This window comes from Gigantopelta aegis, chromosome 6 (genome assembly GCF_016097555.1).
Source record: "Gigantopelta aegis isolate Gae_Host chromosome 6, Gae_host_genome, whole genome shotgun sequence".
In the NCBI taxonomy this organism is placed as follows: Eukaryota; Metazoa; Mollusca; class Gastropoda; order Neomphalida; family Peltospiridae; genus Gigantopelta; species Gigantopelta aegis.
The window spans coordinates 33,646,652-33,773,261 of NC_054704.1; the positions used below are offsets into that span (position 1 = coordinate 33,646,652).

Consider the following 126,610-nt stretch of genomic DNA (forward strand, 5'->3'; position numbering starts at 1 on the left):
GGTTCGATCCACGTCGGTGGGCCCATTGGGCTATTTCTTGCTCCAGCCAGTTCACCACGACTGGTATATCAAAGGCCATGGTATGTGTTATCCTGTCTGTGGAATAGTGCATATAAAAGATCCTTTGGTGCTAATCAAAAAGAGTAGCCCATGAAGTGTTGACAGTGGGTTTCCTCTCTATATCTGTGTCATCCTTAACCATATGTCTGATGCCATATAACTGTAAATAAAATGTGTTGAGTGCATTGTTAAATAAAACATTTCCTTCCTTCCCATAAGTCTAACAGATAGAACTTTCTGACTTGACTGCATCCCTCGCATAAGCTGAGATGGTATTGTTGATTGTATGTCAAAGGCAACACACATCCCTCGACATAGCTACCTTCAGTGCAGGTTTTTTCTACTGTACGATGGTTACAAGGACAAAGGCAACACACATCCCTCGACATGGCTACCTTCAGTGCAGGTTTTTTCTACTGTACGATGGTTACAAGGACAAAGGCAACACACATCCCTCGACATGGCTACCTTCAGTGCAGGTTTTTCCCACTGTACGATGGTTACAAGGACAAAGGCAACACACATCCCTCGACATGGCTACCTTCAGTGCAGGTTTTTCCTACTGTACGATGGTTACAAGGACAAAGGCAACACACATCCCTCGACATGGCTACCTTCAGTGCAGGTTTTTCCCACTGTACGATGGTTACAAGGACAAAGGCAACACACATCCCTCGACATGGCTACCTTCAGTGCAGGTTTTTCCCACTGTACGATGGTTACAAGGACAAAGAATCTGAAGTATCCTAGAAAAACGAAATGCAACAAAAAAGTCCAAAACTGATGTATGTCGACCTGATCATAGATACTAAACATTCATTCTTATCTTTATCAGGAATACATAATGTAATAGACATTGTTATGATTTGCCTTGGGATATGTAACAAGTTCAATATGAATGTATGTCCACATTGAAATGCAACAGAAGAGTCCAAACCTGATGTATGTGGACCTGATCAAAGATACTAAACATTCATTCTAATCTTTATCAGGGATAATAGACATTGCTATGATTTGCCTTGGGATATGTTACAAGTTCAGTTGGAATATATGTCCACATCAAGGATTTGAAGCCATCAATTCATCCCATCAAACATGAGGTTCAGGAGTATGTCAATGGGTCTTTTCCATGTCCACACAAATGTATTCTGTTGATAGACACAAATACAGAAAATAGATGATTATGAAAGGTTTGGTTAATGAAAAACCATTGAATTTAATTATTTTGTTAGATCAAAGAATGGATGAATGAATGAATGAATGAAGGAAATGGTTTATTTAATGACACACTCAACACATTTTATTTACGGTTATATGGCATCGGACATATGGTTAAGGACCAACCAAATATTGAGAGAGGAAACCTGCTTACACCACTTCATGGGCTACTCTTTTTGATTAGCAGCAAGGGATCTTTTATATGCATTATCCCATAGACAGGACAGCACATACCACAGCCTTTGATGTACCAGTCATGATGCATTGGCTGGAGTGAGAAATAACCCAATGGGCCCACCGACGGGGATCGATCCCAGACTGACCGCGCATCAAGTGAGTGATTTACCACAGGATCAATGAATGAATACATCAGCTATTGGTGTCAAACAAAGGTAAATACATATATGACCAAAGCAGTCCCCTGAGTTCCAGTTGTCAGTGAATGTGGAAAACCAGACAATGATAAACGTCCACCAACAGAGAACGGCCTGCTTCAATATCCTTCACATGCAGTGTATAGAGCTGGGATTTTGATAATCAACATTCAAACACAGTACCACAGACATTTGCATAGTCCCAATTAAGGAAGAAGAAGAAGTTTGTTTTGTTTATCGACACCACTAGAGCACATTGATTTATATATCATCGGCTATTGGATGTCAAACATTTGGTCATTTTGACATATATATATAGTCTTAGAGAGGAAACCCGCTACATTTTTACATTAGCAGCAAGGGATTTTTTTTATATGCAATATCCCACAGACAGGATAGCACATACCACGGCCTTTGATGTACCAGTTGTGGTGCACTGAATGGAACGAGAAATAGCCCAATGGGCCAACTGACGGGATCGATCCCAAACCAACTGCGCATCAAGCAAGTGCTTTATGACTGGGCTACGTCCCCCCCCCCCCCAATTAAGGTCTCAGAATCTTTGTCTTTAATTCCTGAGAAATCCCAAGCTCACAGATAGTTTATTACATGTTACTGTCTGTTATAAATGATCACACAGCTAAGCAAATCTCAACAGTTCACCACTTAGCATCAGCAAATACAAATTACAATGCCAATATTTGTTGCATGTTCTTTTCAAACACCATACCACATTTATTCTGATAAATGTCCTGGTGATTAATTAGAATATCTTCTTCACTGGCAAACGATGGATGGATATTGGAACAGGGTGACTCATTGGATGATAATGATCTTATTCATGTATAAATGGTTGTGTGTGTAATGGAAAGTGGAATTTATTGGAATAAAAACGGTATTGATAATAATTAAGTATTCTAGTATTATATGTCCAATAACACCCACAGTGACCCCAAATAATACATTCTGCAACAAAACTAACCTTCTTTCAACTCTTAGAACTCAAGAATGTAATCATTAGTCACCAGTGTCGGCCATATTGGATTTTAGTGTTTTATGTGAATATCAAACAAATTTCGAGAGGGCTCCTAGGTTAAAATTAATTGGTTGACCTAAAGGGTACGTGATGCAAAATTTGGTGATTTGATCTGCCAGGTATAGATAATTTCATTAAGCCACTTGACTATGAAAAGCAACAAGAGATATTTTAAATGAACCTTCCCATAGACAGGACAGTACATATCATGGCCTTTGATGTACCAGTCATGGGGCACTGGTTGGGATAGGGGGTGGGTGGGTGGGTGGGGGACTGATCCTGCAACAACACACATCCCAGTGAAAACCAGCTGCTACCACACAGACTACTCCTACCATAAAAAGAAGCAAAGGATCCTTTATATACAATTTCCAAGACAGAACAGTACATACCACAACCTTTGGTGTTATGGTGATGGGTGAAAGGACAATTAATACACCTTAGATAAGCACTGTTCCACTGAGCTATATTCCACCTTGATGTATTTTGACAGAGATGCTTATCAGAGGTAGAGTGCATGCCAAAAGTGTTATTATTGGACAGACAACACTTGATGGATTCAAAGGCCTTCCCATCTGAAGGAAGGAAATGTTTAATTTAACAACACACTTAACACATTTTATTTATGGTTATTACGATTATATGGCATGAGATATATGGTTAAGAACCACACAGATATTGCCACTTCATGAACTACTCTTTTTCGATTAGCAGCAAAGACTTGCACAACCCATAATCATCAATTACTAAATATTTCACAATATCTATGCAGCTGAATCTTTAATGTCCACTTAAAATTTAAAATAACAATACAAAGAAAGCACAATATATAAAATATCACTTTCACCCATTACCAAACCTCACCATGCAGGCTTTAAAACAAATTACACAATGTGGTAACAAATAAACAACAATATAAGTTAAAAAAAAAAAAAAAAAAAAAAAAAAAAAGAAAGAAAAAAGATATCAAACAAAATAGAAACATTTCATCACTACCTCATCTCCATTAAACCAATACTGCAGACTACGAGCTCAATTAAAACAAAAAAAACAAAAACAAAAACCAGAAAAAAACCTTGGCTTTATATTCACTTACCCCAGACATTGCATACATCTGTCGATGCCGACCAGGACCACTGTGTATAACACAGACCTTGCTGAACCCTGGACACTTCTGCAAATATACATTTAATTACACATGAACGATCTGAATGCCCTGGGCGGGAATGCATCATCCATCAAAACAAAGTGTATTTAAGCAGATGACGTCCCACTACATCAATGCTTGATTATAGGGTTGGAATAGAAAAGCGGAGCAGTTTAACACCAGAACATCCGATCTTTGTCAGTTCCATGTCACTCCGTCGCACAGTTACTATCATTTTACACAGCCTGGTCATCTATATAAACAAGTTGTTTTCCCTGCAAGCTTTTTTCTAGTAATTGCTGTGCATTAATCAAAGGTAATATGCTTAACAATCAATATCATCAGTAACACATACAGTGGTTAGTGATGGTCAGATAATGTTCATGGTACGTGATATCACAATCAAAATATCTGTGATTTCAGATACTGAATAATCAACTGACATGTTAAAAAACCCCAACCCAACACCCTACACATTACATACACATATATTAATTTTTATACATATGGTTTCCATGGTGATAAGAATGACAAATGAAAAGTGTACGTCTAATAAATTAATGCAACACAACCTAGTTGTTTTGTAACAGGAAAGCCATATATATATATATATTAAAGGTATATGTTTGTCTTTATGGTCATTGTAACATGTTTATGATTAATAATTATTTTTAATGATTAAAATTACATATTAATTACATTTCCTTAGAATGTCAGTTTCTATATTCATGGTATATTAGTTGTTATGTCTATATAATAACTGGATTTTACAGCCATCTTTTTGTGTATAACCAAAAATACCCCACAATCTCCTCCCCTCAAATATTTTAAAAGGTAAGTAAGTAAGTAAGTATGTAAGTAAGCAAGTAAATAAGTAAGTACACATGTAAGTAAGTAAGTAAGTACACATGTAAGTAAGTAAGTAAGTATACATGTAAGTAAGTAAGTATACATGTAAGTAATTAAGTACACATGTAAGTAAGTAAGTACACATGTAAGTAAGTAAGTACACATGCAAGTAAGTAAGTACACATGTAAGTAAGTAAGTATACATGTAAGTAAGTAAGTACACATGTAAGTAAGTAAGTAAGTACACATGCAAGTAAGTAAGTACACATGTAAGTAAGTCAGTAAGTATACATGTAAGTAAGTAAGTACACATGTAAGTAAGTAAGTACACATGTAAGTAAGTCAGTAAGTATACATGTAAGTAAGTAAGTATACATGTAAGAAAGTAAGTACACATGTAAGTAAGTACACATGTAAGTAAGTAAGTACACATGTAAGTAAATAAGTAAGTACACATGTAAGTAAGTAAGTAAGTAAGTACACATGTAAGTAAGTAAGTAAGTACACATGTAAGTAAGTAAGTACACATGTAAGTAAGTAAGTAAGTACACATGTATGTAAGTAAGTAAGTACACATGTAAGTAAGTAAGTACACATGCAAGTAAGTAAGTATACATGTAAGTAAGTAAGTACACATGTAAGTAAGTACACATGTAAGTAAGTAAGTAAGTAAGTACACATGTAAGTAAGTAAGTATACATGTAAGTAAGTAAGTACACATGCAAGTAAGTAAGTACACATGTAAGTAAGTCAGTAAGTATACATGTAAGTAAGTAAGTCAGTAAGTATACATGTAAGTAAGTAAGTACACATGTAAGTAAGTAAGTACACATGTAAGTAAGTCAGTAAGTATACATGTAAGTAAGTACACATGTAAGTAAGTAAGTAAGTACACATGTAAGTAAGTAAGTAAGTACACATGTAAGTAAGTACACATGCAAGTAAGTACACATGTAAGTAAGTCAGTAAGTATACATGTAAGTAAGTAAGTAAGTACACATGTAAGTAAGTAAGTAAGTAAGTAAGTACACATGCAAGTAAGTAAGTACACATGTAAGTAAGTCAGTAAGTATACATGTAAGTAAGTAAGTACACATGTAAGTAAGTAAGTACACATGTAAGTAAGTTTCAGTAAGTACACATGTAAGTAAGTAAGTAAGTAAGTACACATGCAAGTAAGTAAGTACACATGTAAGTAAGTCAGTAAGTATACATGTAAGTAAGTAAGTACACATGTAAGTAAGTAAGTACACATGTAAGTAAGTCAGTAAGTATACATGTAAGAAAGTAAGTACACATGTAAGTAAGTACACATGTAAGTAAGTAAGTACACATGCAAGTAAGTAAGTACACATGAAAGTAAGTAAATACACATGTAAGTAAGTGAGTGAGTGAGTGAGTGAGTGAGTGGGTGAGTGAATGAATGAATATGACTGACTGACTGACTGAATGAATGAATAAATAAATGAATGAATGAATGAATGAATGAATGAATCACTGACTGACTGACTGACTGAATGAATGAAAGAAAGAATGAATGAACGAAAGAACGAACGAACGAACGAATGAATGAAATGAAGACCATTTACCGACACTCCAGCACAAAAATTCACACCACCTATTGAGTGTTATGGTAATGCATGAATAAATGAATGAATAAATGAATAAAATAAAATAAAATTAGGAGCCAAAAGTCAGTTTGAGTTGTTACAAACATTAAGATGTCCAGAAACACAAATTGGAGGTCCAGACATTCTATGCAAGAAAATGTAATTACTGTCATTTTGATAGATTGTTAAAAAAAAACCCTGTTAGCTGGAAATATATTACAATAGCTGCAAAGTCACGAATGACTTTTGAAAAAAACACACCCCAACATCTCCTCAGAAATTTCAGTTCATGAATAATTAATTTACATTTTGTTATATTTTGAAACCATTTACCTTTTTGTTATATCATATTCAGAATGTTTGTACCATTGTAGGACAATGCAGCATAAGCAGGGAAGTTTTTATTTAATGATGCACTCAACACATTTTATTTATGGTTCTATGGCATCAGACACATGGTTAAGGACCACACAGATACTGAGAGAGGACTACTCTTTTCGATTAGCAGCAAGGGATCTTTTATATGCACCATTCCACAGACAGGATAGTACACAGCCTTTGTTACACCAGTTGTGGAGCACTGGCTGAAACGAGAAATAGCCCAATGGGTCCACCAACGGGGATTGATCCTAGACCGACTGTGCATCAAGCGAATGCTTTACCACTAGGCTATGTCCCACCCATGCGGCATAAATGCTTTATAGTGATGTCACTAGAACTTTCTAGTCCACATTGTAATGGTTTTAAAGTCTGTTTTGTTTAACACCACCACTAGAGTAACATTGATTTATTAATTACTGGTTGATGGACGTCAAACATGTGGTAATTCTGACACAGTCATAGAGAGAATCTTCACTTGACAGACCCATTGGGTTATTTTCAATTCCAACCTGTATGCTCCACAACCGGTGTAATCAAATGCTGTGGTATGTGTGGTCTTGCATAATATACGCCTTGCTGCCAATATGAAAGACTAGCCTATATTATTTACAATATAGGATTTCTGCTCAGAGTCTGTATCATACATGTATGATGTTAAATACATTCTTTTTCTCTACAAATAAGCTCAGCATGGCACAAAATAAACCACAATAAGTTGACGGAAGGAAGGAAATATTTTATTTAATGATATACTCAACGCATCAGACATATGGTTAAGGACCACACAGATATTAAGAGAGGAAATCCACTGTCACCTCTTCATGGGCTACTCTTTTCGATTAGCAGCAAGGGATCTTTTATATGCACCATCGAATAGACAGGATAGCACATACATGTACCACGACCTTTGATGTACCAGTCGTGGTGCACTGGCTGCAGTGAGAAATAGCCTAACTTTATATTTATTGCCAAGTTGTTACATTTTTATATTATTGTTATGTGGACTATATTTTTCTGCGTATGATTAAATGAGTTTGTAGGTGAAATGTTTATGAATCATTCTACAGTAAACAAACCGTAGCTTACAAAATTAATGTTTTGTTACTATTAATGTTTTGTTACTGTAATTAAATGGGCAAGAAAAAGAATCAATCACTGTTGTGAGGTGAAGATAAGGAAATTCCAACCCTTCAGACACATTTTTTTTTTGTAAGGGTCTCTGTAAACCTCGGTCCTCACATAAAACCATTTTGTTCCTTGGGTTGGAATTGCCTTATCTACACCTCACAATGGTGTTAGATTCTATTAGTATATACCGATGGCCTGACCAATGCACTACCAAGGCCTGTAAACTGTAAAAAGCTATATTGGGTATATTTATTGGTGAAAATATATATCTTGTGATGTAAGTTTTGATAACAAATATCCAATAAATATTGTATTACATAAGAAGTGTTTCACTGATCCTATTCACACAGATTTCATGCATGTCATACTAATATGAGGTAAGGTGTATAGTGCACATCCAAGGGATAAATGTAACTTCAATGTATTTTTTTTTTAATTAAGTAGTGGTGGTGGTAGTGATGGTGGTGATGGTGTATAATACATGTATTGTGGTTGGCTTGGTGTATTTTGGGATGATTGTTTGTGTGTTATACCGACCTCAATGGTGTTGTGGTTAAGCTATTGGACAGAAGGCTGGTAGCTAGTAGATTCGCAGCCCGGTACCAGCTCCCACCCAGAACGAGTTTTAACAACTCAGTGGGTAGGTTTAAGACTACACTGACTTCTCTCTCACTAACTACTAACAACTAACAACTAACTCACTGTCATGGACAGACAGACCAGATACCTGAGGTGTGTGCCCAGGACAGTGTGCTTGCACCTTAACTGGATATAAGCACGAAAAAAAAGTTGAAATAAAAAAATGTGTGTTATGCATGTTAGTGGATACTGGAATATACTATAGGTGCCTTTCAAAAATTGTTAGTGGATACTGGAATACTATAGGTGCCTTTTTAAAAATTGCACTCCATTTTTAGAAAAGCTGACCATCCATTGATTCCTGGTTGTTTTGCAATCAACTTATTGTGGGGAGGGACATAGCCCAGTGGTAAAGTGTTTGCTTGATGTGCAGTCGGTTTAGGATCGATCCCCATTGGTGGACCCATTGGACTATTTCTCAGTCCAGCCAGTGCTCCACAATTGTGTGATCCTTAACCATATGCCCGACGCCATATAACTGTAAATAAAATGTGTTGAGTGCATCGTTAAATAACCATTTCCTTCCATAACAATATGTCATTTGCCATATACTAGTAACTGTAAATAAAATGTTGAGTGCATTGTTAAATAAACCATTTCCTTCTTTAACAATATATCAGATGCCATATACTAGTAACTGTAAATAAAATGTTGAGTGTGTTGTTAAATAAACCATTTCTTTCTTTAACAATATGTCAGAGTGTTGAAGGAGTCATTAAGGCATTTCTTCCTTCCATCATCTGTGCCTAACAGTAGCTGTAGCTAAGTGTTGGAGGTGTAATTGGTAATAATATGATTGGTATATCAAAGCTGGCAAAGACCATACATTATGTAATGTTCTATTTCTGGAACTGTGCTTTCAGTCAAAGTGGTATTCAAATTAAAATGATAAGTTCAGCCTTTCCTTTCTGTTTATCTCCCCCATTATGAAAAATAATTAAGAAAGAAAGAAAGAAATGTTTTATTTAATGACACACTCAACACATTTTATTTACGGTTATATGGCGTCTGACATATGGTTAAGGACCACACAGATATTGAGAGGAAATCTGCTGTTGCCACTTCATGGGCTACTCTTTTCGAGTAGCAGCAAGGGATCTTATATATGCACCATCCAATAGACATGACAGCACATACCACGGCCTTTGATATGCCAGTCATGGTGCACTGGCTGGAGAAAAATAATTATGAGTTTTTAGTCCAAAAATCATTTTAATTGTAGACCTTGATGTGAACCTTTTTTTTTAGGTGAGTAATTAATTGCTCCCCTAACTTAGATTATGGGGAGCCATTTATGATATCACCATATTGATATCATATAAATTACAATGCTAGGGAGATAAAAATTACTCTCCTTGACCTACTCTTGGGCCCCCAGAAGGTGTAATGGGAAGCGAGAGTGATAGCTCCCCTTTAAAGGTGATGTCTGTAATTGGCAAGCTAGCTGTGTGGAGTAATGGAGTAAACAGAATTCAACTTAAGAGGTGAAAAATACTACTGTCCCAGTTTTAACAAACTATTCTTAGTCAAGGGACTCCGAGCTATGCCTTCGATGAGGAAAGACATGTCGCTCTGCTCTCTGAGTTGCTCCCCCCCCCCACACCTGGGGGGACTTATTGCAAGCTACGGCTCTTTGTTGGAGTACCACGTCGCTTACATTGGCTTACTGGCAACCGTGACTTTGGTATATGGTGATGCGGTAATGAACATGATGAAGAGGAAGGAGGAAGAGGAAACCTGCACCAGGACGGCTCAGGGGGGACCTAAACTGATGGCTGAACCGCCAGCGGCGGTCCTGTCTGCGTTGCCGCCCCCACCCCCGGGACCCGAGGAACCATTGCCAGCCGACGCAGACACATCTGAACAGACTGAGCCAGTGGACCAGTCGACGCCGCAGTTGGACACAGCGATCTGCGAGACTCCAAAGCGTGCGTCTCCCGTTCCAACCCCTTCGAGGCAGTCGGCGTTGAGTCCCCCACCCCTGGGGGGCTCTGCCAAGACCCCTATGGATGGCGCTGTTGCGAAGTGGAAGGCTGTCACCCCACCGAGTAGTGACCAGCCAGCCAGCCAAGGCCCGGCCTTCCGCGACTGCCCAGGGCAGGGATGCCGCCTGGAGCCTAGCCATCTCCAAGATCAAGGGCCAGTATGCTCGATACTTGGTCAGGGACACCTCAGACACCAGCTCACTGCTGGGAGGCATTCTTGAGGGCAACTTTAAGAAGTTTCCTGACGGAGTTGAGTGTGCCATCCACGCCATGGAACTACGAGACGGGAAGTTTGGACTTGTGGTGACGTCGCACCGAGATGATCCTACAGACAGGGAATACTCTTTGAAGACATGGACAACTACACCATCCACAGAGTACTGAAGATCATCGCCAGCGCCCATTATGTCGAGCTAGCCAAGACCTTGCTAGCCCACTGGTGGAGGAAACTGGTGCCACAGTTCAACGCCAAGCACTTCATCTCATCCCCAACCGTTCCAAGGGCTTAGTTGAACTTAAAATATTTTGGCCGGCATTCAATTTTTTATTTTTTATTTTTTTATTTTTTTATAAACAGTCCAACGCACTTTATTTTGGCAGCCCATCTAAATTGCTCAAATCACCTTAAAACCCTTTCGGTCAAGCACTCTAATTTTGTTCTTTGGACTTACATTTTTGTCCAGACATGAATTGTATGAATGAGCTAATTTTGGCTTTAGGTCTTTGACCTAACTACTAAATTCATATTCTAAATTCCGCCCACCTTAATTTTTAATTCTCAAGAGGCTTAGAAATATATACAGTGAAACCCCTCTAAACCGGACACCCTTGGGTCCAATAAAAATGTCCTGTATTTAGAGGGATCCAGTTTAGAGAGGTACAGTTCTGTACTGGTTTTTATAAAGGAACTCTGTAAAACATCCGGTTTTGAGGAAATTCCGGTTTATAGAGGGTATGGTCTTGAGAGGTTTCACTATAAAATAGATAACAAATCTAATTAATATGTATTTTTCTTCATTAAAATGGCTCTATTAATTTTAAACATGTTATAACATGTTACAATAGAAACACATTCAGGACAGCCAGTCTCTTCAAGTGCAATTCTCTCTTCTGAGTTTTTGAACAAGCATTCTGAAAGTACTGCTAAAACAATACATGTGTAATACTGGGCACAACACATTTTCGCATTGCCTCGATTCAAGGACCATAAATCTACCAAAAATGGGCACATCACTATGAAATTCAAACTTGATCTGTAACAATACATGATAAAGCTATACACAAATTTTCAGCTAAATATATTGAGACATTATGAAAAAAGTCTGGAAAACAATTTTTTGTATCTCCTAACTTCAAAGGTCATAACTCAGTCAAAAATGGGTAAATTGCCATGAAATTCAAACTTGATCTGTAACAGTACTTGATAAAACTATACTTTACCAAATTTCAGATTAATATCTTGAGTCATTGTGGAAAACACGCCCTGAAAATTATATATGTGACAGAATGATGGAGAGACAGACAGACAGACAGACAGACAGACAGACAGGATGGAGAAGAAACCTACAGTCACCTTTGCTGGACTGGTAGGGGACTAGTAATAAGAGTGTGGATGTTTGATTTTAGTGTCAACATGAGTAACCAGTTTTCTGTACGCGAAGTGTCATCTACTAAATACTTAAATATGCAGACAGTAATATAAATATTTGACACAAATCATCTGTATGAAATTACAGTTTAATGTTCGTATATCTGTTAAGAGAATAGACATTGGTAAAAAAAAAAAAAAAAGAGGAAAAAAACAAGTTTAAATTTAGAAGCTGAAGTGCTATGATACACTGCAGAGTGTCAATTTTAACTGCCCATCCAAATTACAATTTTAACTCTGCATTCTAATTACATAAAACTGGGAAAAGTTGACAGAATACCATTAAAGAGCTCTTAAAATTTCCATTGAATTTGGTGTAAAATTCCCCATTGTGTGCTACTTATTTCATTATCCTTGATGCATCCCTTGTGCATATTTCTGAATCACATTTATAGGTTTTTCTACATCCAGAGGGGAACCTTGACATGCTATTAAGACAAAATTTATGGCTATTAATGAACTATCCAACCAAGATAAAGGAAATCTATAGCAAGAGTTCAACTGATGGAGACACAGAAATTCAAGACCATGAAATAATTATTGTAGTACACGACACCGGAATCAGTATTCAGGCTTGCCAAAATACGAGATGGCAAGTTACAAATTTCTTTAGCTATTGTAACTTCCATACTGGATGTATATTTTACAGATTACTTTACAGACTAATTATGATGTACAGGTTTAGTCATCTATTTGGAAATATAATGAACAGATTGAGTGGTACGGTATTAAAAAAAACCTATGGTTTAGAACTAATAAAATTAGGAAAAAACTAAACATTAGGATCGATCCCTGTCAGTGGACCCATTAGGCTATTTCTCATTCCAGCCAGTGCTCCACAACTGGTGTAACAAAGACTGTGGTATATACTATCCTGTGGAATGGTGCATATAAAAGATCCCTTGCTGCTAATCGAAAAGAGTAGCTCATGAAGTGGCGACAGCGGGTTTCCTCTCTCAATATCTGTGTGGTCCTTAACCATATGTCCGACGCCATATAACTGTAAATAAAATGTGTTGAGTGCGTCGTTAAATAAAACATTTCCTTCCTCCTTTAAACATTATGACGTATACATTACTGATACATATATATAAAATGTTTTTAAAATTATATTTTGTGTCATATATATATATTTGTGTAAATGCAGGATATTTACAACAAAAATAGGCAAAGAAAGGAATGACGAGGTTATTTCAACACTAAATTAGTCTACCGGTAAATAATTACTACTTAGGAGTAAACCCAGATTGACTACTGCGATCAAAAAGCAGCAAAAGATCTTTTATATTCACCTTCAGTTATGTAATGCTATGTTTGTCAAAATTAGACACCTTCCCTCCCGTAATGCTCTATAATGGTAGACCATGCACACACCCCCCCCCCCCCAATATTACGTAATGTTGTGAGACACCCCTCCATTCACAAATAAGTTATGCGATTGGTGTAATACGTTAATGTACCATTCTGCAATTTGGGAAAGCTCAGATATGCATTTCAACTTGATTTATAATCTTTATTGTATGTAGCTATAACGACATATGTTAAACATTGTTGCCATGACATTTATGAAAAAAGAAAAAAGAAGAAGAAAGAATAGAATTTAGCAATAAAAGTTTTTAAAAATGTGTGTTAGGTAATGCTGTTAAATACGCCAACCCACCCCCTGTAACAGTACATAACGTTTGGACATACACCCACCCACCCCCTTGAACATTACATAATATTTGAATGGTCCCTTAGACAGATCTTTGATAAGGGTAAGGTTGTGACTGAAGTAAACATGACAAGTCCACCTTTGTTAGATAGATAGATAACTAGTTTAAGTGTTCGTATACCACCAGGGCCCCAAACACGCCCATCCCGAGTCCAACCTCCGATAAGATCGGTGGCCTGACTTTGGATGTGTGTGTGTGTGTGTGTGTGTGTGTGTGTGTCACCTTTGATGATTTATTTTGTGACCCATTTCACCTGAAGCAGTTACTGAACCTAACAATAATCAGCTAACAATGCGATGTGTCAAAAATGCAGGATCTAGCTCAGTTGTGGGGAGCTTACATGAGGTGTGATTTGTTGCAGGATCAATACCCCATCCCAACCAGTGGTTGAGACATCAAAGGCCATGACATGTATTGTCCTGTCTATTGGAAGGTAAATCTAAGTCTACAGGGCTTCTAGATTATGGTAGCCCCACTCCCATGGCTAGTGATATTGAGTGCTCGGCTAGTAAATAACTACTATTACCATACCCAATGGCTAGTGAAAAAAAAGGTCGAATGTTGCAGTTATGTCTATTTTGTAAATATGAATATCCTGACCCAACCACAACCACAACCCCCAATGTTTTTAAGCTCCATCTCCCTCTCTAGGTAACATATCTTATTTAGTAAAACTGTATTAACTTAAAGTAAAGTAGGGCTAGTGAATTTTTAATCATGGCTAGTAAATGTTTTAACTGACTAATCCCATGGCTAGTGGATTTTTTTTCTTTTCTAGAAACCCTAAGATAAAACTTGCTGCTTTTCAGGAATGACAACAAAAAGGCACTACTGCATGAGTCTACAGTAAGCCATGCAAAAATACTATACTGAGTGAGTGATAAGAAAGACTGCATATCTAAACAAAGTAGAATTCAAGGGATGTTTTCAACTAAATCATATACTCTGTCAAAAAAGAAACGCATAGGTGATAGGGAAAGAAGAAAAGTGTTTGAGTTTACAAAATATAGTTTTTTTGTACACGGTTTGTAAATTACCATGTTTGTTAATGTTCCTGGAATGGAACAGCATGCCCAAATGCACCCTAAAACAAATTTAACGCACGTTGTGCGACAATTGTAGGAAATCTGCGTGAAATGGTCAGATTTTGGCGAATGCACGTGAAACTCGGGGAAAAGATCGGGGTAGTGATGGGTATTTAAAGCTGCAATGCTCGCCATGATGCCTCATTTCCATTTCGACGTAGACGCGTTACAAGATGCCAAGACTAAGCCTGCCGAATCGAAACATTGCAATAGGCCTCCTCCAGTTACGTGAATCGCAGTCAGCAGTCACATGCCACATGAACGTCCATCAGAGCACCATTCCACGTCTCTGGGACAGATACCAGCAGTTTCAATCAGCTGAAGACCGGCCCAGAAGTGGAAGACCTTGCATAACAACTGCAGCACAAAATCGCTACATCCGGGTTCTGCACTTGCGTCACCGAACTGCCACAGCAACGAACACTGCTGGACGCATACCTGGTTTGAGAAGGGTGTCTGCACAAACCATTCAGAACCGACTTCGAGAAGCTGGTTTACGGGCTAGGAGACCATATGTTGGCCCCATCCTGCGACGTCAACATTAACATTTACGTGTTCGCTGGTGCACGAATGTACAGGGGTGGAACTTGAGAAACTGGCGACGAGTACGGTTCAGCGACCAGTCACGTTTCCTTCTACAGCGACGTAATGGACGACAACGTGTTTACAGATGCCGTAATGAACGTTTTGTCAACAAATGCATTGCCCAAGTTGACAGATTCGATGGAGGGAGTGTCATGATGTGGGAAGACATCTCATGCATTGACAGAAGTGAATTTGTCTTCGTACAAGGCAACCTGACAGCTGTATGCTACCGGGATGAAATTCTTCGCCGTCACATGCTTCCCATTTTGGATCGACAGCGAGAACTCTTTCAGCAGGACAATGCCAGGCCGCATACGGCACGTGTAACAATGGATTTCCTACAGAATGAGAACATTAATGTGCTGCCATGGCCATCAAGATCGCCAGATCTCAACCCCACTGAACATCTATGGGACGAACTGGACAGACGTGTACGCCAGCGTGACCCGGAGCCTCAGACGCTTCCGCAACTATCACATGCACTGCAGGAAGAATGGGCTAGGATTCCACGTGCCCGGATTCAGAAACTTATTCAGTCTATGCCAATGAGATGTCGCGCAGTGATTGCTGCTGCTGGTGGCCACACAAGGTACTGACTTAAGCGCCCTCGTGCGACGCTGTTTGGTGATGAAAACGCCCCCACTGCCGTCAGTCCATAGCAAGAGCATTGTCAAATTTGACTGTGATACGATCATAAATAACGAAATTATGCCACTTTGTATTAAAGAGATAATTCCATGAATATTTCGCCTATGCGGTGTTTTTTGCATGGGCTTGTGAATGACTGAAAATAATAAACATCTGAAGAATGCAGCTACCAGAGATATCATGTATGTTCACTGTTTATGCGGTCTAGCAGTCAGTCCCTCCCTAGATTTGCACTGTCACAAATGTACCAAACCCCTTGACCCAACCAAGTCTGCATGGCTCAAGAATTTCCAGATGTAGCAGGGGACAATATTTCAAAATCTGAGGTAACCGGAAGTCGGTTCACGTGGTTTTTACCTAGGTAACCAATTGTTCGGTTACGTGAATTATATTTGCTTAACCCGTGGGTTACCTGATTGGTTACTCCAAATTTACGTTGAAATTATATTTTAAATACATTGTTTTTAGCTCAAACATAAAATAAAAACAAATACAAAATAAAACATTTTACCAAAAACAAATTCTTTAATGCTTGCTAAAGTTAACAATATTATAAAAGAACTGAATATCAGCCCCAGTATTGAAACAAAATACAGGGGCGTAACCAGACATTTTTGTTTAGCATTACGCACACCAAAGGCGTGCTCGAGTCGGGGGATTCAGGAGGCCTCCCCCTGTGAACATTTTGAAACTCGCTGTAGATGCATTCTGAGCTTTTTCGAGTCAATTTTAAGAGGATATTTTATAGAACAATTACAGACAGCCTCGACCTATTCCCGGATTATGTTTTTGCATTACGCACATGCGTACTCTGTGTAATGGGCGCTACGCATTTGAAATAGATACATAATCATTTGGAGGGATTTTTTTTTTTTTTTCATTTTGCAGTGGCTATGCTACTTTCACTTTATCGATGGTACTTCTATACTACAGTGACGTTCTAAATGTTTGTTTTTTAAAGCTCATTATGCGATGTGACACTTTTGGATTCCTGTTTAAGTTAAAACTGTTTTTAACATATGCAAAATTATAGCCAATCCAATATTATATCTACATATATTCCTTTAGCGATAAAATAGCAGCAGATAATTTAGCCGTCCCAAGCAGTCCGAGCACATTTCTTTAGAACTTTTTTAAAAGTTTAGACTGGTCGCAAGTTACAACTGTTGCAATATAACGTTGTTACTGGTTTGCTGCGCATCAAGTATTTAAAAATCAGTCTAAAACATTTGTCGGAATACTAGGAGTATGTCTGCGTGAATAAACGTCCTGTAATCGTGAAGTTTGCAAGTTTTAATTTCTGAACGTTTACAGGTCATGACGTAACCAATTTGCGGTTCGCATAAATTTAATTTTGCGTAACCGACACGCGAACAGAACGGCGGTTCGCGTGAAATATTGTGCCCTGTGTAGCATGGAATCTTGATACTCCAGAGGTAGTTGGCGACGTTTCCACACTTTGGTTTGATGATGTTTTTTTTTAACTTCTTCCATCTCAGTAGCTGTATCAGTTGTAGAAATGATCCTTGTGCATGGTTCCATGCAGTAAATTTCTTCACATTTTTACCGACCTCTTTGTATGATTCATCACCGATTCCAAACTGGCTTCAGTGTTACTTATCTCTGGAGCTTTCGTAAATACATTGAATTATCTTTATTAATGTCCATCATCCAGTTACAGCATGAAAGTCTGGTAATCCGAGTCTATATCTGGACATAGTTTGTTATATGATGGTTTCAGGTTAATCTGATTGTGATTTACATATAATTATTCGTGTAACCTGATGATGAAAAGCCAACAGTCAGTGTCTTTGATGTAGAAATCCACCTCATTGCCTGGCCCGATTACTTCACGAGTATGAGGAATCATGAGCATGTCTGCTTCTTCTTGTGTACCGACACCTGTAGTTAGATGGTATTTTGGTACATTTCACAGAACATATTTTATTGTGTTTGTGACTGTAACTAGCATTTTACATCAGTCAGTAACTTTATCTGCCAGATGTATTATCTGATGATCATTTGTATATCTAATTGATGTCATTGATAGGATGATCATCCTCAACATACAAGTTATCCCCATGACCTGGGCCCATATTTTCTAAACGCTACGATATTGTAAAACCGACGTAGGCTTTGGCAGGTGCCATGACCTACAATTGTTTTATGATATCTAAGATAGCTTCGAAAATCTGTTGCCTAGTTAGTGGAAATATCTAATGTCATCTTTCATAAATTAATATCGCTCTATGTTAAAGATAAATCTTACACCCATGTAACCATCTGATAGTGAATCAGTGCATGCAGCAAATGACTGACAAGAAGTGAATTTCTGTTGGGTTCTCATCCTGAGAAGGTTACACACACACAGGTCCCAATACATGACTTGTTATAGGTACAGAGGTAAATCGCAACCAGATCAACATGCAACTACTTGATAATGAACTGGGTTCAGAAAGAACCTCAACAGAATGTCATGCAGTAACTGGAAGTGACACAACAGGACAAATGGTGGTATTGGTAAAAATGTAATCGAATGTATTCAGGAAAGCTCCACCGGCTACACTTGAAGCTCTTAGCCAGCTTGGAATTAGTGATGAACCTTGCAAAGAGGACAGCACCACATGGTATTAAGCTCAATAGTTATTTATAAACTGATGCAGCTATTCTGAGATGAAAGAAGTTCAAGAAGCCATCACCAAACCAAAATGTGGAAACACTGCCAAATATCTCTGAGACCTTGAAACAGCATATCGAAAGAGCATATCTCCAAGCAAATATCTGAGCTCAAGATTCCATGTAACATCCAGAGATTTAGACCCATGTTTGGGTCAAGGAGGAGAATATATATACCAGTGCTGTTGAAAGTGTAAGCTGCACCAGAGGCTGTAATAGAACTGATCAGATACACCTGTGGTGTCAGTAAGTGTTCAGGTAGGTGAACCTGTAAGGAATACAACCTGCAATGTACAGAACTCTAAACGCATGAAGCTGGTGATGATTGCTGCGATACGCATCCAATTACAGATGAAGTAGATGCCTAATCAGGGGTCACACTGGAAAGAAGTTAGATTTAGCCAATTTTCAGACATGTAGTATTTGTTTGGAAATTATTAAAAAGTGACCATTTTAAACAACATTTTATTTGCCAGATACTAAATGTTGTAGCCACTTTGTAGAAATATTAGCAATTGGCTAGTGTGGCATGAGCAGGATAAACCCTGCTAATGTGCCATTGTGGATTATAGTTTACAATTGGTATATTCCTCAGTTTTATTACATATAGTTTAAAATCTAAATTATTTGCAGAATGATTAAATTGGTGGCCATTTTGAATTTCAACATAGTTGCCATGACTGGAGGATGGTTATAACAATGCCACCATTGAATTCATTGATCCTAGAAATGTACATAGACAAAAATAATTGTGCTTCTACCTTAACCAGGAGTTAAGATATACTGAAACAGCATTGGAAACGCATGTTTGGATTTTGAAAAGAATACCTGAGCAATAAATATTTTTGTTGTGAACAGCAATAGATGGATGATTGATAATGACAACGAACAAATAAAGGATGCACAATCGTTGATTAGTTTTAATTCATCTATGTATGAAAGACACGTGGTGTCACAATGGAAAGTCAATAGCGCGTATGACCACCATCTGCAGCAACACAAGCCATGCAACGTCTTTTCATCGACCCGATAAGTCTGCGAATAGAGTTCTGGGGGATAGCATTCCACTCTTACCGTAGTGCATTTTTCAGTTCTCTAAGATTATTCATTTGTGGACTACGTGAGATGCGTTGACTAAGGTAATCCCAAAGATGCTCTATTGGTAATAAATCAGGGGACAGTGCTGACCATTCAAGCAAAGGGACATTATTGTTCGCTAGATACAGTGTTGTAACACATGCTGTGTGCGCTCGGACGTTGTCTTGCCGAAATGTGTGCATATCCCGATGCTGATGAAAGAAGGGAATGACGTGATTTTGCAAGACGTTATCCCGGTAGTAAATGGCATTAATTCTGCCACGGCAAACATGGAGTGCTGTTCGGTGATGATAACTGATCCCGCCCCACACCATGACACTCCCTTCACCCCATCGATCCGTTTGGACAAGGCAGTCATTGTGGTAACGTTCTCCACGCCTACGCCACACCCGCAACCGACCATCATCATTCCTTAAATGGAAACGGGATTCGTCACACCATGCCAACGTTGTAATCTCCAATGACGATACCTTCCTGCCAAACGTCGGCACTCATTTGGATGGCGATCAGTCAGGATAGGTCCAACATATGGTTGTTGAGCACGCAGCCCAGCAGAGCGAAGACGGCGACGCACAGTGTCTGCTTTGATAACCCCTCGTCGACCTTGAACAGTTGGTGCAGTCCTGGCAGCTGACAATCTTCGATCACGAATATGAAGGCAAACAATATGGCGATCTTGTCGTGGTAACACGTCGTTGGTCTGGACGTGGACGGTCCCTGGTGGTTCCTGTCTGCTGGTATCTCCTGTGGAGTCAAATGATTGTTGAATGGTGAAATCCAATGGTGAAATACAAACCGCTGTGCGATGACTCCACTCGAAATACCGACTTGAAGCATGCCTAAGGCACGTTCACGTTCCTCAGCTGTCAACCTTGCCATCACCTGTTTAACGTTTTCTCAAAGACTACTTCATAAATGAAAGTGGCTTTTCAGAGACCATCTTTTACAGCCCCAATTAGCACGATTTGCACATTCAATTTACGTTTTTCATTCTGTGCATGCAATATGTTGTGTTTTGGTGTTTCATGGAGTGTTCAGGTAATCGTTTTTGGAAGTTATTCGTCGTCATGCATGGTTTATAAGGTAGTACGGCACTTATTCATTGATATTTTTAATGCTGATATACGCCCCATTCCCATTGTTATCATCAACCGGTGGTGCCTTTTCAATGCTGTTCATTTTATATGAAAAACTACATTAAAATGGTGGCCATTTTGAATTTCAAGATAGTTGTCATGATTGGATGACTACAAAAATGTCATCAATAAATTCATGACGACATAAATGCACATAGACAAAAATATTGTGTTTCTATGTTAACCGGGAGTTGAGATATATTGAAATATATAAAAATGGTGGCCATTTTGAATTTCAATATGGCTGCCTAGGCCAAACAACAATTTTCTTCTTTAGAAATTCATTCACTAAGCTTATAAATGTAAAGAGATACATAAATCGTTGTGGGTCAACTGAGAGTAAAGATATATATATATATATATGTATGTATATGTATGTATATATGTATATATGTGTATGTGTATGTGTATGTATATGTGTATGTATATGTGTATGTGTATGTGTATGTGTATGTGTATGTGTATGTATATGTATACGTATATATATACGTATATATATATATATATATATATATATATATATATATATATATATATATATATATGTATATATATGTATATGTATATATATATATATATATATATATATATATATATATATATATATATATATGTGTATATATATATATATATATATATATATATATATATATATATATATATATATATATATATATATATATATATACACATATGTATATATATATATATATGTATATATGTATATATATATATATATATATATATATATATATATATATATATATATATATATATATATATATACACTCTTAAAAAAAGTAACGAAACTCTAATAAGAATTTACAATGGCCAAAATTGTAAGGTATATTAGCTGTGTGGAATGCTTATATGATAATAGTGAATTAATTGGACAAACATTACAACCGGTAGTTCAGTATTACAGTAGGTTTTATGACCACCAAAGGTATTGAAGGACGACTGGGGTCGGAAGTGAAATTTGAAAGTTGACGTTTTCTTATCAGTAAATCGCAAATTCAAACAATAAAAATGCCTAAAAGCAAAACAATAACAACTGTATGATCAACAGAATGAAAAAGATTGACAGAAATAATGTTCCTCAGTGAGTAATCAACCTTCCTGGAAATTGTCAAAATCGAGAATGACACCCCACGCACGTGTAGAGGGCAACTGCGTGATGCACGTGCACACTATGGAATGTGTTTCGGTTTGTTGATAAACAGACCTGAACGTTCTTTACTAGGATGTCTGTGGTTAAAACGTATGTTCGGTCTAATAGTTGATATTAACATTAATATTTCAGGTTACCCTACTTTTTTGAAGAGTATTATATATATATTAATGGCGGCCAGTTTGAATTTCAAGATGGCTGTCATGCCTAAATGACTAATCAAAATGTTATCAGCGAGTTCATTGACCTCAAAAATGTAAATAGCCACACAAATTGTGTTTCTGTGTTAATTGAGAGTGAAGATATATGTAAACGATCCGAAAATGATGGCCATTTTGAATTTCAAGATAACTGCCATGATCAAATGACTGAAAAATGCTAACAGTGGATTTCTAATTCTGGATAGTCTTAAGAATAACAAGAAATACATTTTACTGACTTAAGCACACATACACACAAAAAAAGAGAGCAAATTTACATAACTGCCTGGACTAACTGGTTGTGATGAAAAAAGATTGGAATCTATAGTACTTTCCACAGGGAACACTTTTCTCATACTATAGAATTTACTACAAGTTATTTATTTTTGAACCAATTGTCTTCTAAATTGCACACAAGTATAGTATTTTTTCTTTTTGTTATTTACAAAACACTTTTACCTTTCTTCTTACGTCAAACCAAACTCGATTTTGATGTTTTTGTATCTAGTTCCGATAGAGTCTTTATTCTGTTTAGTTGTTTGACATTTTAAGCCTTTACTAAGGTTGGAAATGTTGTAATACAGTTTAAAAACAACATTTGTTAATTAACAGTAGAGAGCGCTCCCAGTATGAATGTCTCCAAGTCAATAATGCTGTTTCTTAGCGAGGACGAAATACGATTTACTACACTTAAGCCGTAGCAGCTTGTCTGATTGTAGATACTACAATGCCTTGGTTACTAATACAAATTAATTTAAAAAACATTGCTTTTATATGTTGAATCCTGATATTTAGTGTCTGATTGTATCCTCGCAAGAAATGCTAGTGTTACTTTCGTCAAAAGTGTATTTTTGGAGATATCTAACTATGTATGTAAATAACTTTCTTTCAAACACTCCCATACATGCAAGCCTATAATATTACGACACACACACATACGAACGCACGCACACAACACACACGATATACCCCTGTCATCGTTTCTAGTATGCTAGTTTCATCGTGACACAAGACTCAGAGGTATATAAAGCCCTCATACAAATCTTTAACATAAACATTTTGAAGTGGTTGGAATATCACCATCATCACCAGGATGAGCTGACAACTATTATAAATCAGGTGTGTAATGTGCAGTGGATATTCACCAAGTAATACAAATAATACTGGTAATCCAAAGAATCCTGGCAAAACAAAGAGTACTGGTATCTGTAAAGCTGCAACGTTTTTTGTATGAGTCTTGCCAGTTTTTTTGTATTTGATATCATGCTGTTCTTTAAGTACAGAGTGCAAGGCAATCAATTTATGCATGATAAATAAAATGTAGTCATGACATATATCAACTCTATTAAGAATTGCAATATATAAGTGCTTATATCATACAAAATGCTTTATTGATTCCATATACTAGTGAAGATGCACGAAGTTTTTAATGAACGTTTTACTTCTCACAATAACAAATACATAGTTTAATACACTCCCGTCGGTACTGCATATATGAACTGAGGACTGACTTTATCGAAAGACCATCCATGGCACTCTGGAGTAGATGCATTCTATTCATTCTTTCCACCGGTGAACCATATTCCAGCTTGATAGGTGCTGGGTGCTCCTGTAGGGCATCCTAGTTGGATAGAAGTGTTGTCCTATGCTGACAGTACAATATATTCCTTGCTACGTCAACATATTCCAAGTGACTGGTATTAGCATACAAACGTACTGTGGATTACACTATTTGAATCCACTACTGTTTTAAACTGATTCAGGATGCCCAAGAAGACCTTGACATCAACGTGGATATACCTACTAAAGAGGAAATCATCGCCTCCGCCAAGTCCTTGAATAACGGTAAAGCCCCTGCCCAAGACAACCTGAATACCGAACTGTTTAAAGCAGACACAGAACCAGCAGCCTCCATCTTGACACGTCTTCACAACAGTATGGGAAGGAGGTAGAATACTAGAGGAGTGGAACAAAGATGTGATAGTCAGGATCCCCTAGAAAGGAGCATTAAGCGATAACTGGCGTGGAATTACCCTTCTATCTGTACCAAGTAAGATCCTATGCAAAATAATTGTCCGACGAATCACATATGCTATTGATGATGCTCTCAGGAAAGAACAAACAGGATTCCGTAGAGGATGCGGATGCACAGACCAAATGTTTACGCTTCGCAAAATCATCGAACAGTGTTCAGAATGGCAAAGACAGCTATATATCAACTTTATTGACTTTGAAAAGGCATTTGATAGCATACACAGGGAAATTCTATGGCGAATATTGAGAGCATACGGGATTCCGATCGAGATTGTTAATATCATTCGAAACTTCTAATTTCACATGTAGCATTGACCAAAGTGTGTAATGTCGGCCATCCTCTTCAACATTATCATTAACTGGGTGCTACGACGTACAACATAAGACAACCAAGAGGTATCAGATGGACGCTCTTCTCCACTCTAGAGGACCTTGATTTTGCAGATGACATTGCTCTCTTGTCGCACTCTCATTGCCATATACAAGAAAAGACGACAAGGCTCAACACTTTCAGCCAAAAGGTTGGACTACAAATTAGCCAAAAGAAAACAAAAGTGATGACTGTGAGCATCCCACGTCCATCAGCAATGAAAGTCGGGCAGTCTGAACAAACAAGTACTACTACCTTCACATACTTTGGTAGCGTCATTAGCCAGGATGGAGGTGCAAGCATGGACATTCACAGCAGATTAAATAAGGCCAGAGGTGTTTTCATAAGCATGAAGGCAGTATGGAAATCGGCACAATATAGCACACTTACGAAGCTAAGAATCTACCAGAGCTGCATACTTACCACCATTCTCTATGGATCAGAGTATTGGCGTATGACAGAGAAAGACATGTCTAGGTTATCTTCCTTCCACACAACCAGTCTCCGGAGAATCCTAACGATATTCTGGCCCAGAAAAAGCTCCAATGAGCAAGTACTGGAAGAGACCAATCAGGAAAGCATGAGAACCATCATCACCAGAAGACGCTGGAAGTGGATTGGCCACGTGCTCCGAAAAGAAGACACACCTATAACCAAAACTGTAGTGCGCTGAACCCCTGAAAGGAAAGGAAAGAGAGGACGTCCGAAAACAACATGGCGCCGAACAGTGGAAATAGAGATGAAGGAGACGGGACACAGTTGGGGTACCATCGAGAGATTGGCAAGGGATAGACCGGCGTGGAGGAACTTCGTCTCTGCCCTAAATGCCACTAAGCATGACAGAAAATGATGATGACTGGTTTAAACACTAAATATCTCACTATATATGGAGATTATTTTATTGCAATGAAAAAAGAATATATCACAAATGTGTTTTGGAGAGATGCCTTATACAGCTGGGTACTAGTTCGACAAAACCAAACGTTACAAAACACAGAAAATATCCTGGGACTTAATATTTGGTATTATACGAAGATATTAAAAAATAATAAACCATTTTTATATAGGAGTTTTATTAACAAAGGAATTATTTTCGTTAACGACTTACTTGATGAGCAAGGAAACCTTTTTGAATTTGAAACTTTCACCCAAAAATATAACATAAAAACTAATGTTTTATATTATGCATCGCCAATGAATGCTGTTAAAAGACCATTTCTGCCGTTTAAATTAAAACTCTTGGTAAATACAAACATGGTAAGTAAGGTTATATACAGGTTATATACAACATTTTGAACAATACAATTGCACTTCCAAAGGCACAAACAAATATGCAAATAAGGGTCTAACATTTCATCGCTTTATATGAGAAAAATATTATGTTTTACCTTTTAAATGTTTGAAAGACACCACTTTGATATGGTTATGTATGTCATGTTACTGACACTAGGTTTTTTTATGATAGTGTGTTTGCAGTGAAGAATGGCCAGAAGAAAAAATATGACTTGTTTGATAAACCATAAATATATATAATTTTCTAACAATCCATAGTATTTTGCTTTCATAATTTTGTCTTTATATGTCCAGTGCATTGCAGCACAAACAGGTCTATGTACAGTAAATTAGTACAGGTGTATATATGTGAATATGTATTTATGTATGTATATATTTATGTATGCATGTATGTACACACGTATATGTGCGTGTGGGTATGTACGTACGTATGTATACTTAACTCCAAAAGAAACGCGAAAATTTTAAAATATTAAAAAACCCACATTTGAATAAACTATGTACAAATCGATTAAGTTGACCAATAGCCATCTTGTCAGCGTATCCAATTCCACATAACGCATGAAAAAAACGAGTACAGTGTGACGTCACGCACGTGCTGAAATTGACGACCAAAATCGATCTGGAATGCAAAACGGGTGGATCATGAAAGATGCGAATTGCACGTGAAACACTACCAGGCCTGGGTATAAAAGAAACGCCAGACAGCAATGTTCAACTCATTTTACGAGTAGCGATACAACGATGCCACGACTTAACGCTGATTCCAGACATAGAGCTTTGGGGAATTTGGAGGCCGGAATGGATGCCAGGCAGGTTGCACGTGCTTTCGGTGTCCATGTCTCGACAATCTACCGTCTCATAGACCGATTTCTACAGAACAACAACGTCGTCGACCGTCCACGTAGCGGCCGTCCCAGAGTGACGTCACAGCGCCAGGACCGTTACATCGTCCGAACTCACATGCGTGATCGGTTCGTACCAGCCACCACAACAGCCCGGCAGACAGTGGGAACCCACAACCGCCCCGTTTCGTACACCACGGTACGACGTCGTCTGATCGCCATCCATCTGAACTGTCGTCGACCGTACATTGGACAACGTCTCACACAGCGACACCGCCTTGCACGACACAACTGGGCTGTTCTGCATCGACAGTGGCGGAACCGACAGTGGCAGAACATCGTCTTGTCCGACGAAAGCCGCTACTGCTTAGATAGGGCCGACGGTCGTATGAGGGTGTGGAGGCGTCGAGGTGAGCGCTTCACAGATGCGTGTGTTATGGAGAGGGACCGTTGGGGAGGGCCTTCCGTCATGCTGTGGGGTGCCATATCCTGGGGACGTCGTGTACAACCTGTCATCTTCGACAACAACGGCCGAGGACGCGGCAGGGGCGTCACAGCACAGCGCTACATCGACGAAGTGCTCACGCCTGTGGTGGTGCCTTTTTTCGCGGGTCACCGTCAGATGGTTTACCAGCACGACAACGCCAGGCCACACACGGCACGGGCCACCCAGGCATTCCTGGCACAGCACAACACCATCACAATGGACTGGCCAGCTTTAAGCCCGGATCTGAACCCCATCGAGCACTTGTGGGACGAGGTTCAGCGCATGATGAACCAACGCCCTGCTCCCGTGGTGACACAGCAGCAGCTCCGCCAGGCCGTCGTGGACACCTACAACAACGTGCCCAGGGCCTTCATCAGGAACCTCTTCCTCTCCATGGGTAGGAGGTGTGCGGCGGTCATGGCCAGCAATGGCGGACACACCCGCTATTAGTGGACATGTTTGAGTGGCATGTGACGCCATTGAAGAAGCGCCATGGCCTTGACATTTCAAATGACAATGCGACCTCGATTTTTAACATGTCAATAACATGAAATCTCATCTTTACGAATTGTTTAAGTTTTTCATAGAAACGATTATTTTAAGAACTTTGGGACGTATTTCAATGAGTGCACTCAAAACCTCCAATCTACGTATTCGCGTTTCTTTTGGAGTTAAGTATATGTATGTGTGTACATGCATATATGTATGTGGTATAACAGTTCAAACGGTGATTATATACTATACATTGTATTTACTATATAGCTATATCTACGGTGAAAATACTGGGTGTTGTTTTTTAATTATTATTACTATTTTATCTAAAATTGTGGTTTGTTTTCTTTTTCTTTTCATTTCCTTTTCATTTCTTAATTATTATGGATTTTTAAAATTGTTATTTCTGTTTAATCTATTTACTTATTCATCTCTATACATTTTTCGAATGTTGCGCCTTATAATATTTTTTTCCTTCACTCCTCGTCTTCTTTTCTACATTTTATTTATTTCATTTATTTATTTATTTATTTTATTTTATTTATTTATTTATTAATTTATTTTGTATTATTATTTATTTTTTTATTAATTTTTTTTAATTAAATATTATAATTGCTATATTATTATTACTATAACTATTATTATAAAAAAAAAAAAAGTGATACGTGAGTAATCAATTAATTGATTGAGTGATTAATTGATTGAAAGAATGAATGAATGAATGAATTGATTGATTGATTGATTGATTGATTGATTGGTTGATTGATTGATTGATTGATTGATATCTTTATTTTTGTGTTTATACTTTTTCTTAATTACCTACTCATTTATTATTTATTTATTTATTTATTTTACCGATTTAAATAGTAAAATTATTTATATGAATGACTTTTTAATACAATTTGTTCTCCAAAAGGGGCGGGATTTAGCAGTCGGTTGAGTGCGTGCTTCAGGTGCTAACGTCGCAGGATCGAACCACCTCGGTGGATCCATTATACTGACTGGTTTTTTCTCGTTCCAACCAGTGTACTACAACTGGTCAAATGCCGTGGTATGGGTTTTCCTGTCTGTGAGAAAGTGCATATAAAAGAACTTCTTGGTGCATTAGAACAAATGTAGCTGGTTTACTCTGATGACTACATGTCAGAATTACGAAATGTTTGACATCCATAACTAATTAATCAATGTGTTCTATATTGCTGTCGTTAAACACAATCTAATTAAAATTAGCTCCACTATTACATGTGGATCTAACACCAGCCAGTTGGAGCTCATGTCCACCAATCAAAACCTTACTTGCAGAATCCTGCCAGTGATTTAAAAATAATTTGAAAACATTCCGAATTGACATGTTTCGTGTGAATTACGAATGCCGTAAAACATGTTTTATTTTATAAAATAAATAATTTGTAATGTTAAACTGAAGACTGATTTAGGGGAGTTTTATTTATAAATAAATAAATAATTTTTGTATGTAAAATTGAAGCCTGATAACCCACCCCGTACGTATTGGTATGGTTCGCTGTACTGCGGCCACTAAAATAGACTCGCTCGATATTTTTAGAATTTGTATGCTCCCAAATAACGTTATAAAAGGCGAAGTGTGATTGGTCAATATTTAAATTATTATTTACAGACGAAATGTTACCTGGACATTGGGGACTACGCAGTGTTGTTAGCAATCCGATTAAAATTAGTTCTACTGGTCTAAATAAGGCATTCATAATTCACATGAAACATATCGTATACCCTCAGGATAATTCGGAATGTTTTCAAATTATTTTTAAATCACTTTTCGATTTAAACAACTGGCTGGTGTTAGATCCACATGTAATAGTGGAGCTAATTTTAATTAGATTGTCGTTAAACAAAACAAACTTTAACTTTGTTCTCCAATTTGAATGGATTTCATTGAAATATAATTTCCTAGTTAATTCGGCAATTGCAATTGATATAGTATCTGATAATAGCGTCGCCGCCATCTAGACACAAACAGTATACGTATCTTGAAACATGAAACTTTGAAACTTGAAAGAGCTGACGTAGCCCCGCAACGGACATTATCAATAGACAGGGTTTATTACTGTAAACAATTCTGTAATACTATTTGATTAAGTAGACTATCCCATCTAAAACCACAGAACTGACCAATTACGTAGTATGCTTGCGTCACAGGATCGAATCACCTCGGTAGCTCCATGCAACTGTTTGGGATTTTTTTTCTAGTTCAAACAACTGGTGAAAGACCGTGGTATGTGCTTTCCTGTCTGGGAAAGTGCATATAAAAATCTCTTGCTGCCTTAGCAAATATGTAGTGGGTTTTCTCCGATGACTATATATTAGAATTAACAAATGTTTGACATCCAATAGCCGATGATTAATTAATCAATGTGCTCCAGTGGTGTCGTTAAACAAAAACTTTAACCCTTACGAAACAGCTCTTCTACATGGTTAACTGGTCTACCAGATTTCAATCAGATTCACAATGATCATGTCCGTAGTTATTTATTTTATAAGTTGTGGTATGTTAAAAACATACAAAAAATGCAGTGGAGTGAATATTGCTCATATAAAGGTACAATTAATTAATTATTAATTATAGGCGTATATGACAGGCTGGTTTTTGCCCGAATTAAACAAACATGGCTGAATCTGCGATACATTATTTATTGATATTAGTATTACTGCCAAACAGCTATATAAGGTTGCAAATGAATGACTACCCGTTTTTACTCGGATTACAACTCACTTTGCGGAAAAATGTCTCAGGTTGGCACATTTTGCCCGAATTTGAGGATTTATTCCACCACTAGAGGGTAGGTTGCTGACTCTGCCCACCTGTGTCGTACACTTATGTTATTGATTGGAAAGCCAAAATCATTCCTTTTGTCAAACAGCTTAGTTTGGATAACTTCGTTATATTGATGATCGTATCAGTTTCAGACAGCTTTGAGTCTCTGTGATCGAGGTCTGAAACTTAATAAGATCATCAATATAACGAAGTTATGAAAATTATTGCTCAAATTCCTTTGTTCTGCTTTAAAAATAGCAAAGAAACAGATCGTAGTTGGTGCCCATATAGATTCCTATTAAATGGAAATTAAATGGGTTTGGAGGTACGAGGTGATTATGCTCATTGATAGTGTCATTGCCACTAATTTAAGAAGATGGGTGACATTCCCCATGTTCCCGTCCCCGAGATGTACGCCAATAGTCTGCTGTCAAGCGGTGTTTGTAATAAAGAAGAATTGTATATAGTGTATGAATATATGTATACCTGATACGGTAAGTTTAACCCACCCGTGGCCGCTTGAACTCAAATAAAACAAAAACATAAAATAATATACGAGTATTTATTGTGACGCCTGGACGATCTGGGTTACATATTTGCCAGAGACATACATTTGAAATGGATTTCAAAACATACATATTGTGTTAATGATATAAACGTGTAGAGCAGAAAACGGATAACCTAAGAAAATACAAAAATATATTGAATTTGTTTTTCATAAGCCACTAACGGGGAAAAATATGAATAAAATCTATATTAAAAAGTTTTTTAATAACTTCAATGTAAGAAGTATGTGCACGTCCCGCATGCTTCCTCATGAATATTGAATGACTTGCCTCGTTCGGTCATAAATATTCAATGACTTGTCTTGCTCACTTAAAATTAAAATTAGAAGCTGTATTAAAATATGTATACGTGAACATTTTGTAATTCAATAAAATATGTAAAACAATTTACATGTTTGTGATAATATAATAAATATTAAACGTTTGTATGAGATTCAGTTTAGACACAGAAGTACACAATATTTCGAAAATACATATACATGTATACATATACGTATATTTGTTCAGGTACATTTATGACAAAAAAACACACAAATAAAAATTACCACAAGGGAGAAAGCATTAAGTGAGAAACCCCCAACCCCCCCAAAATACATCAAAAACCCCCCCCCCCCCCCCCGCAAAAAACAAAACAACCCACACAAAACAAAACAACCCCCTTCCCCCAACAACAGGGCTAATGTACCATATGTGTTACGCGGGGGCCCATTCACTAAACATCGTAAGTTTACGTCTGCTACTAGCAGTTATACCGGTCGTGCGTTTACACCTGTTTGGCATACATTTTACGCAGAAAATTACATCATTACGGAAGCTGGAATATTTTAAAGACAAAAGAAAATGAAATATGTGTACTTCCAACTATATTTGTTGAACTATAATAGTAATAAGAATTGTGGTTTAGTCGTAGATTTACGATTACGTGCAAAACTAGACTTACGACGTTTTGTAAAACTAGGCCCAGGTCTGCATTATAATAAATATAATTAAAAAAAAATGAGTTTGCAATTACTACAAACATTATTTTACGACACATTATATATACAGGAGAAATATGAATGTCGACACGGTTTTACATTTAAGTATTCACCATTATAAAGCAATCTGCATGTGCATGCATATATATTAAAAGCCCTCCACATCAATGTTAAAATTGTAAATAGTTGATATGCTAACATTTGGCATGCATATAACCAACATAAGAACGTCTGTGTACCGGTACTATAAACATGGTTGCAAACACATTCATTTACAAACTGTCTGCTTGTAAATCACACGTCATGTTAACTTTCAGCACCTTTAAAAAAAACCCATTAAGTAATATGTCATTTGTATTGAAAAAATACAACAGTGATTAAGAAAAACAAGACCATTCCCTCGTGCAGTTCCTAATATGCAAAACTCTACATTACATGTTACAGTGGTTAACAACGAATTCGAAAGCATTGCCTTTAAGCATTTTAAGTAATCTAAGAGTATATATACAACGTGCATTTCACAATATTAGAAAATACTCCGTTGATCACACATTATAACTGCGACCAACACCTTTAAGAATTTCAAATGTGACCAGCACTTTAAAATTATTTAAATAGGCCAAATGTACAATGTACTATTTTGTAGTATATATGTACGGTAATTTCAAATGTCCAGTTTACCATGTTAACTGAAAATATAACACTGGTAAAACTTTGTTTTAAAGTAATGTGTACTTTCAACATTACAAAATACTGTTAGTTGAAAATACGTTACAGTGGTTCACAACTACGGCCAGCGCTTCCAAGAAATTTCAACTAATATAAAATGTGTAACTTTCAACTGTCCAAAAATACGTTATAGGCAATTTGAACTGTCAAAAAAGACAAAGAGTTAATTCCAACTTTCAAACTATATGCTTTAATTATTCGGCAACACTTTATAGTGGTTAAAAAAACCTCTTTCCTCTTAACATCTCTGCTATGGTTTGGAGATTCAAGGCACATACACGTTGTACTGCGCATGCGTGTTCTCTGCATATTTCTCTACATTTGATTTGAGAGGTTTCTCAGTAGCTACATTAGTGAGAAACTCGTTGTAGGTCATGGTCTTAGAGCTGCTGATGCTGTTGTAGGGGCTGCCCTTCCTGGGTGGGGTATTTGAGTTGCTGCTGCTGCTGTTCTCAAACTTTCTGTGTCTCTGTAATGACATCATAAAGAAATATGTAAAGCTACAATATCGTTAGTTTCGTAACAACAACAAATCCAAATCGTAAAATTAACGGCAAAATATAATATAATATACTATATCTACATTATTATGTATATATTAGTGTCCAATATGCTTTGAAGTAAAAAGGTGTTTTAAGCTCTTTGTGTAAACCAAATTATATCTCTGTATAAAACAGTCAAAAAGATGTTTTGATGAGGTCGTCACTGCTCTCACGAATAATTGTCATTTGCTATATTTATAGCAGAACTCCCTCTATCAGGAAAGTAAACTAGGAGTATTGGTTCAGGACATGAAACATAGGATCCTGGCTGAAGTTTTTTTTAATGTTTAATTACTTTATTAAAAGTATTGGACGAAGCAAGTCGTTTACAGAACCAGATAATGAAGTGTTGATAGTGTAATTAAACTAATACAACTTCAAATACGTGCCATTATTATAGTATGTAGAAACACCAGTGAATGAACTTTTGGAGCTCACGTAACACGTTTTGTTAATTCATTCATGACACAGTAAGATGTATCCAGTGTAGCTTTGATTGAAGCCGTACTTGTGTGCTTTCGTGTGATTATTGATTTAGGACATGGACATTTGGATCCTGGCTGAAGTGTTTGAATGTTTAATTACTTTATTAGTAGTATTGGACGGAGCAAGTCGACTGATCTGAGCTACATTGAGTGTTAGTTAATCATCAAGGAACTGTAACCAGAACCCGAATACTTATAGAAAAGCGTAACGAATGAAGATATCAGTTACTCTTATGATCATGTTACAATACTGACATAAACATCTAGACAAGATCTAGTGATGATATAACTCCCACTCCACAAAACAAACAGCAAAAAAAACAAAACAAAAAAACAATTATATATAAAAAAAAAAAAAAAAATATATATATGTATGTATGTATGTATGTATGTATGTATTGATGTATGAATATGTGTATATTGTATATATATCGTGGTTGACTGTTACATACATAGATATTAACGCACTAGCACAGGGGATAATTAAATCCTTTCTGGCCTATGTATGTATGTATGTATGTATGTATGTGTATATATATATATATATATATATATATATATATATATATATATATATATATATATATATATATATATATATATATATAAATATATAAATATATATTACAGACTAGATAATGAAGTGTTGATAGTGCAATTAAACTAATACAGGTTCAAATACGTGCCATTATTATAGTATGTAGAAACACCAGTAAATGCACTTTTGGGGCTCACGTAACATTTTTGTTTGATTAATTCATGAGATAGTAACATGTATCTAGTGTAGCTTTGATTGAAGCCGTTATTGTCTGCTTTTGTATCTGTGAACTCTGATATAGATCACTGTATGTTCGTAACAGTCACTGACTAATTGGTTGTATACAAGAATGAATGAATTAACGAATGAAGATTCGAAATTTGTCGACACTCCATCCTGAAAACATTGGCTAATATGTATATGATATGACACCATGAATCAAATATATCAACAGTTAACTAAAGTAAGTATTTAGTGAAGTAAGTGAACAAAATAAATAAAACAAAGCAATTATTTGGTTAGCGAAGATCAAAAAATACAGTTAGAAAATTAATAGGCCGAATTTTCAAAGCCTGATTATGTCTCAAGTAAGGAGGCGACGTAAGTTGACCCTCGTAGGTTTAATAGTGATATATGTTCAAACATAAATGCGTCTTGAAATAGTTTTATGCCTATTGACCAATTCAGTATCATTATTATTTTTTTATTATGATAACGAATATGGTTTAAACCAAATCTGTCTTGCAGCCAACCCCAATCCCCCCAAAAACTCTCCCCCCAAAAAAAAACAACAAAAAAAAACAACAACAACCCAACCCCACAACAAAAATCCATCATTCACATGGTCGAGTTAAAACAGCAATTATTAAGAAGGTATGTGCCAGATATTAATTAAGTCATGCGATATATTAAAATATGTGCCAGTTATTAAAACGTTTTGGATGTTAAGGTATGTGCTAGTTGTTAAGAAGGCACATGCCAGTTGCGAAAACACGTGATAGTTTTAAAGGATATGTCATATGTTAAGGTACGTGTAACTTGTTATGGCACGTGTCAGTTAACGTACGTGACATGTTACGGTACGTGGCATGTTAAGGCACGTGATTGCAACTTACGTTAATAAGACAAATACTGATGCAGATATAAACATACATTCTATAAACATACATGCTAGCATTTGTCAATATTACCTATACCATATTCCGTATTAATGCATGCATACATGCTAACAATTTGGAAAATACTATTTTTGCAAATGTTTTTTTCTGAATAGAGTCCAAGAGATATTTAGAGAGAAAAGAATTCGCAACAGCATGCATGGCAACATGGCCAACCAAATTCTGCCTCACAAGAAGTAAAGACTTTAATTGTCAGATTTATTGTTCTCCACATTAAGATGGGAATACTATGTATATGATCAAAATAAGGTATACTATCAAACCAGTGATGAAGTTATTAATGTTAAAATCCTGACGAAAATTTGCATAGGATGAGCATACTTAAAGCACAATTTATATGTAGAGCATACATAAAAACACACAATGATGGTGCAATATTGTTCGATTTAGAAAGAAAATTAAAATATGTTTTAGTTGATGTACGGTTCTTCAATGTTTTCTCAAAAGTATGTATATATATATATATATAAACAAAACAAACGACAACTGTGAAAGAAACAGTAAAAAGGAATGAGACAAAACGAAAGAGAAATAATTAAAAGTAGATGTATATTTTTTTTTATCTCATATTGTAAACTGTGAGGTGAGAAAAAATATATTAGTAACAATCCGAATTGACTGTAAATGTTAAATATGTACTCACTCGTAATCTACGTTTTAAAAATATTAATAATATAACGTAATCAGTAATTTTAGCAGAAAAATAAAGCGTACAAATATAACTTTACTTTACCTAAGAGCAAGTAGGTATTGTTTGAATTTTATTATATAATAGTGAACTACGCTAACAATACCAAGCAAGCACAAAGACTTGAATCAACAGATGTCAAGTTTGGTATAAAATACATCAATCTGAATTAACGGATGAACGTATTTCAAATCAAGCAGGCACACTAACTGCACTGAACGTATTATATATGGGCAATATGTGGAATGGAACAAACAGGCAGACTTATACAGAAGCATTTCCACATTTTTTTTCAGTGTGAAGACAGATATTATTTTCCACAACACAAAAAGCGTGCTCCATTAATTTTATTTCTTCATGCATTGCATTAAAGAACTGAGCAGAAGTCCGACAATCATGATACCTGTTCACATCCGAACGACGATATATTTTTTTTCATTTTGTACCTCTCCATTTTGCGGCTGCAATCAATACACACCATTTAATAAAATGATTATAACAATGCTTTTGTAAAGAAGGAGGGACAAATAGAAAAAAAGGAGAAATAAAATAATATTTTGGACTTAAAGTCTTTAGCCCAAATTGGGCTTTCGTTTATTTTTATTTTGTGTACCGAGGTCATTTTCTCATTTCGTTTATTTTGAGTACTGAGGCTTTTAAAAATAATTTTTATGTAAATTTAAAGCTAACAGTAAATGTGATTACAGATATGTGGAACGTACATGGGAAATGGTTTTTCAACATGTACAGACACTGCAAGTTGAGGGTGGCCCAACATTGAGTAATACTGAGATCAAGTCGCGTCATTTATTCAGTAAAGCCAGCAAAGCTATATGCATAATATATACACAATATAGTAATGCAGTTGTGTAGTAAACAATATATATAATTTACAAAATATTATGTGTTCACCTAAATGCCTAACAAAATACCTTTATATCAGGCATTTTATGAGTATAGCGTTTATAATTTAAAGGGACTATTCCGACTTTGCTGCCATTTTAAGATGTTTTTGACTAATAAACTTCTGTAAAAACTAAAAGTACACATTAAATACAGACCTTTGTTTAGAATATCAGTGTCTGTACATTCAATGTGTTTCTGTTCGTCCTACTATGTTTGTAAGTAGAACAAACTGGATTTGATCTCCCAATAATTTCGTACGTCCGAAAACACTATACAGGACGATCAGAAACACGTTTAATATAGACTACAGCTACTGGTATGTTATACAGAACAAATATATTTAATATGTAACTGCACACATTAAAAGGTATCTGGTAGTCGGCAACATTTTAACTATGGCAGCAAACACAGGACAGTCATTTTAATAAAAAAAACATTGGATTACATTGTATTTTAGTGAGAGTGCAGTAACTTGACTAGGGTAAGACCATTCACTGACAAGTTCGATGTACACATTAAGCACAACACGAATAGATGAATATTTTGGTTTGTAACAAGAGTACTGCCATTAATGTCATACAATAGGAGCAATATTGATATTATATTCATAGATATATGATATGGACCATGCATGTTAAGGAAATCATGACAGTTATTTCCCCCCAGGGATTTGTTAATATTAGAATGATGATATTAATCATTATATAAATTAATCATTATATAAGATATTAATCATTTAAAATTAAATATTTGTATCAGCTCACAAAACATAAACCAAATGTGCGATTGAAATATAATTGTTGACGAAAGCAATATGTAATTTATCAATTATAATATTTTGTTGCATACTTTCTGGATTTGTGTAGAAACAAAAGTTTGTAAATGTGAAGTAAAAATGGACGACTCGTTGATATACGTGTGGAATGAAATGCATTTTGACAAACCTCTAAATCAAGAAACACAAACCCTGAACAAATCCTTGAGAAAATGAACAATGCTAAAAACAATAGCTGTGTACAAAACAGTCAAATACAAACATGAGTGAATTAGCACGTGTTTGTTTGAGAACCACAACATCCCTTAGTTATAACAAAAACTGTCATCTAAAATATTGCCATGTCGTATTTTAAAAATACCATGAAATCTCGTTTCAGGCCATCCTAAGATAAGAAAAAACCCCAACCTACAAATAACTGAAGTCCAACATTGCCTACGAGTCCTAAATAGTCTGGATCCCCACTCCAAATATTCTTCCCAGGTCGTGCAATGGATTTGTACAAACAAAAATAAAACCCACCAAAACGCGAGTGTAGGGCCCTGCCATTATCATTGCTTTCAGTCTTGTGACTAAACCGTTAAAATTATGCAAATTTTGAACAGTCCCCACTCACCATTTTCTTTCCAGCTTTTTCCTGCCTCATTTGATAGACTTTACAGACGAGAACAATGATTCCGACCACACACATGGCGACACTGATTCCAATGATGATTTCCTCCACCAGCGTCAGTCCTGTCCCGTGGGGGGTTGGTTTCTCGTGTACGTCAGCTAAAAACCCCAAACAGAATCGAGCGTTAACAAACCCATGTTTCCTCCACCGTCGATTTATACTACATTGTACGTCTGGCCCAAAAACGAAAGGGCCCTAGAATATGCAAGTCAAAAACGTCCAAAGTAAATAGTCCAAATGGTCAATTAAAAAATAGTCAAAACGGCCAATTGAAAATAATTGTTTTCATGGCATTTATATTATATGCAGATGACGTGTTGACCATAGTTTTTTATTTATGTTTTTATACCTGATGATTAATGGCCCCAACTTCAGTTTTTAATTGACAAAGAATTCCACATTATACCTGTCTGAATTTGTATTAAATGTTTAGATTGAAACAGATTTCCACTTACTGAGTGTCTAGAAAAACCAATATTATAATATTTCACTACAACAGTAATTGTCCTCACATATATATATTTACTTTTCTAAAACCTTATTGTCATAAACTTGAAGGAATAGTACAGAAATGTCTCTAAATAGTACAGAAATGAATCTATAAATAGAAAAATAATTACGTTTACATGACGTAAACATTAGTTATTCATGGTATAGGAGTACGGGTCAGAAAATGTGCATGGCCCGTAAGAAGGAACTATTTTTACCATTTTCATAATGATTATGGAGCAAAAGCGAACAGGGAAGATTCATGTACATCAAACAGGTTCAGTAAACTAATTTACTAGTAATGTTGATGTCTTCCTCCTATGACATAACCCCGTATGTCCATGTAGAAAACGGACTACTACAGAACAGCTTACAACATACTAAACTTTTAAAAAACCCGATATACCAATACTGACCTTTGAGGGGTTCAGATACCGAGACCTCGCTATCTACAGAATGTCCGAACATAGTTCCTGAAGCCACGGCTCCAGATAGAGCTACTTTGACCTGGTCTTTCAATTCTGCCTTGCTGGCATCATCAACCCTCTCAACGTCTGCGTAGATGTTCATATCAACCAAAATGCTGCCTTGTCTAAACACAACACAAATAAAATACGTCATTTTGACTTTAAATTAATTCACTAATTCATTTTCAATTATGTTTGTGCTTGTATACCTAATCAACGTCGCCTTATTTCGTATGTAATAAACATTAGTACATACTAAAGAAAAAAATTGTAATTGAGCTACACGATTGTGTATCCAGTTGGAATCTTAAGTCACAGTGTCTTCAACTGTCTTGAATATAAATTATTTCTTACCTAAATCCAGTGACCTCAACACGTAAAAAGTGTTTAAGATGTGTAGACAAAGATGGTGCCACCTGAAAATAAGAAATGTAAATGAATTCAAAATAAACACTAATCCCTCTTCATTTGAACTGTGATAATGAAATGGACCTTTTCTAGATCTATTTCACTCATGATTAGATAAGCGTACGAGACAGGGGAAGAGGGTGGCGAAGGAGGATTGGGCAACTGTTTGAGCAAATCGTCAAATTCGGGCAAAAGCGATAGAGATAACCTGTGGCCTTTTTACCAGGTATTTCCATCATTCTACCCGCAAAATTAGTTGTAATCCATGAAAAAATTAGTAGTGATCCGTTTGCATCGCAATATAAATATCAGAGTTCGACAAATCCGCTAGCCCGACGCCCGGGGCTAGTGCTTTTTAACACAAGGCTAGTGACAAATGCAAAACCAGTAGCCCGATGGGCTAGTAGCTTTAAAACAACAAACAAACAAACAAAAAAACACCGCTAGCTCACGATGTTTTTTTTCCGCCACTGACATACGTTTGGTAAATGTTATTCTGACATTGGTCATCGCATAATGTTAACAAATCAGTACGTATATATTAATATCCAACTTGAACTATATTTTTATAAAATTCAGTAACAAGAAGTTTCTACATCGTCAATTACAACAATACACACGATAAAGACTTTGTTTTGTTTTGTTTATCTAAGATATTATGGCACTAAAGCTAATGTGAAGAAAAACAGGTTACCCAGATTCGGTCATTTGCGTTTAATTCGGGTAAAAACCAGTCTGCCCCCCCCCCCCCCCCCCCCCCCCCCCGTTATAAAAATGAAAGCACGTACACTAATGGCTCTTCGTAGAAAGATGTAGACAAAGTCATACATATCAATAAGGGACGTATCATATTTATAGGTTATTAAACGAGCTTCCATTTCGTATCATGTTTATGTCCTGATTGAAATAATGTTCAATTGTTACGAGCTTTAGCGAGTGACAATGGAAATTGTTTTATCAAAGTAATAGGTCCCACTAGAACGCCAGGTCCGGCGTAACACTTCGACGTCATACCATGACGTCATTGATTGGCGCAATACAACCTTACAATAACGTCAACGAAATGAGTTGAGTGATATAAATTAAGATCGATTATGGGTAATAAATAGGATATTAAGCTCGCTACCATTTCGTATCATGTTTATGTCCCTCGTAAAATAAATTTTATTGTCACTCGCTAAAGCTAGTGACAATTGAAAATTATTTCACTCGGGAGATAAATATGATATGAAATGGAAGCTAATTAAATATCCTATAAATCTGCATCACGGCAGTTACCACATTCCCTTCGATAACAACCCTCCCCACACATTTATTAAAACTGTAGTTGTGTTTGTATTTTGCATTAAAAATACTGGTTATATGATTGTGGAGAGGGGGAGTGGGCGAGGTTATTTGATCGTGGAGAGGGGGAGTGGGCGAGGTTATATGATCGGGGTCGAGACTGCAGCTGGAAAGGCGGATCCTGGAAATATTTGAGGGAGGAAACCAAGTGCAAAATGGCATATAGACCAATTCACCGAAAAGGGCATTTAAAGGAAAATTGTAAACAAATTGTAAACAAGAGAGAAATTAAAAAAAGATTTAAAGGAAAAAGGTCCTCCTAATCCCCTCCCTTTGATCCACCCCTGGGCTGTAATTATCAACACAAAATGAAGGATAGATTTCTTACGCCGCTTTCCACTGCAAATTGCAAATTCCTGAACGCGTCAGATGTCTTGTCTTTAAGATCTGAATCAAACGTCTCCTTAATCTTGATAGTCGCCGGTACCTTTAACTGGACGCGTCGAGCGGGTGCTACAGGAAAACAGAGAGACATGTTATGCGCAGAGTTATCATATAGAAAATATGGTACAGTAAAACATCACTGTACAGAATTCTTCCTAGATGGAGAGGAACAAAGTTCAAAGGAAAACATCACAGAATTTTGGATTATGAGGAACAAAGGATAAAGGAAAACATCACAGAATTGTTTTTGGATTATGAGGAACAAAGGATAAAGGAAAACATCACTATACAGAATTTTTCTTAGATGGAGAGGAACAAAGTTCAAAGGAAATTGATGAAAAAAGTGTTCAAGAGAGTGTTTTCGAATAACAGAACATTCTTATTAAACATATATTTTGTGTTGTTTAGCACACCAGTGTCTGTTCAGGCATGATGATTCTTGCCCTGATATGTATAGTAACCCAAACTGGATTTTATTTCTCAGTAATTTCGTAGAAGTTTGCGCTGCTAAAAGCATTATACAGAGAACGATATTCTAAAGAAAAATATTTCAAAATATAATTGTAGTCATTAAGAAGACTTCTTTCAGTAGCAACAAACTCAAGACAATATGTTTTTTTTTTAATTAATTATTATCATAGCTCTAATATATGTTTCATCATGGAATTAGTCAACTTTTCGTCAAGATTTGATATTTACCATCATGGCTGCAATACATTTATTATTTTCTCTTGAAGATATTCATCATTATTGTCTTAATATTTTGTCATTTACTAATATTGACCAGACCCGTAGGAACGATATCTGGAATGGAAGGGGAGGCACACTCTAGTTGGGGAGGGGGGGGGGGGCACACACTAGTTAGAGGGCCATAATCTCTAATATGGGGGAAAGTAAAAGCCACATCTTTCTTTTTATTTGTATAGAGTAGAACAAAAAACATGTAAATTTTCGTGTTCAAGTGAAAGAGGAGTAGGGGAGCACAGGACTCCGCCCTCCGGTCCTAACATATTTAGTAGATATACATTCCAAAATTTGATGGTACGTGCATACAGTACTAGTGCGATGGTCTTTTACTGACTTCGTATGAAAATATAACACCATAAAGCCCTTACGTTTTACAGTTGTTGTCACTTGTATATTGTCAGTAGCGCAAGTGGAACGAAAACATATTGGTGTCCGGGACACAGCCGGCGTTTCTTGGTCATGGTAAGAAACCTGCTTGGTGGAATCATCAAAGCCTCCACCCAGACCGAAAAGCAGGTAGGCACACTTGGTGTCTGTGAAGAGGAAATCTTTGTCGTCATTCGTGTTTCGGAGGCGCGAGAACTTTATTTCCGTGACACCATTTTCAAGTTTTGCAGACGATGATATGAGGTTCTGGTTATAATCTGCTGATGGTCTTGATCGTCCAGATACCCACCTGAATAAATATGTATGTAATAATAAGCATGGATATAGTAGGAGCTGGGTTTAAATATATATGTATGTATTTATGTATGTATGTATATCTATATTAACAAAACATTGAATACGCTGCAAATCATCTCGCGATTGCATCATCTTATTCCTGTATATCAAGTTTCATGAATTTCGAATGAGAAATAAAGTCGGTAGAGTAGTGATGTTGTGATCTATATTATTGGTAGCAGTGACCTTGACATTTGACGTAAAAAGGCGAAACGCGAACTCCTTCAAGATGTCATGATCCTATTCCTATATATCAAGTTTCATCAAAATGATAAATGAAGTCGCTGGAGCGATGACGTCGTATTTCTATGTTTAATAACAGCGACCTTGACCTTCATCGCAGAGGTCCTATTCCTTTATATAAAGGTTAATGGAATTTGGATAAGTTGCTAGAGCTGCGACATCATATTTCTACTTTTAATAATAGTGGCCTTGACCTTTGATGCATACAGGCGAAACGCGAACTTATTCCAGATACCATGATCCTATTCATATATTTGAAGTTTTATAAAAAATCGGATGAGAAATGTAGTCTCTAGAACTGCGACATCGTATTTCTGTTCTGGGTAATATTAAATAGTGACCTTGACCTTCGACGCCGAGAGGCGAAACGCGAACTTCTTCAAGATCCATTGATCCTATTACTATATATCAAATTTGATGAAAATTGGATGAGAAATGAAGTCGCTAGAGTGGTGACGTCGTATTTCCGTTTGTTTGTATGTGAATTAAATAATATTTAATGGGTACGGACATAATTTATGCAGCAGAAAAGAGAATTACAACAGATCCGCTATGGTCTGTCGTAGTTTATTACTATGTAATGGGTTTATTGTCACCTACATGTACATAGATATTATAGTTTAAGGCACCGTGATTACCAGAACTAATATTTTACACAGGTGTATATAAAATTACTTACATGTCCGATACGTAGGTGGAGCCATCAGCCGTAGCCCATCCCAGCAAAATGTCAGACTTAGGCTGAAATCACAGAGCAGATAGCTGTTTGTGACAATGGAATCGAAATATTGAAATACTCAAAGTTTATAATTTTTAAACCAATAAACGTCAAAATACCCAATAATATTAATTATTTAAAAAAAAAAAAAAAATTACACTGAAAAGTGCCAAAATAACAATAATATAAATTAAAAAAAAAAAAATGTTTTTGTCCAAAAATGGAAATAAAATAAGCGTTATTATTGCATATGGAATTTCAATTTCCTTTTGTTTTTGTTCGGAAATGTCACAAGACAAGAAACCAAGATTCGTTTATAGTTGCGCGTCTTCAATTTCCTTTTGTGTTTTGTGCGGAAATGTCACAAGACAAGAAACCAAGACTCGTTTATAGTTGCGCGTCTTCAATTTCCTTTTGTGTTTTGTGCTGAAATGTCACAAGACAAGAAACCAAGACTCGTTTACAGTTGTGCGTCTTCGGCGGGAAAGCCACCGAGTAGATAAGAACAGGATCGCTTAAAGGTACAGTCTCAAAGTCGCATATTGGCATCTTCCAACAAAAGTATTAATTATCTTTTGCTTTGAATTATTAACATTAGTCCTTCAACACGCGCCTCATATGAACCCCACCCACCCCAAATTACAGCCAAATAAATTAATCTACTAGTAGAATTTGATTTATTTTATTTTTTAGTTGAGGAGAAATTCAGTAACGTTATACCAGCCGAATGTTTCCGGAATTCTAAGTAAAGTCGCATGCTATTCTTCTATAACCTTTATGGACATATTTGACTATAAAGATACCATCTTATCATTGTTTGAAAACATACCATCTTATATATCACTGTTTGAAAAAATACCATCTTATCATTGTTTGAAAACATACCATCTGACCATTGTCTGAAAAACCGAGAGCAACCCATCTCTTTTCTCCATTGAGCCTAGCTTTTATGGTGAACGAAATGACGTCAGTTTGTGGATTAAACTCCCACGCGGCCTCGTACTGGCAGCCTGACTGTGGACACGTGGCAGACGTCTTCCAGGAACCAGAACACGCAGACCCAGTGTCAGGGCGAGTTTGTTCTGAAATAGTAAACAATTCAATAAATATAATACGTCTACAGATACGAAACGTATGCATTGTAATTAGCATTTATAGAGTTTAACGATTATTGTATGATTACAACCACCAAAGGTCAGACAATTCCATGCGAGTTCGGAACACCGAGCGCTAGTGGATGCAATCGGTTGATTCAGTATGATGCATCTTTCGCGAGTATTCTCAAATATTCGCCCTACTGAGAACGTTATTGCTAAAATTCGTATCCAAACACGAACATGCATGTTACATGATATTCCAGTGTTGACACACAATTATCTGTTAAGGCTGATCAATAGAGGGGTGATATAGTATCACTGCGGTAGACACAGCAATTGTTATATGTTCTTCAATGAAAATAAATTAATATTTAGTGATTGGTGGCTATGTAAAATTGAATAAAACTGCCAACCGTGTGTGATCAAAATTCTAAATGCAAATTTTACCGTATATTGGTTAACACGGGAACGTGCACCTTTTAAACACCTATAAAGAGAACCGCATTCAGGCGCGTGTGCACACAATTATGCACGTGAGATTTAGACTGTATCGAGAGACATTTTTAGAAGAGTCCGGTCATGCTTCCACGAAAAATGTATTTAAAAGAAGAAAAATTCGCTTTGAGCGGCGGGAGGGGGGGGGGGGGGGGGGGGGGGTGCGTTTCGACCCCCGAATGCCCCTCTTGATACGCGCCTGTTTACGTACCCAGGAAGTTGATGGATGTGGAGCCTCGCTGTAAGTTGCCATGGTACTTCAGCTCGTCCTCTTTGTAATAGTCTTTAATGGACGGCGTGCCCGCGTCTAGTCCAGAATTCACATTGTGGCTGTATTTTCCAGACACCTGACCATGGGCCCATGCCACATGCATTATCTCATTTTTAAAAGAATAGTCAGTGCGTTCAGTTGCTGAAAATATAATATAATGTATGGAATTAAGTTTTAATATATACTAGTATAAATACAGTATCATGCACACACATATACGAAGGAAATGTTTTATTTAACGACGCACTCAACAAATTTTATTTACAGTTATATGGCGTCGGACATATGGTTAAGGACCACACAGATACTGAGAGAGGAAACTCGCTGTCGCCATTTCATAGGCTGCTCTTTTCGATTAATAGCAAGGGATCTTATATATGCACCATTCTACAGACAGGATAGTACATACCACGGCCTTTGTTACATCAATTGTGGAGCACTGGCTGGAACGAGGAATAGCCCAACGGGGATCGATCCTAGACCGACCGCGCATCAGGCGATCGTTGTATCACTGAACTACGACACATACACGCGCACACACACACACACACACAGAGAGAGAAAGAGAGAGAGAGAGAGAGAGAGAGAGAGAGAGAGAGAGAGAGAGAGAGAGAGAGAGACAGACAGACAGACAGACAGTCACACATACACACATTTAATGCCAAATTTATTTCATCAAATCACATTTTAGGCTGAAATGCCGTCAAATATTCATTCATTCATTCTTTCATTCATTTATTAATTCATTCATTCATTTATCAATTCATCCAACCATTTAATAATAAATGTTCAATCGATCTGTCACTCTTTTGTTTGAGACGAATTTACATATTGGAAATTAAAAAGAATGTCATTAACAAATCAAAATAACTAAACTATCATTTGTTTCAAAGTCATACTTGTAACCTCTGTACAAACTGGAGGCTAAAAGATACTTCAGCTCTAAAACTATCCTAGACTTTCACCTTGAAGCTTCTTCCTGAAGAGGATTGTTGTGACGCCATTTTCTTCAAAACCAAGAGCTGCCGTAAGACTTTCTGTGCCCCCGTAGTAGTGGTCGACCAGCGGTGTGGCGAAATCCCGAGTGTAGTGGTCGGCAACTCGACTTTTGGTCCCTTTCGCCATCCCCACCACAATATCCAGGCAGTCCATGGCACGCAGTGAACCTTACGTGAAACAAATATCATGAGTAAGACGTAAACATTTGAAGTGACAAACCAGAGGCCTATTTCACAAAACATCGTAAGTTTACGTCTGCGACTAGCAGTTATACCAGGCATATATTTACATGTGTTTGACATCTATTTCACACAGAAATTTACATCATTACAGAAGATGGAGCATTGTAAGGACAAAAGGAAATGACATACGTGTACTTTTAACTATATTTGTTGTACTATAATAGTAATAAAAATTGTTGTTTAGTCGTAGAATTACGTTTACGCATAAAACTAGGCTTACGATGTTTTGTGAAATTGGGCCCTGATATGATCAGTAGGTGATCCACAACTGACCATAATACCATTTACATGTTTATAATGGTTCAAACACGCTGTCGTTGGAACCCAACTCACTTATTTGGGGTGGTTGTCAAAGACAAAGCTTAAAGAGAACATGCTGAGTTTGTTGCCATATGTTTTTTATTTACTAAAATAAATTGTTAAATAAATCTGTTTAGAATATCAGTGTCTATACTTTCAGTCTATTTTTTGTTATTCAGATGTTTTCAGCAGCGTAAAGTGAATTTTATTTCTAAATAATATCGTCAGAACGAAAACATATATATTAGTAAAAAACGGAAATTTAGTTACAACAAACATTTTGACAATGAAAACACATTATAGGTAGTACTAAACCAAATAACTTCCAGCTGGGTCAAAGTTCGAGGTGCACCCAACTTTTAATAGAGAAGTGAACACCACAAGTCCTGTGATTGGTTATAAATGTGAGTGTGTTGGTTGTAAAAAAAATTAGTTTCATCTGGGCTAAATATGTATGCAATTTTATTTCATCTAGTACCACTGTGTCAAGTAGCCTTGTGCTTGGAACATGTATGGGGTACCTGTAAAAAAAATGTACTCAAATTTTGTGCGGAACTAGGGTAGTCATAGACGCTACCCGTTATCTCAGAAATGAGCAGCTTGACACCCACTTTTTTGTGATTCACTTTAAGGGTGAGGGGTGGTAGTATTTATATCCGTGGCGTCTATGTCGATTGATACGTTGCAGGTAGGAGTTTTAGCCACATATGTTACTATTGTCGTCTATGGGATTTGATTTGGTAGTATACACCCTATAGCACATATTCAGTGCATAATAAAAAATATTATGATTTTGTGATTTTATTTAATTAAACTATACTGGTTGATTAATTAGCCGTCACTGGACCACACAAGTTCACAATGACCTTGACACTAATCACTGTACATGGCTCTGAATGGAGTTTGAATCAAAGTTAGCACTGAGGAAAAGTTGGTTTTGGCCTATAATTCATACTGTAAATATTTCAATAATTTCTTTTTACATGGTATTTGACTTGCCATATACAACTGCTCTTAAATATGGTGTTATATATAGGCAACCTGAATTAAGAATTTAATACCAATTTATTTTTATATTAAAAATAGCATGTGTCAATAGTGGGTTAATGTCTTTAGTTTCCATTAATATAGTTAATTTTTCATGTATGAAAGTCTGAAAACTCAAATTTGTAAAGAACTTGATTTTTATTGTCATTTTGACATATTTATAGGGTCCTAAGTTATGTTTTAGACAAATTTGTAGTTTTATGCAAAATTTAAAATAAATTTAAAGAAAAACTTCACCAAAGACATAATTAAATTTGTTGTCACTATTATGCCTTCTGTTCTTAGTTATACATAACAATAAGCTTGTTAAACATACCTTTAGATCTCCAGATCAAATATTTTTTTTAAATAATCACTTAGTTTGCTCTCATGAAGACCATTTTAGGTTTATACTGGATTCAGAACCAATTTTTTTTAGATTTGATTATTTGCCTTGGAGTAAGTTGATAATTTATTTTATTGTTAAAGCTGTATTACCCAATGTTTACTAGCTAAATAAAATGCTGGATTACTGATTGTAGGAATACATCCAATATACATATTGTATTGATCTGGATTAGAAAATAATGCAATAAAATAGATGTTCGGGTAATTATGTCATTTAAAAATAGTTTTTTTCAGTAATTAATCAAAAATAAATGTGTGAAAGCTGGATGATAATTCCAGATATCACAAATATTAAAAGCTCCAACTACAGTAGGCTACAAATAAAATATAGTCAGGAATATGGGTGGCTCCCAATGGTTTTGATGGTTCATTATGAAAATCAGCATGGCCGATGGATTTGAAATTCCCACACCTGGTAACTTGAAGACGGCCACACCCTGCATACAGGATTTCCTCCCAACACTAATGTCCAGGACATTAAGTTATTACTTCATACAGGTACAGTCATGTTTGTGTTTCTTTCCTCAGACAGTGTATTTTTTTAATACTGATATTTCTTTGATGTACCTGTTCAGGTCTCCTAATCTAGGGGTCAGTCAAGTGCATGTGTTTTAATGGAATACTTTAAAGGAGTAGAGGTACTCTGACTATCTTTGTTGTCTCTACATATATACCTGATTACACACACCCAACTGACAGTAAATATCTTCAGGAGTTTTATTTTAAAACATTTTGTTGTTTAATATGACATATTGCATTTGTACAAAACTGTATACAATATATATGCCTTATGAGGTGTACATTATATTAGGTTGCACTGTAGAAACAACAGTTTCAATGAGGCTGTCACTTTATGTCAGAATACACCAGATCCTGGTTGTCATAAAAACACATAGCTGGACACTTTTTGAAAAATGTATGTTATCAGTATAGGTAGTACTAAATCAAATAACTTCCAGCTGGGTCAAAGTTCGAGGTGCACCCAACTTTTAATAGAGAAGTGAACACCACAAGTCCTGTGATTGGTTATAAATGTGAGTGTGTTGGTTGTAAAAAAACTAGTTTCATCTGGGCTAAATATGTATGCAATTTTATTTCATCTAGTACCACTATGTCAAGTAGCCTTGTGCTTGAAACATGTATGGGGTACCTGTAAAAAAAAGTACTCAAATTTTGTGCGGAACTAGGGTAGTCATAGACGCTACCCGTTATCTCAGAAATGAGCAGCTTGACACCCACTTTTTTGTGATTCACTTTAAGAGTGAGGGGTGGTAGTATTTATATCCGTGGCATCTATGTCGATTGATACGTTGCAGGTAGGAGTTTTAGCCACATATGTTACTATTGTCGTCTATGGGATTTGATTTGGTAGTATACACCCTGGATATACAGACAGTGATATTCGAAACACAAACATGTATTTAATAGGGGATTTCAGCCGATCTAAACAATGGTAGACAACTCAGAACAGTATTTGATACGTTAACAGCTACAAGATCTTGAGAGTATAAATGTTTGCTCTTTCGAATAGACAATCAAATATCTCGACCGATACCCCGAAAGGGGAGCAATGCCTACCACCTACCACCAAGCTACGTGTCGCTGTAATGTTACAAGTCGACAGCTGGTTGCGTTCAAAAGGCATGACAATACAGATCACTTCCATAGAATTCACAAAGTTAGGCATTTTAAACTAAAAAACTACAAATCTATAATTGCATGAAGTAAAGTGATTTTTTTAAATTATCAATTAGTTCTGTTTGGTCAACGGGTTATGATCTCAAGTAAAAATCAATGTGCTCTAGTGGTGCTGTTAAACAAAACAAAACCTAAAAAAAAAAAAGTGGAGTGTTTTATTTTATTAAATCCAAGAGCACTATTAATTCGATAAACGTCTGTGATCCATAGTAGTGAAAATAACTATGACGTAAGCCAGTTAAGTTGCTGTAACATAGTTTAAACAATATTTATTTCACAAAAGAAATGGAATGGCAAACAGGCCATTTTCTTCAAAGAATTAAAAACAATTACATAATTTGCACTCAAACATAAAAACAAGTCTAAAAGACCATTAAATTAATATACTTGTCCATGCATGCGTACATATACCCACGCACATAAATATACCCGATTTCCTAAGATTAACTTACATCAGTGATTCTCGCCCACCGCCCACAGTACAACAGCCAAACTTGCAAGTGACAATGTGATGTAGGATAAATGGTTTTAAGAAATTAAAACGTGAAGCGTTTTGACAATTCGAAAAAGTAAATTAAGGTCCTGAGGGTAATCATTATTACCATATACATGTAGCACTGTATGGAGATCAAAACCACCATTATAAAAATACATTGTTGTACGAATGTTATCATATAGAGGACAGACAAATAGGAAATGTAACGTATCTTCATATGGGTGCCCACAACTACAAATAGAATTATCATAAATATGTCTTGTATATCTATGAGCGTTGAGGTCTAAACGAAGTCTACAATGAATTATTTGATTTAAGCGTGATCCGAATTCTAAAAATTTCTTATTTAACCCATGCTGTAACATGGTAAATAATTTGAATTTGTAGGTCGCTTGTTTGGTATTATCATTGAGGTAGAGGACATATATGAGATAAAAGCAAAACTATCTTAAAGGTTGGCCTCATCTAATGGTTCACTCCCATTTGGTCGAAATGCCATTTGGTGGGACAACTGAATACACTAAACAGTTAATATGAACTTCGCACAACATTGCAAAAACATATGACAATTCACTGCACACCGTTGCGTTCTTAAAGTTAAAAGGAAATGCAAAATATTTTGAACAATATTAATGTTATATGAACTACTACCAACATGAATAACGGTAAATGAGTCCAAAAAAACTAAGACATTAATAAATTTAATACTGAATTTCTTTAGCGGCGGTAGCAAGATATGTCGCCACGACAATAGCAATATCCGGTGTCAATTTCAGGCAGTGAAAATACATGCGTTACAAAATATAAAAAACCTACCACCAGTTGTGTCATTATGGGCTCCTTGGGGTACACCCATCCCAGGTTCTGCTGTAGTTTTTGGTGCACTTCCAGGTTCTGCTGTAGTTTTTGGTGCACTGCCTGGTTCTGCAGTAGTTTTAGGTTCTGCTGTAGTTTTCGGTTCTGCGGTAGTTTTCGGTTCTGCCGTAGTTTTCGGTTCTGCGGTAGTTTTCGGTTCTGCCGTACTCTTTGGCTCTGCAGTAGTTTTCGGCTCTGCGGTACTCTTTGGCTCTGCAGTAGTCTTCGGTTCTGCAGTAGACTTCGGTTCTGCAGTAGTTTTCGGCTCTGCCGTACTCTTTGGCTCTGCAGTAGTTTTCGGCTCTGCGGTACTCTTTGGCTCTGCAGTAGTCTTCGGTTCTGCAGTAGTTTTCGGCTCTGCGTCACTTTTTGGTTCTGCAGTGTTATGTGGCTTTGCAGAACCTGGCTTTGGTCTTGGATTAGCACAAGGGTCGTATGAATCGTGGCGTGGCCCCATCATTGGTTCTGGTGTTGACATGTGTTCTGGTTTTGACATAGGTTTATGTGTTGACATGTGTTTTGGTTTTGACATGGGTTCTGGTGTTGACATGTGTTTTGGTTTTGACATGGGTTCTGGTGTTGACATGTGTTTTGGTTTTGACATGGGTTCTGGTGTTGACGAGTGTTCTGGTTTTGACATGGGCTCATGTGTTGTCGAGTGTTCTGGTTTTGACATGGGCTCATGTGTTGTCGAGTGTTCTGGTTTTGACATGGGCTCATGTGTTGACGAGTGTTCTGGTTTTGACATGGGTTCATGTGTTGACGAGTGTTCTGGTTTTGACATGGGCTCATGTGTTGACGAGTGTTCTGGTTTTGACATGGGTTCATGTGTTGACATGGGTTCTGGTTTTGGTGTAGGTTTTACTTCTTTGGGTAACTTTGGAAACAACTTGCAGCCCGATTTGAAATCTGAAGTAAATCGGTTCATTTAATGAGCAAGAACAAATAAAATAATATAATTATTTTCAAACATTTTAATATTCATGGCTTAAAAAAGTAATGCTTTCAAATTAATGGTCGCTAGGCCTCTCTAATTTAGTGTAAATAAAGTTAAATACCATTTATCAGTTTTATTGCATCAGTCACTGACTGCTCTGCTTACGAAGCCAATACTTAGTTTTATTGCATCAGTCACTGACAGCTCTGCTTACGAAGCCAATACTTAGTTTTATTGCATCAGTCACTGACTGCTCTGCTTACGAAGCCAATACTTAGTTTTATTGCATCAGTCACTGACTGCTCTGATTACGAAGCCAATACTTAGTTTTATTGCATCAGTCACTGACAGCTCTGCTTACGAAGCCAATACTTAGTTTTATTGCATCAGTCACTGACTGCTCTGCTTACGAAGCCAATAATTAGTTTTATTGCATCAGTCACTGACTGCTCTGCTTACGAAGCCAATAATTAGTTTTATTGCATCAGTCACTGACTGCTCTGCTTACGAAGCCAATACATAGTTTTATTGCATCAGTCACTGACAGCTCTGCTTACGAAGCCAATACTTAGTTTTATTGCATCAGTCACTGACAGCTCTGCTTACGAAGCCAATACATAGTTTTATTGCATCAGTCACTGACTGCTCTGCTTACGAAGCCAATACTTAGTTTTATTGCATCAGTCACTGACAGCTCTGCTTACGAAGCCAATACTTAGTTTTATTGCATCAGTCACTGACAGCTCTGCTTACGAAGCCAATACTTAGTTTTATTGCATCAGTCACTGACTGCTCTGCTTACGAAGCCAATACTTAGTTTTATTGCATCAGTCACTGACTGCTCTGCTTACGAAGCCAATAATTAGTTTTATTGCATCAGTCACTGACTGCTCTGCTTACGAAGCCAATACTTAGTTTTATTGCATCAGTCACTGACTGCTCTGCTTACGAAGCCAATACATAGTTTTATTGCATCAGTCACTGACTGCTCTGCTTACGAAGCCAATACTTAGTTTTATTGCATCAGTCACTGACAGCTCTGCTTACGAAGCCAATACTTAGTTTTATTGCATCAGTCACTGACAGCTCTGATTACGAAGCCAATACTTAGTTTTATTGCACCAGTCACTGACAGCTCTGCTTACGAAGCCAATAATTAGTTTTATTGCACCAGTCACTGACTGCTCTGCTTACGAAGCCAATACTTAGTTTTATTGCACCAGTCACTGACTGCTCTGCTTACGAAGCCAATACTTAGTTTTATTGCACCAGTCACTGACAGCTCTGCTTACGAAGCCAATAATTAGTTTTATTGCATCAGTCACTGACTGCTCTGCTTACGAAGCCAATACTTAGTTTTATTGCATCAGTCACTGACTGCTCTGCTTACGAAGCCAATACTTAGTTTTATTGCATCAGTCACGGACTGCTCTGCTTACGAAGCCAATAATTAGTTCAAATGGACGCATACATGCTTATTTTACAATGTGACAAATATTATATTTTATGTTGGGTCTCAGAGTTTACATTGTTGGCTACTGGGTCATGAATAGTACGTAAGATAAATAAAAATACTTACTACTAGGTCTGAAGCCCAATGCAACCCATGTAGCTGTCTTCACTTTAAGGACAAACTCAATTTCATTTATTTCCTGAATAAAACATGTTAACGTCACAAATAGTTCAATACTAGTATACCACAAAATAATTTGTACCAAAAGGTGAACTTTCGACTTACAGAGGACGGGGTTAGAGAACACAATTGTATTATTAACCCTTATCACGTGACTGCTTAAAGGTGCAATCCCATGCATAAGCATACCAAGGGAGGGGGTAAATATTAATTATGTTAAACACTTTATGCCGTTGGACATTATGTTATTATGTTTTATATATGATTATGAATATTGATTATTGTCTGATGTCCATCTTGTTTAGGAGAACACGTATATAGGCTCTGCCTGTTGTGCAATCATTTTGACTTTTCCCTGATCAATAAAATATTTCAAAACAAAGGAGGGGAGGGGGTTCAGGCTCGGGCAGGGTGTGCGCCTGCACTATTCGACCAGGAAATCGAGGTGGGGTTTTTTTTTCCAGGCAAAGATGACCTGTTTTGCGGAAAATCCTTCCGATACACTGTATTCTACCGTTTTTAAAAATTGTTAGAAATAGGTTAAGTACGTACTTAGTACTATGTATGTGAATGTTTTTTTGGTAACTTTATGCTATTTCCTGCCAATTGAAACGTTGTGTTTTTAAATATATAACATATAGCCAGATATAAACGTCAAGCAATTTGAAAATACACTTAAAGGAACATACCCTAGTTTTTAAACACTAAGGCATAGTTTCAACTACTGGAGCCGTTTTTGATAACTGAAGTCACACTTTACTTAGATTTTGTTCAGATTAGCCATTTCCGTACATTCGAAGTGTGTTTGATCATCCTGGTGTTTTTAATAACACAAAAAGCATTTCTATTATTTTCAAAAACGCACGTGTGTCAGAGAGGTAACAGTTATGGAGTCGAGTTTTAGTCTATTTTTAGAGGGTATTTCACCATTTCAAAGTCACAGACTCATGTTTCACTCAATTGCATCTTTATCCAAATGTGTTACAGGTTTGTAGATTAATTAAACTTAATGTTACTTTAAATATAAAAAACCCCAACTAAACTTAGTGTTAATTTTCATGGGGCTAAAACTAGGGTCTGTCCCTTTAAAAAGCGTTCTAGTTTTTTTAAAGTTTTTTTTTTAAACAAAAGATAACATATAACACACATTGTTTTCTACTGTTATATTCACCATGATTATAAACATTTGGAAAAAAAGAAAAAGAAAACATGGTATTTTTTTAATTTTTTTTTTTTTTTTTTTTTTTTTATTATTATTTTTTTTATATTTTTTTTTTTTTTTTTTTTTTTTTTTTATAACATGGTATTGACGTGTTATAAAATTCTTCATTTGTAAAATACTGTACAATATTAAAAGACGACTATGCATCTTTAAGACCTGTTCCACTCTGCTATGCATAATACTAGTACTCACGGGAATCAGCCTGTAGTGCATATCGTAGGCGTCTGACAGAGATTTACGCTGGTACAGAGACAGGTCAATATTGGAAGACTTTACGGTCGACTCTGTACACAAAAGAAGAAAAATATATGTATTAAAAAAACATTGAATCAACCATCAAAAACAGATATAGTTTAGATAGTCCAGTCAGCTGATCATAGGACTAACAAAACGGGTTGAATTAGGGAATGACAAAAATACAATTAATTGCTAAAAAAATCCAGAAAAGAAAGAAATGTTTTATTTAACGACGCACTCAACACATTTTATTTACGTTTATATGGCGTCAGAATTAATAGCTAAGTTCCATACACTCGTTCTGGAAATAAGTTTGCTACCCTCTCTATGAATGTATGTTTATTCAGCCCCAAGTTCAGCCAGTTAACGTTTCGCTAAAGTTCCCGAACTATTTGATTGGTTTCCAACGTGACCATTTTGTTTACCGTCAAGCGCATAAACCAGTCTAGCGGACGTTTTTTTGCTTGGTCTGGCTAAACTCAGATGTAGCCTGTGTGGCCATAATGGGTTTTCGCTAACACTCATGAACATGTGTGTAATATGTAATATTTTATTTATTTATACAATATGCTCGGGGTGACGTTTAATACGCTCCCCTTTCTTTTCTTCATTGAGACAATTACCTCTCTTGCAATTCTTGCCAAACCAGCCGAGATCACAGAAACACTGCAATCGTGGGAACGACGTCGACTTCACATCTATACATTCGCCGTGGTTGTTGCAGTCTTCTCGGTTCCAGCAATCATCTGTGCCAAAACAGGTTTTAAAATTATATTATACATGTAGTAATTGTATTATAGTATTACATATACATGCATGTGTCATGTTCGAAAACCAATTTTCACTGAATATATTAATCAACAAAATATGCTTGTTATATATTTTGCATTTCATTTATTAAAGCAAGCACATTATTTACATTTATTTTTTATTTCAGTTCATTTGTTTTTGTCTTTAATAAAAAGAAAAAAGTTATCTGAAAATTATGAAAATGCATAAAATGTCTATCATGCCTTGCCACATTTTTAGGGAACTCTCTCTCTCTATATACAATGTATATTTAAAGGTGTATATCAATATTATTAAACAATGCTATTCTTTATGAGACAACAAAGATAAAATGGATTTTAGAACATAACATAACAGAGGGAAAACGAAGCTATTTCTAGCATAATAATTATTTAAACAAAATTGTGCTTTATTAATTTTTTTATTCAACTTTCGGTTTTGTTACCAATGTAAAGATATAATGCAAAACAGTTTATGAATTGTTTCGAATAACATGTTTAATGTTCATTGAGCGTTTGACACAAAAATATTAAATTCAAATTTTGATGTACCGATAGTTTAGAAAAACGAAAATAAAATTGTAATGATAATTTCTTATTCTTTTGTATCCCGTATAATTGAAAGCTGCGACTTTGCCCACTATTTGACGTTATTTGAAACACGATACATACCTTTGAACTGACATTTGTCACCCGAGTAGAATTTATCGCAGTTACACTTTCCACCAGAGTAATCGCCATGACCAGAACACTGCTCAGCTGCCGGGATAGCTGAAACACCAAAATATCCTCTATTAACTCGACATTTCTGTGTCATTATTTCTACTTACTGGATCGAATACTTCTCTGCCATTTCTTTACAACAAGCATCCGCTTACCGAGGGACAGGGTCTAGCTTAGTGGTGGAGAACTCACCCGAGGCACAAAGGGTCGTAGGATCGACCCACCTCTATGAACTTGGGTTTATTTCACGTTTCAACCATTGACCCACGATTGTCGTATGTACTGTCCTGTCTGTAAAAATGTGCATATAAACGATACCTTGCTGCTTTATCTTTAGGAGTCAGTACCCCCCCCCCCCCTCTCTCTCTCTCTCTCTCTCTCTCTCTCTCTCTCTCTCTCTCTCTCTCTCTCTCTCTGTCTCCCTCTCTCTCTCTGTCTATCCCTCTCTCTCTCCGAGTCTCTCTGTCTCTGTCTGTCTGTCTGTCTCTCCCTCCCTCCCCCTCCCTCCCTCCCCCTCTCTCTCTCTCTCTCTCTCTCTCTCTCTCTCTCTCTCTCTCTCTCTCTCTCTCTCTCTCTCTCTCTCTCTCTCTCTGTCTGTCTGTATCTATCTATCTATCTATCTATCTATCTATCTATCTATCTTCTATGTGTATTTGTGTATTGCCTAGATTGCCTAGATTATAGATAGCAGCCAAAAAGATATAAAAGACTATCGCATCACGAATATTCATGAATATTAAAAAGTTACTCGAGACTGCAGCTTTAAACACACAGAAAGTTTCTTAATCCAAAACCAACCTTTAACAATGTTTATGTCCGCACAGCTCCAGAAGATATATGGGTTCATGCAATTGCCCCACTCCCATGCTTGGCGAACGATCCGCAGAGTGCAGTTGTGGCATTCCTTGTGAGGGAGGGTGATATCTGACGACAGCTTCCTGAAGTATAAAGTACAGTGACACAATATTAGGTATGAAATGATTTTACAATCATTTTAAATTACAAATCATTGATGTACTTTGTTTCCAGTTCTCTGATTTATACAATCTGTCTTGCAATTCTTCTATTCTCCGAACACGAGAATCTAGCATTTTTCATGTCTTTTGGGTTTTGAGTATATAGAGGTTGGTTTTATTTCGTTTAAAAGGAAGGACATAGAATATGGATACTCAAGTAAAAGGAAGAGAATGTGAATACAATAAACAACAATAAAACCCAGTCTATCACAGATCCGACGTTGGCAACAAATCGAATAAAACAATCCTCGCCACCACCACCACCAAAGAACCCCCTCAATTATCTACCTCTATAATAAACATAAACCAATAAAATACCACAGTGTTATATGTGGTTCAAAATGGTGATTTTTTTCTCTTAGTTGCTAAAGGCAAAGCGATCCATTGTCTGTATTAATATATATTATCTCGCTTTTAAAGTAGTGATATTATTGTCTTGGTTGCTGAAGTCAAAGTCCATTACTTAATTAATATCCGAACTCGATCGTCGATAAAAAGATAAGTACGTAATTGACGGCATGAAGAAAAGGTATACACTCAAACCTGTAAAAACGGTCAATTTTGTTCAACAGCTATCTCTATAAGCCAGCTGTTTTATGAAACGATCAAATTGTTCAAAATTATCCAATTAACCTGCATTATGCCAACAATTTTGTGAGACAATCAAATTGTTGAAAATTATCTAATTAACCTGTATGGGGCCGACTGTTTTACGAGACGATTATATTGTTCAAAATTATCGTATTTAAGGTGCTCAGTCCTCTAAAATATTTACGATATCTCCGAAAGTTACAGTTTCTTTAAACATTTATTTCAGTATATTTCGTCTGATATTGGTTCTTCTAATGTATACAGAAGTTCAAGTTAGTTACGGTTAAAGTTTGTTTTGTTCAACGACACCACTACAGGGCCGTAGCTAGGATTTTTTGTTGGGGGGGGGGGAGTGGGGGGGGGGGGGGGCAACTGAGTAGTTAATGGTCTAAAACTCCTTAAACAGTTAAGAAGAAAATTTTCTTTAAGTTTCTATAATGCTTTCCGGATTTTTTGATTCCGGCAACTGCCCCCCCCCCCCCTGCCCCCCCCCCCCCCGCTAGCTACGGCCCTGCACTAGGGCACATTGATTTTGAATCATCGGCTATTGGATGTCAAATATTTTGTAATTTTAACATATATATACGTAGAGAGGAAACCCGCAACATTTTTCCATTAGTAGCAAGGGATATTTTATATGCACCATCGCACAGACAGGATAGCAGTGTTTCTATCTTATTTTATTACGTCGCAGAAGATGTTTATACATATAGATATACACATATCTTATGGTTGTTTGTTTTATTTGTTACAAATACAATACTTTTAAACTATTTCTGATAGTCTTTTAATAGTTCTAAAGTCTCTCATAATTCCACAGGAGTGGCTTGTGTAATGTTATTGCTGTATTATTGTATTATTACTGTACTCTTGTTTTTATTTTCATCGGTACATAAAGTTTGGCTGCTCCAGATTATACATGACACTGGGTCTTTTATAAAGTACCTTGAAAAAATAAGCCTGTATATCTCACTGGATCGTAATGAAATTCGAGATGTTTCACAATTGAGAAGTTTGACTGGCCACTAACATTAACCTGTCTCCAGTAAAGATTTTTAAAAGTTTGAGTCTTGGAAAAATTTGTTTTTTGTTTAACGACACCACTAGAGTACATTGGTATTGTTAATAATTGGCTATTGGATGTCAAACATTTGGTCATTCAGATATATAGTCTTATAGATGAATTGAGTCATGAAATGTTGAACGATTTTAGTTGATTATAACACTAATAAATAAACAGACCTAGCTGTAAACACCACTGCCCACCCATAGATTAAATATACATTTTATACATTGTTGTAACACGACCAAGTACGTTTAACCTGTTTAATCCAACTCCTTCAAGACGTGATGATTTCAGGCCCCATTTTGAGGATAATTAATTATGGGTTTTACTGTACTGTTTTCAGTAGTAAGTTAATGGTTTGCACTATTACTGGACGCAGTGTCACGACTTTTACAATTATCGTCAGAATTCCATCTAAGTAAAACCAATGTAAATAATTTCACGAATATTGATTCAACAGTGTTGAACACCGCAAAGAGCGTCGAACACAATTTTTAACAACCAAAAAATGGTGGTTTTCTTCTACGTCTTTATATCTTTAATCTAATAGCGTTTTCCTCTATGCATTTTTGACATTATGCTTGGCAATGACTTTCTTGTAAAAACAATATGCGTTTTCTTGGGCCGTGCCTAGTCTAGAATAACTGAATAGTCAAGAATAATAAAATAGCAAATTGTTGTAGGTTTTGTTGGTGTTGGTGTTGGTGGTGGTGTGTTTGTGTTTGTGTACGTGTGTGTGTGTGTATGTGTGACTGTTTTATTGTCTGTCAGCTTGTTAAGGCCATGTTTTCATAATGTAACTTTGACATGACTGCTGTGTTCAGCTAGGTAGAATCAGAAGATAACCAGACGACACCGGAAGTGAATTATTTAGTACTCACGTAGCGTCTGTCCACGAACGGTATCCTTTCTTGGGAATTCGTTTGACCTCCCTCTCAAAGCGATCCATCACTTGCAAGTAGAAGCCGCCCTTTGAAAAACAAAGAAACAAAATATAGTGCACAAGCTTTTTCTAAATAGTCAGGAAATAAATTGTTTATTTGATGACATATTAGAATATTAGAGTTTTAAACAGCAGCTATTTGGTTTACTGTATGTGACTCTTATCACACTTTGTCAAGTCGGAAACCTGCTGCCATCACAAAATCTACTTCTATCGAATGGCAGCAATGGCTCTTTTATATGAAGTTTCCCACAGACAAGGCAGCACATAGCATGACATTTAATATACAAGTTGTAGTGGACTGGTTGGGACATCAACACCCCCCCCCCCCCCTCCCCCTCCAAAGATCGAGAGTCAGTCGGTCCTACAACTCATCGCACCTACGACCACGGTATCTCAGACAAGCACGCTACCACTGCAGGGACGGATACCGGATTTGTTTTAGTGACGGGGTGCTTGTTTAAAAAGAGCACCTACAGCATTCAGGGAGTTCCGTGACGTTTAACAACACAGCAGATTTCAAACTACGGCTATAACATGGTATTTGGACACGTAGTTAAGCGGGGGGAGAGAGAGAGAGAGAGAGAGAGAGAGAGAGAGAGAGAGAGAGAGAGAGAGAGAGAGAGAGAGAGAGAGAGAGAGAGAGTGTGTGTGTGTGTGTGTGTGTGTGTGTGTGTGTGTGAGAGAGAGATATGTATAGAAACAGAGACAGAGAGCGAAAGAAAAAAGAGAGATGAAATCCGCTTCCGCCACTCAGGTTACTGAATAAAGTGTGGAAAGAAATGCTTGTTTTAATCACTACAGGGTATGCTGTTTAATAAGGACATTCCACTAAAATAATTTTCCTTGCTTGTCAATACTGACTCCACACACCCCTCCCCCGACGCTCCTTCTTTAACCTTCTTGTTAAAATACTCTGATTCTAAATATCATTGTACATTAAAACTTTGAGAAACCAGTACCAATCAGAAAAAAGTGGTCTCTTGCCACAAGCAAAACATATTATTGTAATATCCGTTCGTGATAAGAAAATCGTTGTTTACTGGTTTTATGTGAAATCGTTTGTCACGCTTCGCTAAACACACGAACAACAATATCTCGAACCTCGTTTAATTCCAGGTATAAAATCAACTCCTTTTAGCATGCGGACAAACGACCACGTGTCAAACCAGTGGTTTTCCTTTCAGGACAAACGTCACCTACTTCTCACGAAATATAAATAAGGGACAAACGGTCATTGGCATTCAAGTGTACGGTAGATTATAGCAATAACAATTCGCTGTTTGGGCTATACGAATAAGTGTGTGTATTGTTGAAAGAAACACCATGTACACGGAATGAGATATAATTATTAAATTACAAAACTCTGTTTCAATGCATTACATGTACGCAAACATAGAATTATTATATTAATACCGATATTAATACTATAATTTATATAGGTACACGTACAAGTATAAGATTATGTTTGCTGTGTATGCACTTTTGAAACAAAACTTCTTTGCTGTAAAAACATATTTATCAAGTATGCATTTATCAAAATGAAAACATTCATGGAAAATAAAAGAATATTAGTTTTGAATTTGTTTTTTATGAAACTAATATCTAATGTTATTTTGCATGTTTTGCTTATATGCGTAAAATATGAATTAATAAATATTGTATGTCATAATCTCAAGGTATTCTAACTTCGATATAAGAAAGGTAACCAGTAGGCTTATGGTTTTCCTGGAAAAAGGAAGAAAAAAACATAAAGCATCCCAAAATGTATATTATGTTGCCTTTATAATATTTACTTGTAATATTCAACATACTGTCTGTAATATATAATTCATACAAGTACTAGCGTATAAACTGAAACGCGTTTTTTAATGTTGATTTTCCAAATCGTGTATCTGTTTGTCCTAACAGCCAAAAAATGAAAGAAAAGAAAGAGAGGAAAAAAGTCAACGCTTATTGCTTTAAAGTCGCAGACCTTATTTGAACCGTGAAAATGGACACTAAATTTAGTTGATCTCCAAACCAGCAACACACTGGATAACGTTATAACAGAGTGAAACAAAGAATGAATGAATGAATGTTTAACGACACCCCAGCACGAAATATATCCTTAAAATCAAACTAGAGCTCGTCTCCATACTCGTTACATGTTACAGATACGTGCGTTTTTTTAAATATTAAAAATGCATTTTTTTTTTAATATCAGAAACACATCGGATGTACGGAAATAGATAAATTAAACAATAAAATCTAACTAATGTCTGACTTCAATTATAAAAAACGGCTCTAATGTTGAAAAATACGCCGTAGTGATTAAAAAACTAGGGTCTGTCACTTTAAACTATGTGACATGAAGTATATTGAATACGATAGCCGTATTCAGTTGGGCGTATTTCCCATCAGTCAACAAACTGGTGAGGACGACCTACTCTAATATTTGTTAAACACTTAGTGACGAGCGACAAATCGCTGGTGTCAATATGTATATAATGAATTACAAAAAAGAAGAAAAGAACAAAAAGAAGAAAAGGAATAGATTTTGTTATCAGAATTTAGACAACAATAGAGTAGTGTATTAGCTAGATCTATGTGTTACAGCTCACAGTACAATTGCATTAATAAAAATAGAGAAATAGATAAAATAATCGTTATAACATGTGTTATGTATTGAAAAAATGGTTTGTAAGTCAGTGTGACGGTACATGCTCTTAATTTTGTTTTCGCCTGTAGCGATATTAATTGTTTTAGAAGGCCAAATTGCACTTAGCCTGGTGGGCAACTTGTTACGTAATACTTCTGCGCGACGGTCCTCGATCGGTACGCCTAATACACACCCAGAGCAGGTGTGGAGGCCATGTGGCGACCAGTTACGTAATACCTCTGCGAGTGCGGTTTTTACAACCGTGATTTGGCGACGATGGCGTCAGTAAGTCTGGCGATCAAAGAGAAAAATGCGTCTCTGGGAGTTGGGGATATATCACTTGATAGGGGGAGGACCGCCTTGTACCCCCAGGCGATATTCTGTTTTATAATAAATAGCTAGGGTTTAGAGATATCTGGGAGAACTAGGAAGGCTCCAGAGGATCACGGACGTCGTCCACTGAACGATCTATATTAGTTCAGACGGGACTTTAGTAAATATGTATTTTCTGCTCTGTGTATAACCTTGATGTGATTGATGTGACTTTTAAATATTTTAATACTGTATTATACCAATATTCTTTAGACAGTGTCTTCGGTCATCTGACGAAGTAAATCGTAGACTTATTGTTCTAACATTATACGAGTATTTGGTAATATAAAGCTTAGCCAGTCATTCTAGAGGACCTAGGTAAACTGTAGGTTATTGTCTTTATTGTGATAGGTACCAGTATTAATTCTGTGTTACAAGGTTACTGAATGAGTAGTTAGGGTTAATTAAAAATTAACCAGTTAGGAATAGAGCTGTAATTCCTTTATTAATTAAGTTCCGCTGGAAGCGTTTCTCAATTATCACACGTGTGGGTGTTGTGTCACGGTGAAGTGATTAGCATATTGTGTAAACTAGACACCTAGAGATTAACTAATTAAGTGATCAGTTCTGGGTTGTTATTATTGTTGTTATTAATTAACTACTGCGGCAGTACATTTGTCAGCGTAGGTTAATACAGATTCCAAAGTGTATTGTGTTTTTGTTGTGTTTTCTAGTGAACTAAACGTGCTATAATAATATATACTTTATATAAGATCGTATCTCTGATCATACCTAGACGAGCCAAAGCGGTTTTGTACCGCCCGTTACAGAGAGATCTAATAGATATACAGTTAGGAGAGATGTTTGCACAATCGTGTTTTATTCAGTTACGGGTATTATAGAATCCCCGTGACAGTCAGCTAGCATTATTTTAGAGCTAATAACAAATGAATGAATGAATAAATTAATGGATTAATTAATTCATGTTTAACGACCCACCAGCACGAATAAAGCAAACAATGCTAAAAAAAAGTTATTAATGTGGGGCAGAAATGTCAATTAAGACTAAACCTATTTTCATTTTAACAATTTTCGCGCTTACATCAAATTAAGGTTCAAGCACGCTGTCCTAAACAAACAATTCGGCTATCTGCACAGGGGTTAGTGGTTAGTTGTTCGTAGTTAGTGGGAACTAATTTACTGAAATGTGAACCCAGGACCTATGAATCTTAAGACCGATGACGTAACCACTACACCACTGAGACCTGTACCCCAACCCAGCTCCAACCCAGCCCATTGGTAAACAAAAGCGATCTAAGATCGATCCCCGTCGGTGGGCCCATTGGGCTTTTCTTTCTTCGTTTCAGACAGTGCTCCACAACTGGAGTAACAAAGGTGTGTTATGTACTATCCTGTCCTATCCTAATCGGAAAAATAAACCAAAGGTGTTGGCAGCAGCGGGTTTCCTCTCTCATTATCTGTATTATTCTTAAACTATGTCCGACGCCGTAATTAAAATGTGTTGTGATTTTTTAAATAAAAGATTTCTTCTTTCTTCCTTTCAATCCAACTCCAGTCTTTTTAGGATCAAGAATTTTAAAGTAAAAAAAGAAAAAAGAAAGACGACCAGAAAAAAAGAAAAAAAAAGAAGAATTTTAAAGTATCAATCAATCAGAACGCTTTAAGAATTATTACTGAATAATATTATCTTATTTACTGTATATGACAGTCTCTCGTGAATTCCACAAGGAAAAGCTATTTGTCTGTCTTTCTATTAAATTACGTACAGTGTTGACGTATCGTCAAGAAATCATTCCTTTTTCCCTCAGGTCTAATTTACTTTTCATTCTATGACATAAACCCGCACATACTTCAAACCTTTTTAGCGCTATAATTTGTATCATTTTTATCGTATTAATCTATTATATTATTCATGCTGTTCACAGGCTCAGCAAATTATCGCATACTTAACCCATAAACCGTACAAGTACACGCCTGTCGTCACACATATGTCATATAGTGACTTGGCAGAATTTTCAATAGCATTGTTCACATCATTCTTCTTCAATACAACTTTGTGTTATGTATGTTGAAAATACCACACAAAGCAAACAGATCAAGCGTTTCATAAAAAAACTTGTCCCTGACTTACTTAATGTATTATACAATAGTGTGACATATAGGCTATATTTAGAGACACACCTAGACCGGTTTATCTTCAATTAAAAAAACCTGAACGCATACTTTCTGGATTAGTATATAGAAATCACAATAGTTGGTTACTTCTTTTTGTTCAGAATTTCTGTCTTGTCACCTTATGCCTATCATGTATCATTATTTTGTACTAACTTTACAGTTCAAATCAAAAGTACATTAGAAAATAGACGGCTATTGTGTAGTAGGCCAATTTTTTTTCGTTTAGTAGTTTTAATACTGTTACTTTTTACAAGTCAAAATAACACACAAATAATTGTCACTGAGGTCAAATTTCTTTGATAAAGATGTTTATTAAGAATATACGACTAGCCTAGTTGATCCTCACACGATTTAGTGAAAGGCCCAAATCGTGTTCAGGAGGCCGAGCGCTCGCGAACATTTTCACTGGTACCATCATCTTCTATCACATTACATTTACCTAACGTAGGGCGCAAAAACCAGCCTAGCAGTCCTCAACATGCCTCTAATGGATATGGAATATTTCTTATAATACATATAGATATTGCACTAAAATTATAATCGCGGAAAAATATTTTGATTCTACGAAAACCAATTAACATGAAAAGTAAGATAGTTGGTGCGTTTTGTTTTATATATCCATGGCAATATATTTCGCACACTGAAATGTATTTTCTTTTCTGTGAAAATCAATAAAACTAAAATTTAGAATATTAGACGTAAAACATTCTGTTGCAAGAACGGACTATTTTAGAAAAGTTAATACAGATGTTCAAGCTGTATTAAAAACAGCTACCTGGTGTGGGTATGCTATGTGCCAGGAAACGGTGATATTCGATCCAGCCTCCAGGTTTGTTTCTGGTCCTAAGCCTGTTAAATAAAAACAAAACAAAATTATAATTTGTAAACTAAAATAATGGCATACAAAATCTACTAATATTTATTTTTAATTTTTTAAGATATCATTTTCTTTTAAATAAATTGTTACATTTAAATAAATGTTTATAATGCCTATTAATGGAATAAATGTTTTATTTTCAATTTAATTTAATTTTTATAATAAAAACAAAAATGTTATCGGTTAAAGTGTCTAAAATATAGTTATCTAGGTTTTTGTGAAAACTCTAAATAAACATATTAATTTACATTTTAAAACTAAATAACACCCTATGTTTTCAGAGGAATGTCTGTTGATAAATATATTATTGAAAAAAATTCTTTAGTTTCTTTTTATGATTTACACTCATTACAAAAAAGTATCCAACCAAAATGTTTCCAGTTAATTAATAGTTATCATAAGAATTATATAAAAAAAATCCATTAAAAATTCATTATTTTCTTTTTATGATCTACACTCCCTACCATCCAAAAATATCCTAATAAAAATGTATGAGACAAGTCAGAATGACCAAATAATTCGCCCTTCCCTTTTTAATAGCTAACATGTGTTGAATTAATTTTAGAACTGAAAGTAGAGAATTCAAATATACTAAGACACCTTGGGTTTAAACTGCAATCACGACTATATTGTTAACATTTGTTTTTACAAGAAGAAAATTTTCAGTTTAATATTCTTCCCGAGACGCAACACGTGCAATGCGTTAAAGGAGCAAACCCTAGTTTTACCTGTAAACAATGGATACTTAAGTTTAGATCATTTACAAACCTGTAACTCATTTGGATAAAGTTACAATACAGTGAAAGAAGAGTCTGAGGCATTATAACTGGGAAATATCCTTAAATCAACTCGAATCAATAACCGCTACTTCTCAGACGCATGTTCGTTTTCAAAAATATGAAAAATGCTTTTTTTTTGTATTAGAAACACCATGATTACCAGAAACACTTCGGTTCTACGAAAATGAATAATCTCAAGAATAAAATACAAGTAATGTTTTATTTCAGTGATCATAAACGTCTTTAATAATGATAAAATATACTATAGTGTTTAAAAACTAGGGTCTGTCCCTTTAAAATAGTCGTGTTATGTCGAGTGTTGCACCAAGGTAGTTGATCATAGTAAATGATAGCTATCCAGAAACAAACGGCTTATTTTGCCTTAGTAAACCGATATTCATACATCAATACATACATACATACATACATACATACATATAAACATACGTATATATCCATCCATTCAAATGTTCAACCACCCATCCATCCGTCCATCCATCCATTCATCCGTCCACCCATCCATTCATCCATCCATCCATCCATCCATACATCCAACCATACATATCCATACATGTATATACTTTCAATATCTGTGTTTTGCATACTTTAATCACTGTCAAACTTCAAAAAGTGAGATGTTTTATTTTCATGTTATATACATGCGTATACACAGACATTTTCTTTGTAAAATTATATGTACATATATATGTATAACGTAATACATCGTGTCTTCATTACTTTATAACATAAATACAAAAAGTTGGGAACAAACATTCAAGGCCCATTCTTACACGGAGGAACTGGCCCAGTCTTAGACGGAGGAACTGGCCTAGTATTAGACGAAGGAACTGGCCTGGTCTTGGAGGAACTGGCCCAGTCTTAAACGGAGGAACTAGCCCACGCTAGAACATGCACCCAAGACAGGCGTGCGCTGTAACAGCTTGCTCTGAGCGTGCAGGCTAAATTATTTCTTTGTCGTTGTCGTTAATTGGATATAAGCATGAAGATAACTAAAAATGAATGTCGTTGTCCTTGACATGCAAGGGATGCCAAAAAAGACAAATGACCAAACGAAAAGTAAAAGAGAGGAGAAAACGTTACTAGTTTTAATACATGTACTTATACGCAGCCGCAATGCTAAATCTGTCATACGAAATGTTTTTGAGCAGTTCAGAGATTTACATGCCTTACGTCTCAGACATATTTCGTAGTCATGGAATCAGTGCAGACTTCACACAGCATGAACTGTAATCCTATCTTTGTCGAATCGTGACGTTCATCAGACAAAAGAAATGTCATAAAATAATAAAAACCTCTGTTAATGTCTGTGTTAATTTTTTTATATCGACATCCGGAGGACAGGGAACACGGAATCCCGTTGATCGCACCAGGAGCCAAGTTTTATGAACTTTCGCACGCGGTGTCAGAATCCTATTCCTAGTATCTATGGTTCTTGATGCCGGTGTGTCCCCGCTAATGTTCCCGTTAAAGTACCTAAATGGGTATATCATGGCTCACGAGAACTGCACTGTCACCATCATCACTGCTTACAAGAAATTAAAATGATATTAGGATAGAAAAAAAATAGGAACATAAAATTGCTGACACGTGGATTTTTTTCTAAAATCCTTGCACAGAGAGAGAGAGAGAGAGAGAGAGAGAGAGAGAGAGAGAGAGAGAGAGAGAGAGAGAGAGAGAGAGAAGGAGAAGGAGAAGAAGAAGAAATAACTGTTTAACAAAGCTTCAACAAATGGTTTAATCAAATATATATTTTGTAAGACTGTTTAGATTACTACAAAAAAACAACCCCCCCCCCCCCCACACGAAAAAATCTAATAAAAAACCTACAGCTTTCACACAAGTTACTCTTACGGAATAGTTGAAAGAGGACACTTAAAATTATCTTTGACCTCTGGCATTATTTACATAGAAATCCAAATTAATAATATTATTATTCAGTAAATATTCTTAGATTACTCATCCCTTTGTATATATCAAGGTCTCTTTTACCATTTCTGTTACATTCTATATGTCTTTCTGTCTGTCTGTCTGCCTGTCTGCCTGTCTGTCTCTTTCTAGTTTCTCTCACACACATCACCAACGATCGCCAACAAATATCATTACAATGTCTGTTAACTTGCAGACAAACCCTAACTGACCCCTAGATTCTATGCCTCAGTGTAGCCACCCATGGGCCCATACAGTCCTGGCGTGAAGGCGTGCCACTACTGGTCAACTGACGGCTCTAATTGTCAAGAGTCTAGTCCAGCAAGTGGAGTCACCGGACCACTGTGCTTGTCCTGTACAATGCGTACACCGTGTGTGCTCACTCTGACCTCGTTATACAGACCACATGGAGCGTCTGGTCATGGCTCTCACATTGAACATACCTACTCGCACTCATTAAATTGTACAAGTCTAAGTTCAAGGGTTCAAAGGTCAAGATCAGGCCCAAGAGTGTGTAATATTCTTATAATATGCGATAAGAAATTGAAATTTATGTTTGTTGAGGCGATTCGATTTATAATTCATTTTACATGTGTGGTACCAAATATAGACCACGTTTACTGTTTCCTTTAAATATGTTTAAAAAAAAAGAAAAAAGGACATTATACTAAATCTTAGAAACTACATATGTAAGATATACAAATTTGAATGACAAAACCATTATCTTCGATCAAGGCCCCATCTCTGCACAATACAGAGTCGAGTGGACCTTTGGCAAAATAGTGGCTGATTCCATCAATCTTATCTAGTGTCCATAAGAGGACAGCCACTCCCGAGGAGATCCTCTATTGGACTACGGTATACAGCCTTCCTGCACTGCTTAAAGAGGACTGCCACTACCAGACTAGTTTATTAAATAAACATTAGCACATGACAGAGATCATTAGTATAAATATAGCTGTGATGACATGCATTCATGAATCAATGTCACAACAGTGATAATATCAGGTGTTCGCAAAAAGTTGAACATATCCTGCCTCACCGGTGGCACCCGTCATGAGTACTGCCACAACGGTTGTCAATTCAGTCACTTCATCTAAAACGATGAAAATATGTGCAAGAGGTTCACCAAAGAGATGAACGAGTGTGCTCAAGTTCAAAATAAGGAATAGCATCAGCCATCATTTTGGTCAGTGATGCATGGTATATAGTAGATATAGCCTCCAACTGTACACCAACTCGAGACGCTGAATCCTATGTAGGGTTGCCCTCCTCGCCTTTCCAATGTTAAAGACGATTAATTCGAGAAGTACGATTTCGCACTTCCTTTACATTTTAAGGAGTACTTTTTTCACTATTGGTTGTTAAAAAACATGAGTACAAAACAAAAAGTGGAGTTTTGGTTTGCTAGTTCAGGAAATTGCAGGAATATGCGTTTAATCAGAACATTGTTTAATAAGGTTTTAAAAAAACCAAGGATAATTTTCTGGAGACATTCTCAGGTGAACGAACGCGATTGCCGCCACATACTTTCCAACAGATTGAATAGTATGTGTCCATGTGTTCAGAAATCTGAACAGCAATTATGGGAAGGTGACTCGACAACAAAATATACTGCCTTATTTTATTGTGTGTTGTATTGCTTGATGTTTCCACAGTGGTCCACTGGACAACATGTCGGTTCGAGCGTGTATGACACGGCCAGCAAACCTACACCTGGTTACAGCATGGTTACAATAGCAAGCACTCAGTACAATGTAGAGTAGTGACAGGATGCTTGACCACATTCCACTTCACTGCTAACTCATCTATTTTGATTTCGTGGACACGACCTACAGCTGGAATCAAACCCTAGTTTTAAACACCAATGTGTATATTTTCGACTAATTTTCATCAGCCTTTAATTTCGCGTGGAATTTATTTTCACGAATTTTATTCAAACACGAAAAACGCCAAAATAAATTCCACGTGAAGTGTTTTACAGTATAAGAGCCGTTTTGGATATTTGAAATGAGACATTACTTAGATTTTATTGTTTATATTATCCATATCCATACGTCCGATGTTTTTCTGGTCATCCTTGTGTCTTTAATACCACGAAATACAGGTTTCATATTTTCATACCTCTGAGAAGTAACGGTTCTGAATACGAGTTCTAGAGTCTATTTTCAATGAGTATTTACCCGTTTCAGCATCACAACTCTTTCTTTTTTATTGTTTCACTCTGTTGTTACTTTATCCAGTAGGGTTACAGGTTTGTACATCAACCAAACTTAGTGTCCATTTTCACGAGTTGAAACTAGGGTCTGCGACTTTAAAGGACAAAACAGTTACCATATAATTTTATCTCTGTACAATGCAGAGTCAAAAGGACGTTATGATAATGTTAACTGCTCTCATGAATCACCGCTAGATGTTTGATCGATTGCAGACTGTCAATCTCCAGGACGATATATATACAAAACAATAAATAAGTAAAAATACCTTTGTGTATAGATTGCATTAAACATGACGGTGAGTCTTGCATGCAGTCCCAAGAGAGGTGTTTGAACATTCAGTGGATGTTACAAGCACGTGTCATGGTTGATTAATTGACAACAACAACACCCCCCCCCCCCCCCAACAAAAAAACCCAACCGAGACGATGTTATCACTATTATTTTTTCTATGCCGTTACAATCAAATGATAAATAACGACAATCTAGCTCACCAGAACATAATGCTATGCTATTCATGAGGGTATTTATTGGAATAGAACATGCGATACGTATATATTGAGACTGACAAAATTACCGAAATAATTGCATCATGTATTCGCTTTGATGCATTTTATGACGACTTTCGAATCATAAATGCACTTCTTTACTCCCCTTCTCGAAACTGTTTATGTTCGCAATGATCTAAATATGACATAAATTGATAATTTGTTAGTTCAATACACGTCTAGTATACAGCTCATGAATAATTAACCAGTTGAATATCTGCATGTTTTATCATTTCTCTTCACGACCTTCGGCTTTATACAAGTTTATAGAAAGAAAAGTCTTTTGAAATACTGCAATAATTTCGTGCGTATAATATATGTTAATGTTATGGCTTTCTTCATTCAAGTCAAATACTTATAGCCAGAATAATTTTCTTCAGGACGAAAGGGTGAAACGGTTTTTAAAATTTACTTTTGAAACAATGCAGTAATGTCTTGCATATATGTTAATATTATGGCATTTTATCCTTCAAGGCACACAAACTGAAACTATAACTTTTATTTTGGATATAATGATACAAAAAGGTTATTTAATTTTTAAAAATTTAAATATTATGTACTTTTCTACAAACACTCCCACCCCTAAAAAAACACAAACAAAAACATCCGAAATTAAAAAAAACCCACTCCCCCAAAATACCCCAACCCTCCAAAACAACAACAACAACAAAACAACAAAACAACATCAAAAAGACAAAATAACAAAACAAATTGAAAAACAAACACAAAACCCATTGAAAAACCCCCAAAGCAGCAACAATAAAAATAAAAATAAACTAATACCCCCTCCCCCCAAAACCAACAACTACTACAGCATTGCGATGATTTAGGGCTTACTGACTAGGGACATGACTGTACAAGTAATAAATATTAAGCGAACTTGCAACATGTCACATATTTGAAATAAAGCTTGCGTTTACGCATTCTTTCATCGATTTATCATAGTAAACGAGGTATTTGTTTTTATCCCTTTACTTCTCCCGCGATAATTACATTTAAAAAAAAATTATGCATATATACAAGAAAATAATTATTGTTAAGCTAGATGAAAAGATTACAGAAAGATTATGAACTAAAGAAGAAACATGAAAACAGAAATTATTCCCCTATAGATTTTCTTCAGTGACTGGAATAAAAATAGAAGCGGAATCATGAAAGCAAAATTCACGATGTCCTCATGACAGTTTATTTGCCGCAACTTCATCAAAAACAATTTGGTATTAAGTTTCATTCGACTAGTTAATTTAACAATAACTAAATGTTAATATTTAAAGCTTAATTTAAAAAAAAGAAAAGAATCTACAACTTTAACGTGTGAGCAATTTAGCGCCACGTCTTGTCTGCTTGTTATTTGAGAGACGATAGCTCGCTGAATATATACGACCATGTTTGTATTCATACAGTACTGCTTTACTGTAGACTTGATTATATAATGTTACTTTACGGCTACAGCTGTTTGTAACAAGGGGTATTGGAGATAAAAAAAAAAATTAAATTTTATTTACATAACTTGGAATAGCAGAGCATAGAGGCTTAATCGATTTGAACAAAAGTCAGTTTAGTATGACATAATAATTGTTAAACATAATGTCTTTCTATGTAGGTAAAACAATGCCACAAAGAAATGGAACCCAATAAATAAAAAAATCATACATTATAGCTAATTTTATTGTCCATTGAAAAAGTAAATGCTAGATTTAGCCATGAAAACGTTAAACCCGATGATATCACATCATGGTACTAGATTATCGTTTCGTTCCGGGTTTTACCAACACCCTATAAAGTTGTTTACTTATCATTGATTTTTCTTGCCACCGGGTATAAAATATTATAAGTATCGTATAAAATGTAGAACAAATTGTTATCCGCTTTTGAAGACGCCAAACCACATTGTCACATAACCTGGAGCAATAAAGGTGTTTCACTGATTAGAGTCGTATTACAGGTGCCCACATTTTGACGCCACACGGGCGCAATGGAATGAATGGAATAAAATAAATGAATGTTTAACGACATCCCGGCACAACAATACACATCGGCTATTGGGTGTACAACACGGGCGCGAGGACAATGATGTTTAAAGAGTCTGTCATGAGTTTGTAGCCATTGTAAGATATTTTCAACTAACAGAGATTTTTTTGTCGAATAAAATTACATTTTAAATACATTTTCTTGTTTAGAAGAATTCCAGTATTTGTATATCCAGCGTGTTTGCAGTCGTGTGCTAATGTTTGCAGTCGTGTGCTAATGTTTGCAGTCGTGTGCTAATGTTTGCAGTCGTGTGCTAATGTTTGCAGGAGTCATTGTTGGTTTTCGTCCCGTACGTACGACATCATTAGTATTGGAAGGTGAAGTCTGGTTTGGGCTACTATAAACATTAGGACGCTGACAAGCACTTCGTTTATACAGACACTGATAACAGAAACATATCCTTAATGTGTAATTTAGTCATACTTTTGATATGTTAGTCGTAAATATGTTATAAACATAAAAACAAGTGTACGAGACGGGGGGGGGGGGGGGGGGGGGGGGGGGGGGGGGGCAGGGAGACAACTAGCCACTAGTTATGTAGCAAATCCCCAAATTCGGGCAAAAATTATACAGATTCGGGCAAAATGTGCTAACCTGCGACCTTTTTACCATGTATTTCCACCATTCTATCATTTAAAATGTGTTGTAATCCATGTAAAAACGCGTAGTGATTCGTTTGCAACCGTATATAGCTGTTTGGTAGTAATGCTGATATGAATAAATGTTGTTATGCAGATTCGGTCATTTTCGTTTAATTCGGGCAAAAGCCATCCTTCCCCCCTTACAAAAATGGGAGCCCGTACACATATGGTTATAAAAACTGCAAACTGAGGATAATTCCTTAATAAAGAAGACTTAGACCATTCTAATTGAAACAATAATAAAAAATAAAACGCTTTTATGACATGACACGGAGACAAATACATTTTATAGTTGATGAGACGAAGAGTAAAACCGCAGTCTTCCCATTCAACACGAGACTACTTGACAGGGTTGTAGATGTAAATATGTATTTATTATATTTTGCTGTTTTTATTATAAAGCTTATAAGTAGTATAACTTAAAGCAAAAAAGAACTTGAACTTGAATAAAGAAACATTACGAATATACTGCTTCTCCTCCCGTTACCGTACCTACTACAACTACTATTACCACTACTTCTTCCTCTACAACAACAACAACAACAACTACTACTACCACCACCCACCACCACCACCACCACTACTACTACTACCACCACTACTATTACTACCACCAATGCGAGGGGGGGGGGGGGGGCGGCGACACCAAGTCCCTAGACATATTATGAATATTTGAGTTTTACGGTAAAGTAAAAACTAAAACAAAATTCGGTAAGTTTTAACGGGGTTTTTTGGTCATATATGAAAGGAATTCTTTCTTTGGACACAAATAATTCATGCGACAAGCCAGGATTATTAAACAAATTTAAAAAGTAAACCACACACGCAGGCACGCACGCACACACAAACTCACATAAATAAATAATATATGACATGTATTCATGTTCTTTTCAATTAGGAAATAATTTATTTATAAATACAAGGTATAAACATTACAAGCATGATATCTTACCGATTAGCAAAACTATATTTTACCTGCACATACCAAGTGACGACCTTTAATATAGTAGGTACTAAGCATTATTTGGTATTTATATATTTGTTCTTAAATATGTAACATTGACGAGAGTTAACGATTTGGATGGTAAACAAATTGATTTTTCTTTTGTATGTACTTTAAAAATCCTCATTAAAAAATAGAACACCCCCTCCCCAACAAATGCACAGTGACAAAAATTCCCTAAAGGGGGCGAGTTCTACTGCTTCTCCTCCTCCTACTACTGCACCTACTACAACTACTATTACCACTACTTCTTCCTCTACAACAACAACAACAACAACAACAACTACTACTACTACTACTACTACCACCACCACCACTACTACTACTACAACCACTACTATTACTACCACCAGTGCGTTGGTGGGGGGGGGGGGGGGACGGCGACACCAAGTCCCTAGACATATTATAAATATTTTAGTTAAATAAAGTAAAAACTAAAAAAAATCAGTGGTGTAGTAGTAGTAGTAGTAATAGCAACAGCAGCAGCAGCAGTAGTAGTAGTAGTAGTAGTAGTAGTAGTAGTAGTAGTAGTAGTAGTAGTAGTAGTAGTAGTAGTAGTAGTAGTAGTAGTAGTAGCAGTAGCAGCAGCAGCAGTAGTAGTAGCAGTAGTAGTAATAGTAGTAGTAGTAGTAGTGTTAATAGTAGTACTAGAATAAGAAAAAAAGCAGCCGCAAGAAGAACAGTTACAGAATGATTACAGAAGTATCAAAGACGGTTAAGGAATGATTAGAAAATGATTAGAGACGGTCGCCGATGATTACAGAATGAATGATTAGACACGGTCTCAGAGGATTAAAGAATGATACCGGCCTCGGTGGCGTCGTGGCTAAGCCATCGGACATAAGGCTGGTAGGAACAGGGTTCGCAGCCCAGTTTTAACGACTCAGTGGGTAGATGTAAGGCCACTACACCCTCTTATCTCTCACTAACCACTAACAATTAACAACTAACCCACTGTCCTGGACAGACAGCCCAGATAGCTAAAGTGTGTGCCCAGGACAGCGTGCTTTAACCCTAAGCGTGCACGAAAATAAGTTGAAATAAATAATAAATAAAGAATGATTAGAGACGGACACCGATGATTATAGAATGATTAGAGACGTTCACATATGATTATAGAATGATTAGGGACGTTGCCTCACCTCTGGGCATCCCACACGGGCCCGTCGTTCGAGAATTGTCCAAGAAATCCAAAGGATATTTCCTGGCCGGTGGGTAGGTGAGTACAACATGTCCGCAAACACTGGGCACCATCAGAAAAACGAAACACAGCCGCTTCATCATGGCTTCCGACGACGACGTGACAGCAGGGCAACAACCTTCCAACACCGTCTGTTTGATCGCTTCTCACCGGCGACGAAACCAAGAAATCAAATCACAAAAGAAAGATTCCTTTTCACCAACAAAGCAAATAAACGGCAACTCGTCACTCGTCAACAAGACGCTGTAAAACCGAAACAAAATCCAGAAATCTTTATCTACAATCAAAGTTAAGAATCAAGATGTATGAAGGGAATCTTTTTTTCTCTCTTTTTTTTTTTTTAAACAACGCGACCGTCAAACGTGAATCGACAGAAGTCGTAAACCTATCACGGATGGTTTAAAAATGTCTTCGCAGTACGACTCTGACGTCCCAGATCGGTCGATACTGGTAGGTGTGGAATTCAAAACGCATATATATGAATGTCGTGTCGCGGTCGACTGGTTCCAGCCTGGCGAAGATCACGGCTGTGATAGGTTTAAATGTACGTTACGTCGGGGCTCTTTTGACCGCTAACGCTGCGAGGCCGACAGGTGCATTGACAGTTGACGTGAGAAATTGTCTTCAGTATCTTTCATCCAGGTGGACCTGCCTTGGACTCATTGCCCGTAACATTTGGAGGAATGTGCCCAAGACAGGTGTACTTGAACCTTCAGTGGACAAAGACACGTGTCAGATGGTTGGCTGGTTGATTGATTCATTCATTAATTGATTCCGATGGCAGTAACTAGCATAGTAATAGTAACTTGTTTCACTATTCCACAGTGACTATCACCACCAACACCCTCTTATCAGGCCCCAAAACACGAACCATTACTATTAGATCACGCCCACCCCCTTGGTTGTCGCAACTCACTCCATAGTAATTTACCCAATCATAACTCTTTCTCTAGCTGTTCTTACTATTAATTCTACCCTCGTATAGCCCTACCCACAAAACATCTCAAACAAGCAAATAAACAAACAACAACAACAAAAAACAAAAACAAAAACAAAAATAGAAAACCAATAACAAACAAAAAAAGCCCAAACCTACAACGAACTACACCAACCAGCCAACCAAACAGACAAACAACCTTCCTAAACCAAACCAAAATAACCGCGCTAATTATATTCCTAAGTAACGAGTTTATCTTTCTAGTGATAATTACCAAAGAATGTATTTACTAAACAAACAAACTACTGTACACAGAACAAGCAAAGGTGTCGTCCTTTATTTTCTGTTCCTTTTACCTGCAACTGCAATTCATTGTAACTAAATAGAGAAAATCGTTAACAACTACATTTTACCTAGAGCTGATTATATATTGATCACAAGCACAAGCTCAAAACAAACACAAACACTAAACGACGCAGTAAGGACAACGTTACGTTTGATTACGAAGCCATTGTTGGCAGTACATACTTGAGGGTGAAGCCCAGCGGGTGTCGAGCGTTTCCTTTCAGACAGTATAAATATATGATGTCATTACAAGAAAGAAAACCGCGTTTTACATCTCTGAACATTGTTACATCACATTAGAAATATATGATATCATTACAAGAAAGAAAACTGTTTTACATCCCACAACATTGTTACATCGCCGTATAAATGTATGATGTAATTATAAAAAAGAAAACCATGTTTTACATCCCACAACATTGTTACATCGCCGTATAAACATATGATGTAATTACAAAAAAGAAAACTGTGTTTTACATCCCACAACATTGTTCATCACATTAGAAATATTTTTACGTCTCACAATATTGTTACATCAGTTAAAGTTTGTTTTGTTTAATGACACCACTAGAGAAAATTGATTTGTTAATCATCGGCTATTGGATATAGTCTTAGAAAGGAAACCTGCTACACGTTTTTATAAGTAGCAAGATATCTTTTATATGCACCATCCCATAGACATAACAGCACATCCCACGGCCTTTGATATCCCAGTCGTGGTGCATTGGCTGGAAAGAGAAATAGCCCAATAGCCGTCCGACAGGGGTCGACCCCAGACCAAACGCGCAACAGGAGGGTAATCAGTAATCATTAAAGTAGACATACTCGTAATAATTATAACATTTGTTTCAGAAGTAGAATAGTAATAAAATAAGGGGAACCCATAGTTAGAATTTTTGTTTAACGACACCACTAGAGCACATTGATTTATCAATCATCGGCTATTGGATGTCAGACATTTGGTAATTCTGACTCCTAGTCATCAGAGGATAACCGTTACATTTTTTTCATTACTATCAAGGGATCTTTTATATGCACTTTCCCACAGACAGGATATCACATACCATGGCCATTTATATACCAGTCGTGGTGCACTGGCTAGAACAAGAATAGCCCAATGGGCCCACGGACGGGGGTCGATCCCAGACCGACCGCTCATCAAGCGACCGCTTTACTGGGCTAAGTCCCGCCCTCGCCGGAACAAGTTAATAAAGACTGAAATTGGAAGCCTATTGTGAGTTTAGGACGCAGACGGAATGTCCCCCAAGGGCCCTAGTCAACCTAGCCATGACATTGTCATCTACCACAGACCCTTGAGGTAGCAGTATACAAAATAACATCGGACCGGGTTAACGCGTGAAGAGCACCTAAGTTTAAAACATTCAATACTGCTATGCCTGCCATTAGTAACAGGTAACAGGACTTGTTGTCATACAATGTTGTTTCGTGTGACAAATACATTCCTTAAAGGGACATTCCCGAGTTTGCTGCATTGTAAGACTAATAAAATATTTCAACGATTAAACTTACATATTAAATATATTTTCTTGTTTAGAATATCAGCGTTTGTATACTTAATGTGTTTCTGGTCGTCTTAATATTTGTAAGAAGCCCAAACTGGATTTTGTCTTCAAAAATATTTTTTAGGAAATAAAATGAAAATTAACCTAGTACAAATATTAGAACGATCAGAAACACATTTAATATACAGCCACTAATATTCTAAACAAGAAAATATATTTAATATGTAAGTTTAATCGTAGAAATATTTTTAGTCGATAACATCTTAAAACATTGCAGCAAACTCGGGAATGTCCCTTTAAGTTTGATTTTAACTAGGATAACTGTCCCAAGTAGGCCTACAATTATACTTGAAACATGTACGGAGTGCCACTAAAATAAGGTTGACAAAGTTTTATATATATATATATATATATATATATATATATATATATATATATATATATATATATATATATATATAAGACGCGTCCTGTTACATTCACACCTAATAGACGATCGATTTTTTTTTCAGGGTGTTGTTAAACCGTTCTGTTATAGCCGGAACTAGCAGCAAACACACTCCTTTACATTTATATGGCTTTATAAGCCTTTTGGGTGTATTCATAAAATAGTTTCATTTAAATAAGTAGTTATATTCATCTCCATTATCATTTCCTTTGCATAATGTACATAATCTTCTCTTTTTTTTGACGGAAATGCTATTCCAGCGTCCTGTTTCTATGGATAAATAATGATTACATGTTTCTAAATTTAAAGTTTGTTTAAAAAATCAAATATGTTTTGCTTTTGAGACGTTATATGTGGTAAAATTAGCCACCTGTTGCTATTGTCGTCCATAGGATTTGATTTGGTGGTATAAACCCTAGAGTCAACACTGAGCATTAGACGCCCAGCCTCTGTAACGGCCATGGGTCAGCTACCGGTTACTAAATCAATACTAAATTACCCGGTACATATACTAGCCGTGTATTTAGTCTTATTTTTACCTCGTCAAGATCGACCTTCAAGTTAATGAAGATGCCAATCTACAAATATACCCACATATATACAATATGTATATCCACACAGACATCACATCAATAACTTCTATTTGGTCATTCGATTTTTGCACACGTTCTTTACCGAACGCTTACGCGTTTTCTAATGAGTACAATAATATTGTTTATACACCCAATAGCGGTAGGGTAACATGTCCTACAGTTTAATTAAACAGACGTCTGTTTGATTGGGATGATAGATTCTGATTTCCTAGTCTAAATGTTTCAACGATGAGATCACCACTTCACCGAGATATAACTGCTAAAAGTACGACGTACTTGAAGTTATCAAAGAAAAACAAACACACGCACTTTACAGCCGTCTAATAGGTTTTGCTTGAGAATTCAGCGTCCCACTAACTTCATTACATCTAATCACCGTGACAACGCAAAAAAATATCTAAATTCTATAGACTTCGGCACATGGCTTAAAATAGTGCAGACATGAAGGGTAAGGTTATTAGGTAAGTTAAATTATTTGATGTCTGGGTTCGTGTTAGAGTACTTCATATCCCATGGATGTTTCTAGAACCGAGACTAAATTTTACTTCCCAATAATTTAATGTATATTAGAAAGTAAAGTGACGTTTTAGCTAACTACTACGAACATTAGAGCGACCATTAACACATTAATTGAAGATACAGACTCTGATATTCTGAACAAGAAACGTGTAATTTTAGTTGATGCTCTATTAGTAAACACATCTTACAATGACTGCAAACCCAGGACTGTCTTTTATTAAATCGACAAATATTATTGAAAATAAATATACATGAGTAACTTCTATAAATTCGTCTGACAGAATATAATGGTATGGAGTATGTATTCTTTGGGCTTAGAAGACAGTCAGTAAAACAATCAACTGAAAGCAGTGAAACTAAACTAAGGTCTGTGAAAATATTCTTTAAGAAAGTAATTTTATTATGAAATAGGCCTTTCAACACCAACGGGTACCTTTCCAAATGTTTAAGAGAAAGAGTCTCAGATATGCTCTCAAAAGTCTTTGAGAAAGATTATCTTATATGCTGACGAATCATGATACGTCTTTGTAAATTGCAAAAATTAGTTTTCTTCTACAGTCAAACGTTAAAATAACTTATGACTAGAAATTCGAAATCATCGAAACATATCTTCATTAAAAAACCCACTCCCCAGCAAAATGGATGATTCTTGTATTATATCACCAACTAGTAATTTATAAGCTATGTTACGTAGGGTTGAACTTAATAATTATGAATTTTTCATGTAGTTGTGAATAATATCTAAAGCCCCACTCTTTATAGGTCTCCTTTGAGAGAGAGAGAGAGAGAGAGAAGACACACACACACACACACACACACACACACACACACACACACACACACACACACACACAGAGAGAGACAGACAGACAGACAGACAGAGAGAGACAGATATACTTTTTAACTTTCCCCTATACCACTGACGTTTCGGACATGTCCATCTCGGGCCCGGCCTCTGGATAGTCAGTGGTCTGGTCCGGGACACTTCTCCTTTGAATGTAACATTTTGTATGAATGGCAGAAACGCATTCTCTTGAATTTTGAAAATACATTTGTTTTCAGCCGATTAATTTTAATTTGATCCTAATTGGGTAAGGTATATTAACGAAGCAAAACATGTTCGTCAACAACCATCAACAACATCACCTCCATACCTACAACCACCACCTCCATCATCAGAATTAGTATCATTGTAGCAATACGTAAACGATGCGATGTCATGTGTTCTTATGCTTTTCTGTATGACCTGGAGGTATAGTGTCAGATTACCAAACTCAAATGTGATCTGAAATATTCAATTCTGTTTTTATTTTAGAATTGAAATGCATATCAAGACCGTATCTTCGCACAATGCAGAGTCGAATAGACATTGGGCGAAATAATGGTTGATTCCATCAATGAAGAGGGCCCAGTACACTGGAAGTATTTTTCAATCAATTAACACCCTTGGTATGTTCCACTATTTCAACAGGAGCCCCAGTACACTGGAAGTATTTTTCAGTCAATTAACACCCGTGGTATGTTCCACTATTTCAACAGGAGGCCCAGTACACTGGAAGTATTTTTCAGTCAATTAACACCCTTGGTATGTTCCACTATTTCAACAGGAGGCCCAGTACACTGGAAGTATTTTTCAGTCAATTAACACCCGTGGTATGTTCCACTATTTCAACAGGAGGCCCAGTACACTGGAAGTATTTTTCAGTCAATTAACACCCTTGGTATGTTCCACTATTTCAACAGGAGGCCCAGTACACTGGAAGTATTTTTCAGTCAATTAACACCCGTGGTATGTTCCACTATTTCAACAGGAGGCCCAGTACACTGGAAGTATTTTTCAGTCAATTAACACCCTTGGTATGTTCCACTATTTCAACAGGAGGCCCAGTACACTGGAAGTATTTTTCAATCAATTAACACCCTTGGTATGTTCCACTATTTCAACAGGAGGCCCAGTACACTGGAAGTATTTTTCAATCAATTAACACCCGTGGTATGTTCCACTATTTCAACCGGAGGCCCAGTACACTGGAAGTATTTTTCAGTCAATTAAAGGGACATTCCTGAGTTTGCTGCATTGTAAGATGTTTCCGACTAATACAATATTTCTATGATTAAACTTACATATTAAATATATTTTCTTGTTTAGAATATTAGTGTCTGTATATTCAATGGTCGTCTTAATATTTGTAATAATTTCGTACGTACGAAAAAATATTTTTTTAGGAAATATAATGAAAATTAACCTAGTACATATATTAGAACGATCAGAAACACGTTTAATATACAGCCACTAATATGCTAAACAAGAAAATATATTTAATATGTAAGTTTAATCGTAGAAATGTTTTACTAGTCGATAACATCTTAAAACATTGCAGCAAACTCAGGAATGTCCCTTTAACACACTTGGTATCTTCCACTATTTCAACAGGAGGCCCAGTAGTATTGCAGCATTGTATTTATGTTCTAAAAATAACCAATGTCTGGACAGATAGCCCAAACATCTTAACTGTTTACTGATGACAACGTACTTGGGTATAAAAACAAAAAACACATAAACAAAACCACAAAAAACCCCATACAAAATCCTCCCCCCAAAACCCCCCCTACAACCCAATAACAATAACAACAAACAAACAAACAAACAAACAAAAATAAACACAAAAAACAAACAAAAAAACAACAACAAAAAAACACCCCAGAAAAAACCGAACTTATTATATTACTTAAAACTTTCAATGGGAAAAACGTGTTATTATATGACTCAACAAGTTTTCTCTTAGATGTCTATATAAAGATATGTATTTTACTGTCTTGGACATCAGGCCTCTGACTAAGGTATGACACACATACCCAGATTCACGTTGGCCCAGAACATTAGCCTTCTGTTCAGCCAGCACTGTTATACTGGGCGAATCCACGAACATATTTATAGTAAAGCCCCTTAGATATGCATTCGTCCATGACGACCGGCCTCGGTGGCGTCATGGTTAAGCCATCGGTCTACAGGCTGGTAGGTACTGGATTCGGATCCCAGTCGAGGCATGGGATGTTTAATCCAGATACCGACTCCAAACTCTGGGTGAGTGCTCCGCAAGGCTCAGTGGGTAGGTGTAAACCACTTGCACCGACCAGTGATCCATAACTGGTTCAACAAAGGCCATGGTTTGTGCTATCCTGCCTATGGGAAGCGCAAATAAAAGATACGTTTCTTTACCTGTGTGCCCAACCTTCGTACAGGAGTATATATATACTGAACAACAACAACAAACAAAGACGGGAGACTATTAATTTAGTTACATTTAATCTATTCAAAATCATTAATTTTGATTCCCATTGGTTTTTGAATCTATTAAAATTATAAATGTCTTGTGAACATCTTAGGTCCATTTTGAGTCTATTTACTAAATTAATTTTATCATAAAAAACCCTTCAACTAATCGCGTATTTTATGTTTGGTAGTTATATTTGTGAACTGAATCCAGTGTTAGGTATGCCAGTATTAGGTGAATGTAAAACGCCATGTCACCGTGTGGAAATGGGGCATTAATAGTTCGAGTTAAAAGGGCAACCCATTATAATGCCTTCATTGATGAATGCGATCACAAGACGGGCTCATGTCATAGTCACAAGATCAGTTTGTTTTGTTATTTAAATGTTTGCTTTTGTCCTATTTTTTTCAAGGTCGTTTAAAGATAGAGTTATGCAAAGTTACCTTCAGATGAATGGATAAGGGTTATTACATGTGTACATAATAACATATGTGCACTAGTACTACAATGGGAAATCGGCTGGTGTTGTAAACATTACCACGACTAGTGGATCAAAAGTCGTGGTATCTGCTATCCTGACTGTGATGTTGAGGATATATAGGATGGAATGGCACACTTTAACATGCCTATGTCCAGTTAAAGGGACTATCCTGAGTTTGCAACCATTAAAACATATTTCGAACCAATAAATCCTTTTGAACAACTAAAATTACATCCTGAAAACAGTACCGGCCTCGGTGATGCAGTGGTTAAGCCATCGGATTACAGGCTGGTAGGAACAGGGTTCGGAGCACGGTACCGGCTCCAACCCAGAGCGAGTTCTTAAGGGCTCAATGGGTAGGTGTAAGGCCACTACACTCTCTTCTCTCTCAGAATCATCACTTACCAACTAACAACTAACCCACTGTCCTGGTGTGTGTGCCCAGGACAGCGTGATTGAACCTTAATTGGACATAACCACGAAAATAAGTTGAAATGAAATGAAATGAAGACAGTTTATTGTTTACAATATCAGTTTCTGTATATCGAATGTGTTTCTGATCATCCGGAAGGAAGGAAATGTTTTATTTAACGACGCACTCAACACATTTTACGGTTATATGGCGTCAAACATATGGTTAAGGACCACACAGATATTGAGAGAGGAAACCCGCTGTCGCCACTACATGGGCTACTCTTTTCGATTAGCAGCAAGGGATCTTATATGTACCATCCCACAGACAGGATAGTACATACCACGGCCTTTGTTACATCAGTTGTGGAGCACTGGTGGGAACGAGAAATAGCCCAATGGGCCCACCGACGGGAATCGATCCTATATCCTATATCGATCGCGCATCAGGATAGGGATAAGACATTAGGATAAGAAGAAACACATTGTATATAAAAGACACAGATATGAGGCGCGGATTCAGGCGGGGGCCCCCTATTTTTAGTCAAACAATATATATTGCAGAATACAGAACATTTTAAAAACATATCCCATCCACCTATCAAGGACCTTTAAATTTTATTTTGAAAAACAACAAAAGATTTTGGGCCCCCTCTATTAAAAAGTCCGGGATATCCGCACCTAGATATTTAAAAAAATTTAAAAATGTAATATGTACTTTTAATTGTTAAAACTGTTCTTTTAGTCGAAAATATATTACGATGGCTGCAGTCTATTTAAAGTTTCTGCACTAATGTCGGATATCTCATTTCAGGACAGATGTGCATATAAATACACCGCTATCATCGACGTCCTACTCATATCCGTTTTCTGTGTGCTCGATCACAAGGAATACTAAACACAGGAACACAATTTAATTAAGTAAACTTTCCCCACTTTTCGATCTCGCAATGCAATGTAAAAAGACACAAAAAGGACAATGCGATGTTTATAGGATATTAAACGAGCTTCCATTTCGTATCATGTTTATGTCCCGAGTGAAATAATTTTAGTTGTCACGAGCTTTATCGTGTATGTGGCGAAAAAAATCCGAACCCAAGACGAGGGTTGATTAATGTGAATGATAACACGCTTGAGTTGCGTGGCCAAGATAGCGTACTTGAACATCAAATGTTTGTAACAATCATTAATTCATTCATTTATACTTATTTTCGTACTTATATCCAATTAAGGTTCAAGCACGCTGTCCTGGGCAGTGTGGGCACACACCTCAGCTCTCTGGGTTGTCTGTCCAGGACAGTGAGTTACTGGTTAGTGAGAGAGAAGTCGGCGTGTTGGTCTTATACCTAACCACCGAGTATGGGTGGGAGCCGGTACCGAGCTGCGAACCAAATACCTACCAGCATTATGACTGATGGCTTAACCACTACACCATCTATACAGACTCGTAGTGGTACATACCACGCGCTAAACTAAGCGGTCAAGGACAAAGGGCTCTCTGCTCCAATAAGCAGATATACCCTAATCTCCACCACTTAAGAAAGGCTTTTATCGAGTAATTTAAAGTCACTGGTCCATGTTCCCGAAGTATGCACCTTCTTTATTTAGCATCTTGAGCTATTACGAACACCAAGACGATCAGAAACGTATTGTTTGTTCTCTCCTAAAATAGATAATTCTTAAAAGCATGAAGTTATAAGTAATGGGTAATTTAAAGGTTTAAAAGCTGAAATAGCAGCTTGGATTGGATCGGATAACATATTAACGTGCCAATATCCAATTACGGTTCAAGCACGTCTCTCCCGGGCACAATCTTTGACTTCGCCAGTGACTGGGTTTGGGACAAAAGTGTGTATGTGTGTGTGTGTGTGTGTGTGTAGAATTGAAAATGGGCAGAATTTTGAAAATAGCAATTAAAAAAAAAGTTAATAGAATTTAAAAAAAAAGAAAAAAAGTTACAAGCCAAAAATTAAAAAAAAGGAATTGACTGCTCGGCCGAATATTTATACAATTTGGAGCATTTTAGGACAGTCCAAAAATAAATAAGACAAAAAAGAGAGGATCGGACTATTTAATAATATTTAAAAAATAAAGTAATTTCGACATAAAATTTTGAACGAAGGTCTAAAAATTTAAAGTCCGATCTAAGCCTCGTTAAGATCGTTAGGGTGCACAGCTTGTAGGGACGAGATGGGTTGCATCCCGTCAAGAAGACCCACAGATTGACAGTCATTAGACGTTGAAGGTGTAGTGCTGTGCTCAAATACAGATCTCGAGAAGCCGGATCCGTCTAAACGAAGAGAGAGAGAGAGAGAGAGAGAGAGAGAGAGAGAGAGAGAGAGAGAGAGAGAGAGAGAGAGAGAGAGAGAGAGAGAGAGAGAGAGAGAGTGAGAGAGAGAGTGAGAGTATCAGACTAGGGTATAATCCAGTCGTCATGGGTTGGTATAATGGTGCAGACGGGCCCGACTCCGGAGGATACGAGATGGTACCATATAAAGCAAAGTATACCATATAAAACAAAGTAAAGTCTAGAAAAGAGTAATAGGGGCCGACCCCACTTCCTGTCTTCTTAGAGGCGGGCGGTCAATGCTAGGTGTGCTAGGACAGGCTCGGGCATGTAGAGACTAAACACGAACAACTATGGCGTTCTGCAGAATGGCCATCATACGAGTCACGGAAAAACCAGTCGACATTAGTCAGCCGGAGAAATGACGTGGAGATAAGAATCTCGCTAAAAAGAATCCAACCTGATGGTGCAAGCTGTCGACACAAGAAGACTTCCAGCTCCAGCGTTCAATCAGTTCCACTGGCCGCATACATTCCAATAGAAAACTCCATTTAGCTGAAAAAAAACAAAACAAAATGAAGGATTCCCAAGTCGAGCACACGAAAGCACGTGCAGTATGCACAGGCGAAAGAAACACGTCTTACCGCGTCGAGCTCCAGACTTGGAATAGAAATAGCAGAAACTATTTTACACCGGATAATAACAGTATCAGTGTTTTTAATGAATGGAGAGAAAGGTACAGACCAAAAAACCTAGCCATGATCTGCAACGTTATCAGCCGTTATCAGCCTGTGTGTGGTAGGATTTGCGTGCATATATACCACGAAGGTTTCACGCACGCCTATCATGGGCTTAATCTCTGACTTCGCCAGTGACTAAGTCCAGGACGGGGGGGGGGGTGGGGTGGGTGGGGTCTGGGGGGTAAGTTTGAAGTGGGCAGAATTTGGAATAAAGCCATTTAGTAATGATGATGATGATAACTAGTTTAACGTGCCCATATACCACTAGGGTTTCGAACACGCCCATCCCGAGTCCGACCTCCGATAAGATCGGTGGCCTGACTCGGGATGGAGGGGAGGGTTGAAAATGGGCAGAATTTTGAAAATAGCAATTAGTAAAAAAGTTAATAGAATACAAAAAAAGAAAAAAAAGGTTACAAGCCAAAAATAAAAAAGAATTGACTGCTCGACCGAATATTTATATAATTTGGAGCATTTTAGAAGGACAGTCCAAAATTAAATAAGAGAATGAAGAGAGGATCGGACTATTTAATAATATTTTAAAAAAGAAGTAATTTCGACAAAATTTTGAACGCAGATCTAAAAGTTTAAAGTCCGATCGATATGTCTACGCGAGTGGCCTCGTTAAGGCCGTTTGGGTGCACAGCTTAAAGGGACGAGATGGGTTGCATCCAGTCAAGAAAACCTCTAGATTGACAGTCGATAGACGTTGAAGGTGTAGTGCTGTGCCGAAATACAGATCTTGAGAAGCCGGATCTGTCTGAACGAGAGACAGTATCAGACTAGGGTATAGTCCAGTCGTCATGGGTTGGTATATTGGTGCGGACGGGCCCCGACTCCGGAGGATACGAGATGGTATCACTATAAAGCAAGGTAAAGTCTAGAAAAAGAGTAGTAGGGGCCGACCCCGCTTCCTATTTCTTCTTAGAGTGGGGCGGTCAGTCTTCCAGTGCTGCTAGGACAGGCTCGGACATGTAGAGACTAAACGCGAACAACCGTGGCGTTCTGCAGAATGGCCGTCATACGAGTCACGAAAAAAACCAAGTCGACAGTCAGACGGAGAAATGCCGTGGAGGCAAGGAATCTCGCTAAAAAAGAATCCAACCTGGTGGTGCAAGCTGTCGAAACGAGAAGCGTTCCAGCGTTCAATCAGTTCCAATGGCCGCATACATCCCAGTAGAAAACTTCATTTCGCTGACAAAAACAACGAAATGAAGGACCCCCAAGTCGAGCACGAAAGCACGTGCAGTGTGCACAAGCGAAACAAACACGTCTTACCGCGTGGAGCTCCAGACTGGGAATGCCATTTAGTAAAGGTCCAGCGAGTGCGCGGACCGACTAGTAGACACCAAAGTAAAAGCCACAATGTAATTGGCTGAAGTTCGATTCCTTGGTTCTACCTGTCAAAACCTAAGTCTACGTAGAATAACCTGCATCCCAATCATGTCCGGACTAAGAAATTAAATCCAAAAGTAAGTTTGACTGCTCGGCCTAAAAGGTTTTAAAGTGATTTGAGCAATTGAACGGGCGCCAAAATGAAGTGCGTTGGACTATTTATAAAAAAAATAAACATAAGAATTTTTTGAGCCACGGCCGAAAAAATTTAAAGTCCAGCTAAGCCCAAAAAGGAGGTTACCTGTCCTAGTTAAGGTTGGCGCAGCAGGACTCATGGCGAGGTGATAGACTGTTCAGGCCTGAAGTTGGGGAGTCCTTCAGTCAACAGCTTTATGTTTTTGTCGATGGCTCCTGGATATATGTCCCGCAGTACCATCTTTAGGATGCGATGAATGTTCGCGTTGGACATCGATGGCATCAGGAGTCCCTGCCTGCTGTGCTATCACGTAGAGCTGATTTGAGTGGAGGGCTGTCTGTAACTGGTACTTCCCTTGTCCTGTTGGAAGTTGGCGCCAGTGCTCGTCTAACCAAGGTCCCTTGAGGTGCTTGAAATCACCACGTTCTCGGAACACAACTTCATTGTTCGAGAGTCAGTACAGAAGTAATACACGTGTGTATACGTATAAATCGCATTAATTACTTTCTACCGGCCTTGGTGGCGTCGTGGCAGGCCATCGGTCTACAGGCTGGTAGGTACTGGGTTCGGATCCCAGTCGAGGCATGGAATTTTTAATCTAGATACCGACTCCAAACCCTGAGTGAGTGCTCCACAAGGCTCAATGGGTAGGTGTAAACCACCTGCACCGACCAGTGATCCATAACTGGTTCAACAAAGGCCATGGTTTGTGCTATCCTGCCTGTGGGAAGCGCAAATAAAAGATCCCTTGCTGCTAATCGGAAGAGTAGCCCATGTAATGGCGACAGCAGGTTTCCTCTCAAAATCTGCGTGGTCCTTAACCATATGTCTGACGCCATATAACCGTAAATAAAATGTGTTGAGTGCGTCGTTAAATAAAATACTTCTTTCTTTCTAATTACTTTCTAAGCAAACGGGTTGAGTAGGTTCCATTTATTCGTCCTCCGTACGCGTCTGCGAATCCGATCACTCTATGCATTGTGGATCATGACATTTGCGCATAAACCCTCATTCTTAAGGGCGGTCGGTCTGCGATCGATCCCTGTCGGTGGGCCCATTGGGCTATTTCTCGTTACAGCCAGTACACCACGACTGGTATATCAAAGGCTGTGGTATGCCCTACCCTGTCTGTGGGATGGTGCCTATAAAAGATCCCTTGCTGCTAATCGAAAAGAGAAGCCCACGAAGTGGCGACAGCGGGTTTCCTCTCTTAATATATATGTGGTCCTTAACCACATGTCTGACGCCATATAACCGTAAAATAAAAAATGTGTTGAGTACGTTGAGTGAGTTAAATAAAACATTTCCTTCCTTCCTTCATTCTTAAGGCTGGTATGTACTGGGTTCGTATCCATCTATCCGCTCCAGCCTAAAGTGATTGGGATAGACAGCATAGATAGATAAGGTGCATGCCAAAACAATAGTACGACTAAATCATTATTGTGGAGTTAGCGTGAGAGAGAAAACCCTCGTTCACCACATGCACGAGAGAGAGAGAGAGAGAGAGAGAGAGAGAGAGAGAGAGAGAGAGAGAGAGAGAGAGAGAGAGAGAGGAGAGAGAGAGAGGAGAGAGAGGAGAGGAGAGAGACGGGAGAGAGAGAGAAAGACACACAGACAGATAAAGACAGAGCAAGAACATGATACCCAGAAAGAGAGAGAGAGAGAGAGAGAGAGAGAGAGAGAGAGAGAGAGAGAGAGAGAGAGATACAGACAGACAGAGAGGCAGAGAGAACAGAGCAACATACACACTCTCTCTCATTCTCACTCTCTCTCTCTCTCTCTCTCTCTCTCTCTCTCTCTCTCTCTCTCTCTCTCTCACACACACACACACACACAGACACAGACATACAGATAGACAGACCGTGGCAGACAGATATTAGAAAGAGACAAATGGAGTCTTTTATGTTCGACAGTTAATACCGTCACACTTAATGGAGAAGTTAATGTGTTTCATTTTCTAATGTACTAAATCAAACCCATTATATACCAATAAAATTACATGGCATTTCCATTTAAATATAACAAGCAAATAATGTGTGTCGAGACAAGTGGCGAATATTAATACGATATGACAGTAATTTATATTTTTATATCTCAAGAATACTTTTAATTCGATGATGATGTTTTTAAAACCCATACCATCTAGATCCCAGAGACCGTGTATAACTCTTTTTAAAGAAACCACTAAATTGTTAAAAGCTTCCTTATGCCTAAATTTCTCTGTCCGGTTTTGCCCCCATTTATCTTCCCTTTTCTGTCGTTTTGTGTCTCAATCTCTTTCTCACTCACTCACACTCACACTCACTCACGCACGCACGCACACACGCACGCACTCGCCCACTCTCACCCATTCATCGAATGTCTATAGCCGTATTCACACTTGCACAAGTTATAAACGGGTTTAACTATACTGGTTCAGCTAAATAGAGAACAATACATTAGTGACCGTTAGATACCATTTATCTCACAACGAGTTATTTTAAAATGTATCTAACGAGCGAAAGCGAGTTTGATACGTTGTTAAACAACGAGTTGTGCGATAAATGGTATCTAACGGACACGAATGTATTATTCTATTTCTTACATATCCTCAAAAATCAGGTTTTAAGCAAATTTGAACATCTTTTTCGACTAAAAGATATTTACAACCCTTTACACTTGTAGCTGACTTACGCGTCAAAGACACATGATTGTCAGGTTAACTATACGTCACAAGGTAATCGATTACCATCGTGTTGTTTTTCATTGGATATATGGCATTGGTGACCTGGTCATCACTAGGAGCAGCCAGTCGTATGTCTTAAAATTGTTAACACACGTACTTGTGTAAACAGGGTATGTGTTATCATAAATAACGCATGTTCTCACCAACGTGTGTGTAAGAAATGTTTTTTGTTTAGAAATGACGAGCGTTCACACGTGTAATAGCTGTACCGGTATAAGACGGAAGTGTAGTTATCCGCACCGTCACTTCCGCCCTATACTAGTGTAACTGAAACAGTTTGCGTTCACACCTACATTCTAACTGTTTCAGTTATACCAGTTTAACTAAACCACGTACCGAAGTGTTTTAGCTATACCGGTGTAATAGCCCAAAATATACCCACCGCCAAAATATACCCGGGGTATAAACTGGACTAGCCCAGAATATACCCGGGGTATAAAACAGGCTAGCCCAGAATATACCCCCATCCCCCGCCTGTTACCGACTACGGTTGGACTGCTAGTGCTCCCTTGCACCTGCCAGTGCAGGCGGTCCCTCCTTCACCCACCCCAACCCTTTCCTGTCCTGGACGGAAGAACCGGCTGAGGCCGGTACTTGTGCCCAGGACAGGCATGTGCAACAACACAGATCTCTGTGTGTGTGTGTGTGTGTGTGTGTGTGTGTGTGTGTGTGTGTGTGTGTGTGTGTGTGTGTGTGTAGGCGCACGCTGCCACTTTTAAGGGGGCCAAATTAAACTAAAATGCCCGGATCTGCATAACAACGTTTATTCATATTAGTATTACTGCCAAACAGCTATATAGGGTTGCACACGAATCACTACGCATTTGTATCAGGTTAGCACATTTTGCTCGAACATCTGTACAATGTTTGCCCGAATTTGATTTTTTTGCTCCAACACTAGGCGACAGTCCCCCACCCCTGCCCCTTGTCTCGGTCGCGTATGTGTGCGTGTGTGCGTGCTACGTAAGAGTGTGTGCCAGAAATTACTACCAAACAATTAATGCCATGTCATGCCATATACCTGGACAGCAGCATCAAACACAATAAAATAAAACAGTTTATCAACACTGACTCACGCATGAGATGTTAATATGCGACAAAAAATTACTTACACGATGACATGGGATTTTTTTTAACGAAAACTGTACTGGCTGTACTTCAAATGTCCCGGATGTATGCACAGCTGTCGCTATGCTCCCCACAGAGAACTAAACTCGCTGTATCACCCGACGGTTCTGTTCCATGACGTGTCCACGAGTTTATACCGATGATGCTAATCAAGTCACGCACGGCAGTACACAACAAAGCCAAACAACTAACTGTATATGATTATTTATTGCTTCATCCACCGGACCGAGATCACGACGTTAAATCAGCCATATTATCTCGTGCAGGTGCCCAAGAAGTGATCGCGCTAGCTAGATACTGACAAAAAAAAAAAGAGAAAAAAAAGAAAAAAAAAGAAAAAAGGAAACAATCCACAAAATCAAACAGAAAAAAGAACAAGAACAAAAAATAAAATAAAAGGCTCCCTTCCCCGCCCACCCACCCCCAAAAACAACTAAAAGAACACCCCAAAAATAAATAAAATCAATTAAAAATTCACTCTCTTCAAAATATGAAGATGTGGAAAATCGCACTCTATACGAGTCAATGGGCACTAATTGGGACGGAAAATAAATAGATCCATCTAAGGAATTCAATTCTTTGACCCAAGCACCTCAGACGAGCGCTCTACCGACCAAGCTAGATCCTGATTCGGTGAAAGAAAGAAAGTGTGGTTTATTAAAACCATCAGATTCACCATCACCGCCATCAGCAGCACAACCTGACACCGCCACACCCATCATCATCATCATCATCATCACTACAACAACCACTATAAGCTTCACCACCGTCATCATCATCATCATCGTCATCACCACCGTCACCAACTCTATTATCGTCACCACCATCATTATCATCATCACAACAACTATCATCAACACTACTATCATCATCATCATCATCATCATCACCACATCCACCATCGCCACACTCACCACCATTATGATAAGCATATCATTACTAGCACCACGTCCACCATGTTCATATAGATTCAGTTTCACTGACGGTTACTGATACATTACTTTGTGCATAGAAGGGGCGGGACGTAGCCCAGTGGTAAAGCGCTCGCTCGATGCACGGTCGGTCTGGGATCGATCCCCGCTGGTGGGCCCATTGGGCTATTTCTCGTTCCAGCCAGTGCACCACGACTAGTATATCAAAGGCCGTGGTATGTACTACCCTGTCTGTGGGATGGTGCATATAAAATATCCCTTGCTTCTAATCGAAAAGAGTAGCACATGAAGTGGCGACAGCGGGTTTCCTCTCTCAAAATCTGTGTGGTCCTTAACCATATGTCTGACGCCATATAACCGTGAAGAAAATGTTTTGAGTGCGTCTTTAAATAAAACATTTTTTTCTTCTTTTTTTTGTGTGCTTAGAATAAACAGGTTCAGAATGTCACGTACTGAAGACATAAACTTAAAGCCTAATGCGCAGCTATCGTTTGACAACGGATTACACAGAAGCTATGGCAAAAAACAATATCCCATGGTTATTATTACCTTAATGTTAGGTGTGACGAATCATTGGAATACATGCCAGTTGTCAGGTAACGACCGGAGAGACTGAACGCGTTATATCTATTACAGTCTCATGCTGCTGTGCACAATACCTTAATGGAAAACAAGAATATAATACTTGGTGTTTTTTTGTTTTTGTTTTTAAAGAACGAGAGAGAGAGAGAGAGAGAGAGAGAGAGAGAGAGAGAGAGAGAGAGAGAGAGAGAGAGAGAGAGAGAGAGAGAGAGAGAGAGGGAGAGGGGGAGATGGGGGGGGGGGTGTTACTGACTCCTAAAGATAAAGCAGAAAGGTATCGTTTATATGCACATTTTTACAGACAGGACAGTACATACGACAGTCGTGGGTCAATGGTTGAAACGTGAAATAGAGAGAGGATAGACAAAAGGAGACTCATGAAGAGGGATAGATACGAAATAGACAGATATAAAGACAGAGGGGAGGGAAAGAATCATTTTAATCTCATTATTGTTGATTAGCTATGTTGAACTTCCAAGCTATCTTCGTAGCATCCATTTATGATGATCATTGAATAAATCATATTCATTTAATACATCAATATATTAATTACACCCGTTACGGTGTTGACAGAGAATAAACATACGCAGTGACCCATCCATTTGTTTGCCTGAAAGTTTGTAAAAAACTGAAAATGACGGCACTTTTCGTTAATATCATTTGAAAAGATTGTGGTTTCCTCTACCTAGAAGGAATCATATCACATGTCTTGGTTTATCATTATACATCATAGGCTGTGTTTGCTGACCGGCGTGACGGTGTTGACGTGTTATTTGTAAAATGAGTAACAGAGAAAAATAAACCAGAAATGTAATCTTCAATTCTGATTGTTATAAAATACTAAATCAAATTAGGTTTGGGTTATTTTAATTTAGGTTCAGTCTCATGGCCTTGATTTGTAACATGTCAATTTCAAGTTTTTCACTCTATTAAATCAAACATTTGTTTATAAATTCAGGTGCCTTTGTGCAATAAAAAATTCTCTGTGAGTTTTAATTAATATTTAATTATCTAAGTAATGTTTATCTCAGTTTTCTTACTTCTATCAATTTTAGGGGTGGGTAACACAATATGACAACTTTCGGGAGAATGACTCATGTATGATTGTAAACGAATCACTATGCACTTTTACTTAGATAACTAATATTGTAGGTAGAATGATAAAAATATATGCTGAAAAGGTTTCCGGCCAGCTAATGTTCCCCGAATATCTCTCGTTTTTACCCGAATTTGAGGATTTGCCACCACACCCACCCCCCGCCCCGCCCCCTGTCTCATACGTGTATGTGAACATATAAAGCAATGCTTTCTCGGACGGCGTAAAATCTCCATAATGTATGTATGTGTGCATGTCATAATATTTAGCAGACTCTTTATTAGGAACCATTTAAATAACTGTATTAGTTTAGTGTACCGCCACAGAGAAGAAACTCTTCAGAACTGATTTAAAGGTTCTCTAATTGCTACTGTTTGTCCAAACGAACCCGACTTTAGTTCTGGTAGTTGAATTACTGAACGATAAACAGGTGCATGCCTGGACTTCGCGTGTATAAATACCTGCGGGCTGTGAGACTTAATAACCACTTTCGTATTTTATGATGAGAAAAACCCCGTACTTCACCGTACCGGAGTACGAAGCCGTTTAACAGCAATTCCTGCACCAAGTACGAAGCCGTTTAAGAGCAATTACAGTTATTAAGGTGTGTTAACTCACTGCAACTTGTGATAACGATTTGTTTGTTGATTGTTTGAAAATGAATGTTTGTTTAAAGCTGTAATTTCGCCTATCCGTCCTATATCATCGTTTATTGCTGCAGGACACAAATACAACACCAGTGTTTAGTAGACTTGCCGTTTCGTCTAATCGCCAACTGTTTAATACACTGCACAACTGACAGAGTTTCAGAAGTGGAACGCAAATGACTAAACATTTATTTATGTGACCTAAATTGAGTGGAAACCGGTACCGATAGACGAACCCAGTACCCACTAATTTTAACTCCGATAGCTTATTATAACTAATGCACCATCGGGGCCGGTAAAGTAGTCATTGGGGCGGGAGGTAGCTCAAGTCTCCTCACAAGTAATAGAATAATGCTAGAAGACACTCGAGCTACGCGGTAGGAAGCCCAGTGGTAAAGCGATTTGACATCCAATAGCCGATGATTAATAAATCAATGTGCTCTAGTGGTGCCGTTAAACAAATCAAACTTTACTCTCTTTTTTTAGAACATTGCACAACTAAACATTTTAAGAAGTGGAACACTCATTGAGTTTTCGTCTAGTCGATAATTTATTAGTACATAGTAAAGAGTTTAAGAAATGGAACCCAGTCCCCGTCTTAACTCCGATAGCTTATCATAACCATTACACACCCGAGACAGGTAAGGTAGTTACTGTAAGATGTACCGTGAGATCGCGCCATTAGTAAACACAACCCAGTATACGTGACGATGGGTGTTACGGCCTGGTTACTGTAAATATGTTAATGTTCTGAAACCCGTGATTGACAACTGGCATACCCCACGTCCGTTAGCGATACATTAGATTTATTTTTTTTTTTTTTCCACTAAGACAGGATCGAAATCGCAACAACCCAATTGGCTAATAACCAGCCAATCAACATCGTTAGACAATCAACCAGGATAGGACACCACTAAATATCACCTTTTTTTTTTTGCAGCACCCCCTAGTGGTCCAATCCAACCAATCACGGATCAAGAACCCCACCACACCTAACTGTAAATAAACTGCACGAATTTGTCTTTGCACTCGCACCATGTTCTTTATTACTGATGCATGAAATCCTAGCTGACTAAGGTAAGTCAACTAGGGCTCCAGAAGAAAAAAACAAGCAAGAAAACCAGATAACCCGAAGACAAACCAAGTGAGGCTACTAAGATATTCTATTTAGAGGGCGGAATCAAAATTCTTCAAACTAAGTACCTGTCTGTCAACTGTTCTACTGTATAATTGCTACCTGCCACTGTTAATTTCGTTTCATTCATTGGTAATAAAGTTAAGTATGCCAAGCACTAGGCTTTTTAAACCAATACTTACACTATAAGGGTTCCACCCTTCAAATTAGATAGCTAGGCTAGTATAAATCCCCCTCCATCATTGTATTCAATGCTATACAAAGACGGAGGGGGATGAGTGGTCATGAATGACCGTTGAACTCACTAGAATAGGGACTTAAGACAATAGGTACAACCTTAACACAAAACTAGGATTCACACACAGACTACACGCTCACGGCATCAGTACACATGGTGCATTAACTAACAATGCACCCGCACCCATTTAATGGCCCAGCACGTGCTCTAATAAGGAACCGGACAAAAGAATACCGGTTCCGAGTACACAATTGCAATGCACCCGGGGGAAGCTGAACAAAAGAATATCAGCCTCCCCCACCCAAACCCCCAATACTTGCTGCTGGTGATAACTTGTTCTTGGTGACACTAAAGAGGAGGACACGGAGGACTACGCCAACAACATCACGTCGACCAACCCGGAACAACTGCCTTGCCTGCCAGTGTCAACTACACAATTGCACGAGTCTCCCCTGGGTTGTCATGCCACGACCAGAAGCGGTCAGGCCCTTTATAAGGGCCCTATGGGCAACCTAGGTAGACACCCAGCATCATAGAGGTCTATAATTAACGAGGTACTCTCGATTCACTAATATCAAAACCTATATTAGCTCGGCCATTTACCTTTCGACCGACCGTTCAAAATTGCGCCAAATTTCCTCAATCAAAATTGCGCAGCCCTTTCTCTTTGGCATTAACGGCTCCATTCAAAATTCCATAGCACCACCACCACCACCACCCACCTGCTACCGATTCGATCGGGCGGCTGGTGCTCCCTTGCACCTGCCAGTGCAGGCAGTCCCTCCTCTCCCCTCCCCCCACCTTTCCTGTCATGGACAGAGGAGCCGGCCAAGGCCGCCTCTTGTGCCCACGACAGGCGTGCGCTACAACAGCTTGTTCTGAATGTGCACGTAAAACCCTATGACCTGACCTACGGCCTGGTTTGATAAATACGAGATACGCTATAAAAGTGAGTAGGGCAGTGGTGAACAGTTGACCGGGTCACGGTTTTGCTAACTGTATTACAAACCAAGCTGATTTATGATACTATATACAATCCCGTGCGACACTTGTGGACAGTCGACTCAAATGATAGGTTACCTTCGTTACAAACCGGTATTTGCGCGCAGTTCCATTGATGATATCGTTTTGAGTACAGGCTCGGACAGAAGAAAGGTTACACAGATTTCATTGATTAATACCTCGTTTTGAATGGGCAGTAATCACTATAGTTAGCCCTGTCTACTAGAATTACTAGCAATTTGTGTTTCATAGTTATTCGCTACCTCCACAATATCGGGTACATTGTAATAATATGTAAGCACATGGAATAAATAATTTATTTAGTTTTTCTTTCAGTGGCGCGTCATTCTTAGATTTGGCATCGCCTGCTTTGTATAATGTAGGTCATGAACAAACGCAGTGTTAATAAATCAATGTTTCCTTGGCATACCTATTTTACAATAACTAGGGATGAAGTTAAACACAACTCAGGATGTAGTAATATAGCAGTCACATTGAAAAAATAAAATTTGTTTTATTTAACGACGCCAGTAGAACACATTGATTTTTTATCCTATCATCGGCTATTGGACGTCAAACATGGTCATCCTGACACTGTTTTTTAAAGGAAACCTGCTGTCGCCACATAGGCTACTCTTTAAACGACAGGCAGCACGGGATCTTTTATTTGCGCTTCCCACAGGCAGGATAGCACAAACCATGACCTTTGTTGAACCAGTTATGGATCACTGGTGGGTGCAAGTGGTTTACACCTACCTATTAAGCCTTGTGGAGCACTCACCCAGGGTTTGGAGTCGGTATCTGGATTAAAAATCCAATGCCTCAACTGGGGTCCGAACCCAGTACCTACCAGCCTGTACCCTTTGTTCGTCAGCCAGACAGAGCCGAAAAAACATTCGCTAGACTGATTTATGCGCTTCATTTTGAACCAAATGACCAGTCAAATAGTTCGCAAACGTTAGCGTCGCTCGCTGTTGCTGAACACACCATGTGGCTGTTCAGCTATAATTTGTTTTAAAACCATAACAACAGGATAAATATCTTGTACTAAAGCTAGTTAAAGGGACATCCCTAAGTTTGCTGCATTGTAAGATGTTTCAGACGAATAAAATATTTCTACGATTAAACTTACATATTAAATATATTTTCGTGTTTAGAATATCAGTGTCTGTATATTCAATGTGTGTCTTTTAAAGGGACATTCCCGAGTTTGCTGCAATTTTAAAGATGTTATCGACTAACAGAGACAATTTAACGATTGTAATTACATATCAAATATAGTTTCCTGCATAAAATATTACTGGCTGTATATTAAACGTGTTTCTGATCGTTATAATATTTGCATTAGGTTAAATTTCATTTTATTTTCAAAAATATGTTTGTTTTCGTACGTACGAAATTATTTGAAGACAAAATCCAGTTTGGGCTTCTTACAAATATTAAGATGACCAGAAACACATTGAATATACAGACACTGATATTCTAAACAAGAAAATATATTTAATATGTAAGTTTAATCGTAGAAATATTGTATTAGTCGGAAACATCTTACAATGCAGCAAACTCAGTAATGTCCCTTTAATGATATACGTAGATGTCTAAAACATGTTTTAAAAAAAATATTTTGTTTTGTATTGGTTTTTAAGGTGGGGTTGGGCGGTATCAGGTGCATGTGCAGAAATTTATTGAGGGAGGGGTCTAGAAATGCGGCTAGTGGTAGAACATTCGCCTGAAGGTGTTGAATGGAAGGATCATTCACCCTCTGTAGACTCTGTTTTACCCGTCCCAACCTTTATCTCACAACTGGTACTGCAAGTGTTTTGGTATACCGTATACTGTCCTATCTATGGGTGAAAATTCCTTGTTGCTTTACCAGTATGATTAGCCTATGCGGCAGAAGCGGGTATACCTTCACACCTTCTCTCGACCAAGTGACTAAATAACCGTGTGTTAAGACTCTTATAGACGGGATCCGAACACAGTTGCCCTACCAGTAGGACTAGCCTATGCGGCGGAAGCGGGTATACCTTGACTCCTTCTCTCGATTAAGTGTCTGAATAACCGTGTCTTAAGGCTCCTATAGACAGGATCCGAACACAGTTGCCCTAAACTCAAGCCGCAGACGCATCAGACGCAACTGTCGGACCGCACGCACGCGCCGAATCCAATCTTTATGAGCCTTAAGACTTCAGACAGCCATAGTTTGAAAACATGCTCAGATGTCGTTCAACAAGATTCCTTTCCGTGCGTGTTTTTGTTAGTGAAGGATATTCAGTGGTGAGGACGAAGGAAGGAAATTCTTTTATTTAACGACGCGCTCAACACATTTTATTTACGGTTATATGGCGTATGACATATGGTTAAGGACCACACAAATATAAGGAAAGGAAATCCACTGTCACCACTTCATGGGCTACTGTTTTCAGTTAGCAGCAAGGGAAGTTTTATATACACTATCGCACAGACAGGATAGTACATACCACGGCCTTTGTTACACCAGTTGTGGAGCACTGGCTGGAACGAGAAATAGCCCAATGGGGTCACCGACGGGGATCGATCGAAAACCGACCGCGCATCAAGCGAGCGCTTTACCACTGGGCTACGTCCCGCTCCGTTCAAGGACAAATACAGGGTTTTAAAGAAAATGATAGGTTGTTCTTTTGTGTCAAACTGGAGCAACTTCCACCATCAGCATAAATAACCACCACCAAGTCAAAGTTACCATCAGTCGTCTAATGTTAACAGATTTCAGAGAATCGGGACACTAACCATGACAATGCTTCTAGCAGGAATTTATGCGGGGGGGGGGGGGGGGGGTATCACTGTGCTACCCCAGCCAGAAGCAGAGGTGGAGGTGGTTGTCACGGGGATTCTATAATACCCGTAACTGAATAAAACACGATTATGAAAATATCTCTCCTAACTGTATATCTATTAGATCTCTCTGTAACAGGCTGTTAAACCCTAGTATGGCTCGTGTCTAGGTATGATCAGAGATACGATCTTATATAAAGTATATATATTTATAGCACGTTAGTTCTCTAGAAAACACAACAAAAACACAATACACTTTGGAATCTGTATTAATCTACGCTGAAAAATGTACAGCCGTAGTAGTTAATTAATAACAGCAATAATAACAACCCAGAACTGATCACTTAATTAGTTAATCTCTAGGTGTCTAGTTACACAATATGCGAATCACTTCACCGTTACACCACACCCACACGTGTGATAATTGAGAAACGCTTCCAGGAGAAGTTAATTAATAAAGGAATTACAACACCATTCCTAACTGGTTAATTTTTAATTAACCCTTACTACTCGTTCAGTAACGTGTGATAATTTAGGAACGCTTCCAGGGGAACTTAATTAATAAAGGAATTTCAGCTCTATTCCTAACGGGTTAATTTTTAATTAACCCTAACTACTCATTCGGTAACCTTGTGACACAGAATTAATATTGGTACCTATCACAATAAAGACAATAACCTACAGTGTACCTAGGTCCTCTAGGATGACTGGCTAAGCTTTATATTACCAAATACTCATATACTGTTAGAACAAAAAGTCTACGATTTACTTCGTCAGATGACCGAAGACACTGTCTAAAGAATATTGGTATAATACAGTATTAAAATATTTAAAGTCACATCAATCACATCAAGGTTATACACAGAGCAGAAATGATATTTACCAAAGTCCAAACGGACTAACGTTCCCAGGAAGCTTCCTTTTCCGTTTGTCCTAGATATCTCTAAAAACTAGCTATTTATTATAAATCAGAATTCGCCTGGGGGTACAAGGCGGTACCTCCCCCTATCATCTGATATTTCACCTCTACTAGAATCGGTATATTTCTCTCTGATCGTCAGACTTACTGACGCCTTCGTCGCCAATTCACGGTTGTAAAACCGCACTCGCAGAGGTATTACGTAACTACTCGCCACATGGCCTCCACAGCTGGACTAAGTGCATATTGGAATGCCCGATCGCGCGAAGTATTACGTAACAAGTTGCCCACCTGGGCTACGGGCAATGAAACTGCACACGGCCCTCTAACACAATTAAAATCGCCACAGGCGAAACAAATTTAAGAGCATGTACCGTCACAGTGGTGATGCCTGACACCCCCCCCCCCCTCCAACAAACCACAACCCCCGTACACACGCACTTGGTAAATTGGTAAGTCACATGACAGTAAGGTCACATTAATATTCATTTAGAGCCTTATGGAGATTCATTTGACCTGATTGTAACCTTTGAGCAGCCACTTTCTTAATGTTAATCACTGGATATATTTATATATATTTGAGACTTTAATCTTTACATCAATAATGCTAATTGGTTATCTCTATAATTTGCAATTTTAAAAATGCTAAACCAAGTCCGTAGAAATATTATTACAATGCCCCGCAAAATTTGTACTTAACAAGTTTATGTCTCCTCCAAAGACAATGTCACTATTCAGTTTCTAGACGAACACTTGGAATTAAGTAAGGAATACACGAATTTTTTTGTTTTCTGATTTTGAGTTGTTAAACAGATATATTATTTTTGGTGTATTTTAATTATACTTTAATTATTGTAAAAACCGTTATATTAATTTTAATCATTTGTTTTTGTTAATGACACTGCTCAATCACACGTTCTGGATGTCCGTTTAGCCAGTATCACCAGTATAAAAGTTAAAGTTTGTTTTCTTGAACGACACCACTAGAGTACATTGATTTCAATCATCGACTATTGGATTTCAAATATTTGATAATCCGTGACATATAGTCTTTAAGAAGAAACCCACTAAATGTTTTCAATAGTAATAAGGGATCTTTTATATGAACCATCCCTCAGACAAGATACCACATACCACGGCCTTTGATATACCACTCATGGTGCACTGTCTGGAACGAAAAATAGCCCAATGGACCCACCGTCGAGGATCGATCCTAGACCGACCGCGCATTAGGCGAACGCTTTACCACTGGATTATGTCCAGCCCCATCACCAGTATAATAAGATGTTTCCACATTCACTGACTAATACTCCGTGGTGGAGATTTAAATACAAATGATTAACCATCCAACACGTTTTGAACTTTTTGTCCGACCTTACCTTTCCACGCAAAATAGAATATGTACCTCAAATGTACTGGTACCGCAAATGCATTACGCGTATGACGAACAGGGACTTGTATTGAATAACTGACTCCCGCCCTGCCTCATTTTCATTATCAGTCCAATAATTTAGTATGAATATACTTTCCGCCCTGCCCATTTTCGTTATTAATCTATTCATTTTAATATAATAATTTAATTAAATTGTAAGGAACCATGTCAAAATTTTCAACGAGCAAAACTTCATTTTACACAAATATATTGAATGCAAATTAATGTCCCTCCTAGGCCTACTATTAAACCCATTATGGGCCGACTTTACAAAGTCTGTTTTGTGATCTTACACGCGTGTAACTAAATATATTTACAATGTTTAAACACCCACGTTTAAGAAAAACACACTTCGTAAATTCGGCCCTATAGTATTTAAATTCTGAATAATCTATGGTTTATGTTTTATCTGGTTATTAAGGGAGATAGTTACCACAACTTGGGTAGAAAAATCACAGTTATTTGTGAATCTTCAGCTGATATTTATGCATGTCAGTCCCTGGCAAACTAAATGCCCACCTATGGTTTAAAAATAAATAAATAATTATACAGTTATATTGAGTCTCAACGAAATTACTAATAGGGTCATAATTATAAAGAAGACTCATTTTAAATATTTTGACTTACATTCCAAAATGTGTCCCCAAACTGCATGGTTTTGGGTGCATTTTTCACAATTATCACACCCATACAAACCGCACCCAAGCGGAAGTTGGCGATATGGCGCACTTGGTATATCAAACCTTACAAAAATCCTCGTTTGAATAAAAGTTTAGCTATTAATTGTTTTTCTTCACAAAATCATCTTGTTTGAAAATTACCCAAATTGATCGCGACAGCGTACACAAGGGAGCTAACTGTATAACCTTTAACATCGGTTAATAAATTTATTAAGAGTTATTCCTCTTGATACATTTATGACTATTATGGTGTTAAAGAAGAAACTTCCGTGTCAAATATCTACAGAGAAAAACACGGCGGCTGTGATTGGTAGTAATATGTGACATTGACTATTTGTGCCAATACTAATATTCAGTGGTAATAAATAAATACACGTTTATGTGTTGTACAGGTGTTATGCAGCTAGTACAGGGTACCCCCCAACCCCCCAAAATGGAACTGCGATTTACAGCAAAAATGACCGTTGCTAATAAATAGAGTTATCGTTGTATCAGAACGGGAATCTTTGCCTACTCGGTGGTAAGCAGCAATTCCGTGTTTTCACTATAGAGTTATCTCTGGCTGAGAGAGCTGTCATAACCGTCCAAATGTCCGTTTAGCTCTCGAACGTCAGAGTACTCGGGCTACATTTTAACATACAATGAGATAACAATCCTGAGAAGCAACTATGGCTCAAGTGTCTTTGACCTTGCGTTAACTGCAGAGTGGCAGTCCTCGTTTTGGCGATGCAAGAGGGATGCAATCTCCACAATCTAATTAAAATTAGCTCCACTTGTTAATTACTATTACCTGTGGATCTAACAGCACCCCGTTGGAGCTCATGTCCAGTTGATCTTTCATTCGACCAATCAAAACCTTACTTGCAAAATCATGCCAGTGATTTGAAAAGAATTTGAAAACATTCGGGATTATGCCGAGGTTATACGAAATGATTCGGGTGAATCACGAAGTATGCCGGAAACTAATTTCAATATAAAATTTTATATAAAATTCGTTTCAAGACGAAACAAAAAACCCCGTGATGGTATAGCCATAAAAATCTATTTATACTAGTAAACAATCCAAAGTTTATTACGGCACTTTTCCCTCTGGTTTTTTTAATACTGAAATAGACCAACAAGTTCGCCTATTGCATAAATAGTCTCGCCCGGTATTTTTAGAATTTGTATGCTCATGAATAACGCTATAAAAGGCGAAGTGTAATTGGTCGATATTTAAATTGTTATTTATAGATCTACTGGTAGACCAGTAGAGCTAATTTTAATCAGATTGCAATCTCCAATAGAGGATCTCCCCGGGAGTGGCTGTCCACCTATAGACGAGACACTAGATAGATATTGATGGAATCATCCATTATTTTACCAAATGCCCATTCGACTTTGTATTGTGCAGAGATACGGCCCTGGTCATGTATTACTGTTTTGTTGTTCACATTTATTGAATAAAATAGAACGTTGTACATTTATTTTGATTAAGAATATCGAAAAGGCATGATATATTAATTTACAGAAACAGTAAAGTCGCCTTCCAAAATAATAGTGCCAAAAATCCGTTGGGAGACCCATAAAAAAATACATCACCCAAACACTTAGTAATAGTTAGAGAACGAGTAACAATACTTCATCGGCGTATAAAGGTAGTGTCGCACGAGACAAAGGCGACACTACCTTTATACGCCGATAAAGTATTGTTACTCGTCCTCTAACTGTCTTAGAGCAGAGCCAAAATCTTGACTGCACGTGCAGCAATACCGCTTATAAAGTGAATGTCTGAAGTACTTTATCGGGATATAAATGTACTTCACGTGACCAAATATGAAGCTCCCATTGGACTAAAAATTCAGCTGTGCTCTAATAGATTTTAGTAGCGTTCCTTCCTTGCTGAGAAACATTACAAAGGTTATGTCTTCCAATTTGGTCAAATTAATGATTTAAATATGTAGGTTACCGTCAAGCAGTAGTTTTTAAGTATACAAACAAGAGCGTGTTAATGATAGGGAAGTTTTGTTGGTGAACAAGAAAATGGAACAGTATTAAGTGGCGAGTCACGATATCTGCTGTACACTGTACTGGGTCAAGCAGGGGAAAAAGTGAAGAAAAAAGACAAATATACATACAGCCGGCAATATATCAGTATACAAAAAATTTGAATGTGTATTTTACCTTCGTTATGAATTGCCACAGCTTATAAAGCAATATTATTCGCATATTATTATGATGACAATTCCCTCGAAAAACAACCCTCCAAAAAACAAACAAAACAAATTAACAAACAACACACACACACACACACACACACAAATCCAACAACATGAAAAATAAAAAACATAACAAAACCCAAATCCTCCCAGAACAACCCCCGCCAACCCCCCCAAAAAACAACCCCCCCCCCCACAACAACAACAAAACCAACAACAACCCCACACACTAAAGACCCAACAACAACAAGAAACAAAAAACAACAACAACATAACAAAACAAGATTCAAATTTCAATGCCAACAGCCATTACAATGTATATATGCAGGTAGGGCGTCGAGGCATGTTATGGCCAGAAGTAATGTTATGGGTGGTATGCCATATAACGTTGTTTATTTAGTAAGTTTTACTATTCAATCGTATTACTTATGGAGCTGGGCCCTGTTCCATGAAGCGATCATAGCACTAAGATCGTCTTAAGTGTATAACCACCATATTCACTTAAGGTGATCGTAGTGCTAAGATCGCTTTGTGGAACGGGACCGTGGTATATTGGGGGTACAATAGAGTATTCTTGTATCAACAAACTTCAAACCTGTGCTTGTAGATTTGTTTTGGTGTTGGGATCCTATAATACCCGTAACTGAATAAAACACGATTATCCAAATATCTCTCCTAACTGTATATTTTATTAGATCTCTCTGTATCGGGCATTGTATACCCGAGTGGCTCGTCTCTAGGTATAATCAGAGATAAGATCTTATATAAATGTGTGTTATTATAGCACGTTTAGTTCACTAGAAAACACAACAAAACACAATACACTTTGGAATCTGTATTAACCTGCAGTTAATTAATTAACAACAACAATAATAATAACAACCCAGAACTAATCACTTAATTAGTTAATCACTAGGTGTCTAGTTTACACAATATTCTAATCACTTCACCATGATACAACACACACACACGTGTGATAATTGAGAAACGCTGCCAGGGGAACTTAATTAATAAAGGAATTACAACTCTATTCCTACTTGGTTAATTTTTAATTAACCCTTAACTACTCATTCAGTAACCTTGTAATACAGAATTAATACTGGTACCTATCACTATAAAGACAATAACATACAGTTTACCTAGGTCCTCTAGGATGACCGGCTAAGCTATATATTTTTAGAACAGTGAAGCCTACAATTTACTTCGTCAGTTACCGGAAACACTGTCTAAATAATATTGGTATAATACAGTATTAAAATATTTAAAATCACATCAATCACATCAAGGTTATACAACAGAGCAGAAATATATATTTACCAGTCCAAACGGACTAACGTTCCCTGTAAGCCTTCCAATATGTTTCTCTCCGATATCCCTAAAATCCTATCTATTTATTCAAAAATCTGAGAGACAGCGAATATCGCCTGGGGCACAACGCGGAACCTCACCTATCATGTGAATTTGCCCCAACTCCCAGAGACGGTATTATTCCTTAGATGGCCAGACTTACTGTCGCCTAGTTCGCAAAAAATCACGGTTGTAAAACCGCACTATCGTAGGTATTACGTAACTACTGGCCACATGGCCTCCACACCTGGTCTAAGTGTGTATTGGGAACAGCTCGACCACCGTCGCGCGGAGGTATTACGTAACAAGGTGCCTACCTCGTCTAAGTGCATATTGGGACTGCACACGGCCCTCTAAAACAATTAACATCGCCACAGGCGAAAAACAAATAAGAGCATGTTCCGTCTCACACACCCACTTCAAAAAGGATATTTCCTCTACTCTAGGAATAGGGAAATATACTACATTAAAACAAAACAAAAAGTGCGTTAACCGACGCATCCGGGTATTTACAACACATAATAATAAGGTGACTACCAGTAATCACACTGAGTCTCTGAGTCCCTGGTATACAAATAAAATATATAAAAACAAAACAGAAATCAAGAATGTCAACACATTATCATAACGTTCAACTTCGGGACAGGGCAACAGCGATTACATTGGATGTGCCCTTGATATGTTCAATGGTAATTGGGAATTCCTGCAGAAGAAGACTCCATCTCAAAACTCTCTGGTTGGTGGCTTTCATTCTGTGAATGAAAGTGAGCGGATTATGGTCCGTAAAGACAACCACTTGATGCACTGCCGATTTCACGTAGATCTGAAAATGCTTCAGAGCTTGTACCATGGCCAAAGCTTCCTTCTCTATAGTGGAATAGTTCACCTGGTGTTTGTCAAACTTTTTGGAGAAGAAACTTACAGGATGGTCCAGTCCATTTTCGTCTTCCTGGAACAGCACAGCTCCAGCTCCCACGTCACTGGCATCCACAGCCAGCTTGAGAGGCATTCGGTAGTCTGGTGCTGCCATCACGGGTGACGAGGAGCGCATCTGCTTGAGACGGTTGAATGACTTCTCGCATTCATCTGACCACTGGAACTTCGTTTCCTTCTTTTTCAGTGTCGCACGTTTTCCAGGTTTTCTCCGATAGGCATGCTGTCGAATCGGTTTAATGTTGGGTTCCAAGCGCACATCCTGGCTTAATGTGTTGGTAACCGTTGGAAGGTCCTGACAAATGGAAACATTGTCTTGTATCAATGTAGTCAACTTTGCTCGCTGGGGACTCAAGTCTGCTAGAATCTGGCTGTTGGTTAATTTGATCTCTGCAGTCTTGACGTCATCACAGGAAATTGAGTGACTCTCAATCTGGACAGGTAATACTGGAACTATCGGCAGTCTGTCAAAATAACCTTTTAGCAAATTGATGTGACAATACCTACTTTTCCTAACCCTATCAGGAGTGTTTATCACATGCCCTGTCTCATTAACCCGTTTGTGCACAACATAGGGCCCGAAATACCTGTTCTGCACAGAACCCCGTTTAATGGGAAGGTACAGCAGCACTTTATCCCCTGGTTTAAATTCCCGACTCTTAGCCTTCCTATCAAACACTGATTTGATTTTGCTCTGAGCATGGCTCAGTTGCTTCCTAGCTAGTCCAGACGCCTGCCACCTCCTATCTCTAACTCTCTTATTCATTAATACTCCCTTGTCCATATCATAACCTGACCTCTGATCCTCCATCTCACCTTCAGTTAACATGGTAGTGCGAGCTGCCCACAAATTTGGATCAGCCCCCTGCTCTAGAACTAACTCTTGTCTATTACAAGGTAAGGCCCCTCTATCAAACACAACTGGTTCATTTACCCTCTGCGGGAGGTCAACAGGTTCCACCACATTTAGTTCGTCAGTTGACTTATCTATCATTTTACTGATAACCTCATCCACTCCAATTTCATGGCTCACACACGTATCAGACAAATCACAAATATCCTCTGGGTCTCGTTTTACCCTTCTGGCCATAGCCCTAGTCTTTACACACGCAGGATATCTAATCTTATCAACCTCACACTCTTCTATGGGTAAAGGGCTGTCTTCAATTAACAATTGGTCACATTGCGGCTGACAACACTGACTAGTCAAATCATTACCCAACAAAACTCCTATGTTTTCAAAAGGCAAGTCCTTCACAACACCCATAATGACTGGTCCCGTCACAAACTTCGAACACAAGAAAACCTTATGTAACCGAACAACCATATTTTCCCCAGTAATTGAGGTTAAGGCCAAACTACGTCCTGTATCTGAATTCTCTATACCGGCTAAACACTTTGACGTTATAAGCGACAGGTTACACCCTGTATCTCGATAGATTGATATTGCCTTAGGACTCAATTCTTGTTTCACATCACAAACCATACCAGCGGACACATACGGGTTTACTTTCTCTGCCATAGAACTAACCATTAACTCTCTCGCTAACGGAGCTGACCTCACTAAACCGACCACTTTTGCATTATCGCGTTTCCTTTTAAAACAGTCCCCGACAAGATGGTTATCCTTTTCACAGTAACTGCAATGTGGACGAAAAGTTCGTGCATTGGCTGATAATGCAGGTTTATCCTTACTTTGCCCACCAGGTGCATTCCTTGCCTGACTAGCTGACCAACTAGATGACTCTCCCCGATAGTTACTTTCCCGGGAAAAACCTGGCAGAAACCCGGTACTGCCTGAGCTTTGTGTATTAACACGTAGTCATCTGCCACTATGCCTGCCTCCTCTATTTTTTTGATATCACGATCCTCTAAATGAATACGTAAGCTAAATGGTAATCCATTTTTAATGTCCTGTAAGATCAACAACTCCCGTAACTCGGTATATGACTCTACCTGATGAGAAACCACCCATTTATCAAACATCCCTGCCTTCTTAGCCACAAACTCACTATAAGACTGACCCTGCGTTTTTCTCAACTCGCTATACCGTAAACGATAATCCTCAGGTCGTAATTCATAAGCCCTCAACACCGCAGACTTAACTAGGTCGTACTGACTTGCTCGCTCATCACTCATTGAATTATAAGCTACGCTAGCCTTCCCCTTAAACTTAGACACGGCTAACAATGTCATCTTAGACTGCGGCCAATTTAGCTGCTTAGCGGCCCGTTCAAAAAGTTGGTAGAACATATCTACCTCCTGGTCGTCAAATACAGGCACTGATCTATAAGCCTCCGACATTTTAAACCCATTTCCTGCTTCTCGTCTAACTTCTTCAGTATTCAACTTTACCTCATGTTCCACTTTTAATTTTTCTAACTGGAATTCTCTATCCCTATATCTCTCTCTCTCTTCTCTCTCTCTCTCTCTCTCTCTCTCTCTCTCTCTCTCTCTCTCTCTCTCTCTCTCTCTCTCTCTCCCCCTCTCTCCTCTGTCTCTAACTCTCTCTTCTCTATCTCTATCTTCCTTTTCTCTATCCCTCTCTTCTCTTTCTTTCTCTCTATATTCGTTTTCTCTATCCCTCTCTTCTCTTTCTCTCTCACTATCTTCTTTTTCTCTATTCCTCTCTCTCTCTCTCTCTCTCTTCTTTTTCTCTATCCCTCTCTTCTCTTTTTCTCTGTCTCTGTCTCTGTCTCTCTCTCTCTGTCTCTCTCTCTCTCTCTCTCTCTCTCTCTCTCTCTCTCTCTCTCTCTCTCTCTCTCTCTCTCTCTCTCTCTCTCTCTATCTAATGCACGTTCTTCTCTTTCGTACTCAAGCTTTTTAAAAGCTAACTGTTGTTCCATACTCAAGTCATTTATCTCTATCTCTGGAACAATCTCACTGTCTTCCATAACAGGCCTATCACCAACAACGTCCTGGATAATAATTGTCTTTATATCACCTAAGGTTTTAGCTGATGTTAAATCAATTTCCCGCTCACTTGCGATTTCAACTAACTCGGCCTTACGTGCTCGCTTAATCTCCACTACATTGAGCGTATGCCTATCCAGCAAATTCTTATCCATGTTTAGGTATGACGCACTTATTATTAATTAATTTTCTAGTGAACAACGTTGCTACTTCTGGTATTTTGTAAAAATAATTTATAAAGCCCCCATTTACAAACAATACTTTTTAAATATGCATGTCCCGTTTCAGATCCGGGACGAGCGCCCCAATTTTCACGGGGATCCTATAATACCCGTAACTGAATAAAACACACGACCATCCAAATATCTCTCCTAACTGTATATCTATTAGATATCTCTGTATCGGGCAGTGTATACCCGAGTGGCTCGTCTCTAAGTATAATCAGAGATAAGATCTTATATAAATGTGTGTTATTATAGCACGTTTAGTTCACTGGAAAACACAACAAAACACAATACACTTTGGAATCTGTATTAACCTTAAGCTGACAAATATATTTGTCGCAGTTAATTAATTAACAACAACAATAATAATAACAACCCAGAACTAATCACTTAATTAGTTAATCACTAGGTGTCTAGTTTACACAATATTCTAATCACTTCACCGTGATACAACACACACACGTGTGATAATTGAGAAACGCTTCCAGGGGAACTTAATTAATAAGGAATTACAACTCTATTCCTACCTGGTTAATTTTTAATTAACCCTTAACTACTCATTCAGTAGTTCCCTGGAAGCCTTCCAATATGTTTCTCTCCGATATCTCTAAAATCCTATCTATTTATTCAAAAATCTGAGAGACAGCGAATATCGCCTGGGGGCACAACGCGGCACCTCACCTATCATGTGAGTTTGCCCCAACTCCCAGAGACGGTATTTTACTGTCGCCTAGTTCGCCAAAAATCACGGTCATAAAACCGCACTATCGTAGGTATTACGTAACTACTGGCCACATGGCCTCCACAGCTGGTCTGGGTGTGTATTAGAGGGTACGGTCGCGCGGAGGTATTATGTAACCAAGTGCACACAGCCCTCTGAAACAATTAACATCGCCACAGGCGAAAAAAAATAAGAGCATATTCCGTCACAGGAAACATATCCCCAATACAGCTGTAAATGGTGATACGGAATGGATTCCAACGAAATGTCTCCCCTGCGCGTGCTGTAACCTCATCGTGGTGCAGGAGTGTAACATTTTCTTTGAGAATGGCCAATACAGCACAAAATTGAAGTTTTGAGTAAAATTCAGTATCTATCTGTGATATTTGTGTTTTTGCACAGTTCTTTACACTGTTTTTGTTTAAATCTTGAATTTTTATATTGATGTTGATCATCACTTTATTTATTTGCATTACCATAGTTTGACACCCAATAGCCGATGTATTTTTCGTGCTGGGTGTCGTTAAACATTCAATCATTCATTCCAACGAAATGTCTGTACTTAGACGATGAAGCAGACTTGTTAAAGGAGCTCAATCACGGATTTAGTGGGCCTTGTTTCTCTAAATATGCATTATAAATGAAACTTACATTCATTTGGAATACCAAACCTAGTTATTGTATGATCCAAAATATTTTAATTGAACTACGATCGAAGGAATTCCACGACACGCTTCATTTTTAAAATTTGGAAGTCTTCTTGTAAAAAGTCATGAAAATACGGAAAAACAGACTCGTAGTGATGAGGCTATATATACGACAACCGTATAATGTATTTGTGGATTTTATATAAACGATCGCCATGTATAGAGACTTGGCAAATGAGGGCCGGCTATATACATGGCAAATAATAAAAAATATATTATTTCATGACGAAAATAACCGCGAATACGCTGAAATAAAATAATAACAGTCGGAACATGAACTCACCATTTATTATTATTATTATTATTATTATTATTATTAGGCGCGTGTGAAAATTATTTTGACTGGTTCGCAAAGTGGTATTTCGGTTTTAATGTATACCGTAAAAAAACAGTGTACTGTTGCATGTTTTGTCGTCCAAAGGTTGGCTAATTATTACTTAACCCAGTTGAATCAAGTTCTACGTGCAGGGACAAGTGCAGCCTGCCGTTTGTGCGTGTGTGCACGCACGTTAGTCTTGCATTTTTATAGCCAAACCTCCTCCAGATAAAACACCGCCCCTCTACTCCAGAAAGGTACTAGTAGGCTAATAATAATAATAATAATAATAATAATAATAGTAGTAGTAGTAGTAGTAGTAGTAGTAGTAGTAGTAGTAGTAGTAGTAGTAGTAGTAGTAGTAGTAGTAGTAATAGTAATAATAATTGTGTATTATTATTATTATTATTATTATTATTACATGTATTATAATGTTGGTAAAATCACGTCGCGATGGGGTGGGGTGGGTGGGGGCGGTTGTTACAGAAACTTTACATAAATTTAGAGGGGGACCCGGGAGTGGTCTCAGCTTTACTAGTAGCCTATAAAAAAAATGTATTTGGAGTTTTATTGGCCCTTGCAATTTTGATCATTTGAAATGTGACTAAATACAGCAAAATAACCTTTTAGTCATATTTATTTACGGTAAAATTAAGCAGCCTCAAAATTGCAATCAGTGAAAAATTATTAAGTTCAAGCCCTGTTGTTAGTTTATGCACTGTCCGTAGTTAGTTTCTCTTTCAGTTAATCTACCTCAGCCGCTGATAATTTGTAATTGTTACTTTTATTTATTTATGAACTCCTACCAATGGACACGTATGAGGAGTCTATATAGTGTATATGTATGTGTAACATTTGAGGTGTCACGTGTAATTACACATAAGTGATTCAATCCCCGTTTTTAACGTCCACCTAATAGTTAACTAAGCTTTATATTGTCATGAGACAAATCTGCCTAGCTGTCAAGAGATAACGCGACACGTCTACCTTTCTTCAACACCACATGCACAGTCTTCACGGCTCGCCTCAATAAATCTGTGTCAGCATTTGCGCATGATCCAGATTTACTCGACAAAAGACCAAGGTAGATAACGTCAGTTACAATTTCTGTCTCCGTATTGTTATATACATGTAGTAATCGGGAATGATTAGATATAAAATTGCCCTTTAAAAAGTCACATTGTTTTGGCGTGCATTATTAACAGAGTTTGACAAATCCGCTAGCCCGACGCCCGGCCATTAAGTTTAAAAGCTTCCATGTTTGACTGTTATGACGAAAACCAACGTGGATTCAGGTTGTTGTTGTATAGGTCCTACCGTCAGTAACAAAACATCGTTGGCACAAACTGTACAGATAACTATGTATAGTCGAACGTCGGTAAAAGCCACACTAGTGCCTACTCCATAAGCGTACAAGATAAGATGGGGGGGGGGGGGGGTGGGGGGGGGGGGAACGAGCAACTCCCCCTCCCCCACAGGGCTGGAGGAAATCCTCAAAATCGGGCAAAAACTTATGTATTCGGGCAAAATGAGTTTTAAAAAAAAATTTTACCATGTAATTTTCATAATTTTACCCACAGTATTAGTTTTAATCCATGTAAAAACGTAGTGAGTCGTTTGCAACTCGATATATAGCCGTTTGGCAGTATTGCTAATATGAATGAGTGTATGTATGTTTAACGACACCCCAGCACAAAACTAGTGATTGAAAAAAAGTAGAAGAAAGAAATGTTTTATTTAACGACGCACTCAACACATTTTATTTACGGTTATATGGCGTCAGACATATGGTTAAATACCACACAGATTTTGAGAGGAAACCCGCTGTCGCCACTACATGGGCTACTCTTTCCGATTAGCAGCAAGGGATCTTTTATTTGCGCTTCCCACAGGCAGGATAGCACAAACCATGTCCTTTGTTGAACCACTTATGGATCACTGGTCGGTGCAAGTGGTTTACACCTACCCATTGAGCCTTGCGGAGCACTCACTCAGGGTTTGGAGTCGGTATCTGGATTACAAATCCCATGCCTCGACTGGGATCCGGACCCAGTACCTACCAGCCTGTAGACCGATGGCCTAACCACGAGGCCAACGAGGCCCATAAAACTAGTGATTGGTTCATGGGTATAAAACAAAGGTAAGGTACACCAACATGATTATTTCCATTAAAAATTAAAATTGCATGGTTATGTAAGATAATATGAATAAATTATGTTATCCAGATTAGAGCGTTTTCGTTTAATTCGGTCATAAATCAACCTGCCCCATCCACCCCACCACTCTAAAAAAATGGGAGTCCGTACGTCTATGGCCTACGCAACAAGAGTACAGACAGTATAAAATATACAACTACCAGGTGCAATCTGACGGTCGACCATTGGTGTAACCAGCACCGGCCTCGATGACGCAGTGGTTAAGCCATCGGACTACATGGTAGGCACAGGGCTCGCAGCCCAGTAACTACCCCAACCCAGAGCGAGTTCTTAAGGGCTCAATGGATAGGTGTAAGACCACTACATCCTCTTCTCTCTCACTAACCACCAACCAACTAACAACTAACCCACTGCCCTGGACAGACAGCCTAGATAGCTGGGATGTGTACCCAGGACAGCGTGCTTGAACCGTAATTGGATATAAGCACGAAAATAAGTTGAAATGAAATGGCGTAACCAGGATTTTATAGGGAGAGGGGAGGGCACCCACAATGGCGAAAGGGAAGGAACTCGCACTGTCTCTCGAACTCGTGTAACGGAGCGACGGGTAAATATAATGAATGAATGAATGAATGTTTAACGACACCCCAGCACGAAAAATACATCGGCTATTGGGTGTCAAACTATGGTAATGCAAATAAATAAAGTGATGATCATCATCAATATAAAAATTAGAGATTTAAACAAAAACAGTGTAAAGAACTGTGCGAAAATACAAATACAAATATCACAGAATTTTACGGATACTGAATTTTACTCTAAACTTCAATTTGTGCTGTATTGGCCATTCTCAAAGAGAATGTTACACCCCTGCACCACGGTGAGGTTACAGCACGCGCAGGGGGGTAAATATAAAGGGCAGTGAAATAAATAGGTGTGATTGAGGGAGCATAGCCCCCGTGGCTCTCCCCTAGTCTACACCAGTACAGGCAACATCCTTTTAAATAAAACTTTGGCATTTGACGACTTAATTGCTTGTGTTTGTCCAATATTAAATTATTGAATCTGTCTTTGAAATATAGCTTTCACTTTCTTAATGTAGCATAATATTTTGTTTGTAACCAGCCACAAAAACATGTTCAAAAACAATAGTGTGTGTTCAGACGCAGGGGCAAGAGAAAGTGTTGCTATGGATTTAGATGGAGATAATTTGAAATTAACTATGTACACGGCCAGCTCTACTGGTCTACCACATGTAATAGCTAATTTTAATTAGATTGGTTCACGGCCGCCGTGTATATAGCCACTTCTGTGTTAAGTAAGACACGTGCCAGCCTCTCTTGCGGTTGTATTTATGGAATTCATCTTTTAATGTAATATGTAGCGCGAAGTATGTACGGTAGTCGACTGAACCTGAGCGCAAAAAGAAATCCGACAGCGAGGAAGTACAAACAAGGCGGTTGGTAGTACAAATCAAAAGAGTAGAAGCGGTCAGAACAATTGGAAAATGTTAAACATGCCTTGCATATTATATTATAGATGTATTATAGCTTATAGATTACAGCATGCTGTAGTTATTCTGTCGCACTACTAACTGTTTGGTACTGGTCCGGCTACGATTAGGATATTTTGTCTGGCCGTATTATGAGCAGACGACTTAACTTTTTTTTGTTTGTATGTCTGTCCGTCTATCCGGAGAGAGATATCTCTGTCCGTCAGTCTGAGTCGAGAGAGAGGGCGGGATCCAGGGCGAGACGAGAGAGAGAGATAGAGAGAGAGAGAGAGAGCGAGAGAGAGAGAGAGAGAGAGGAGAGAGAGAGACGAGAGAGAGAGAGATTGCGAGAGCGGAGGAGAGAGAGAGATCGAGACAGAGAGATTACGAACACACCACCGGCAGTGACGCACAGGCCACAGCAGTGGAGCTTTGTATACACGATCCCGCCAATTGGCCCATTGAACTTTCTCGTTCGCAGCCAGTGCATTGCGAGTGCGGAGAGAGGAGAGAGGGAGAAGAGAAATTGCGAGTTTGTACTATCAGGATTGATATATCAATAGCCCTACTAATGGTGGTTTGTACTATCATGCTGTCCAGCCAGTCCATTGGAATACTGATCGCCATGGGTCAAATATCCCTATACTAATGATTTTTTTTTAGCGGGTTTCCTCTCTAAGACTATATGTCAAAGGTACCGAATGAATAAAACATGTGCCCTAGAGGTGTCGTTGAATAAAAACAAACTTTTGTATACATGATATCTGTGTCAATTAATGTCGGTAAAGTCACACTAGCGTTAAGTCTATAGATGTATTGTGAGCAAGTGATGTGTTCACCTTTCATACCAACAGGAATTTTGCGCTGCTATAACCATGCTAATATATAGTGTTTCAAGTGTTTTTGTAAAGCTGTGGAGCTGGGTATGTCTCATACAAATTGTGAATAAATTGAAAATATACAATATAATATATGGGTTAGAACTGTTGATAATAATATATCAGGTGTAATTTCAGATAGATGTCAACTGTCGTAGTGCACTGGCTAGGGTAGACAACAGAATGGGTCACCCAATTTATAGCACCGCGTAAACGAAAAGAAAGAAATATGTATTAAATGTAAAATGACACCTTGTCACATTATAAATTAGGGCTGTTTCGTGTCTAACAAATTTCATGCATGTATATATGGTGGGGCGGGACGTAGAGACAGACACAGAGAGAGAGAGAGAGAGAGAAAGAGAGAGAGAGAGAGAGAGAGAGAGAGAGAGAGAGAGAGAGAGAGAGAGAGAGAGAGAGAGAGAGAGAGAGAGAGAGAGAGAGAATGAGAGACGTGGAGATAGAAAGAAAGCAAGAAAAAAAGAGAGAATGAGAGAGGGGAGAGAGAAAAAGAAAGCAAGAAAGAAAGAGAGAATGAGAGAGGGGAGAGAGAAAAAGAAAGCAAGAAAGAAAGAGAATGTGAGAGAGAGGAGAGGTGAGAGATAGAAAGAAAGCAAGCAATAAACAGATAATATACCGAGAGAGGGAGGGGTTAAAGGAGCAGAAAGAAAGCAATAAAAGAAAAATAGAGCTTGAGAGAGACAAAGAAAGCAAGAAAGAAAGAAAGAGATAATGAGTATAAAGGGATAGAGAGAAAGAGAGAGAGAGAATGAGAGAGAGAGAGAGAGAGAGAGAGAGAGAGATAGATTAATTATTTGACTCAAGGAAGTTGGTTAGATCTGAACTATTTATTTTGTATAAGGTAGCTTGTTTGACCCATATGCAAATTATTCTTGTTGTTACAAGTTGTTTCAAGTTCTAAAACTTGATAAGTACACAATTAGTTCAAACAATATATCGAAATTAAATCATAATACTTGCAATTCAGATATGCAAGCTGGAATGAGCTAAAACCAACATATCGCATAATAGTTTTAATATATATTTTAATTTCTGCAAGGTGTATTACACCAAGTAGATTAATTAATACGGTATATTTTCATGATTTTGAGACACCTGCACATTTTCGACTCATGTACCTTTTATGAGAACAAAATGTAAATGAAGTTCATAATAATAACAACACTTTGATCATACTTTGATCTGATATCGGTTAATTATGCTAAACAATAAACTGTCTTATCCAATATATTAGGAAGTACATGAATTGATGTATAGTCGAACCTGCTCTTGAAGACGACACGATGGACCCGTAAAGCGCTTGACTTGATTTCTGTGATTATATCCAGTTGAGAGTCGAGCACTATGTCCATCTAAGCACATATTAAGCTCCAAACGCATGCACAAAATTTACTCCCAGTACTCCCATGTGTATATTTTCTCATGAGTAAATTTACTCTCGAAAGTAAAAGCAAAATTACTCAGCGTTCTCATTATATTAATAAACGGTCAGTATTTTATTAATTAAGCCCTAAAACAAATCATAAAAAATATTAATTCTCTATTTGTGTAGTCTATAAGATGGAAAGGTTGTTAAACCAAATAAAAGTATGCCAAATATAGTGTGTGGGCGTTTTCTTGGTCCGTGCAACGATAGTTTAATATGCAAAGGTTTTCCAAAATGACTAACCAAAACCAGACATTGTTTTGACTTTGTATTATTGCCAAATCGTCCTCTGACAGTACAAATAAGGTCTTGAAATGATTAGTACCTTTCAAAAATTTAATGTACGAAACAAAACAAGTTTAATTCATAGCTTGTTTTTATTAAAGGGTAATTACCAAGGTAACAAAACGGGGGTATTGTTATCAACAAAACATTCAGAAATAGTTGATATAATGACATTTAGTTGTTTTTTTTAAAATTCCAATGACATACACAGAGCATAATTAATTAGTTCCAGAGTGGGTATGCTAAGCATTTTTAACAGCTTTGTGTGAAAAGCCAAAATCGAAAAGTATGAAGTTGTTAGATAGGTCTCCACGAGTACTCGCGTATTCGGGCACGGGTCGACTCTAACAAGACTCGAATCCGTTCACAGACTTCGAGTACCCGTGCAAGAAGAGTACTGTCATGTAATTTTTATTCTTTTTTTTTTTACATCATTGTGCCATATGCTTGCCGCCAATTACATTATAGGGCTATGAGATACGATGGCAAAACTGTGTGGAATGTGTGGAATGCAATATAATGGAATGATTTTGGCATCCATGTTCTGCGCTGGAAATAAGATGCACAATACCATTTTACTTTATTTCTTAATCTCATTGTCATCTGATGTAAGTGTCGGGTACTCGGGTCCGGGTCGAGTTTGACCCTCGAGTACTCGAGTCCAAAATATTGGACTCGTGTAGGCCCGTCCCATTGTGAGACTACATGTAGCCGTCCTGGCCCGGACTTAGTCACTGGCGATGTCAGAGGTTAAGCCGGGATGGGCGTGTTTGAAACCTTGGTCGTTAAACTAGTACCCAGGACCAGATTACATGTTTTTGCATACATGTTTTTCATTCAGTTCCAAATGTGGAATGCTTGTATGCAATACAGTTTATCTTTATCCTTCTACCCTTCTTGGAGAGTATTCCATAAACAAGAAAAAATGGCAGCCTACATGTTTTTTGTGTGTTTTTTTTTTTGTCTTAGTAGATTTCAGCGAAGTCGATATAGGTGACATGATTACCATCTGTGTGGAATCTGTTTCACGACAATGGGTTTTTTCACGATTTTTGTCTGGACAAATTGTTTAGGAAATCTAATGATAATGAAAGTTAGGGGAGTAATTTATCGTAGTTGTTAACAATGTCGTTCGGACTTTAATTTTGGACAAGGTAGGCCTACAAGTTGTACTCACCTATTTCACATGGACGAATTGACAACTGCTATCGACCAGTGACCGGACCTTACTTGGGGTGGGTGGGGTGTTCAGTGTTTGTTTTTTTACGAAATGTTAAAAATTACAATGGTACGAACAAATATAAACAAATATAACATCATTTTCATCGTAGGTTAGCATTTTATCTATTAAATTTATTTCTTATCAACGTATGCATAATGGAAGACGCGGAATTAAGATACCAACGAAAACACCACACATTAAGTTAGAACATATCGGGCGCGTTTTCGGAATATTCTCATCGTGACAAATCCTTGTTGCCCACAACAGCGTGCATCTAGCGTTCGATTTATCACGAAAATTATCCAATGGAAAAAAGGTTTATATATGCCAGTTGTATTAGAATGTCAAATATATGATCATTCTGAAGTAACCCGTAAAAAACGTTTCCTTTAGCAGCAAGATATCTTTTGTATGCACTTTCTCACAGACAGGACAGCACATACCACGCCCTATGATATACCAATCATGGAGCACTGGTTGGGACAGGAAAGAGCTAATCAAAGGGATTTCGATCGTACGACCAAAGCATATCAGGTGAGCGCTCTACCGACTGCACACGTGTTACTATTGTTGTCTATGGTATTTTATTTGGTTGTATGCTCCCTTACGAGCGATCCCAATAATAAGCTGTCCGGTATAACAGTCTCCACTGTACTTGTATTACATTTCAGATATTGTACTTGATGAGAATGATCAAAGCCTAAGGTAGTAATTATAATACTATTAAAGTACACCTTATAACAAACACCGGTTCCGGATGGATTTCTTTTTACAACACCCGGCTTTTGATTGACAGGCCCGAGTCTCCCGTTGGGACATCTCCACATAAATGTTCGGGTCGGATTTCACCAGTTTTCAACCAATAGCAAAAGGATAGGGTGTGACATAAATAATGTGGAATTAAACTCTTGCTCGAACAGAAGTCCGCATTCAATTCATTCTAACGGGTTCACCAATCAGGGTAGTCACAAAGAAAAAGTATCAATAACTTAATACTGGCGACATTGGTATTTTATTGCTGGACTGACACTCGTGTACAAGTAATATCGCCAGCCGAGGTAACAATTATTCAGACTGATGTCTTTATACCGACGGGAACCAGTTTAAAATATTACCTTGATAGCTTTCCTTTAAATATGACGACACTTGCCTGGCGAGCAAAGTTATTAACTGCCGCGGTGGTCGTTGTACAAACACAGTTTAATTTCGCCGTCGTGTTGTATCCCTATGGATCAGGGGTCAGCGATAGCACGACGCCCAAAACGGATGCTGGATCCAGTTCCGCTTTGACGGCGATAACTGGATTTAAATACTACGGGACTGTGTACAATACTTTCTACGTAAGTAAAATCTTGAGTATTGATTAAGTTAAATTTTAAAATAATAATAATACCCCCCTCCAAACCCCCCCTCAAAAAAAACCCCAACCCCAACCCAAACCAAACCCCATCGCCACCCAAAAAAACAACAACAACAAACCGATCCACACACAAATAAAACAACAAAACAAAGCAACATAACAACCCCCCACCAACCAAACCAAACAACCCAACAAACAAACAAACAAACAATCCCAGATCTGTTATAATCCGACTTAGTATGTTACTGATTTTAGACGCCGCAATCCCTCTCTAGAAAAATCAAAATGTTGCAGCCACTTAAAATTGAGTTTGTGATAGATCAAAATGGTTTGGCAAATGTAAATTAAAGTGGTATAATCTACAGAACAAGAAGAGAAAAGCTACCTATACTGTACTGCAGACTTCGAAAAGGAGTAAGTGATCTAGATGGCCACAAATTTACACGCTTCGTTGGAGAACATCCATATTGTACCCTGTGGTCATCACGTTGAAGACTCGTAACATGTCCTGTTATTTTGCCCTCTATATAATAGAGAGCGCCAGTCCTACTTATCCAGGTTAAATCATTTAAATTTAAATATCAACAGTGACACATTAATATATGGCGATTCCAACTTATTACTACAAGAAAACAATCTCATCTGCAAAGCAATTCATAATTTCATTGCTGAAAGCAAATGTTTTAGCTGATAAAACCGTTCACCTTCTCCTTTATTCGTCTTGTTTCTCTGTTGTAATCTATATACAAATATGTATAGTTTTACAGGTTAAATATACAATAGTTTTACATTTTTCAACACTAAATTCACATCTTGTACTTTCTAAAATGTCCATGTTGACCAGCTAATATTTCAATTGTATAATGTAGGGAAATGTCTTTATATAGGCTATGCCTGTTGACCAATCCCATCTGTTAATATAAACAGAAATGAATATTGTTTAAACTAAAAGAAACGCAAACATTAATTTAGTTTAATTTATTTAAATAATTCAGTTTGAATCCCACTCGTTTTTGTGTCAATTAAATTGATCAATGTGTTGTCGGCCGGTATAGAGGTATTGATGGTATTGGTAGACAACAAAGAGTGGGGAATCCAGACAGTGATTAGTTAAATTGATCAATGTGTTGTCGGCCGGTATAGAGGTATTGATGGTATTGGTAGACAACAAAGAGTGGGGGATCCAGACAGTGGTTAGTTAAATTGATCAATGTGTTGTCGGCCGGTATAGAGCTATTGATGGTATTGGTAGACAACAAAGAGTGGGGAATCCAGACAGTGGTTAGTTAAATTGATCAATGTGTTGTCGGCCGGTATAGAGCTATTGATGGTATTGGTAGACAACAAAGAGTGGGGGATCCAGACAGTGGTTAGTTAAATTGATCAATGTGTTGTCGGCCGGTATAGAGGTATTGATGGTATTGGTAGACAACAAAGAGTGGGGGATCCAGACAGTGGTTAGTTAAATTGATCAATGTGTTGTCGGCCGGTATAGAGGTATTGATGGTATTGGTAGACAACAAAGAGTGGGGGATCCAGACAGTGGTTAGTTAAAATGATCAATGTGTTGTCGGCCGGTATAGAGGTCTTGATGGTATTGGTAGACAACAAAGAGTGGGGGATCCAGACAGTGGTTAGTTAAAATGATCAATGTGTTGTCGGCCGGTATAGAGGTGTTGATGGTATTGGTAGACAACAAAGAGTGGGGGATCCAGACAGTGGTTAGTTAAATTGATCAATGTGTTATCGGCCGGTATAGAGGTGTTGATGGTATTGGTAGACAACAAAGAGTGGGGGATCCAGACAGTGGTTAGTTAAATTGATCAATGTGTTGTCGGCCGGTATAGAGGTGTTGATGGTAATGGTAGACAACAAAGAGTGGGGGATCCAGACAGTGGTTAGTTAAATTGATCAATGTGTTGTCGGCCGGTATAGAGCTATTCATGGGCGGATCCAAGGGGGGGGGGGACCAGGGGGACGCGTCCCCCCAAAAAATTGTTCAAGTGCCCTCAAAATGTCCAAGTGCCCTTTTTGTTTGTAGAATTTTTTTTTTTTTAAGTAAACAATAATTATATTGTAGATAAATGAAATCAAGATTTTCGTGTACATGCGCAAGCTTGCAGATATGTGTCTGTTATTGAGTCTCAATGGGGCCCCATTGAGGTTCTAACGCGAGTGACGCCAATTTACTTCATTATTGCTAGTATATTATGACGTAGAACTGTAGGAATTCATATTAATTGTAAATATCAAAACTTGTAGTAAGGTGCCCTTT

The 126,610-nt window shown here is 37.6% G+C and overlaps 2 protein-coding genes across 3 annotated transcripts in view; one reads left to right on the forward strand and one right to left on the reverse strand.

Moving 5' to 3' along the window:
- Positions 1-31,249: 31,249 nt before the first annotated feature.
- Positions 31,250-78,344, reverse strand: LOC121376390. 2 transcript variants are annotated; one of them, XM_041504241.1, is made up of 20 exons: positions 77,658-78,344; positions 67,249-67,322; positions 61,263-61,351; positions 58,507-58,646; positions 57,658-57,756; positions 56,821-56,943; positions 56,153-56,244; positions 54,685-54,757; positions 52,130-53,077; positions 47,110-47,310; positions 46,085-46,285; positions 45,167-45,363; positions 44,243-44,304; positions 42,966-43,273; positions 41,795-41,919; positions 40,069-40,130; positions 39,664-39,839; positions 38,702-38,856; positions 36,808-36,865; positions 33,306-33,442 (listed from the first exon to the last, which is right to left on the reverse strand). In XM_041504241.1, the coding sequence occupies exons 1-19, from the start codon at positions 77,797-77,799 to the stop codon at positions 36,812-36,814; spliced, it is 3,321 nt and encodes a 1,106-aa protein (XP_041360175.1). In that variant the 5' UTR covers positions 77,800-78,344; the 3' UTR covers positions 33,306-33,442; positions 36,808-36,811. The 2 variants fall into 2 exon arrangements, with proteins under 2 accessions (XP_041360174.1, XP_041360175.1); XM_041504240.1 differs by lacking the exon at positions 36,808-36,865 and having other exon boundaries at positions 31,250-33,442; positions 77,658-78,340.
- A 45,605-nt stretch (positions 78,345-123,949) lies between these two features.
- The window catches only part of LOC121374236 (sushi, nidogen and EGF-like domain-containing protein 1), a 35,707-nt gene continuing 33,046 nt past the window's right edge, over positions 123,950-126,610 (forward strand). Inside the window, exon 1 of the mRNA XM_041501246.1 lies at positions 123,950-124,315. Within this exon, the coding sequence (XP_041357180.1) occupies positions 124,112-124,315 (204 nt within the window). The 5' untranslated portion in view covers positions 123,950-124,111. The remainder of the gene's footprint in view (positions 124,316-126,610) is intronic.

Bases quoted from the DNA above. Each gene is read 5' to 3' on its own strand.
- LOC121376390 (XM_041504240.1), bottom strand. From the start codon at position 77,799: ATGATGAAGCGGCTGTGTTTCGTTTTTCTGATGGTGCCCAGTGTTTGC. The intron at 45,364-46,084 runs GTACGTAAACAG...TTACTATTTCAG, and splicing joins CACATCCATCAACTTCCTGG to AACAAACTCGCCCTGACACT. The intron at 38,857-39,663 runs GTCAGTATTGGT...TGGGGTTTTTAG, and splicing joins GGTATCTGAACCCCTCAAAG to CTGACGTACACGAGAAACCA.